Genomic DNA, 144,179 nt, shown 5'->3' on the forward strand with positions numbered 1-144,179 from the left:
ACTGGTTTGTAGTGGTCTACTTGGATGATATTGTTGTCTATAGCAATACTTTGGAGGAACATGTAGAACACTTACGAACCGTGTTCAAGATCTTGCAAGAGAATAACCTATATGTGAAGAAGGAAAAGTGTTCCTTTGTAAGGGACGAAGTCCACTTCTTGAGACACATCATTAAAGGTGAAACTCTCTGCATGGATCAAGGAAAGGTGAAGGATATCAAAGAGTGGGAGCCGCCAAACAAGGTATCTGAATTGAGGTCATTCCTTGGGTTGGCTAATTACTATCGGAGGTTTATCAAGGGATACTCCACCAAGGCTGCACCATTAACTGATCTTCTCAAGAAGAATCACTCTTGGGAATGGTCAAAGGAGTGTCAAAAGGCTTTTGATGAGTTGAAGGCTGCTATCACAGAAGGACCAGTACTAGCACTACCCGACTACTCAAAGGTGTTTGAAGTCCACACTGATGCTTCTGACTACGCTATTGGAGGAGTTCTGATGCAAGAAGGACATCCTATTGTCTTTGAGAGTCGCAAGTTGAATGATACAGAGAGGCGATACACTGTCCAAGAGAAGGAGATGATCGCGGTGGTGCATTGTCTGAGAACTTGGCGTCACTACTTGCTTGGTTCACACTTCATCGTCAAGACAGACAATGTGGCTACAAGCTACTTCCAAACTCAAAAGAAGTTAAGCCCCAAACAAGCTAGGTGGCAAGACTTCTTGGCTGAGTTTGATTTCGAATTCGAATACAAGTCAGGCAAGACTATTGTGGTAGCAGATGCGCTAAGTCGCAAGGCTGAGTTGGTGGCCATTTCTATGGTTGAAGGAGATATTGTGCATACCATCAAGGAAGGGTTGCATCACGATCCATTAGCCAAGAAGTTGGTGGAGTTGGCTAGAGTACGTAAGACCAAAAGATTTTGGTTAAAAAATGACCTTCTCTACACAAAAGAGAGAAGACTATACGTTCCTAAATGGGAAAATCTGATAAGGAAGTTGGTAAGAGAATGCCACGACACCAAGTGGGCTGGTCACCAAGGTCAGCGAAGGACCTTGGCACTCATTGAATCTTCTTATTATTGGCCTCAAATGAGAGATGAAGTAGAGAGCTATGTGAAGACTTGTCTTGTGTGCCAACAAGACAAGATTGAAAATAAGACACCAAGTGGGTTGTTGGAACCCCTACCTCCATCAGAGCGACCGTGGAAAAGTGTCTCTCTAGATTTCATCTCTGCCTTACCGAAGTCCGACGGGTTTGGATATATTCTCGTGGTAGTGGATCGAGTTTCGAAGTATGCTACCTTTATACCCGCCCCTACTGACTGCACTGCAGAGGAGGCAGCACGACTATTCTTCAAGAATGTGGTGAAATACTGGAGATTGCCTAAGAGCATCATTAGTGATTGAGATCCACGCTTCACAGGACTATGGACAGAACTATTCAAACTCCTTGGGTTGGAGCTTCATTTTTCAACAAGCTTTCATCCTCAAACCGATGGGCAGACTGAGAGAGTGAATGCCTTACTCGAGTGTTACTTGAGGCATTTCGTAAGCGCTAATCAAAAGGATTGGATAAAACTCCTCGACATTGCTTAGTTCTCATACAATCTGCAAAGGAGTGAGTCTACAGGGAAGAGCCCATTCGAGATTGTGACTGGACAACAGCTGCTTACACCTCACTCTCTTTCTTCTTCTTACTCAGGGAAGAGCCCTTGAGCTTATCATATGATTAAGTCTTGGGAAGAACAAGCAGATGTCACTCGTTCTTACCTCGACAAAGCTGCAAAGAGGATGAAGAAATGGACAGATAAGAAGAGGAGGCATGCAAGATATCAAGTAGGAGATAAGGTAATGATTAAACTTCTTCCACAACAATTCAAAGCCTTTCACAAGGTTCATAAGGGTTTAATCTGCAAATACGAAGGGCCATTTGAGATCATTGGACGTGTTGGGGAGGTTGCTTACAAAGTACAACTTCCTCCCTCTATGAAGATCCACCTGGTCTTCCATGTGAGTATGCTTAAACCATATCACGAAGACCAAGATGAAACGAGTAGAGGTAACTCAAGTCGTGCTCCGCCTGTGGTGATTAGATCCTTTGATAAAGAAATCGAACAGATCTTAGCTAATCGCACCGTGCGACGAAGAGGAGTACCACCAAGTATCCAATACTTGATCAAGTGGAAAGGACTCCCGATAACCGAATCTAGCTGGGAAACTCGTGAAGATTTGTGGCAATTCCAAGAACACCTATGGCGCTATCATGAACATAACGCGACGAGGACGTCTGCGCATTAGGTGGGGGAGAATGTCACGATAAATTTTTAGAAGGTTAGATTTAACGGTGTTTCTATAGTTTTCTGGAGTGTTCGAGAATACTCTAGATGGTTCCGGAACGTTCTAGAATGTCCTAGAAGGTCTCGGAATATCCTAGAAGGTTCTAGAAGACTCTGGAAGGTCATAGAGTATTCTAGAAGAGTGTAGATGTATATAGAAGTATAAAGAGTGGTATGGAATAATCTAGAAACATTTAGAAAGTTGTGGTATGATAAATATTTGTAAAAAATGTTCTAGATGATTAATCTGGACCGTTGATTAAATTTAATCTTAATCATCCATTGAGGAGGTGGATGGCTATAAATAGGAGGTGAGAATTAGTGTAAAGTGTGTGAATCATTTGTAACCAACACTTGAGTAATAAAGTGTTCTTCCACCAAAACTTCCTTTTCCTTGTGTTCTCTTGTGTTCTTAGCTTTCTTGCTAAGTATTGAGAGTTAGGCTGATTTGGTCTTAACTCAAGAGATTGAGTATGTTCGAATGCCGGTACGGTAGTGTTAGAGTATGTCAAAGGCCGTGACCTAAAGCACGAGAAATAAACAATCATAAGGCATAAAAACACGTGATCCGCAGTATTCTTCAAATAGCAGTTAGCATTGGTAAACATACTTCTCACCCTTAAAGAAAAAGAGGAACATATAAAAAGAGTGTCAAAACATTCTAATTATACGTACAATGTTTAATCATTCAAAATATTATACAAAAATTCTTAATATCTAAGTTCAATTTATTATAAATTAGATTTAATTACCTAAAAAAAGTGAAAATAATAATTCTTGAACTGATGAAATTAATCTTAAATAAATGAGAATTGTATTTTTTAAAATTCAAGATTTTACATATCTCTTTAGTAAAGGCGATGATGAAAAATTTGTGGCTGCGGCGGGAGACGATCATCGGATGAAGACGGTCCAATCTAACGTTGTAGGTTGTAGTTATTGTTAACTAGTTATGCACGAGTGACCATTTATGATAGATTAATCTTTAATCTATAAAATTAGAATATATATATATATATATATATATATATATATATATATATATATATATATTGTGTGTTGTGTGTTTGTGTGTGTGTGAGTGGATAACGTGCTAGTGCAACTGGTTTTTTATTTAAAGGGCAAAATAGACGTTTTAAACCATTAAACCAAAATAAATTCCACTGTATAATTGATTTGGTTGGGCTTCATTTAAAAAGAAAAAAAAAAGTTTTAAATGATATTTTTAAAAAGATTTTTTATAAAAGTAAAAGTGATTTTATGTTTGAATATTTCATGTAAAATTTTTTTTTTCTATCAATTATATTTAGGTAAAATAAGATAAAAGTACTTTTTTGTTTATTTATTATGTGAAAAAATATATTTTTTAAAAAAAATCTTTAAAATAAAGATATAAATTGTAGTTTTTTTAAAAAGATGTTTTTTTATTTTTTTAATATTTTTATTTTTATTTATTAAAAAATTATTAAACACACTAAAAAATTTTAAAAAATATGCTTTATTAAAAAAATATATTTTTTTAATTTATTTAATGATGCCCAAACAAGTATAATAAATTGTTCCAAAATTGATTTTCAAATAAAATTTAACTCATTTATCAAAGACTACTCAAGAGATAGACTTCATTTCTCTCATAAGTAAATGTTCCAAAGATGCTTAAAGCAAGAAAGAAAAAGAAAGAAAGCAACAAGAAAATAAAAGATGATAAAAGAAAAAATGATTAAAGGAAAAAGAAAAAGAAGAAAAAAGAGAGGAATTTAAAAAGATGAAAGCATCTTTAATCTTTAATAAAGCATAAAAAGCAATTATAAAAATTGCATTATTGATACAGCATCAGACAGTTGTCAATAATTGGTGCGTGTATGTCTCCATTGAAAAGTTCTAATTTTTTTTTTTTGGGGGATTTTATTTGAATCGGATTTTATTAATCAAATTATTAATAATAAGCTCTAAAGATTGCTGTTTTTATTCGTATAAAAGAACTAAAATTATTGTAAATTGGAGGTATTAAATATTAATTGAATTGGTAGTGAAATTTATCTCAAATATTTAAGTAGGTCATTAAAAAAATTATTTTAAAATTGTTTTAATTATCTTAAGGTTTAATTATTTTGTCGATTTTTATAGTCTTACTGAATTATTAATTAGGTTTTTATATTTTTTTTCGATTGAATTTCTATACCATATTATATTTTGTAATTAAGTTCCTGTCATAACAAAAACATTGAAATTAACGAAATATTTTTTTAAATAAAATAAATATACTTAATATTTGATTGAATATTTTTTATAATTTAATCGAATATTCTATTAATTTTAACGTTTTTATCACAATAAAAAATTTAATTATAAAATTAATATAATATAAAAATATAATTAAAAAATATAAAAATTTGATTAAAAATTCAATAAAATTATAGAGACTACCGATATAATAAAATCTTATCTTAAAAGCGTTACTAACAAGTGACTTTTAATATTGTAGTGGAAAGTACAATTTGATTCTCAACCTTTAGTTTAGATCTTATTTTCTTTCATAACGTTTTGTGGGAAAAAATTTTATATGATTTGTTGGAGTGTAATTTTAAAAATGGAAATGATATGTTATTAGTAATTTCAAAAAATACGGGGAGCAATAGAATTTATTGGGGGTGAATTGTACGTAAATATTTAATTTAAAATTTCAAAAAGTAAATTCTTGAGCATTGAATTGTCTTGTTTTAATTTTTTTAAAACGAATTCGCCAACGGTAAAATGCCTTTTTTTTTTCCAAAAAGCGAATTTGTAAGGAATAAATGGTCTGTTTTCGTTTTAAATATTTTAAAAATACATTTTTATTGGTATGAATTATTTTTTATTTTTTTTTATTTTTTTTTTAAAATACAATATGCCAAGAACGAATTCCAAATGCTATATCTATAAATAACAATATTAATTCTTGTTCGAGACTACGGTTACCGGACGGTTCGGGTTGAGGTGTGAAGTGACAAGATTGCTTCGTCTCGAGCGGATGTGTCGGGACCGGATCTTTCGAGTAGCCGAGCTCTTGTTGCGGAATGATGGAGAGGGGGGGTCACCTGCAAAGACACTCCGACGCTCTAGTCAGTCAGTGTGCAGGCGAGAAAGGGGTTAGGTAGGATATGTGACGTACCTTGAGGAAAGGGCAAGTCCTTCCCCATTTATACCGTGTCAGAGGTAGGCCCTGTGGGGACGAGTCCATTTTCCTCGAAGCTTCCTCATAACTGTATTGAGGGAATGGCGAGGACGCGTGTCCAGGCATCGTGGCGAGTGTTGAGGACTCGGCCGCTCGGGTCGGGTTCTCGATGGGTCGGACCGACCGTTCGTGGCTTGGGTCAGACCGTAACAGTGCCCCCACACGCCGGCAATCAGCCGCATGGGCTGTTGATAGCGGGTTACTTCTTTCTTCGTAGTCGCTAGGTCGGTCGTTCGTGTGGGAGACGCGCCACTCGCATGCGTGCCCGTTCGTAATTCGGGGCGTTCATTCGTCGCAGCGTTTCTCGCGCGGGGCATTGAATGCTCATAAAGGGTTGAAAAACCCCGTGTGTAAAGACTATTCTGCCCCCAGGCCTTTCGCGCTCTCCCTAAGGCAGTTTTAAATAGTTTCGCATTTTTCTCTCCCCTACTTGTTTCCTCTGATCGTTTTTGTTCTTCCTTCTTCTTGCATTCCCCATCGCCCAGAAGTTCTTTCCAACGTTCTAGTGTGTTTCGTTCCTGCTCGAATTTTCCTAATAATCCAGGTAATCACCATTTTCCTTCTGCCTCAATGGTTTTCTGCATGTTTATTATAGGTATCTTTTGTTGTTTTATCTCTGTGAATAGATGTACTTTCTTTCTATCAAATATGGTGTGCCATGGGGGGTTACCATTCTGGACTTGGTCTTATTTGGTCTCCCCTTTAGCTATACTTAGTTTGGGTTGTGGGGTAGGTGATGTGTGGGTTTTTGGGTTTTTCCGGGCTTCCGACCTCATGGATTAACCGAGCGGTGTCCCCACTGTAGGTATGCCTTGTGTCATTGGCCGGGCTTCTACTTCCGCCGTGGGTTACGACCCATATGCCTGGGTTGTTTCCGACCTCAGGGACTCCCCCAACCAGATGGGTGAGGAGGAACTCACGGAATTCCGTCAGGCCGAGTACCTGTGTGGGGGTATCGATGAGGAGGCTAATTACGACGTTTATGTCCCTGCTCCTCACGAGCGGCTGTATGAGATTAACTTCAACGCCTCCCGGGTTGCCGATTGGATCTGGTTTTATAAGGCCATGTTCACCCAAGTGGGGGTTCGCATCCCTTTTTCTCCCTTCCAGATGGGCCTTCTTAATCGGATCTCGGTGGCGCCATCCCAGCTGCATCCGAACAGTTGGGCTTCCATCCGCTGCTTCGAGATGGTGTGCGAATACTTGGAGCTGTCGATCTCCGTCGACATCTTCCTCTATTTTTTTAATCTTACAAACCCTTCGAAGGAAGGGAAACATAAAAAAGGGTTCATGTCCTTCCGGTCTGCCCAAGGCCGGAGGATTTTCGGCTTGTTCGAGGACTCCTATCATGGATTCAAGGACAAGTATTTTAAAGTTCGTTCGGTCAAGGGTCGTCACCCTTTTTGGTTATCATTGGAAAAGGAGCGCCTTATCCCGACGTACTGGAGCTTCGGGGCGGGGTCTAATCCTTTTATCAAGGTTACTTACAAAGGGATGTCGGCTATGGATCGGAGGATAGCCGACATACTGTGGGCAGTTCTTGGGAGAAATAATGTGAATCCTCATCTCCTAATGGGTAACCGAGAGGCCACCCCAGATTATATTCGTGAGTTGCTCTTGTCGTGTAGTCGTTTGCATGATTGTTTACTCTTGCTTTTGCTGTATTAATTGCTAACTTGTTCATCTCTTGTTTGTAGTGGGACTTTCTGTCGAAGTGACCGGCATGGAGAACTTGTTCTACACCTTCCTTCAGGAGGACGATAGCGAAGAGGCCGTGGGACAATCGACGGTGGTTCCTGAGGGCAAGGCGGCCCAGACGGCACCCCCTCTTCCCGACGTCACCATGACCACGAATGCTGCCACTCCGACGTCTGCGTCTCCAATCTCTCAGGAAGTGCCTATTCCCGGGCACTCGTCTTCTTCACGTCGGGAGGAGGAGGAAGAGCTGTCTGTCATTCCTACCCCCAAGAGACAGAGGTCGCAGTCTAGTCCCGAGGGGGTCCTTACTGTCATGGAAAGGAACTTTGATGCCGGGGCGTTCATAGATGCTCAGTTGCCTCCTGGCACGGAGGAACATTTCCATGGTACTGACCTCTCGGGGCAGGCACGATGGATGTACCACACCCTCCTTCGCGGCGCGGCCATAGCCTGGAAGGCTGAGTTTGAGCTTTCTGGTATGGCCTCGCTTCGTCAGAAGCTTGAGTCTGCGGTCGCTGCCAACAACAAGTTCAAAACTCAAGTTGAAATGCTTCAAAGGCAGCTGGTCGAGGCGGGGAATAAGCTCGAGGCCGCCGAGAAAAAGACTGCGTCGGCCGAGGAGAAGTTAAAAACTGCCGACGCGTCTGTATCTCGTCTGACGGAGCAAGAGATGACCCTGAAGAGCCAGTTGAGCGCCGCGCAAAGTCAGGTGGCCACTTTGGAGAAGGAACGGGATGACGCGGTTGCGACTGCTAAGACCGCTCGGGACGAGGCCGAGGTGTTCAAGAAGAAACACAAGGAGGTTAAGGAGCAGGGCAAGAATGCGATTTTCATGACTGAAGAGGCCCTCAAAGCTCAACTGAAGATTATTGCTCCTGATTTCGATGTGTCGGCAATTGGCGTCTTCAAAACCATCAAGGATGGGAAGGTTGTCGACATGCCGAAGAAATGATATTTGTAATACCGAACTCTTTTTTTTTAGAACCGTTGTTCGGATCGAAACTTTTTTGAGCCCGTTAGTGGGTTTGTTGGTTTGTTCGCGCGTATGTTTGATTGCTTGTTTTATTTCAATGTCTGTCGGTTTACTCGCCTTTGCCGTTATGGCGTTTTTTCCTGTTATGGCCATTTATTATGTCCTTGGCCTAGGGGGGCTCCCGGGGAGATCAGCCCCAAGGCCGTGTATCCTTGTTTGCACGGTGGTCGCTCAAAAAAGGTAAACACATAATAACAAAAACATAGGCAAGCATAGCAATTGGTAACTAAGCAAATCTTATCACTGTAACAAAGGTATTGAGGTGCTATTACAAAGTAAGTGACTTAGGAGTAAAACCTTCTTAAGTTATCTGCGTTCCATGTCCTCGGGATCTCTTTGCCATTGAGCTTTTCCAGCTTGTATGCGCCCTTACCGATCACCTCTTTGACTCTGTAGGGTCCTTCCCAGTTTGCTGCCAGTTTGCCCTCTCCCGAGGTCGTCGGGCCGACGTCGTTGCGCCTTATGACAAGGTCGTTTGCTTCAAACTTTCTTTTGAGTGCTTTGGCATTGTAGCGCAGGGCCATTCTTTGCTTTAGCGCTGTTTCAGCCAAGTGGGCCATCTCCCTGGCTTCATCTATCAGGTCCTTCTCTACAGCTTCCTCTACTCCCTTCAGAAGTAGTCGTGGGCTCGGTTCCCCGATTTCTACGGGTATTACCGCATCTAGCCCATAGGTTAGTCGAAAGGGGGTCTCTTTAGTGGAAGATTGTTTGGTTGTACGGTAGGACCAGAGGACCGAGGCGAGCTCGTCGGCCCAAGCACCCTTCTTATTGTCTAGCCGCTTCTTGAGTCTTAGCAGGATGATCTTGTTTGCGGACTCGACCTGCCCGTTTGTTTGGGGATGTTCCACCGAGGAGAACCTCTGTTTTATGCCCAGGCCGGTGAGGAACTCTGTGAATTTCTTGTCGGTAAACTGTGTTCCGTTGTCCGAGATGACGGCTTCCGGGATACCGAACCGTGTTATCACTTGCCTCCACATGAATTTCCTGCAATTGGACGAGGATATGCTGGCCAGCGGCTCGGCCTCTATCCATTTGGTGTAGTAGTCAATAGCGACTTTAAGGTACTTGACTTGTCCGGGGCCAACCGGGAAGGGCCCTAAGAGGTCGACTCCCCATTGTGAGAATGGCCGCGAGGACGTTAGCAAGCTAAGTTCAGAGGCCGGTGCTCTGTGGAAGTTGGCGTTTTCTTGACATTTGACACACTTCCTAACGAATTCTTTGGAGTCAACCATCATTGACGGCCAATAGTATCCGGCCCAGATTAATTTTCTTGCCAGGGCTTTGCCTCCTATGTGATGGCCGCAGCACCCTTCATGGACTTCCCTGAGGACGTAATCCGTTTGGTCGGGGTGCAGGCATTTCAGTAGGGGCTGGTTGAATCCTTTCCTGAACAATTGACCCTGGATGATCGCATACCTGGCTGCTTCCCTTCTCAGTTTCTTAGCATCTTTTTCGTTGTCGGGAAGTCTGTCGTTTTCTAAGAAGTCGGTGATGGGGTCCAACCACGAGGGGCTTAGCTTCGAGAGGTGCAAGGTGACTGCCGGCTCCTTCATCATTCCTTGGATTAGAGATCGGTTGCCTTCTCCCGGTTTTGTGCTAGCCAACTTCGATAGGAGGTCTGCCCGTGTATTCCTTTCTCTCGGAACGTGGTGAATCGTGACTTCCTCAAACTTTCGGCTCAAATCCTTGACTTTCTCCAAGTACTTTTGTAGTAACGAGTCCCTGGCTTGGTAGCTCCCGTTTACTTGGGAGGTGACGACCTGCGAATCGCTGCATACTTCCAACCTTGTTACCCCGACCTCCGTCACTAGGGTTAAGCCTCCTATAAGGCCTTCGTACTCCGCTTGGTTGTTCGAAACGGGGAATTCAAAATTGATCGACTGCTCGTACACGACCCCGACCGGGCACTCTAGGATGATCCCGGTGCCCCCGGATGTCTGGTTGGAGGCCCCGTCCACATGGAGCCTCCACCGTGTGCCCGTTTCTTCGGTTGGTTCTCCCGTCACTTCTACCAGGAAATCCGCCATCGCTTGCGCCTTGATTGCTTGTCGAGGCTCGTACCGTATGTCGTATTGGGAGAGTTCGATAGACCATGTCATCATTCTTCCCGCCAAATCTGATTTCTGGAGTACTTTCCGAATTCCTTGGTCCGTCCTTACGACGATCTGGTGGCCTTGGAAGTATTGTTTTAGCCTCCTCGAAGTGGTCAAGAGTGCCAGAGCTAGCTTTTCCAGTTTGCTGTACCTTAGTTCTGCCCCTTGTAGGGCTCTGCTCATGAAATAGATCGGCTGTTGAGCCCTTCCTTCCTCTCGTACTAGAACCGCGGCCAGGGCTTCTCCTATTATGGCGAGGTATAGGTATAGCGGCTCTCCGTCCTTTGTCTTTCCGAGTACAGGGGGTGCCGCTAGGATTTCCTTGAAATGTCTAAAGGCTTCTTCGCACGCGGGCGTCCATTCGAATGCTACCCCTTTCTTTATGAGGTTAAAGAAAGGTAGGGCCTTTGTTGCCGAAGCTCCGAGAAAACGGGATAGCGAGGTCAGTCGCCCTGCCAATCTCTGGACGTCTTTGATACAACCCGGGCTCTTCATCTGGAGTACCGCTTGGCATTTCTCTGGGTTAGCTTCTACCCCTCTTTGGGTTATCATGAATCCTAGGAACTTTCCAGCTTCCATGGCGAAGGCGCATTTGAGGGGATTAAGCCTCATGCCGTGTTGTCGGAGAGACGCGAACACACTTCTCAGGTCATTCAGAAGGTCATCGGGTCGCGCAGTCTTTGCAAGGATGTCATCCACATAAACCTCCACTGTCTTGCCCATGAGGTCACCAAATATTTTGTTCATCAGTCTTTGGTATGTCGCTCCCGCATTTTTTAGGCCGAACGGCATTACCCTGTAGCAGAAGGTTCCTCCTGGCGTTATAAATGTTGTTTTAGCCTCGTCGGGTCGGTACATCGGTATTTGATTGTAGCCGGAGTAGGCATCCATAAAGCTCAGATATCGGTAGCCCGCCGCCGCGTCGACGAGGGCATCTATGTTGGGGAGGGGGAAACAGTCTTTGGGGCATGCCTTGTTGAGGTCGGAGTAGTCTACGCACATTCTCCATTTACCGTTGTGCTTCTTTACTAGTATTACGTTCGAGAGCCAGGTCGAGTAGTCTAGTTCCCGAATGAAGCCCGCTTCAAGGAGGCTGGCCGTCTGCCTGGCCACCTCCTCCGCCCTTTCGCGCGACATCTTTCTCCTCCTCTGAGCCACCGGGCGGGCTTCCGCTTTGACGGCTAGGTGATTTGACATGACTTTGGGGTCTATGCCCGGCATGTCGGCCGGTGTCCAGGCGAACAAGTCCCCATTGGCCCTGATCATTTCTACCTAGGGTTCCTTCAGTTCTTGCGGAAGATTTATATTGACAAACATGAACTTGTCCTCCGTGTCACCGACCCTAAACTTTTCCAAGTCCCCCTCCGGTTCTGGTCTGGGGTTGTCGTCAACCCTGGCGTCCAAGTCAGCTAGGAACACCCCTGACGCCTCTTTGGATTTCTTCCTTAGGGAGAGGCTGGCGTTGTCGCAGGCGACCGCCGTTTCTAGGTCTCCCCTTATGGACCCTATAGATCCGTCGTCGGCAACAAACTTCATGACTAGTAGCTTTGTGTTGATTATTGCCTCAATATCGTTAATCGTCTTCCTCCCCAAAATGATGTTGTAGGCCGTAGAATCTCGGAGACCCACGAATTCAGCCATTGCCGATCTTCGGCCTTGGACCTGTCCCACGGAAATCGGCAGGGATATTATTCCATCTGGCTTGATGAAGTGGTCGCCTAATCCGATGACCCCGTGCTGATGAGTCGATAGGTCGGTGTCCTTTAATCCCAGTGCGTCGAACACGTTGCGGAACATAATGTTCGAGTCTGCCCCCGTGTCAACAAGGATTCGTTTTACGAGTCCTATTCCCACCCTGGCCGTGATGACCATGGATGGATTTTCAGGGGCCTCGTCGAACCACTGATCTTCCGGGCCGAAGGAGATAGATGGGGGCTTCTTAGAGCTTCGCATCGGCGCGGAGGAGACCGCCAAGATCTTGGCGTCTTTCTTGTGTGCCGATCTCGACCTTGGTGCCACGTTTTTGACAGTTACTACGTTTATCACGGTGAGGCCATGGTCTTTGTGTTCTGGCTCTTGTCGTCACTTTGTCGACCGGGTCTTTCCTTCCTCGTCCTGGTCTCGATGTCGCCTCCTCGGCTCCCTTATAAGATGGGAGAATTCTGAGAGTTTACCGTCCCTTATGGCTTGCTCTAATGCATCCCTCAGGTCGAAGCAGTCCTGTGTTTGGTGTCCATAGCCCTTGTGGTAGTCACAGTAGAGGTTCTTGTTTCCCCCCGTACGGTCCTTGAGTGGTCGGGGCTTCGACAAGATCCCTTTCTCGGCTATTTGCTGGTAAACTTCCATGATGGGGAGAGTGAGTGGAGTGTAGTTTGTGAACTTCCCGATTCGGGGAAACGGTCTGGGTGCCTTGCTCGGCCCTCCCTCTTTGGCTTGTTCTTTCTGCCTCTCTCTGTTACCCTGTTGCCTCGGTTGATTGTAGCCGTAGTGCCGTTTATTGGCAGCCACGACCTGGCTGACTTCCTCGTCATTTATGTATTCCTTAGCCACCGTTTGGATTTCGTGCATCGTCCAAACCGGTTTCGTGGTGAGGTGTTTTTGAAAGTCCTCGTTCAGGAGGCCATTTGTCAGATAGAGGCTGGCGACCGAGTCAGTTAGGCCGTCAATTTCTAAGCATTCGTCGTTGAAGCGGTCCAGGTATTTCCTGGTTGGCTTCCCGTGCCTTTGGGTTATCCCGAGCAGGTTGATCGGGTGTTTTGCCTTCGCTATTTGTGTTGTGAATTGGGCCAAGAAGGCACGACTGATATCCGAAAACTCATAGATGGATCCTTGTGGGAGGCCATTAAACCATCGGATTGCAGGTCCGGCTAGGGTGACCGGGAAGGCCCGGCACCTCACCTCGTCCCCTACTCCCTCCAGATTCATTCTAGCCTCAAAAGCCGTGAGGTGTTCCAAAGGGTCTTGGGTTCCATCGTACCTCATGTTCGTTGGTTTGTCAAAGTGCTTCAGCAACCGGACCTCAAGGATGGACCGATGGAATGGAGTGGTGCCCATTATCACGGGTTGCCGCGTCCTCACAGGCCTTCCTTTTCCGCCTTCGCGATCTCGTCCCGTGTGGTGCGTTTCCTTGCCTCGGGAGTAGATGATTGTGTCGTTTCGTCTTCTCGGGATGGGAGAATCTTCTCAGGTGCTTTCCGCTTCCGTTCTGGAAGCTGAGGCGTGCTAAGGGTGACTCCGGTGGGAATCCCTCTCCCGGCTCTCTGGGGACGAGGAGTAAGTAGGATCGGTGGTCCGTCGATCGTGCTCCTGGTCGGCTAGTTGTCGCTCCAGATTCTGAACTCTGTGGCATAGCTCCTGCATTATTCGGGCGTTGTCACCGCCAGTTTCTCCGAAAGGTCGCGTCTCACGCGTCCTTGTGCGTGGTTCGATGCGTTGCCGGGGAGACCTTCGTCGTCCTCCCGGTGAAGCGACAGAGGCTGCTCCCTCTGCGCCGGCTGCTCGGCCTTGGTCTCCAAGGCCCGGCACAACTTCCGTAACAGCGAATCCCCACAGACGGCGCCAATGTTCGGGACTACGGTTACCGGACGGTTCGGGTTGAGGTGTGAAGTGACAGGATTGCTTCGTCTCGAGCGGATGTGCCGGGACCGGATCTTCCGAGTAGCCGAGCTCTTGTTGTGGAATGATGGAGAGGGGGGTCACCTGTAAAGACACTCCGACGCTCTAGTCAGTCAGTGTGCAGGCGAGAAAGGGGTTAGGTAGGATATGTGACGTACCTTGAGGGAAGGGCAGGTCCTTCCCCATTTATACCGTGTCAGAGGTGGGCCCTGTGGGGACGGGCCCATTTTCCTCGAAGCTTCCTCATAACTGTATTGGGGGAATGGCGAGGACGCGTGTCCAGGGATCGTGGCGAGTGTTGAGGACTCGGCCGCTCGGGTCGGGTTCTCGATGGGTCGGGCCGACCCGTTCGTGGCTTGGGCCAGACCGTAACAACCCTGTTTGCCAATCCGATTTATATTGGATTGGATTAAGAGTGAAATAGACTGAGATGTCGGTCGAATCGAGTGCGAATTTAAGTTTAAACTTACTCGATCTATCCACACTCTTAATATATTAGAATATGTAGTTAAAAATTTTATACATATATAATAAAGTTGATAGAGATTGATCCTATATCTTTTTTATTTTATAATTTTATACATGTATGATAAAATTAATAGATTAATGATTTTATTATTTGTAATTTTAACATAAATTTTATTATATTTTTGTTATTTTTAATTTTAATATAGGTTTTTATATTTTTTGTTTTACTAGTATGTTTATAAAATGTGAAATAATTAAATATTGTGTTTGATTGAAAAAAAATAATTTTAGTTGGAGATAGCATTAAACAAAGAATTTTAAGTGCGGATAAAATTAGAGTTAAAAAAAAATCTTCAATCCATGCGTAAAATATATAGAGTGTAATTTTAGAAAAAGTTTAAATAATAGAATGAAGTGTAAATTTTTTTTTTACCTAAAATGATATACCAATTAAAAAGTGATTTTTTGTTTGGTTTCATCTAGAGAGAAATTTTTAAACGGCACTGACAATTATTCTAAAAGACAATTAGGTCTCCAACTAAAAAGAAATCTCATTCTGACTCTTGAATTTTATTTTTGTGAGACTAATTTATCCCTCCGTCAATATTTTTTTTAGGTTAACAGAACATGTCTATATGACACATTAAATTACTAATTTATTATTCTTATTAATATTTATTTCCTCTATTTAATTTCTATAAATAAAAAAATTAAAATTATTTATATTTCTCTATTTTTATACAATAAATTTAATTAATGTATATAAAAAAGTAACAAAATATAGAAAAAATTTTAAATAGTCATTGACAATTATCCCAAAAGACAACAAGACTTTCAATAAAAAAATCTGTTAATCCTAAGAGCATCTCTAATAGAATATTTTTAGAGTATCACTTTTGATACTTTCAAGAATTGAATTTATTTAGAATTAAAATTTGCATTGGAGTTGATATATGTTGAGTTTGAAAAACTAAATTAAAATTAATATGATGAACAAACATTATTAAAAGTATTTTTAATGTTTTATTAAAATATTTTCAATTAGTTGTTTGATGAATTTTGCTAACGGTGTAGAAAATCAACTTAATTTCATGGTGGCTCAACTTAATTAAGCTCAATTTGATCATTAAATAAATTCAGCTTTATGCAAAAATTGTTTCACAACAAGTGGCTGAGTCTTGAGATTAAGAAAGAATAGACAAGTTTAAATCACAAGCCCATGAACTAAAGTTGATAAGTCAAAGAAAGGAACTCAAGCCTGTCGGGTTGGGGGATACCGTGGGCAACCAAAAAAAAAAAAAGAAAGGAATCCAAGGTTGGTTACTACATGCATTGGTAATTGAAATTTGGAATTCAATTTGATTTAATGGCATTGAAAGCTTCTACCGAAAGCTATTTTTTTCTCTCTCCTCTCTCTTGTTTCAGTCATATCATGTGTTCATTCAAGAAAAAAGAAAGAAAAAATGGAAGGTTCAGAGATCAGATTTTGAAGAAAGGTAAAAAGATTTTTGCCAAGAAAGAAAAAAAGGCTTCGGTCATGAAGAAAAATTTATCTTGATAAAAGTATAACATAAAGTTTATTTCCTTTTTTGTGCTATAAAGAAGAGGAAAGCCTCAGAGTCTCAAGCATGGAAGAAGCAAAAATAAAAAACATAAAGCCATCTTGGATCAGAAGCTCATCAACGATCAGAATCAAAACTTGGGGCCAAAGTCAAGCTCAATGGTCAAGATTGAACAAGTTTGAAGAAAAAAGATGAGAGAGAAGAGGTAAACTTGCATGCATCAACCTCGATCCTCTCAAAAAACCTCTCTGATAAAGCCACTGCTACTCTGATGTTAGAGAAGAAAGAAGGTATGAGGGTTGAACTTGTTTTAACCTTGAAAGTTTCACCCTTCTAAATTAAGGGTGAACGGTCAAGGGTTGAAGACAAGGAGAGTAAGTGAAAAAATACAGAGTTCTCATAACTACCCAAAAGGTGCCTGAGTTCTTCTCCTTCAATGATGTTCATTTAGTTTTTTTCTTTTTAGTTTTGTCTGTTTGAGTCTCATGATGAAAAAGGCAAACATGGTGAGGTTTGTAAGAAAAAGCCAATGAGAGGTAAAAGGCATTGAGCAAAATTAGAGAAAAAGCCATGGATGTCTCAAAGTTTCTTTGCACATCTTTCTGTTGTGTGTCATGATCCTGTCGGAATTTCCTTGCAAGTTGCGTTAACACTTTGCTGTTGAAAGTTTGGTTTGAGTCCAAGTCAAATTCAGATTAGGTTTAGAATCTGGATTTGTCCCAGATAGGATTGGGTAGATCCTAGGAAAACATTGGTGTTTGTAATCTTGAAAAAGAGATAGTGAAATTCTATCATAGTTATGATGGAGATTGGACGTAGGCTACATTGCACCTAGTAGCTGAACCAGAATATATATGGTGTTATTTCTTTTTCTCTGCTTCGTTTCTGTTTCTGTTACTCAGGAGACAAAATAAAAAATGTCTCTCAATTTATTACGAGACAAAAGTAAAAATATCTTCTGAAGTTTGTTGAAAAAGTAAAAGTAATATTCTACGAAAAAGGAGGCTAAGATTCAATCCCCCCTTCTCTTAGTCACTGATTACCATCAAAATATGAAATGAAACTGGTATCACCATAGAGATACGGTATCACTTTGATGAAAAATTAATAAAACTTTATCATTTGTATAATTATATTGATAAAATAGTTAAAAAATAATATAAAATTTTAAATTAATTATGACTGAGCAATGTAGGAGCAAATTTTATTTTGAATTTTAAATCACTATTTATAATATATGATCCAACAAATATTTTCATAAAACCCAAAATAAAATTTAAATTAGAACTAATATTAAACATGTTCTAATTGACACTTAACAAATAGATAAGCTGATTAATGTATCACATAAATTAAATACGTTATGTTAATTAAAAATTGAGATCATTAATGGAGGGACGATTCAATCTTAAAAAATTAAAGATCAAGAACCCAAAAATAAAATTTTTACTAAGAGTCTTGATTATCCGAGATTAAGATGAATATTTACTCTCTTAATTATGTTGTTAACATTTTTTTAATTTTACTTTTGTGTTCCAATTAAAATTAATGTTTTATTCCGATTCTATCTCATCTCTTACATTGTTCAATCGTGTTTCATATTCCATCTCCCTACCATCCCTCCCTTGTTGCTTTTCCGTTCTACCAGCATCCAAGTAAATCACCACTAAATTTGCCATGGATTCTACTATCCACTTTTCAACCTTTTGGATTTTAATTTGCCTTTCGGTTATGCGGTTTTGAAGAGAATAATGTGAGTGGTATGAGTGTATTTGTTAGTTTGGTGATGAGTGAAAATTAAATGCGTTCAGATATTAACAAGTGCACTAAATTATTTTAAGTAATACTAATGAATATTATTTTTACGAGAATTAAAGATTTGAGCAAATAATTTTTAATTAAATTGAATGAATTTGGATTTTGAATGTTGAGAACGTGAATGTTTGTTGCAAAATTCTAGTTAATTATGAATAATTAATTAATAAATTTATTATGAATCAAAGAGATTAAGAAATTAAAATTTATAATTTAAAAAAATAAAAAAATTAAGAATAAAATTAAAACACTAATTTTAAAAATTTTGGTTTAAAATTAAACTAACAGACTAAAATAAGTGAACTAAGTCCAAATTAGATTCAAGGCCCACTCACTAACATCCCCTAACTCACCTTACCTCACTTCAGCACACTCTTCTTTCCCTCTCCCTTCATCAAAGCAACCAAAGTTGTCCTAAGGGAGAAGAGAGAAAAGAGAACACTATTTATCCTCTTCTACAATCGTCCATGACTTTTGATTCGGAGTTCCGATTGACGAGTTATTTGTGGTCATATATTCGTTTCGGAATCCTCTTCAATTACATATAAGCTTTATGGTAAAAAACTCTAAACTTCTTCTCCAGTTTTCTATTCTTTTTAAATTTGTATTTTTGGATTTTACAATATTAAGATACTATAATTTTGATTTTTTAAGGGTACTCTAACATGAATTATAAGTGGGTTTCATTCCAAATTCGATTTGATTAAGGTAAAAAAAATTTATCCCTCTATTATCCCTAAGTTTGAGTAAAAATTCTAGTGTAAATGTTGAATAATTGTTCAAATTAGATTGTATGTAGTAACTTAGTTGATTTGGTACATAATTTGGACGCTTGGGTTGATTGCGGAGCGCTAGACAAAATTTTGGAGGATCGATTGAGGCTTGGGTTTATCTGGAGAGGAAACTCAAGGATTGGAAAAAATTGCCGTCATTCAGGTACGGATTTTAGTTTTAAGTAGGTATTATGTAAAATTATGTGAATGCCTAGGTTAATTGTCCATAGGATAGGTTTGGATTGAAATTAGTTGTTGTTGTGATTAGTTAAATGAATATGTGTATGTATATGTATGATTCAATTGGTGGTGATATTGATGAGAATAGTTGAAAATGAATGAATTAGCGATGAATGTTGTGGTGTGAAAATTTAGGCTTAAGGCCGAGATAGGGTGAGAAAATCCCCTATAAAGTAAGTGAAGGTATGCAATATAAATTATTGATGATAATTTGATCGAGACATTGTATATTGAGTGGTATTATTGATTATGATTATGATAATGACTGATGAGATTGAGTATGTAAGTTGGAGCTTGATTGAGTGGGTATATGAATGTTTTATATTGTTGTTAATAATGAATATAGTTGATAGGGTGTGTTAAATAAGTTTGAAAATGGTTTGATTAGATTTGAAATTGTTGAACATTAATAAGTGAATGATTCTAATTTGGTTGTAAATTATGGATGTTGAGTATGTGTGTTTTAAAAGTTGGAGTTAGAATTGCTTGATTAGGTGTAGAAATAGTTAGGAAGAGTAGTGAATTGATGTATGCATGTTGAGTATGTTTGAAAAAAGGTTTTGGTATTATTTTTAGTTAAATTGGATTGAGAAATTGGTAAAAGGAACATTTGGGAAGTATGGTAAAAATGAGTTTTGAACCAACTTCGACAGGTCATAACTTGGCGCTTGGAGTTCAGATTTGGATGAGATTTATCTTAAATTAAAGTTGATGATGAGAACTTTAAAACGGTTTAAAAATGAAGAGAAATAGAATTTTGTAGAGAAAGTTACGAGAGTTTGAAGATGGGATTTAAAAACTAAAATTTTGAGTGTTGCAAAAAAACAAAAATTCTAAAATGTGTGCCCACGCACAAGGTCGTGCGCACGCACAATATAGAAAGAGTGTTGAGGGTTATACGTACGCACAAGGGTGATGCGTATGTAAAAATGAAATTTTACAAGTTGTGCATACGCACAAGTTGGAAAACGCTTCTAATGCATGTGTACGCACAGTATGATGTGTACGCACGATACCTTATTTTCACACTAAACCTCTGCTTTTAATTGTTTGGCTTTTCTAGCAAGATTATAAACTTCTGTAACCACTAATCATGGTCCAAATACTTATTTTTAGGCTTGAGATTGAGTGTGAACACATGGATTAAATTAAATTGATAATTAAAAGAGATTGTGGGTTAAAGTGATGAACATTGATGAAAGATTGTGAGCAACGAGTTTTTTGAATACTAGATTGAGATAAGACATGAACGATGAGTTGATGAGATTAATGATGACTGAGTATAGTCAAATTGGCTGAGATGGCAAGATCTAGGTAATATCCTGCTTGTGTATTATTTGAGGATTAATTTATTGCCAAGGTCTAGGTGTTATCCCACTTGCATGTTGATTAGTTATTACGTTGGCATCTGCACCACGTAAGGACAGTGGTTAATCTCACTTGTTCTGTGGTTGCGGTGTGATTTGGGAAAGGTGACATGATACTTTTTCTCTGAGACAGAATGATAGCCTCAATGAGACAGGTGACAGGGTATTCTCCCTTTGAGACCAGTTTGTGATAAGCTGAGAATGTTCTTTTTTGGGTATATGATGGGTTGTTTTGTCCACGTTCTCTTTGATTGTAAGGTGACATGACACTCTCCCTCTGAGACAAATAACAAGGCACTCTTCCTCTGATAAGACAGAATGATACCTCCAGTGGGAAGGTGACAAGGCACCCTCCCTCTGAGACAAGACCGACTTGTTATACTCCGGAATATGTTTTTTTTCCTAGAGATGTGCAATCTAGAAATAATGTCTGGATTAGCTACCAGATATGTCGGGTTCTGGTAGTATAATCGACATGTGAGCTCATGGCTAGTAAGACAAGCATGCATCATTTGCATTTGTGTATATTATTTTGGTGTGCATCTTGTATTTGGTTTACCTTCTTGATTAAATGTATTTATATGCTACTTGATCTAAATGCTTTATTTGTTTCTCTATCTGTGTATTTCTTATATTATTTTGTCTGTACTTTCATAACTGAGAGATCCTTCATGCTGGCAGTGGTGACGCTGAGGATTGTTTCTAATATGATGTGACAAGTGGAGGCTTGTGGTTAAATGGGTTTTAACACTGAAATTACCAAATTGAAATTATTGTGATAATGAGAAGACTTATGACTTGTATTGAGAGAGAAAATGATACTGAATAACTGAAATTGAACCATTGTGATATTAAAAGAATCGTTGTCTTGTATTGGGAGAAAATTGAAAATTTGAGATTTCTAGTTTTCTGAGATTAGTTTCTAATTATTCTGTTTGGTTTAGAAAGGATCCTAGGCTTGAACTTTAGGTTGACCGAAGTATAAGATCGCCTGGTAGGTTTGGGTAGTTTTACATTATCTCTATTTGGAATTGTTACCCTTAATGAGAACTCGAAAGGATGATGTTCTCACCTATGTTGGAATTTATTTATTTTACAGATGTAAGACGTGAGGCACGTCGCTGAGTGTCCTGGATTCTCTCTGGGAAGCAAAAATTTATTTTTGGGACTTCTATATTTTTCATTCAACTATATTTGTTCTCCACTTTTTTACTTTAATTTGTATATCTTTCTTAGAGGTTGATTATAAAGAAATATAATTTACATTTACGCTTTTGTTGTACTTTTGGGGCTATATATATATGATGGTAATCAGTGGCTAAGAGAAGGGGTTGAATCTTAGCTACCTTTTTTTGCAGAATATTACTTTTGTCCTTCTAAAGAAACTTCAGGAGATATTTTTACTTTTGTCTCATAAGAAGTTGAGAGACATTTTTATTTTGTCTCGTAATAGATTGAGAGACATTTTTCATTTTGTCTCCTGAGTACCAGAAGCAGAAACGAAGCAGAGAAGAGAGAATCACACAAAGATGTATCCTGGTTCAACTGCTAAGTGCAATGCAGCCTACATCCAGTCTCCATCACAACAGTGACGGAATTTTACTATCTTTCAACAGAATTACATTCACCAATTCTTCCTAGGATCTACTCAATCCTATCTGGGACAAGTCCGGATTCTAACCCAACCTAAACTTGACTAGGACTCACCTTAACTTTTAACAGCAAAGTGCTCACCCACCTTGCAAGGGAACAAGTCCAGATTCTAACCCAACCTGAACTTGACTAGGACTCAAACCTAGCTTTCAACCGCAACGTGCTAACTCAACTTGCAAGGGAATCCCCTTAGGATCATGACAATAAAACAGAAATACATACAAAGAATTTCTGTGATAACTATGGCTTTTTCTTTAACTATCGGCCTTTTTTCACTTATTGGTTTTTTCTTACAAACCTCACCATGTTTGCCTTTTTCACTATGAAACACAGAGAGACTAAATTGAGAAAAAGAAATATTCAATAAAATCCATGAAGGAGAAGAATAAACAGCTCAAAGAGCTATAGAAACCCAAACGTGTGCTTTCACTCCTTACCTTCAACCCTTGACCGTTCACCCTTAATATAGAAAGGGAAGCTTCCAAGGTTGAAACCCTAACCCAGCAACTTCTTCTCCTACCAAAGAGTAGCAGTGGCTTCATCAGACGGAGTTGAGAAAACCGAGGCTAATGCATGCACGCTTACCTCATCACTCTCACCCTTTTTCTTCAAGCTTCTTCCATCTTGGCCATTGATCTTGACTTTGGCCCCAAGAATGGATTCTGATCGTTGATGGGCTTCTGACTCTGAATAGCTTCAAGCTTTCCATTTTTTACTTCTATCAGCTTGAGACTCAGAGGCGATTTTCTTCTTGATGGTTAAAAATAAAAATAAACTTTTTACCAAGGTAGATCTGCTTTTTGACCGAGGCCGATCCTTTCCTTTTCTTGGCAACAAAATCTTGAAGCCTTTCTTCAAATCTTTCCTTCTGTAGAAAATATCTTTCTAAGCCTTTCTTCATAGCCTTTTCTCTGAGGCTTCATTTTTCTTCTATCTTTTTTTCTAATTATAGACGTGACCGAAAGAGAGATAGGAGAGAGAAAAGAAAAACTTTCAATGGAAGCTATCAAAGCAGATTAAACTCAATTGAATTTCAAGTCTCTATTCCCAAGAAGTGAAGTAACGTGTGAAGCTTTCAATGTGATTAAATCAAATTAAATTTTAACTTTCAGTTACCAAGACATGGGGTAACCGAAGCATGAGAGAGGAGAGAGATGAGAGAAGCTTTCGGTGGAAGCTTTTTTCAAGGAGTTAAATTGGATTGAATTTTAAGTTTCAGTTACCAATGAATGAATAACGTATGAAGCATGGTCTCTTGGGTTTTCTTTCTTTAATTCATCACACTTGGTTCTTGGACTACTTTGCTGATTGGGCTTGATTCTATTTATTTGGCCCTTTCTGTTTTTCTTTCATCAGCCACTAGTTTGGGATCAATTTGGTGTAATAGCTGAATTTGATTATGGACCAAGATGAGCTTGCTTAACTGGGCCAACTTTTATTTTCTACACATAACATGTGGCTTGTTTTCTTTTTCTTGGTTCAGCCATTTTCCATTTTAGATCAAGACTTGGAGTAATAGAATAGGTTTGCTGAATGAATGATCAATGTGTGTATGCACGGACCATACGGGGTTTGGGCTGCATCTCAAGCTTCTTGGTCCATTTTTGTTTAACTTATTTTTCTGCACACTAAACCAAACAAATCAAACAAAACAATTGGAAATATTTAAACACTCAATTAATAATTAATAATGTTTGATCATCATATTAGTTTTCTAAACTCAACAATATATACTCTAGACAGCATTGGCTTCGCGCACACACACACGCATTCGTGATTCTCTTCTAAACATATTCGTGAGCAATGTGATAGATTCGTTTTGTCATTTCTATTTGGTGATGCTTCTCTTCTGAACATATTCGTGAGCAATGTGATATTTTCGTTTTGTATACCGTTGTTTTCAAGGCTCCTAGTTAAATTATCCTTCATATATATATACTTATTTTGTTTTTTAGAGGTTGTAGTACCTCACCATCTCTGTATTACGACTTAAATGTAAAGTTTTGTATGGTAGAATGTTATACTTGTGAACCGAGAATGATGGCGGTGATAGCAAGAACATTTATGAATTTAAAAGAAGCCAGTGGAATGAGAATGTTAAAGGTTTTAGAAATTTTAACTTTTCAGAAAAATAAATCCTTATGCTTTATCTATTTTGATGCATACAAAGATCTTTTCACGACACAAATCATATATAATTAAATTTCAATTCCTTGACAATTCAATTTTTCTTTAACAATTAATCGCCAATTCTTTGGTTAACTAATTAAGAAAAGAGGTTAAGCATAATTCTGATTTAATATCACATAATATTCAAAAGTATTTTCAGTTCGAATTATATGTCATATATTCAAAGCTGGTCCTAAATAATTGAAAATTATGAGAATGAAAACGTCGAATACTTTTTAAAATACTATTTTTAGTCAAGTTAAAAAGTCACGAGAAGAGTTTTTAAACTATTTTCGATATTAAATTTTTCAAAATAATAACAAAATTAATCCAAACATAACTAGAATATTTTTTAATGCTTCTAACCTTTGAAAAAGAAAGAACGAAAATTTAATCTTGAAAGTAGGCCAATACATAACTTTAAAATAAAGTAAAACCTTAGATTAATAATCTATGAAAAAGTAAACAGAGCTTTTTACCCATAACAAAAAAGAATTAGTTACTCATGGTAAATTAAAAACAAAGCAAAAAAAACAAAAGATGAAGGTACGAGATCTTGGATTGAGATCCGAAAACTTCCGGATATATCCCCCTTGTGAACTACGTTCACTTATTTCTACTTTTATAAATTCAAAAACTAAATCTTATCTTATCTTTAAGAAGAATAAGATAACTAATATAACAATAATTCAAATTCTAATTAAAACTAAAACCAAATCTTATCTTTTAATAGCTTAATTAACAGATTAAAATCAAATCCTATCTTAACATAATCTTTCTTAATCTTAACGGAAATTACATCTCTCAGGAGTGGGTCGTGCTAAGTATTGTTGGCGTTTAACTTCATAGGTTTGACGTTTAACTTGGGCTTTGAGTTTGGTCTTGGTGCTTAACTTAGATCCCAGGCGTTGAATGCCATTTTTCTTACTTTCTTGGGCGTTAAATGTTAAGTTGTGGTGTTAGATGCCAACTTGATTGTCTTTGAAGATGTTATATGCCTAGCTTGATTTCAAGGCGTTAAACGCCACTCTTGACGTTGCACACCAGTTTGATTGGCTTCTTGGACATTGAATGCCCACACCAGTTTGATTGGCTTCTTTGGACATTAAACGCTTTGGACGTTAGACGTCAGTTCCTATGCTTTCAATTTGAATGATGCTTATTTTGCTTGTTTTTTGGTTTTCTTTTTGTTGTCTATATTTTATTAAAAATACTTAAAAAAATATATTAACAACAAAAAACACTTTAAATTAATCGATTTAGATAAAATAAATTGTAATTAACTTAAAAAAATACAAAAAAATTACTAAAAATAAAAAATACACAAAAAATACAAAAAAAATTACCAAAGATGCAAGCACATCATTTGATAAAGGTGAAAATGAAAAAAATTAATGAAAAAGTTTTGGTTGTGCATGGTGGGAGATTATGATTGGGTGAAGACCGAGAAATCTGATCTTTTGTAGTTATAGTATAGCTATAAGGGGATAATGTTTTAGTATAATAGTTTTTTAATTTAAGGACAAAATAAATATTTTAAATATCAAACCATCAATTCTACTATATAATAAGTTGTTGTTCCAAAAAAAAAAATTGATTTTGAAATAAAACACAACTCATTAATCAAGAGAATAGAATTCATTTCTCTCATAAGAAAAAAGTTCCAAAGATGTTTAAAGCAAAAAAGAAAAAGAAAGAATGCAACACACAAAAAAAGACAAAATAAACAGGATGATTAAAGAATAAAGACAAAAGAAAAAGAGATGCGACTGTGAGAGGAGGAGGAGGACGTGACAGAGAGGTGGCCGATGACAGCTGGTGAAAGGAACTCGACAACCATTAGTGAGAGGACACGACTTAGAGAGGAGTAGGAAAACGATGGTTGCGGTTCTCTTTGGCGCGCCGCATTTAACGGGAGGTCAGTGGGTGCCAGTGGAGGAGGGAGTCCACGGCAACTAACGGCAGCAGCAGTTGCAGGTAGGGTGGAATTCAGCCAAGTTTAGTCAAGTCAGGACAAATTTATGTTTGATTCATGGAATTTGAACTCGATCCATAAAAAATTCACGATTAGATTGAGTTCACTAGCGGACTCAAAAATCATAAATATGATATTTAATTTTATATAAATAAATTATAATTTATGCTTAGTAATTATAATGCATGTCCTATATATAATTATAAGTAAAAAGTGTAAGGTTATATTAAAATTAAATATATTATGCATATATATGAAAATATGAGATGGTTTTACTCATTTAAATTTAACTCATTTAATATATGAATTCGAATTTAGGCTTAATAATCTTGACTCACAAATTTATAATAATCTTAGCTTAATAAATTAACTAATCAAATCTCAAAGTAGCTTGACTAACTTCTAGCTTTATGAATGAGTACTTTGACATTGTCAACAATTTTTTACATGACAAAAAGATTAACGTAATTGAAAAATCATAAATGTATAATTAACTATTTTTTATTTAATACAATGAAAAACCTTTGGATAAATGTCACAGTATCTTGGTTATCTATACTTTTCTTTTAGGGAATATATGTGTGGTGATAGTAAAAGTTAGGTGGTTAAAGTGGCCAAGAATAAATCTATTGGAACATTAAACAAATAATATTAAACACTTAATTAAAATGACAAATTATGAAGATAAATATGTAAAATCACAACCTTAATTAAAATTGAACAACTGGGTAACATAAGAAATTATTTTGATAAAAATAATTATAAAAAATTATAAGAGAGAAAGAATCATTTTTGTATTAGTTTTTTAAAATTATTTTAATAAAAATAATTATAAAAAATTATTTTAATAAAAATAATCATAAAAAATTATAAAAGAGAAAGAATTATTTTAGTGTTAGTTTTTCGAAATTACAAAAAAAGTTTACAAAAAAAAATAATTATAAAAAATTATTTTTTAAAAATAAAAATAATTAATAAAAATTTTAGTGTTATTTTAAGAAATTATTAAAAATAATAATAATAATAAATAACTAAAAAATAAAAATAATTATAAAAAACATTTTAGTAAAAATAATTATAAAAAATTATTTTTTAAAAATAAAAATAATAATAAAATGATAAATATAAATATAATTTAAAAAATTATTCATTATTTTTTATAATTACAAAAAATTATTTTAATAAAAATAATCATAAAAATTTATAAAAGAGAGAGAATCTTTTAGTGTTAGTTTCTCAAAATTATCCTAACTAATTAGGGTCCTTTAATCACCTTTAACTTTATATTATATTTAATTTTTTTTGTTATATCTCATTATTTTAATTGTAAGTCAAACTCATATCACCTTTAATCATCAAAACTAATGCTACCAAAAAACTCTCTTTTTATATATTACTTTGATAACTAAAATAAATAATGTCAGTTTTTAATTATAATTTAAACAAAAGTAATAAGTACATATTATGCACTCTTTCATGCTATGAATATCAAATTCATGCCAGGCATAGTGTACACCAATAATATTTTCCCAGCCGGGGTTTTTTGGGGGAACGATAATAATATTATTAATTAGGGTGGACTCTTCTTCTTCTGCATAGCCGTGAGCAAATTAGGTTTCAAGGTGGATTTCAAAATCTCTAACGAGAGAGTCAACAATGTAGGAATAAGAACCAATACTGGAATAATGGCAAGTGACATCGCTGCAATCACAACACCACGGTATCCCTTGAGCATCATAGAAAGTGCGGAAACAAAAGCTATCATCATGGATGCAACGGAAAAGAAGAGAGTGATAAGGCCAAACAGCATGAAAGAGCCTAGCAGCGGAAACGACAACAATGTCCAACACAAGAACAATATGGAAGCACTCACAACATAATATGGCAGCAACTATCACTACCAGAAACACGGTGATTAGCCACGGAAAAAACCATGGCTAAAATCAAGAAAAACCGTGGCAATGAAGCGTTAGCAACGAATGGGTATCCGTGGCTAACAAGGGCGACGCATTTTCAGTTAGCCACGGTTTTTGGCCTGTTAGCCACGGTTTTGTGACCCGTGGAGACATTTAAATAGCCACGATTTTTACTATTTTAGCCACGCTCTAAACCGTGGCTAACTGACAACAATATAATCAACAAGTATAATTTTGCCACAATTTTGTCCGTGGCTAATATTGGTGGGCTGGGTTTTTTTGCCACGCTCTAAACCGTGGAGACATTTAAATAGCCACGGTTTTTACTATTTTAGCCACGCTCTAAACCGTGGCTAACTGACAACAATATAATCAACAAGTATAATTTTGCCACAATTTTGTCCGTGGCTAATATTGGTGGGCTGGGTTTTTTTGCCACAATTTTGCCCGTGGCTAATGTTAGTGGGTTATTTAGCCATGGTTTTTTCCGTGGCTAATCATAAAAGATAAATTAAAATATATATATATATATATATATATATATATATATATATATATATATATATATATATAATAAAGATGCTACTTAATACAAAATTATATCGTATAAAATAAAAAAAAATTAGCCATATCCATATAAGTAGAATTCTTATTAATAAAAATATGAAATTTAAGTAATAATGTTGAAAAGCAAATATCCTGAACTATATGAGTTTAAACTATTACAAAATCAAGTATCAGAATGCATCATTATTAGATCTCTAACGTCTTCATTGGAGTACCTACAAAAACATTCAAATAAGATTAAAAAAATGTTCCAAGACATTATTTAAAATAATAGTTTAATGTAAAAAAAAAAAAAGTAAAAATGCATACCCAATAAAGCTGAGTTTTCATTTTCACAACATAAAACATATCATTAAACTCCTCATCAATCAATATATTATATATTGCTAGACTTATATCCTACTAAACAATTTTCAATTCAATTGCTTCACGTAAGTAAGTAAGATATCAGATTACAATCAAAATCATTTAGAGAGCAGAATTTAAAAATAAAAATAGAAATGTATTAGCAATTAACAAGATCAATATTTTAGAATAGAAAGTTGAACTTACCAGGTAAATATCGAGCATATCGAGCATGCGGATCTTTCAGGTAAGTGTCCCTTGTTCCATGGCAACATGCATCCATTACTCTAAGTTACCATTGTTCACATATTCATCCATTAGTAGCTTAAATATTGAAACAAAAACAAATAAAAATGCTATTGATAATACAAAGAAATAGATACTATGTACTCCGGAGTTGTGAGAGCATAGATAATAACTTAAAATGATTTACTTTGCTAAAAATAAATACCTGTTAACTCCCTCCAAACAGGCACATAAGATGTTTATGTCTAACATGACCTATAGCCTCCACTTCAATTATGAATTCACTTTTCTTATTCTTTATTAAATAATTTCAAATTTCAATCACACAACAACTTCGCTTTAATAATTGAAAGAAAACAGTCTCAACTACTGTCTAGTGTTATAATGAAAGAAAGGTTGAAAGAAGCAAATCAAATAAAGTATCCTTACAATTTTTTAAGAAGTTTTTTTTACTGCCACCTCATTTCTATTGATCAACGTATAGAATGCTTCTTACCATTCTTGGAAATTCCTTCTTTCTTCATACATCAAACTAAAATCTCTCTGGTTTGAGATAGTTTGATCTACACTGATTAACATTGTTATGATCACAAAATAACACTCATATAAAAAGAAATATTCACAAAGATTAGGCTCTTAAAAAAGTTAAGTATATAAAAAATTACATGTTTGAAGAATGGATGCTATCATAGTGATCTAAATGGTGGAACTTCTTCTTATGAAGTGGTTTAGAATATACAAAACTAAATGCATAAAGTTAGACTCAAAAGTAAGAAACACAAGAAATGATAAGAAATGTAAATAATAACTCTTGTTTGCTACCTTGCTATGGCTACGAGCATTACCAAAATAATGTTGATTTTAGGAATTTTAGCATATAAAAGAGAACTAAAGTTAATTAGGAATATAATTAATCACATTAGTACGTACTACTAAGTAGATAATTATATTTATGCATTTAAATTATACTTTATACCAAAAATTCATTCTCTATACCATCAAAAGGATAAATGAATAAAACATGCAAATCCAAGACAATGCACTCATCTCCACCAACAACAAGAAGAGAAAATTTAAATCGACCAGTGTTTTAGAGAGGCAAGATTCAGAGCACTACCTCCAGAGAGAGCGACAGTGAAGGAGGTGCAATGAAGCAACCTAGGGTTCCTTCAAGTCTTCTTCGCGATTTGTCGTAGAATCGGATTCCACCGATTTTGCTTGCTTCTTCGGCGACTCGAACCGACGGTACTCAAACTGCTGCAAATCATGGTCCTTTCTCTTCCACAAAATGTCTAATGCGATCGTACTCAAAATTTAAACAGGAACGGATTGAGCATAACGGATTTACTCTGAAAGTTAGTTGCAGGAGCTAAGAAATTACGGATTTGGAGAAACTGATAAGAATGTTATTAGCGAGAGGGGTTGGTTGCAATGTTATCAAATTTGAATCAATTACAGGAGCTAACAAATAGGGAATTTGGAGAAAAAAATAGTGTGAGGAAGTTATCGTAAAAAATGGGTGAGTGGGCTACTAGTTACATTTAACATTACCGCTAAAAATTTCATTTATCTTATTATAAATGTTAGTTTGAATTTTGTTTAGTGAAGTAACTATCATTTTTAATTTAGAATAAAATTTAATTTTAATAAAAATATTAAATTGTAAATTTTATAACTTTAAATTATATTTTAAAAATTTTACATACAAATTAGAATTTAGAATTTTGACCCGTTGGATTTAAAAAAATGGCATCAATAAAAATTAAAATAAATAAACTTAAAACTTAAAAATTTGATACCTTTGAATTAAAAAAAATAAAAATGTTGTACATAGTTAAAAAATGAATTTCCATAAAGTTTATTTTATTTTATTTTTTTATTAAATTAATAAAATGTTAATAAATAGATAGAATAATAAAATGTAGTTATAAAACTAATATTCTGAATTTTAAGAGTTAGAACTTTGTTCATTAATATTGCACTAAATTAATAGTGAGTAATTAAATTAGTTATTATTCCAATCAATCATAGTTAATATTTTTTATTTTTTAGAATTAGCTAGAGTTATTTTATTAAAGATAAATATATACTTTTTTTGTACTCTTTTGATACTCTTTTTATAATTTTAACATTCATTTTTAATTGAATCATTTTATTTTATTACTAAAGTCTCTAAATTAATGCATAATGTGAAATTAAACACCGAAACTGTATTTGGCCAGAAAGAATACAAATAAAAAAAAGTGACAACTAAAAAATATAAATAGTAAAATTGTATGTATATGAATTAGTCTTTTTTTTATTATATTACAATATGATTTTTATAAAGTAATGAACAACACAACCACACAAAAAAAATTACTTTTAAATCAAGAAAGAAAAATTAAAAAAAGATTCGGAGATATGGCAGAGTATAATTTTTCAGCGGCAGCACTAAAAAGGAAGAAGGGAGAAAAAACTAACATTAGAGAATTGGAAAAGCCTGCATAAAAATTGAGAAAAAGTATAAACTGCATAAAAATATTTTGAAAGAGATGGAGAAAAACGCCAAATTAAAGACAAAAGTTTGAAGTGAAAATCGTTTGAATTCATCACGGTGACCATTAGGTCTGTGGTAAATGAGGAAAGTCATCTCAAGTTAGCCACGAACAAATAAAACCGTCGAAAAAATCCACAAAATTTAGCCACAGAGATACAAGACGTTGCAAGTGATTATCACGATCATATAATTTGCCACTATTTTCTATTCATGGGTATCTTCCCGTTGGTAATACCCGTATTTCTGGTAGTGTATAACAAGCAAATATAGCAAGTAAAGCAATAACAAGAACACACCGAGATTTTAACGTGGAAAACCCCCTCAACGTGAGAGGTAAAAACCACGGGTCGTCCAGACCAATGAAATAACTCCACTATAATCAAATGAGGTACAAGAGAGTCTCAAACAAAACACAAAAAAATGTGCAAATAACCAGCCAAAACATCAATGCACCAAAGCTCACAAATAATAGGCAAGAAGATGAAATATACCCAAAAAACAGAGCTGATGTCGAAGCCAATTTCTCCCTCTGCAGACCTCCAATTAAAATCTTCACCGTTCAGAATGAAGAACAAGATGTGAAGAATCTACAGTCCAAATTTCACGTCGATCCAACGGTGAAAGAATGAGAAACTGCCGTTCCAAAATTGCTGCTCTGTGTAAAACCGGGAAACCTAATTTCTCTCTTGCGAAACCAATTTCTCCTACTGCAAACCTCCAATCAACATCTTCACCGATCAGAATGAAGAACAAGATGATAAGAACACGCAGTTTAAATTTCAAGCCGATCCAACGGTGAACAACTGAGAAACTGCCATTTGAAATTTACTGCTTTGGGCAAAAATGGGAATTCTGTTTTTCCCTCTTCTCTCTCACTTGGTGGCTATTCTCTCTCTCTCAAAAAACCTCAAAAAACTAAATTAGGGTTGTGACACTAGGGTGAAAGAATACACCCCCAAAATGTTGGGCTTGGGCCTCACAAAGGAGAGAAAAACCCAACAAATCTCCCCCTTCTCGACTAGGTGGAGGCCCTCGCCATTCCGGCGATCAAACAACATGTTTCAAACTTTTCTCTTGACAATGCTTTTGTCATCATATCAGCACCATTGTCATCAGTGTGAACTTTCTCAAGTTCCAACAACTTAGAATCTAACACATCCCGTATCCAGTGATACCTAACATCGATATGTTTAGATCTTGGATGAAAAGTAGAATTCTTGGCAAGATGAATAGCACTTTGGCTATCACACAACAAGACATAACGGTCTTGCTTAAAACCAAGTGCTGCAAGAAACTTCTTCATCCACAACAACTCTTTACATGCTTCAGTTGCTGCAATAAACTCTGCCTCTGTGGTAGAAAGTGCAACACACTTTTGTAGCCTTGACTGCCATGAAATAGCTCCCCCTGCAAACTTGACCAAATAACCTGAAGTAGACTTTCGAGAATCAATATCTCCTGCCATGTCTGCATCAGTAAAGCCAACTAGCAAAGGTTTCTCACCACCAAAACTCAAACTCAAGTTAGTTGTACCTTTGAGATATCTCATAATCCATTTAACAGCATTCCAATGTTCTTTACCTGGATTAGAGAGAAAACGACTCACTGTACCAACCGCATGAGCAATGTCTGGTCTAGTACACACCATAGCATACATCAAGCTTCCAACAGCTGAGGCATAAGGAATTTCATCCATTGCTTGTTTCTCCTCATCAGTGGTTGGACACTGCTTGGTACTCAACTTAAAATGAGGAGCAAAAGAACTAGCAACACATTTGGCATCATTCATGCCAAACCTTTGAAGCACCTTCTTTATGTACTTCTCCTGTGACAAATAAAGCTTCTTGGAATCTCTATAACGAGTAATAGTCATGCCCAAAATCTGTTTGGCAGGACCCAAGTCCTTCATAGCAAAGAACCTGCTCAATTGTTTCTTCAACTCATTAATCCTCAAAGCATTCTTGCCCACAATCAAAATATCATCCACATAAAGCAAAAGAATGATAAAATCATCATCAGAAAATTTTTGCACAAATACACAATGATCTGAAGTTGTCTTACGGTAACCATGCTTCCCCATAACAGATTCAAACTTCTTGTACCACTGTCTTGGAGCTTGCTTCAACCCATAAAGACTCTTCTTAAGCTTGCACACAAAATCTTCCTTTCCTTTAACAAGAAAGCCCTCCGGTTGCTCCATGTAGATCTCCTTATCTAAATCACCATGAAGAAAAGCTGTCTTCACATCCATTTGCTCAATCTCCAAATCAAGAGATGCTGCTAATCCAAGCACAGCACGAATGGATGACATCCTCACAACAGGAGAAAAGATCTCCTCATAATCAACACCTTTTCTCTGGCTAAAACCTCTAACAACCAATCTAGCCTTATACCGAGGCATAGAATTGTGTTCTTCATTCTTGATTCTGAATACCCATTTGTTCTTCAAAACTCGCATACCCTTCGGTAGCTTCACCAACTCATAGGTATCATTCTCAAGCAAGGACTTCATTTCTTCTTGCATAGCTTTAAGCCATTGAGCTTTGCTTTCATCTTCAACAGCCTCTTCAAAGCATTCAGGTTCTCCCCCATCAGTCAACAAAACAAACTCATGTGGAGAATACCTTGATGAAGGCTTCCTCTCTCTTGTAGACCTTCTGAGTGCATTTGCAGGAATTTCCAAAGCTGGTTCTTCATCTTGATCATCATCACCAACTTCATCAAGTATCGGATCAACTGTTCCATCTTCACCTGCACTTGTATCATGCTCATTATTTTGAGCTTCAACTCTACCATCTTCTACCATAGGCATAGAGGGAGTAATATCCAGCTCAGAAAAATCATCACTAGGCTGAACCATTGGCTTCTCCGCATGATCAACATCCTTCAATGTTTGGTCTTCAACAAAGACAACATCTCTACTTCGAATCACCTTCTTGTTAACAGGATCATAAAACCTGTAACCAAACTCATCCATGCCATAGCCAATAAAAATACACTGCCTAGTCTTTACATCAAGTTTAGATCTCTCATCTTTAGGAATATGAACAAAAGCTTTACATCCAAAGACTCTTAAATGATCATAAGAAACATCATTACCTGACCATACCTTCTCTGGCACTTCAAATTGCAAGGGAACACATGGTGTCCGGTTCAAGACATGAACAACAGTGCTCAAAGCTTCACCCCAAAAGGATTTTGCCAATCCAGATTGTGACAACAAGCACCTAACTCTTTCAACCAGTGTTCTATTCATCCTTTCAGCCAAGCCATTCAACTGAGGAGTCTTTGGAGGAGTCTTCTGATGTCTTATACCATGCTCTTTACAATAAGCATCAAATGGACCTGAGTACTCACCACCATTGTCAGTACGAATGCATTTCAACTTCTTCCCAGTTTCTCTTTCAACAGAAGCTTGAAATTGCTTGAACACATTCAAAACTTGATCTTTGGTCTTCAAAGTGTAAACCCATAATTTTCTAGAATGATCATCAATAAAGGTTACAAAATAGATAGACCCTCCAAGTGTTCTTGTCTTCATCGGCCCACATACATCAGAATGCACCAAGTCAAGTATCTCCGGCTTCCTTGAAGGTGGATGGCTCTTAAAAGAGACCCTGTTTTGTTTTCCAGCAAAACAATGATTGCACTTTTGCAAAGCAACCTTACAACCAGATAAAAGATTCCTCTTGGATAACATATTCATGCCTTTCTCACTCATATGACATAATCTCTTATGCCATAAATCAGTTTCATCAACAAACTCAGCAGCATTAACAACATCTTTCACAATCTTTGCTTGAGTTAAATAAAGAGTAGAGTGTCTTGTACCTCTAGCAACAACCATGGAACCCTTGGTGAGCTTCCAGCTATCACGAGAAAATGAGCTATCCAAGTCTTCATCACACAACTTACCAACAGAAAGTAAGTTCAACCGAATATCCGGAACATGCTTCACACGCTTCAAAGTCAATTTGGTACCGTTGGAGGTTTCTAAACAAACCTGTCCAACACCAGCACATTTTGCAACACCTTGATGAGCCATTTTCACATCACCAAAATCACCAGGAGTATAGGACGTAAACAAATCCCTCCTAGATGTAACATGAATAGAAGCACCGCTATCAATCACCCAACTAGTGCTATTATCAACAAGGTTAACAGATTCAAACTCCTCAACAACAAGAAAATCATCATGAGTTACATTAACCTTGTCTTCCTTGTTACCATCATCTTTATTTGTGCTCTTGTCTTTACTTGCCTTGGCTTTCTCCTTCTTTAGCTGCCAACAAAATCTCTTCACATGTCCCTTTTGACCACAATGATGACATTCAATATTCTTATACTTTCCTCGAGACTTGCTTCTGCTTTGATCTCTACCTTTAGGACCTCGAATTTTGCTTCTTCCCCTAGACTCAGAAACAAGAACATCTGAATGTGTAGTCGATGTACCTTGTGACTTTCTTCTCATCTCTTCATTCAAAACACTACTCTTGGCAAGATCCATAGAGATTACACCATCAGGAGCAGAATTGGACAATGACATTCTGAGAATTCCCCACGAGTCTGGTAAGGAGCCAAGAAGTAACAATCCTTGAACCTCTTCATCAAACTTGATGCCCATGGAAGATAACTGATTCATAATTCCTTGGAAATTATTCAAGTGATCTGTCATTGATGTCCCATCTGTATACTTCAAAGCCAACAACTGCTTGATCAAAAACATCTTGTTATTCCCAGTTTTCCGAGCATACAACTGTTCAAGCTTAATCCAAAGGGTCCGAGCATGTGTCTCTCCAATAATATGGTTCAACACATTATCGTCAACCCACTGCCTAATATATCCACAGACTTGTCTATGCAACAAAATCCAATCATCATCAGACTTATCATTAGGCTTCTCTGTACCAAAAACTGGTTGATGAAAATTTTTGACATAAAGCAAATCTTCCATCTTTGACTTCCACAAATCATAATTAGGACCATTAAGAGTGATCATCCTACTAGTATTAGTATTAGCTTCCATTGTTCACAGAATCACAAGCCCAGAAAAATACCAACAAGCTCTGATGCCAGTATGAAAGAGCCTAGCAGCGGAAACGACAACAATGTCCAACACAAGAACAATATGGAAGCACTCACAACACAATATGGCAGCAACTATAACAAGCAAATATAGCAAGTAAAGCAATAACAAGAACACACCGAGATTTTAACGTGGAAAACCCCCTCAACGTGAGAGGTAAAAACCACGGGTCGTCCAGACCAATGAAATAACTCCACTATAATCAAATGAGGTACAAGAGAGTCTCAAACAAAACACAAAAAAATGTGCAAATAACCAGCCAAAACATCAATGCACCAAAGCTCACAAATAATAGGCAAGAAGATGAAATATACCCAAAAAACAGAGCTGATGTCGAAGCCAATTTCTCCCTCTGCAGACCTCCAATTAAAATCTTCACCGTTCAGAATGAAGAACAAGATGTGAAGAATCTACAGTCCAAATTTCACGTCGATCCAACGGTGAAAGAATGAGAAACTGCCGTTCCAAAATTGCTGCTCTGTGTAAAACCGGGAAACCTAATTTCTCTCTTGCGAAACCAATTTCTCCTACTGCAAACCTCCAATCAACATCTTCACCGATCAGAATGAAGAACAAGATGATAAGAACACGCAGTTTAAATTTCAAGCCGATCCAACGGTGAACAACTGAGAAACTGCCATTTGAAATTTACTGCTTTGGGCAAAAATGGGAATTCTGTTTTTCCCTCTTCTCTCTCACTTGGTGGCTATTCTCTCTCTCTCAAAAAACCTCAAAAAACTAAATTAGGGTTGTGACACTAGGGTGAAAGAATACACCCCAAAATGTTGGGCTTGGGCCTCACAAAGGAGAGAAAAACCCAACACTTGAGGGGCAAGCTTCTGAGAAAATCTTTTTCGGCATAACGCGATGTAAGGATTCCAATAAAGATTAAGACAGAAGAAGAGGAAGTAATGAGAGATACTGCATCAGCTAAAATGAAGATATTAAAAATAAAAGTGCTTTTTTTTAAGAAAATTGGTATGCCGGTATTTTGGTCATTTCCTCCCGGGACAGTGAAGGCTGCGGCAAACATAATGGTGATAATGAGAGTGCCCACAAGTGTGAAAGAACCTGCCGTATCTCTTGCCCATTTTTCTCCAGATTTCAACAGATCCTCATGATTTTTGGTAAATACTTCACGGGGCTTCTTGCAGTCAGCATTTTTTGCTTCTTTGCACTTGGGAGGCACTATTTCCGCCACCGCCTGCATCCAGTGACAAGCCATACTTTATGTCTCTCCAATTTTCTAAGAGATTTTTTTTTTTCGAGGACCGCTAGGACCAGCAAAATTTTAATATATGGATTTTTTATATAAATAAAACATATATTTTATATTTTAATAAGAGAGTCACTTAAATAAAAATATTAAAAATATTTTTTATAAAGATATTTTTTAATAATTAAAATTCAACACATATAATTGATTAAATTGAATTATTTTTATTAAAATTAGATCGGATAAATCAATTTAGCTAAGAAACTAATCAATTAAATTGTGAATCAGTTTAAATTAATAATTTTTTTATAGAAAATGACTATAATATTATTATAAAAAATAACTAAAATATCTTTATTTTATATATATATATATATATATATATATATATATATATATATTAATTTTAAAAATTCTAAATTCTAATCTTATAACAGCAAAGAAGTAAAGGACTAAAATTTAAGATTTTCAAAATTAATATATATAATAGAAATATTTTAGTTATTTTTTATAATAAGGATGTTGTAGTCATTTTTTAAAAAAATAATATTAATTTAGATAAGTTCAAAATTTGATTCACTATTTTTTCGATCAAATTAATTTATCTAACCTAATTTCGACAAAAATAACACGATTTAATTGATTATATGTGTTAAATTTTAATTATTAAAAAACATCATCAACAAAGACGTTTTAGACGTCTTTATCTTAATGGCTCCCATATTTTAATACACATAATATTGAGTGAACTATAACTCAAATGTCATAGTCTCTTCTCCTCACCTAGAGGACTAGAAGTGAGTCTCAAACTTGCGATTTCTTAGGTGAATATGAGGAGACTATGTCATTTGAACTATAACTCATTGACATCTGAGATATATCTTAATCTTTTCTGTATGTATGAAGTGTATTAAAAATGTGATTAAATATTTAAATACATAAATTTATTCAATATTATATATATCCAGGAGGAATGTGCAGTTAGTTTATTTACCATATACCAATGGAGTTCTCTTTGCATTTGCAGAGCAGCATTGGATCTACTGCCTAAGTCAGAAGAAGGACCTAACTCGGCTGCCAAGTGCAACATGTTATTGTTAAACACATCTAAACGGGATGCAAACATTTCTCTTCGCCCCCCAATTTCATGAATGAGTCTGAACACCTTCTCTTGACGATTCAAAATCGCATGAGAAAATATATCTCTTCTGTTTTTGTCCATGGCCCATAGAAGATTAGGGTTTGCATGCCTCATTGATTTAATGATCTCAATAATTCCAGACTTAGCTGCCTGTAACATTGTGTCGTAAGCTGAACACTCATGTATCCTTGCTTCACTTAAATCTGATATTCTCATGCTCAGGCATCTAAGAATCTCAAGTACTAAATGATGGTCCTTTTTCATATCGTATATTTTCTCACTTCCTGAAAGTGTTGAAAATTGAAAATCTTGAAAGGGCCTTAATTATTGATCTAGAGTTATTAGTTAGGTAATTACGTTGCTAGTTCTCACATAAGCCAAATGCAAAAGTACGTACCAGGAAGCTTTCGAAGTATTATAGTTTGAGCGACGTGTTTAACTTGTTCAAGAAGTGCGCCTAATAAAAAAATGGAAAAGAACATGCATGAGATTTCGCATTTTAAATTTTGAAGACAATAAATAATATGCATGTATATATATAAAGTATGAATTTACTCATACTTTAAAGTTGCTACGATTCAACTTACTTAATTGTTTTACGAGCAATAAGACTGAAATTGCCCTGAAGATTCTGCCCAAAGGGTGAGTTGCAATAAAATCTGCCCAGCTATTTGAAAATGAGTTCTCGTCTTCTGGTTCAGCATATAATAGGATCTTGATTCTTTTGTCATTAAGGACCATGTGTGCCTGTGGCTTCGTTGCTGTGTGAGAAAGAGATATAGATTAGTATAATTTGATAAAAATGGTATTTATTTTATTAACTCTTTTGTTACGTATTACAAGAAGAAATATTATAAATTTATCAATCCAATTTAGAAAGAATTAGTTTCATATTTAAATGGTTTATTTTAGTTGGACGAATTAATACTAAATACTATCTAAATAAATTACGTGTGATTAAACAAAGGGATATTGCATGCGTATTATGTAGGAACGAAATAAAAATAGAACAATGTTAGGGGCCAACAACTTTGGTGATTAGTAGCCATCAAATAGCCATCAATGATAATTTAATGGTGTGAAATTGGTATAAGATTTCATCCAATGACTCACCTTTCTCTGCTGATTACATGCTGTCCAAAATTTAATAAAAATGTTGATCCCTAAACTTTTACATAAAAATATTACAACATTTATTTGTTACTTTTGACTACTTTACTTGGTAGGTATACCGTGAACCATCCTAAGAAACATAGAGCAACTTTTATTTGAGAGTTGAAGAGTTGTGCCAATAAAAAAGTATACGTGCAAAAAAAAAGTTAACTGGTTTCTTTTTTTGTTGTGTGGAATGTTTGATTGAGAAGGAATGAAGTTGGCAGCCGAGGCTTAGGATCTGCTGCCTCGCAAGTAGCTGCACCCGGGTTCAAATCCTAGGAGAGGAAATATGAACCCTTAAATGAACTCATATAGTGTGTGTGAGTGTGTTGTGTGGGTGTGTAATACATGAGTAATGCCTAGAATTAGGGGTTGTCTAATCCATCTGACCAAAAAAAAAAAAAAAAAAAAAGAAGGAATGAAGTTGTATTTTAGGACAAGCCAGCAAAAGTGATAGATTGCATTGATAGGTTGATCATATACTCTAGAGAGTAAAGTGATAGCTAGTGCTATAGTTGTTGATAATTATCCCAGAAATAATTTCTGTCAAAAAAAAAAAAAACTATGCCAGAAATAACATAGGAATAGTTTAGGTGTTTTAATTCTTGTTACTTTATTATTTGTTATGGTTGGTCTGTATGCTTCTCCCACGTGTGTTGAACTTTCTTCTTTCTTTTCGTTTTTAAAAAAAAGTTGAGTGTCTTTATTTTGTTCCTTTAAACTTTTCGTTCTTTTGCAACATTATGTTAGTTAGCTATTAATTAAAGTAGTTTATTTTATAAGGAAACGGTTTTTAAGTCTAAAAGAAACTCACAATTATATATAAATTGCTGCCACCGACTAAGCTGGATACCACTGGGAAATGATGAAGGCATGTGAGCTAATGCATGTACCAATTGCTGAAGTTCTTTGGGGTTATTAGTCAGAGGTATCTCCTCATAACGTCGGTGTTGGAGCAGTAAGGCGGGAATATCTGAAAATGCATAGTATAGCTCAAGCGAAATAATAACAGATATTTAACTTCTTTTTCTCATCGAAACAATTGTGGTTAGTTTTCACTTATTTCCTAAGTTCACAAACTATTTTCTTTTAGTTTCACTCTGTTTTCTTTTTTTCTTTTGAAATAATTTTAACACCACTAACCCAAAACGAAAACAGGAGGGCGCAAGTCATTATGGACAAGTATAACTTTCAAACCAGTCAAACGAACACAAACAAATTGCACACCTAAGTCTAAAACACAAAAAACATAAAATTGTATTTTACAATTAAGAAAAAAAAATATTTATACTATTTTTGTGTATATCTCTTAATAATTATCAAAATTTTTATTTTTTTACTACATCTTTCCAATTATTTATAATAAAAAATACATATTAACATTTATCCAAAACAAATAATATACAATTGTATATAGGTTGTATTTATATAAAATTAATAATTAAAATTATTTAAAGATAATTTAATAATGACTTCTCACCTATTATCATCACAAGTAAAGTGTATAATATATCACTCACCAAATATTTCAGCAGAGATGCATCGTTTGAGAAGCATAAGGCAGTAGTGGCAACCGTCATCGAAGAGAACGTCAATGGGAGTTTGGGAGAAGAGATACCTAGTCATCTTTTTGTGACCACTCGCTGATGCTAAAAGTACCGGAATCTCCCCTCTGCCTTTGTTAACATCCTCATCCTCAACCCCATTCCCCTCCATTTTCTGATCATTTTCTTTATTACCATCGTCGTCGCCATCCTCCCCCTTTTTCTCGTTTGTTTCACCTTCTTTACCATCCTCATCAGTAGTAGTCTTGTTATCGGTTGATTCAGCATCCCCGTTTGTATCATTTTTAGGATCAGTTCTAGTTTTGCCGTCGTCATCACCGGCTTTGGTTTGGATGGTTAGCAGCTCCTTTCCTCCTTTACGAACCATCCTCTCTGCCATGTCTACATTGTCGGTTAATTTAGCAGCAAGAGCAAGAGCCGTGTATCCGCTTTTGTCTTGCATCTTCAGCAACCGTTTGTTCCCCATGCTAACCAACTCCTTTGCAATCTCCTCTTGTCCTGAAGCCACTGCAATGTGAAGTACCGTCCTCCCCGTAGAGGATGCAATTTCGAAAATATCATCAGGGTTACTGTTGATTGAAGATTTCGCTTCATCCCACTGGCCTCTCATCACATTATCGTGGAGACCATAATAAGATGCTTCACTACCGCCGTGTCCTTGCTCGATATCTGGGAACGCTCTAACGTCCTCGCTGAAGGAGATCTTCAAGTGATTCCATGCTTCTCTGGCTTTCTTGAATGTTCTTATTTTCGACAGATTCTCCGACCCACACGCTAGTTGAATGGCGTGTAAAGCCTTTGCGTTCTTCACTATCCACTCGTCATCTTTTTCACTATTATGATCTGGCGTTTTTGGATCAGCCTCAACAATTCCATGCCAGAGGCCTTGCCCTACAAGATAGTTCTCCACCAGAGCGCTCCAATTCTCGTAATTATCTTTTCTCAGTGCTTCAAGAACGATCCCTGTTGACGCAATACCAGTTCCTGCCATTGTTATACGTCTGATCTGTTCTGCTCATAAAACACAAGATCAATTGACGAAGCTACTTAATTAAAGCACTTTCGATGTTCAAAAATTGGGACTTATAAGAATTTCGAAATCAGTGAATTGATATAACATAAGATAATCAGAGATAGATCAGATGGTAACCATGACAATATATAATTAAGGGGAGAATGATAGTACCTTGGCCTCTTCACTTGGTTGATAACATGAGTGGTGTAGCAAGACTTGGTCCAACGGAAGTCTATCATGATAGGTATACTCGAAAAATTAATTATTAAATTAATTATTTATATTAAATAGATATGTTAAAAATATAAAATATATATAAAAAATAAATTAAATTATATATATTTATGATAAAAATTCACGTGCAAATATTTTTTTTATAAAACTGTTAATTGAAAATGATTTAACACGTTTGACTAAATTATTATCAAACTATTTTTAACTAGTAACTTTATATGAAAATAATTGCATGTGAGGATTCACATATATTTATATAGCATTATTTATGAATTCGATACTCAAAAGATTCAGCCATTAACAAAAAAATCTTTGAAAGATATTATCAATAAACAATTTCAGAATAATTTTAAAATACAACAAAAAAAATCAATAAATATTATGTTTTTGTAAGTAACAAAAAAATTTTATATTTAACAAATGGAGCAAAATTTGATCTATAAAATTTTTTAATTTTTAAAAAGAATATAGTTATTCACAATAACTTTTTTAAAAAATTTACTTGACAAAAAATTACCAAATTTTAAGAATAAAAAAATTCTTATTTTTTTAATAATTGTTGTAAAAATTTGTATTAACATTTGATTTCTAAAGTTATTTTTTTTAAATATATATTTTAAGGGGAGTGCTAGGTAAATAATGACCATCTACAACATGAACAACCACCAATCAAATAAAAATACATTATACTTTTAAATTACACACCTAAATTTTAATATTAAAATAATTATCCGTACACCTAGTAAAATATTTAGTATTTTCATTGTCTACCTATACTTTTTCATATTTTAATATCGAATTTTTTGGTTATATTTTTAAATCTTTCAAAAACTTATTTATCTTTAATATTTTTTGGAATTCGTTTATAAATTTTCAGATACCATTTTAAAACTTTACTTATATATAAATTCATAGTAATTGATTTGATAATTAATTTTGTGTGTATATATCATGCGAATTTTATATGGCAAACAATAATGAAATTAAAACAAAACATAAATGATAGTTTCAAATCTAATATTGAAAAGCAAAATTTACTCTTTTTATGAGTATCAGTTTTACGTGCATCAAAATTTTTCACTTATCATTGAAAAAAATGGCAAAATTCGCATAATCATAAATATGTAGATGAAAGTAAATTGATTTGGTTACAAAACGAAATTAAAATACACTTCATAAAATTTCAAATAAGGTGCTCGAAAATCATAAAGATATGAAAGATTTGAAAATAATTAAATAGCAAATGAAATTAATAAAGTAACATGAAAAGAAGTAAAGAGTTAGACTTTGCAAGCAAAATAAATTACAGAATCATAAAGAATAAGAAAAGAATGGAGAAAGATCTACAAAAGAAAAGAATCAAAAGAAACTTACAAAAATTAATTTTAGGTAGAGTAAAAAAATTTTTGAAATGTGGGTAGAAGTGGTAAACGAGCCTAAATTTGTTGGGTCAGTTCGTGTAATTTGTTAAAAAAATGGGTGTTGAGCTAGAAAATTGAGACTGTCACGTATCAAAAACCTGCGTAACACATACCGCTTAAACTGTGGGTTTTGGCGTAGCGGGGCGGAATTTTCTGACGGGCTCGATATTTTTTGGCCAAGGATATTTTTTGCAATTTTTTTGGTTCAAAATCCAATTTCTTCCAAAAAAAAAACATGGTTTATAATTATATTTATTATATATTTATAATTATAAAGATTTTAAAGTTTGTAAATTTAGAAATTATAATTTTTTTATATTTTTAAAAATTATAAATTTATTAAAATGGTTATGAAATTACATATATTAATTAATATTTAATAGAAAAAAGAGAGATAATTTGTCGAATTTAGCCTGCCAACCTACTATTAGACAGGACGAAATAAAATTTTAGGATCACTTCATTAAGTGAAGTGAGCCAGATCAGTCCACCACAAAACAGATTTTTGACGAGAGATAGAACAAATTTTTTCGATTACCACCCCTAGATGTGGGTATGTGATTATTTCCTGTGTTAAGTCTAGTTTGATTTTGGGTTTTATAAATGATGACAAACATTGTTTTAGGTGGAAAGCCCAATATTGTTTAATGTGTGCTTTACTGTGGCAGGCCCATTAAATAGTTTTTCAGCCCAAGTCTAGCAAGCTTCAGCCATGTAAAGAACTAATACTCCTCATAGCACTGTTCAGCAAGAAAATGGCTATGTGCTTGCAAAGAGAAAAAGAGCAGCTGTCTACATCATGAGCAAAATAGGACAGCTGGAAGAAAAAGGGTGAAACAACACACCAAGGACAGCTAGTACACTCTCACCTCTCCAAGGACAAATAGTAAAGCAAATTTTAGCAATAAGAAAGTAAAACACAAACTTGCCAAGCAGCAGAGGTAGTGGGTGAAGCTCCTCGTATGGCAGAGATCATGGAGCAGGAAGAAAAAGGAGAGCATGCCAAGGAAGAAAATAAAACCAAGGACCACAGAGGTGGTGGACGAGCTCCTCCAGCAGCAGGAGTAGTGGAGCAGGATAAAGAAGGACAGCTTGCTAGTTGTGCCAGCTCCAACGGGCAGCAAGGACAAGCAAAAGGATGAAGCTACAATAAAGCCAAGATGAAGATATATAGCAAGCTTCACTCCAATATTTGAAGTCAAGAAAGAGGGAGCACATACTGAGAGCACCATCTCTAACACAGAACTGAAATCTCTTTCTTCTACTCAAGCTTAATTCTGATCTTAGTGTTATGGCTGCCTTGCGTTATTTTTTGTTTTGATAAAAGGCAATTATGTGAGGTTCAAAAGCTAAGAGAGAAAAGGCAAGAGTGATGCAAAATAGCCACTGTTTTTCTGATGTAATTTGGGTGTATGAACTAGGATTAGTTCCCCTTGCCAAGTTGGGTTAGCACTTGGTGAGAATTGAATATGTGTAGATTCCCCTTCCAAGTTGGGTTAGCACTTTGGGGTAGCTAAGCTTTGGTGAAGAAAGCTTGGGGTAGATACTAGATGAATTAGGGAGTAATTCAATAGTATTGGTGTATGTAATCTGAGGATTATAGTGAAAATTCCACCATGGTTTGTGGTGGAAACTGGATGTAGGATTCATGGTACTGAGAATCCGAACCAGGATACATGCTGGCCCCTTTCTCCTCTTCTCTGCTCCTTTTATGCTCTACGCATGAGACAAAATGAAATAATCTCCTGTAACTTAAGCTTCCACTGCAACAGAGTTTGAAACTCTAAATTTTAAACTAACTTGATTCAACTCCCCTTCTCAAGTTAAACTAGAACCATCAATTGGTATTAGAGCGCAGTTGACCCATACTATTAATTTAGGAAGAGCACCAATGGAAACTCTCGCTTGTGACTGTATCACTGAAGCAGGACTCTTCGCTCATTGGTGTGGGTGAACCGGTAGAGACAATTGCCCGCTGGCCTGATATGTGCCATTGATGGGTGACATAATGGAGTGGCTATGATAAGCATCAATTGGATACCTAAGGTTAGTTGAAGAACATGCAGGTTTGTCTTGCATCCAAGAAGAAAATGTACATGTGGTATCTTGATAGTGGATGTTCAAGGCATATGACCGGAAGGGATACTTTCTTCATTAAACTCAACAAGTATAATGGAGGATTTGTCACTTTTGGAGATAATGGTAAAGGTAAAATAATTGCCATTGGTAAGGTTGGCAAAGATTTTTCAACTTGCATTGATAGTGTCTTCTTAGTTGATGGGTTAAAGTATAATCTATTGAGCATAAGTTAATTGTGTGACCTTGGAAATGCTGTAACCTTTAAGAAATCTGATTGTAGAGTCGTAAATGAGAAAACAGGGGCTATTTTATTTGTTGTTAAAAGAAGTGACAATGTTTACGGTATCACTCTAAATGATCTAAAAGTTTAAAATGTAACTTGTTTCTCTTCAATGGAATCTGAAAAATGGATGTGGCATAAGAGGTTAGGACATGCTAGCATGTTCCAAATCTCTAAGCTTGTAAAGAGAGGCTTAGTTAGAGGTCTTCCTAATATAAAATTTGATAAGGACATCATTTGTGATGCTTGTCAAATGGGTAAACAAATTAAAACCTCTTTCAAACCCAAGGAAGATGTCTCTACTAAGAAATCATTGGAGTTGTTACATCTTGATCTGTTTAGACCAACTAGGACTCAAAGTCTTGGAGGAAAGAGTTATGGCATGGTAATTGTGGATGACTATACTAGATTCGACTGGGTGTTCTTTCTTGCTCATAAACATGAGGCTTTTTCTGTTTTTGAGAAATTCAGCAAAAAGATTCAAAATGAAAAATGTTTAAAAATTATTTCAATTAGAAGTGATCATGGTAAAGAATTTGAAAATCAATTTTTTGAATCTTTTTGTGATAAACAAGGCATATCACATAACTTTTCTTGTCCAAGAACACCTCAACAAAATGGTATTGTGGAAAGAAGAAATAAAAGTTCACAAGAAATGGCTAGAGTTATGTTATGTGAATATGAAATCTCCAAGTTCTTATGGGCTGAAGCAGTGAAACAGCTTGCTATGTTTTAAATAGAACCATCATTAGGAAGTTTTTGAAGAAAACTCCATATGAACTTTGGAAAGGGCATCCTCCCAATCTTAGTTATTTTCATGTGTTTGGCTGCAAGTGTTTCTCTGAATATCAAAGAAAATTTAGAAAAATTTGATCCTAAAACACATGAAGGGATTTTTCTTGGTTATTCCACAAATAGCAAGGCCTATAGAGTTTATAACAAGAACTCCAAAACTGTTGAGGAAACCATGCATGTCACATTCTATGAATCTAACTCTGTTCCTAGTATTTGCATTGATGATAGTCCATGTTTTGAAGTTGAAGTACCAAAGAACAGTCAACCAGTTCCACAAAATCCAAGTTCTTATGAAGCTGCACCTGTCAGCAGTGAAAATTCCAATTCTACAGGAGACAATTTGGAATTATCTCCTGTCGCAGCTGAAAACACTGATGCAGAAGCCATTGTTAATCAAGAGGAACCTGAATCTTCAACTCAAATCAAAAGGCCCAGGGAATGGAAATTTCTGAAAAATTATCCTGAGAAATTTATAATTGGTGATCCCTCCAAAAGCATTTTAACAAGGTCATCCTTGAAAAGAGCTGAATCCAACAACTTAGCTCTTTTGTCAAATATTGAACCTCAAAACATCCAAGAAGCTCTTGCTGATCCCTCTTGGGTATTAGCTATGGAGGAGGAATTACAGCAGTTTGAGAAAAATCAAGTCTGGTCATTGGTGCCTTATCCAAATGGAAAGAAAGTCACTAGCACTAAATGGATTTTCAAAAACAAACTGGGTGAAGATGGATCCATAGTCCAAAACAAAGCTAGATTGGTTGCTCAAGGATATGATCAAGAGGAAGGGATTGACTTCAATGAATCCTTTGCGCCTGTAGCTAGAATGGAAGCCATCAGATTGCTACTTGCTTATGCAGTTCATTGTGGCTTCAAGCTATTCCAAATGGACGTAAAGTGTGCTTTTCTCAATTGTATAATAGATAGAGAGGTTTATGTAGCTCAACCACCTGGGTTTGAAAACAAATCTTTTCCTAACCATGTTTTCAAACTAGCTAAAGCCTTATATGGTTTGAGACAAGCTCCTAGAGCTTGGTATGAAAGGCTTAGCTCATTTTTGTTGAAAAACAATTTTCAAATAGGAGCCACTGACACCACTTTATTTATTAGGAACTATCATGATCATTTTATTCTTGTGCAAGTTTATGTTGATGATATTATATTTGGTTCGGCTAATGAGGATTTGTGTGCAGATTTTGCTAAGCTTATGACCAATGAATTTGATATGAGCATGATAGGAGAGCTCAATTTCTTCCTAGGCTTGCAAATCAAGCAAACTGCAGAAGGCATATTCATCCATCAAGAAAAATATGCAAAGGAACTTGTTAAGAAGTTTGGGATGGACTGTGTTAAGCCAATGGGAACCCCCATGCATCTTAACATCAAGCTTGATAAGGATGAACATGGTAGAGTTGTTGATGAACAGAGGGATGATTGGATCTTTAATGTATCTAACCTCTTCAAGGCCTGATATCATTCAAAGTGTTGGGGTTTGCTCAAGGTTTCAATCAAAGCCTAAAGAGTCCCACCTCTCAGCTGTCAAGAGGATCATTCGATATGTGCTTGGTACCACTGATTATGGTTTATGGTTTCCTAAAACTGACTCATTTCAATTAGTGAGTTTCTGTGATGCAGATTTTGCTGGAGACAGGATTGATAGAAGAAGCACAAGTGGCATGTGCTGCTTTCTTGGCAAATCTCTCATTGTATGGTCCGGCAAGAAGTAGGCTACAGTGGCACTGTCAACAGCCGAAGCTGAGTATATTGCAGCCTCCTCTTGTTGCTCTCAATTATTATGGCTGAAAACTCAACTAGCTGGCTATAAACTAAATGTCTCTAATATTCCATTATTTTGTGATAACATGAGTGCTATTAATATTTCCAAAAATCCTGTTTTGCACTCCAGAACAAAGCACATTGAAGTCCGATTTCATTCTATAAAAGAACATGTGCAAAATGAAAATTTAGATATTTAGTTTGTTAATTCTGAAGGTCAGCTAGTAGATATTTTCACCAAACCATTGGTAGAGGAGAGGTTCTGCATGTTACGGACTGAACTGAGCATTCTTGGCTTCTTGCTTCATCTTTGTTTTCTTAATGTTTCTGATAATGAGATTTTTTGTGTTTTGTCTCATAAATCGCGGTGAGATTTTTTGGCAGATGATGAGTAACTTCATTAATTCACTGTGAACCTACTGGATTCAAATCTGACCATTATGATTGATGGACGTCAAGTGCTGAAGCAGTCTTTGGAACCATGGGCTTTTCCTTATTGAAATCTTTGGGATTTTTTCAATTTTTGGGGATTTGAAAATTTTTTTAAGTCTTTATGAAAAGTGGGATTTCAATTTTTTTTGGGCTTATATTTAAATTTTTGAGACAACTAGACTTACCTCATTTTTTGTCAGTCTCAAATTTTTTTTGGGCATTTGCACTTTGTTTAATTGGGCTTCACTTCATTTGCATCCTTACATTAATTTCAACTTTGTTTGCCTTTTATCCTTATTTCAAATGTACGAAGGTTACAGCTGTAACTTTCAAAACGTTTTCAAAGTTTGGATTTTTATCTTTTCAAGGTGCAACCTTTACACTTCTCTAAAGCTTATAATAACTTCCCACTGCATGCATCCATTCACACCACACTCTCGACTCTCCACTCTTTCATCTTCTCCAAACTAGTGCTTCTATAAATATGGCTCGAAAGAAGAGAGCTGCCCGCAGAGGCTCCCACAGTGGCACCCACCGTTCTGATCACACACACTCTTCTCCCTCACTATCCCCTACTCATTCTTCACCTCCTTCACCACCAAATCCTTCTTCTGACATGGCCCGCACTAGGACCACTACTCGCTGCCCTGGCGTTGCTCCTCACCCTACACTTCCTCCTCCTCTACCAAACACCTCTCAGCCTACTTCTTCCAAACCCAGCTCTTCCAGAGGAAAGAGGCCTCTTCACGAAGACGAAGAGGCTCGCTCGACTCAAACTCGCCACACTCGCGGTATAGTCATTGACTTCCATCTTCATTCTGTTTCTGAACCCAAGCTGTCGAACCCCATTGCTTACAAGTCTTTTTATGCTGATTTTCCTGATGAGTCGTTTGATCGTCGCCGTTTTCAATCTCTCATGAACTACCTATTTTTCTGCAAAGATGTTTACAAGCGTACTCTCTGTCCTTCTAAGCTTGTCAATCTAGACAAACTCCGTAGGAAAGGTCTGAACTTTACCCCATTATTTGCATGTCAAGGTTGGACACCCATAGTGTCCATCAAAGAGAAAATTTACCCTGATTTGGTAAAACAGTTCTATAGCAACATGTCCTACAAAGAAGGGAGAATCGCCTCTTTTGTTAAAGACAAAGTGATCATTCTTGACAAATATCACCTAGGCAGAGCCTTAGACTACCAGGACCGAGGACTTGATGTCTACACCTCTGGTAAGTGGGACGACACACTCAATGTCTCTTACTTTGATGCCCTAAGCACTGTCTGCATCAATATCCCTCTCCTTGAAGGTAACACTCCTACTCATAAATCTCTTGGTCCAGTCCGTGCCCAGTTGCATCGGATTGTGAATCACATCATCTTACCTCAGAGCGGCTCTTTTCAACACGTATCATTTTGTGACACACTGGTTTTGTATGCACTGCTTTCAAAAATTCCCATCTCTTTTGCTTACTTACTTGTAAGGCATATGTATGCTTGTGTCAGTACCAAAAATGCGTTACCATATGGCATGCTTCTTACAAAAATTTTTCAATATTACATTAATTTTGGGGCTGAAATTATAAAAGATTGTAACTCATATATCAAAGGAGATGGTGCAATAAAGAAAACAGCTCCCAGGTGTCACCAAACGTATGACAGCACTGATGTTCCCTTTGTTGATGAGGATCCTCTGATCCCCCCTTCCACCTCCACTACAATCAAGGGCATGACCCATATTCTGAAGAATGTGCTTGAAGAATTCATCAATCTGACGACCTTCTTCTCCATCATGGTGCTAAGCACAAAAGGAACCAAGTTTTGGACGAAAATGCTCTCAAGAAAACCAAGGAAAGGATTCGCATTCTGAGATATTTTGTGGAAAATGTCGAGGTTGGCCTCACAACATCTGACAATGAGGGGGAAGACGATGGAACCTCTGATGAATCCAATTCTGATGCCTAGCTCATTTTATCTCATCTGTGATTATGAATTAGTTTACTTTTGAACTTGTTTGTTTATTTTGGATGACTGTAAAGACCTTAACTACTCTGCTACTTACACTATATGCACCAGCCACTAACAAATTTTGTGCAGGTTATTTTTTCCTTTCCTCCCTTGATGACAAAAGGGGGAGAAAAGAAAATAAATGTTAGTTTTGGCTTAGGGATTAATAGTAATAGTTAAGAACAATGTTTTGTGGTGCTATGATTTGCCCTGTGATGTGGTTAGTGTTAATTGCTCTGTGCTTTCATTACTGTGATATACTGCTCGAAAATATTGGTCTTGGCTGTTTTTAAGTTTTTCCCAGGTTAAGATAAAAGCCATGATCAAGGGGGAGTAATGCTAGAATTGAGGGGGAGCAACTCACAATCCAAAGGTCATCAAAGGGAAGTGTTCTTAACTCATTCAAATTACTTTATTATTTATTTTCCTATTTTATCATGTTTGTCATCAAGGGAGAGATTATTAAGTCTAGTTTGATTTTGAGTTTTATAAATGATGACAAACATTGTTTTGGATGGAAAGCCCAATATTGTTTAATGTATGCTTTATTGTGGCAGGCCCATTAAATAGTTTTTCAGCCCAAGTCTAGCAAGCTTCAACCATGTAAAGAACTAATACTTCTCATAGCACCGTTCAACAAGAAAATGGCTATGTGTTTGCAAAGAGAAAAAAGGGCAGCTGTCTACATCATGAGCAAAATAGGACAGCTGGAAGAAAAAGGGTGAAACAACACACCAAGGACAGCTAGTACACTCTCACCTCTCCAAGGACAAACAGTAAAGCAAATTTCAGTAATGGGAAAGTAAAACACAAACTTGCCAAGAAGTAGAGGTAGTGGGTAAAGCTCCTCGTATGGCAGAGATCATGGAGCAGGAAGAAAAAGGAGAGCATGCCAAGGAAGAAAACAAAACCAAGGACCACAGAGGTGGTGGACGAACTCCTCCAACACCAGGAGTAGTGGAGCAGGATGAAGAAGGACAGCTTGCTAGCTGTGCCAGCTCCAACGGGCAGCAAGGACAAGCAAAAGGATGAAGCTACAATGAAGCCAAGATGAAGATATATAGCAAGCTTCACTCCAACATTTGAAGTCAAGAAAGAGGGAGCACATACTGAGAGCACCATCTCTAACACAGAGCTGAAATCTCTTTCTTCTACTCAAGCTTAATTCTGATCTTAGTGTTACGGCTGTCTTGCGTTATTTTCTGTTTTGATAAAAGACAATTATGTGAGGTTCAAAAGCCAAGAGAGAAAAGGTAAGAGTGATGCAAAATAGCCACTGTTTTTCTGATGTAATTTGGGTATATGAACTAGGATTAGTTCCCCTTGCCAAGTTGGGTTAGCACTTGGTAAGAATTGAATCTGTGTAGATTCCCCTTCTAAGTTGGATTAGCACTTTGGGGTAGCTAAACTTTGGTGAAGAAAGCTTGGGGTAGATACTAGATGAATTAGGGAGTAATTCAATAGTATTGGTGTATGTAATCTGAGGATTATAGTGAAAATTCTACCATGGTTTGTGGTGGAGACTGGATGTAGGATTCATAGCACTGAGAAACCGAACCAGGATACATGCTGGCCCCTTTCTCCTCTTCTGTGCTCCTTTTATGCTCTGCGCATGAGACAAAATGAAATAATCTCCTGCAACTTAAGCTTCCACTGCAACAGAGTTTGAAACTCTAAATTTTAAACTAACTTGATTCAACTCCCCTCCCCTTCTCAAGTTCAACTAGAACCATCATCCTGAAACTCATATTTACAGACATCTCTAGCTAGTCAATCTCTTCTTGACAAATTTTTTTGACAATTACCAAAACAAATAATTGTTTGCGCTAAACTCGTCTGACCTCCTATCCTCGACCACCTTTCCATTCAAAACTTCCCTAAATGTCAATTCGATAGTATCCTCTTTGACTATATCTAAGTCACCACTCAGACCTTGTTGCAATGTCGATCGACTAACAACTTTCTTGCCGTGTCGATCGAGTAACAATATTTTCTATTATATGTGGTTGAGGAGGGACGTACGAAAACTAATATATTTATTTTCATGAAAGTTAATAATTAAGAACGGTTAAATGATAATTTAATTAAATTTATTAAATTATTATACAATTTTCAATATCAATTTTATGTGAAGATAATTGCATTTTAGATTTTCACGTAGTTGAGTTAATTATTGCTTATTAAAACATTTGTGGTCGAAAATCATATCAAACTATATCTTAACTTAAGTAACTATTATTTTTTAAAAATTAAATTTAAAGGAATATTTTAGAATTAAAATTAACTAAGAGAATATTTTATATATTTTAAAATCATAATTTTTATTTATAATATATAGTTAAACAAAATTAAATTTAAAAATCCTTTAAAAAATTAATTAAAAAGACATTCTTTTTCGCAAAATAAATCAAAAATATTTTTCGTAAGAAATTAGAAAGAATATTATAGTTATTTTGTAAAATTAATCAAAAATAGTTTAGTCATTTAATTATTAATAATAAAATATTTTAATATAAAAACTATATAATTATATTTTTTAAAATAAATAAAATAAAAAATACTATCCGCATACCAAACACTTTTCACACCTATATTAAAATACAGTTATTACAAATTAAAATAATTATGTATTTAACTTATTTTTTAATTAACAAAACAAAGAAAACTTATGTGTAGTTGTTAAAAAAATGCTAGTATCAAAATAGTATTTATTAAAAAGATTATAAATACATAGCGAGACTGAATAAAATTAAATATTAATACAAATAGCTAGTATAATTCATATATTACTTTTTTAATTAACCATACACCTAATATTTTAAAGAATTTAATTTTAATACATGTAAATATAAAATATTTTTATATTTACATTTAATTATATAACAAAAAATAAATATTTTTTATTATTTGCATAAATAATAATCATCTAAAAGATTATCTAAAAAATGAATTTTTTAAAATAAAAAAACTCAACGTAACAAAATTAAATAAAAAATAAATTTAAAAAATCAAATACAATTAAACTAGACCGTATATTAAAATTAAATTCTCACGTTTATGCAAAAGTATAGGCCCTGAAAAAAGTTACGCAAAGATAAAGATAAGGAGAAAAATGGTGTCATGGAATACAGCTGATAGGCTGATAGTGCTTTATAAAAAGACCTTGATTATTGGAGCGGTGAGGACTCACCAATAATATAACGAGTCATTCTGGATCTATGTGAGTGCTCATTCTTATTACTAATTAAAAATCAAGAGAGATCGACGAGTAGCTGAGCTGGTCCTCTTAATCTTCCACTTGGTTTTACTGCCCTATTGGTGATGTTAACAATCCCTCTCTCATCTTGTGCTTTCTTTTCCTCCCCCCACCAGAAAAAATTATTACTGCTATTCTCATGTCATGGAGATTAGTTCGTTATGTTTCACTTTTTGGTGGTGTATTCAGATTTCAGACTTAAAGAAACTTTACTTTACTTCCTTTCATAAAACACTACTTCCTGGGGCGAAGCTTATTAGTACGTAGGAGCTTGCATTCGAGTCTCGCACTCTTCTACTCTCGATCTCTCACTCTCTAGCACTCTTCCAGTAAAAAAGTATACCACTGCAGGTACTAATTTCTTTTTATTATTATTATTATTATTATTTTTAGATTTATAGTTATTAACTATTTTTTTATATTTTTGTGAGTTTAATTCTTTTATTATTTTGTTTATTTATGTACCTAACTTATAGTATTAATCTAGGTTTTTATCAGTTTCTTACAAAATTTAAGACCATGACAATTACGAACATTAATTGGTGTACAAGTTTAAATAATAATAATAATAATAATAATAATAATAATAATAATAATAATAATAATAATAATAATAATGAATTTTTGGTATCCTGTCTTTGAACTAAAATTAAAAGTTTGTTGTTTTTAGCTATATATGTGCAAAGGAGATTAGAGAGTACTAGACATTTTTTGTCAAAATATTTACATGAACTATAAATATATTTTTAATATTCTTTTTATAATTTTATAGGAAACGTCCGAAAAAAAATTGACTAATATTTATAGATTTTAAATGCAATAAATTATCTCTACAGCATATAAGACTAATTTTGAAATATTTATCTTTAAATATTATAATATATTTTTATTATTGGTCCCTCATTAAGTCTCGTCTAGTTTCGCCCCTGTTATCTATATAGTTTTTAATGTAACCAACCAATAACTCAGATTCATATATATATGAAGATTAAATTGTTTTATATTATAATTGAGTTGTATGGATAAAAAAATATTATTTATATATTAAAATTAGATATTAAAATTAATTATTATATATAATTTTTATAAATATATATAATTTAATTTATTTCTATTATATATTTTATATTTTTAATATATATTTTATAATAATAATTAATTTTAATGTACATATAGTTGGATAATGATAGAATCCACCGTTATCATTTTGCTTTATTCCTCGACTTTTAGACTGAGTTATTATTGAGGGATTAAGGATAAAAAATAAATATTTTTATTAATCAATTACACTTATAATTTTACATATTAAATTTATTTAGAACAATTTTTACTAGGTTTTCAGTTTTTAAGCATATATACGTTAATATGATATGGAGGTTTTTAATGGTCTAGAGAAAGAAGTTAAATCTATGATCTCTTTTAAAATTTAATTAATAAAGTCTCTAACTAGAACTTAAAAGAAAGCTTCTATTTGGTTCGTGTATTGAATAATGTAAGAGATAATTTTATTTTGTTTTATGAATCGTGAAAAATAAAATTGGAATAGAGAAAAAAATGATATAGTTATATATTCTAATTCAGTTGTTTAGTGCAATGTAACTTATATTCAGTGATTCCGGTCTCTATTATAATATTGATAAAATTTTTACTAAATTATCTTTTTAAGTATCACATATATCAATGCCAAAGACTCAACATAATTCTATCAAAAACATATCAAGTTTTAACATAAACTTGATTTGAATATGTAACTACCTAAACTCAATACACTAAGTACTTATTCAATTTAGTAAGGGATACCTCAAGTACATAACACAAAACAGGAATACAACAAAAAAAAAATCTGAAATTACTCGTGATTTTTCTCTCTAAGTGTTTTTCTCAGTCTTTTTTAAAAAAATTATGTAAAAAAAGATATTGAAATATAAAAAATCATATTTTATCAAATAATTAAAAAAATTGAGAGTCAAAGTATGTATTATGTGTGCATACTATCTACTATCTATCACGATCTTAGACATACTCCAACGCTACGGTGCCATTAGTTAAACTTAATTAACCTTTAAGTTAAGACCAAAACAGCTTAACTCTCAATATTTAGTAAGAAAGTTAAAAATACAAGAGAACACAAGAGAAATAAAACTTTGATAGAAAGAATACTTTACTACATAAGTAGTGATTTTTTACAAATGACTCACACACTTACAACTCAAACTCTCATTTTTATTTATAGTCATCCATCTCTTTAATAGACAGTAAGGATTTAATCGAGTAAACTACCAAAATGGTATCCAAAAGTTTGTATCACTTACAAAACGAACCCCAAAAGATGCTAACGATATATAAGCTTCCGAAATATTTAAAAACACAACAAAAAAAACTAAATATTAAATATATATTCTAAAAAATGACTTCAGAGATAAAATTTTGATGCAAATTTTTGCAATCATTATTAGAAAAATAAAATCTTTTCATCCTTAAGATTTGGTAATTTTTTGTAAAGTGAATTATTTTTAAAATTTTTTTATTGTGAATGACTACATTTTTTTGAAAAATAAAAAGAAAAATCTAGAGATCAAATTTTGCTCTGAAGTTTTTTGTGCACCTTCTAAATATTTATTCAAATGTTGTCACAAAAATTTAGATCTAATGGATAAGTCATTTGATAAATATGAAAGTTTTTTATTTATTTACAAAAATTATAAAATTTATTAGTTCTTTTTGTCGTATTTTAAAATCATTCAAGGATTGTTTTGTTGATAACATTTTTCAGGGACTTTTTTTATCAGCGACTAAATCTTTTTGGTACCAAATCGGTAGTTAACTAATCAATAGTTCAGAGAAATCGAATGTCCAAAACTTTTATTACAAATATCTAACATACTACATTTCTCTAAATATTTTTAAATTATTCTACATCACTTTTTATACTTCTACATGTATTCATACTATTGTAGAATATTATATGACATCAAAATTTTTTAGAGCTTTCTAAAATTTTTCAAAACCTTTTAGGATATTCTAATATATTTTAAAATCATTTAAAATATTTTTAAATACTTTAAATATTGTATAAAAACGGTTAAATATAACCTTTTAAAATTGACTTGACAATGCACGTTACAAAGAGAAGAAAAAATGAGTTAAAGAAATGATACGTGGCTTGAGTTAATTGCAAACAAAAGAAAATGAAAAGAAAATATAATAAATGGTCGGTTGGGCTTAACCAACCATCTATTTTTATTTTTTCAGGAAATCCACTCCTATGGTATCAGAGTCTCAGGTTTATTAGGAGGAAGCGGATAGTACTGGACAAAGCAAGTAAGAGAGAATTCACTAAATATGAACATTTTATCATTTTAAAGCTCTTCTGAGCCTATACATCATTCAACTTCACTAAGTGTAGATCGCTTACTCTCTAATCTAAAAAAAACCCTTGCCAATAAGATTGATCAATCAGTAAAATTCACTCATGTTCCAGAAGACTCTCAGACACGAGCCACTGAATATCCACTTATTAGCCCTTACTCATTCTATCAAAGACAAAAGAAATCAACCCTCACCACCATCTACCATGTTATCACCAAAAACTATTTTCCTTCACCAAAAGAAGTCATCCAATCTTCTCATTTACAATAGTATGATTTGAAAGCCACTACTGCTAAACAGTATATAACCCTGAATATTCTGCAAAAATTCATCCAAATTTATCAAATCCAAGGCTACACTCATTTACATCTAGGAGCAGTTAGGCTTGTTCTAACTCTTCATGAAAGAAGATCTCTTCCTGTAACAGCCAAAGTTGCTCTTTTGGAGAGTACTTTTAAGGATTACAAATGAAAATGTTATATCCTTATTATAGCTCCTAATTTCACCATGAGGTTATCAGACTCAACATTACTTCATAGCATAAAGATTCAAATACAGCTAGTCAGAGTAATCTAAGACTCCAATATTGAACATACTACTTTGCACCACCAAGTCCTCTACAGAGTCTAAGACCATGCTCTTGATCTCGATCTCCCAAACACCACAGGAGAAGCATTATTCATGTTTACTGATAATGACAGAGGACCAGCAATTGTAAACATTCCAAGGATGATCACCACTGGAGAAATTTCTTCTTATTCCATTGGAATAGATTAATGATTATGAGAAAGCCTTCCCCAAAAAATAGGTTGATGTTCATACTATAGCTCCACCAACTATTACCCACAATAGTGATGGAACGGTGACTACTATTTTCCAGAAACCAGGAATAGTTAAACAGATGCCCCTACGAGGATAATCTTTTAGAAGGATTAATATAATCTCTTCAGTTCGAGTACAAACTACTCACGATCAAGATGATTCGCTAGTGCATTTCTATGAAAATGAAAAACCTGTCTATGTTTCTCATATTAATGGCTATTTCATCTGGGATGTTGATCCCTCTATGTGTGACTCTGATTGTGACTGTGCTGACTAATAGAGTGACACAGATGATTATTATAACAAGCATCAGAGGAACAAGAAAAAGAAGAAAAAGTCACAACAAGCTCCTTGCTCTAAAAAAGACCTAAACCCCCTAATGATGAAAATATAGCCCCAAAGTTCAAGAGGAAGAAACTATCCCAAAAAGGTTTTACAGATTATTCTTATCAGTCAGTTGAAACTATACTGTGTATTATAACCCTTAGGCCTTATGAGGAAGAATTCCCACCTCTAGTGACACAGACTGATGAAAAGAAGACCACTAGAAGACCTTATGTAGTTCATTAGGGAATTACTCCACACGGACATCAAGCAACCACCCCTCAAGAAGAAGTCGTCAATTGGCATACGGACAATGCAGTCAGCCAAAATAAAGTATTACTCCATATAGACCACACTCTTGATGTTCTTGAAGAAAAAACAGAGGGACTTTCTACACAAATAGATTTTGTAACAAAACAAATTGTTGAACTCAAACGCCAGTTTTCCAGACAAACTTTTCAACTTGATCAAGAACTCAAACCTATATTGAGAATAAGTATTTTGGCCTGGAGTTCCATAAAAAGATAGAGAACTGGCCTAAGTTAAAGCCCAGCTTCGCTAGATTGAAATGGCCATAGATCCATTATCCATATATCCTAAACTATATCCATCATATTCGCCTGTCTTATTTCTTTCAACATATTCACCACCTGAAACTCCAAATTATGAATCCATCTTCAAATTCACTTATCATTTAGCCAGACAAGTCAACACCAAAAAATTTGTCTTTCTCTAAAGACGAAATTATTCGTCCCAAACCCAGCCACAACCGCCTTTCTAACCCAGGCCTCACCCTCCCTGGAGGCAAAGAAATTTTTTTTAGAGAAATGCATTAAAGAAGGATCATCTGCCCTAAGCCAGACAATTAATACTGTCACTCTAAATGATCAATCAGATGTTAGAGAAATCACTAATGAATCTACAGAAGAAATCACTAAAGATTCAGCTGAGTCTGCTTAATGGTCTGAAGAAGATTATGTGGCTGACATTTCAGCAATAGCCATGGTCAATCCAGTAGAAGAAGAGGAAGAAATAATCTCTGAAAAAGATGAACCAACAACTTCAGTTAATTCTCCACAAATACGATCTTCTGAAGTAAAAACTTCTAACAAATGATTCACCTTTGATGATATTCCACCTTCAAGATACAGAGAAAGGCTTAATAAATTTGGTGCTTGGATGAAAACCAACATGGCTAATCCAAATCTTTCAAGCAGACAAGTCCTTGCAGACTTCATAAATCAAAAGACTGGCAATTTCCGTGAATGGATTAACAACTTTTTTGAGTATGAAAGACTTCATTTCATCAATAGTACTTCCCCTCTGTTTTTGAGAGTACTGCACCAAGAGTTCGTAGGAGATATCCTAATCATCCAGAAAAGAAACTCCCAAGAATATGTTGAAATGAAATGTTGCTCACTCAACAAGAAGGACTTAGAAAAGTATTACAAGAGGATGGCTACTAAATATTATCCTCTTGGAGAAAATAGTAATCCACCTTTCAAACAAGTTTTCATGGCATCTTTGCCAAATGAACTCCAGCCAGAACTACAGCAGATGATAATGACTCTTCGTAAAGAAGTGGCTACCATCACCATCGAAGAAATATACCAACTGGCTCTAGCTGCCTCGGATAAGATATGTGAACAATAATAAATGTTCAAAAGGCTCACTCAAAATTCAAGCAAACTCAAAGGAGCATGCAGTAAATTTTATCTGAAGATCAAATATAAAGAACACGACATTTGTGGGTGCAAGCCAAAAAAGGAAACACATTGGCAGCAGCAATCCAAGACATTTCAACAGAAGACATTTAGAAAAGGTAGAAGAAATTAAAGACTTTTTTGCTATTTGAAAAGAAAAAATATCCCTAGCAAAAAGCCAAACAAATGCGTCATTTGCAGAAAAATCAATGTCATTTTGCTAAATCATGTCCCAACAACACAAAGAAAGAAATAAAGATGCTTCAGTCTTTAATGGATGCAGCCTCCATAAAAGATGAAGAAAATCTTGAATCAGTACTAGAAGAGCAGGAGGACAAAGATGGTGAAACCCAATATATTTTCCAAGACTCTGATCCAAAAGAAAGCAGTTCTGAAGATGATTTTTTACCAGAAATATCAGTCTTTACAATATCTTCCATTACTACAAAGATTTCTAAAGGATCGAAAATTTCAAAAAAAACTTGGATATCTTGGATCCTTGGGAATGAAGCAGATTGATGGTACCCCTCGATCCCATTTCTATTTAAAGATCAGGACTTCTAAATATAACAAACCACTGAAAACTGTTGCACTTATGGATACTGGATCCTCTGTCACCGTTCTAAAATCTCATGTCTTCACCATTGATCTAATTTTCAGAAAGCCCATTAAATTTGAAATATTTGCAGGCTAGACTACTTGGCTCAGGATATTGGGAAGTTATCTCTCAAAAAAGGATGTCCTGTTTGGATTTGATGCTTTTATCAAATCCATGGACTACAAATCAAGCCCACTGGGTTGAGTTACAAAAGACTATCTTACCTTACACAGGGATACAAAGCAACCTTGAGACTCAGGAAGCTCCAGAAGAATATAAGGAAATCCAGCAACAACTCATTGATGCTTGTTGCAACAGTCATGATCAATTCAACCATCCTACACCCTTGTGAAAAAATCCAAATTTCTAAGTTCGCCTTCCTTTCAAAAGGAATGAGGAAATTAACCCAACTAAGGCCACCCACTCCGGGATGAATCCTGAAGATCTCAAATTAATAAGAGCTGAATGTGCAACCCTTCCTGTCCAAGGACTCATTAAACCAATCAATTCTAACTGGGCATGTCAAGCTTTTTATGTTGAGAAAAGAGCTGAGCAAAACAGAGAAAAAAAGAGGCTTGTTATTGATTACAAGTCGCTCAATGTCTTTTTCCATGATAATTAATTCCCTCTAACAAGAATTTTAATTATCACACAAAGGCTAAGTGAGGCAAAAATATTTAGCAACTTTGATCATGGATTTTGGCAAATTGGACTCCATTCTGAAGATAGATACAAGATAGCCTTCTGTATTCTTGAAGTCCAATATCAGCGGACAGTAATGCCATTTGGACTCAAAGTGGCCACATCTCTCTTCCAAACAACAATGATCAAGATCTTTGAACCCATTTTACATTTCACACTAATTTACATTGATGGCATCCAATTGTTCTAAAAAAATAATGAGGCCCATAAGACACTCCTAGTCTAATTCACTCAAATAATAGAAGATCAGGGAATCATGCTGTCATCAATAACGAGTTTTATTGCCCAAACAAAAATTGAGTTCCTCGGGATGGTTTTTCAAGATGAGTTTTTTCTACCAGGAAATCATATTGCTAAAGAACTGATCTATTTTCCTGATGAAAATATGACTGTCACACAGATTCAACAATTCTTAGGAATTGTAAACTACATCAAAGACTTTATCCCAGATGTGACCAGACACACCAGCCAACCGTCAAAACTCTTGAAAAAGAAATCCCCTACCATGGGGACTTGAACAGACCACAACTATCAAAAAATCTGAAGAAAATAGCACAAGACCCCCTCCTTTAAAGATTCCTAGCACAGGAAAAAAGATACTACAAACAGATGCCCGTGATGAATTTTGGAAAGCCGTGTTACTTGAAGAAACTGATGGGACAAGACATTATTGTGCACATGTTAGCAGACAGTTCAAAGAATCAGAAAAACACCACCATGCCACTTACAAAGAAATCCTTGATGTCAAGCGTGGGAAAGAAAAATTCAATTTCCACCTCAGTTCCTATCATTTCACTGTGGAAATGGATAACACCTATTTTCCATCGATGCTGGAGATAAAAAAAAGATTTTTCCAGACTCCCAGCTCTTGCGATGAAAAGACTGGTTCTCCAATTATAAATTTGAAGTAAAACACATAAAGGGACATCATAACACTCTTGCTGATTTTTTCTAAACCTACCAAAGAATCAATCCCAAAACCAGTCCTTTACATCTGCACAATGAATACACACAATCCTTCATATACTATTCCATTTTCTGACTGCCTGCTCCACAGAAGCCTATACAGAAGAAAGATTGGCCCTTTTTCCCTCAAAACAAGATTTCAGACAGAGTTTTAAATAGCCAGCCTAGCCAGACAAATCCTGTTTTACTGGTTATACCAGCTTCTTGTTATAGCCCAAATCCATCCAAACCCAATGTACTTCAGCATGGACAAACCTTTCTGCACTATACCAATAATCCAAGGACCTATACCAGAAGAAATGATGTGGTACATCTGGGCTCTGTCTTCTATATATACATGTGCCATCATAGTTTCAATCTTCCCCATATACCATATCTTGTGTAATAGCACTCAAGCACAATCCCATCTGGTCCGATTATTTTTCATGTATGCTCCACTTGATGCATGGAGAGGAATGTTATACAACATGCTTGACCAACATCAACTGTGGGACAAACCTTCTCAGACAAAATGAAAATTCTATTGTTTTGTCAACCTACAGAGAAGTTACTTTACTAACAAAAATAATAGCCCACACACCATGAACAGAATCGATATTGTTGGATATTCTACCATATGGCTAACATATGAAAAGTCAGTTTTAAAGGCCTTGGCCAAATATCTTTGTCAACTCTGGCAAACTGGAATATATGGAGAAAGAGAGGTAATTGAAGGACTCTCATTCAGATCAGATGTTCCAACCACACTCCAAGAGTTTCAGTCTAGATTCATAACCTCAGGAATAATTAATCAATTTGGATAGTACTCTTTTTATACTCCAAGGTCAAGACAGAACTTCTCTATTTAGCCTAGCACATTCAGACATCTCCTAACTTCAAGCAGAAATCTTGATGAAGATCAGAATTCTGAAGATCTAAGTGTTAGAGTATATGTCTTACCACCTAGCCCAACAAGAATTGATGCAGGGATACCCAATGACACTGAAAACCCATCTATATGACCCATATCTACAAGATGTTCAAGATCCTAATGAGGATAATACTGAACACTTGGGCATCTTGCAGATATGGGTCATATAGGTCTGAATATGGGCCTTCAGTGTCATTGGGTATCCCTGCATCAATCCTGGTTAGGCTAGGTGGTAAGACATATACTCTAGCACTTAGATCTTCAGAATTTAGATCTTCATCAAGATTTTTGCTTGAATTTGGGAGATGTCTAATGTGCTAGGCTGATAAGAGAAGTTCTGTCTTGACCTCAGAGTGTAAAAAGAGTATTGTCCAAATTGATTAATTATTCTTGAGGTTATGAATCTAGACTGAAACTCTTGGAGTGTGGTTGGAACATCTGATCTGAATGAGAGTCCTTCAATTACCTCTCTTTCTCCATATATTTCAGGTTGCCAGAGTTGACAAAGATATTTGGCCAAGGCCTTTAAGACTGACTTTTCATATGTTAGCCATATGGTAGAATATCCAACAATATCGATTATGTTCATGGTGTGTGGGCTATTATTTTTGTTAGTAAAGTAACTTCTCTATAGGTTGACAAAATAATAGAATTTCCATTTTGCCTGAGAAGGTTTGTCCCACAGTTGATGTTGGTCAAGCATGTTGTATAACATTCCTCTCCATGCATCAAGTGGAGCATACATGGAAAATAATCGGACCAGATAGGATTGTGCTTGAGTGCTATTACACAAGATATGTTATATAGGGAAGATTGGAACTATGATGGCACATGTATATATAGAAGACAGAGCCCAGATGTACCACATCATTTCTTCTGGTATAGGTCCTTGGATTATTGGTATAGTGCAAAAGGTTTGTCCATGCTGAAGTATATTGGGTTTGGATGGATTTGGGCTATAACTAGAAGCTGGTATAACCAGTAAAACAGGGTTTTTCTGGCTAGGCTGGCTATTTAAAACTCTGTCTGGAATCTTATTTTGAGAGAAAAAGGGCAAATCTTTCTTCTGTATGGGCTTCTGTGGAGCAGGCAGTCAGAAAATGGAATGGTGTATGGAGGGTTGTGTGTATTCATCGTGCAGATGTAAAGGATTGGTTTTGGGATTGGTTCTTTGGTAGGTCTAGAAAAAAAAAATCAGCAAGAGTGTTCTGATGTCCTTTTATGTGTTTTACTTCAAATTTATAATTGGAAAACCAGTCTTTTCATCACAAGAGCTGGGAGTCTGGAAAAATCTTTTTCTTGATCTCCAGCATCGATGGAAAATAGGTGTTATCCATTTTCACAGTGAAATGATAGGAACTGAGGTGGAAATTGAATTTTTCTTTCCCACGCTTGACATCAAGGATTTCTTTGTAAGTGGCATGGTTGTGTTTTTCTGATTCTTTGAACTGTCCACCAACATGCGCACAGTAATGTCTTGTCCCATCAGTTTCTTCAAGTAACACAGCTCTCCAAAATTTATCACTGGCATCTGTTTGTAGTATCTTTTTCCTGTGCTTGGAATCTTTAAAGGAGGGGGTCTTGTGCTATTTTCTTCACATTTTTTATAGCTGTGGTCTGTTCAAGTCCCTATGGTGGGGGATTTCTTTTTCAAGAGTTTTGACAGTTGGCTGGTGTGTCTGGTCACATCTGGGATAAAGTCTCTGATGTAGTTTACAATTCCTAAGAATTGTTAAATCTGTTTGACAGTCATGTTTTTATCAGGAAAATAGATCAGTTCTTTAGCAATATGATTCCCTGGTGGAAAAAACTCGTATTGAAAAACCATCCCGAGGAACTCAATTTTTGTTTGGGCAATAAAACTCTTTTTTTATGACAGCATGATTCCCTGATCTTCTATTATTTGAGTGAATTGGACTAGGAGTGTCTTATGGGTCTCATTGTTTTTTTAGAACAATTGGATGCCATCAATGTAAATTAGTGTGGAATGTAAAATGGGCTCAAAGATCTTGATCATTGTTGTTTGGAAGAGAGATGGGGCTACTTTGAGTCCAAATGGCATTATTGTCCGCTGATATTGGGCTTCAGGATTACATAAAGCTGTCTTGTATCTATCTTCAGGATGGAGTCCAATTTGCCAAAATCCAGCTTTTAGATCAAACTTGCTAAATACTTTTGCTTCACTTAGCCTTTGTGTGATAACTGAAATTCTTAGTAGAGGGAATTTATTGTCTTGCATAAAGATATTGAGGAGCTTGTAATCAATAACAAGCATCTTTTTTCTTCTATTTTGCTCAGCTCTTTTCTCAACATAAAAAGCTTGATATGCCCAGTTAGAATTGGCTTGGTTCAATGAGTCCTTGAACAAGAAGTGCTGCACATTTAGCTTTTGCTAATTTGAGATCTTCAGGATTCATCCCGGAGTGTGTGGTCTTAGTTGGGTTAATGTCCTCATTCCTTTTGAAAGGAAGGCGAACGTAGAAATCTGGATTTTTCCACAAGGGTGCAGGGTGGTTGAATTGATCGTGATTGTCACAACAAGCATTAAGGAGTTGTTGTTGGATCTCTTTATATTCTTCTGAAGCTTCCTAGATCTCAAGGAAGCTTTATATCCCTGTGTAAGATAAGGACTGTCTTTTGTAACTCAACCCAATGGGCTTGATTTGTTATCCTTGGATAAAAAGCATCAAATCCAAAGACGACTTTTCTTGGAGATAACTTCCCAATACCGTAAGCCAAGTAGTCTAGCCTGCAAATATTTTAAATCCATTGGGCTTTTTGAAAATTAGATCAATGGTAAAGAGTTTTTTATTAGCTACCGAAAACTTCTTATGGAAAGGTGCCCACATTTCTGTTGGTAAGACATGGGGTTTTAGAACGGTGGCACAGGATCTAGTATGTATAAGTGCAACAGCTTTCAGTGGTTTGTTATATTTAGAAGTCTTGATCTTTAAATAGAAATGGGATTGAAGGGTACCATCAATATGCTTCATTCCCAAGGACCCAAGATATCCAAGTTCTTCTTTCAGAATTTTCGGTCCTTTAGGAATCCTTGTAGTAATGGAAGATATTGTAAAGACTAATCTTTCTGGTGAAAAATTATCTTTTGAATTACTTTCTTCTGGACCAGAGTCTTGAAAAACATATTGGGTATCACCATCTTTGTTTTCTTGCTCTTCAAATAATGATTCAATATCTTCTTCATCTTTTATGGAGGCTGCATCCATTAAAGGCTAAAGCATCTTTATTTCCTTCTTTGTCTTGTTGGGATATTATTTAGCAAAATGACATTGTTTTCCGTAAATGAAGCATTTGTTTGGCTTCTTGCTATTAATGTTTTTTCTTTTGAAATAGCGAAAAAGTATTTGCTTTCTTCTACCTTTTCTGAATGTTTTCTGTTGAAATGTCTTGGATTGCTGCTGCCAATGTGTTTTTTTTGGCTTGCACTCACAAATGTCGTGTTCTTTATATTTGATCTTCAGATAAAATTTACTGCATGCTCCTTTGAGTTTGCTTGAATTTTGAGTGAGCCTTTTGAACATTTGTTATTGTTCACATATCTTATCCGAGGCAGCTAGAGCCACTTGATATATTTCTCCGATGGTGATGGTAGCCACTTCTTTACGAAGAGTCATCATCATCTGCTGTAGTTCTGGCTGGAGTTTATTTGGCAAAGATGCCATGAAAACTTGTTTGATAGGTGGATTATTATTTCCTGCAAGAGGATAATATTTAGCAGCCATCCTCTTGTAATGCTTTTCTAAGTCCTTCTTGTTAAGTGAGTAACATTTCATTTCAAAATATTCTTGGGAGTTTCTTTTCTGGATGATTAGGATATCTCCTACGAACTATTGTTGCAGTACTCCCAAAAGCTGAGGGGAAGTACTATTGATGAGATGAAGTCTTTCATACTCAAAAAAAGTTGTTAATCCATTCACGAAAATTACCAGTCATTTGATTTATGAAATCTGCAAGGACTTGTCTGCTTGAAAGATTTGGATTAGCCATGTTGGTTTCAATCCAAGCACCAAATTTATTCAACCTTTCTCTGTATCTTGAAGGTGAAATATCATCAAAGGTGAACCATTTGTTAGAAGTTTTTACTTCAGAAGATCCTATTTGTGGAGGATTAACTGAAGTTGTTGTTTCATCTTTTTCAAAGATTATTTCTTCCTCTTTTTCTTCTACTGAATTGACCATGGCTATTGCTAAAAGGTCAGCCACATAGTCTTCTTTAGACCATTTAGCAGACTCAGCTGAATCTTCAGTGATTTCTTTTGTAGATTCATCAGTAATTTCTCCAACATCTTATTGATCATTCAGAGTGAGAGTATTAATTTTTTAGCTTGGGACAAGTGATCCTTCCTCAATGCCTTTGTCTTTTGAAGAAGGATCAGTAGATGTATTTTTTCTCTGAAAAAATGTCTTGTCCTCCAAGGAGGGTGAGTTCTGGGTTGGAGAGGTAGCTGTGGCTGGGTTTGGGATGAATATTGTCGTCATTGGGGAGGGACATATTTTTTGGTGTTTACTTGTCTGGCTAAATGATAAGTGGATTCATAATTTAGAATTTCAGGCGGTGAATATGTTGAAGGAAATAAGACAGGTGAATATGATGGATATGGTTTAGGATACATGGATAATAGAACTATGGCTAATGCCTGAGGCACAGTCATTTTGTCTCTATCCATTTCAATCTGGCGAAGTTGGGCTTTAACTTGGGCTAGTTCTCTGTCTTTTTTTTTTTGTAAAACTCCGGGACAAAATACTTATTCTCAATATAGGTTTGAGTTCTTGATCAAGCTGAAAAGCTTGTCTGGAAAGCTGGTCTCTGAGTTCAGCAATTTGTTCTGCTACAGAACCTATTTGCGTAGAAAGTCCCTCTATTTTCTCTACAAGAGCATCAACAGTGTGGTCTATACGGAGTAATATTTTATTTTGGCTGACTGCATTGTCCGTATGCTAATTAAGGACTTTCTTGAGGGGTGATTGCTTGATGTTCGTGTGGAGTAATTTTCTAAGAAACTACATAAGGTCTTCTAGTGATCTTCTTTTCATCAGTCTGTGTCACTAGAGGTGGAAATTCTTTCTCATAAGGCCTAAGGATTACAATACACGGGATAATTTCAACTGACTGATAAGAATAATCTGTGAGACCTTTTTGGGATAGTTTCTTCCTCTTGAACTTTGGGGCTATATCTGCATCATCTGGGGGCTCAAGTCTTTTGCAAAAGCAAGGATCTTGTTGTGACCTTTTCTTGTTCCTCTAATGCCAGTCATAATTATCATCTGTGTCACTCCATTGGTCAGCATAGTCACAATCAGAGTCACACATAGAGGGATCAACATCCTAGATGAAATGACCATTAATATGAGAAACATAGACAGGTCTTCCAAAGTAGCCTTGGTGGTGCAAAGTAGCCTTGGACTCTGTAGAGGACTTGGTGGTGCAAAGTAGCCTGTTCAGCATTGGAGTTTTGGGTAGGTTACTCCGACTAGTTGTATTTGAATCTTCAGTCTATGAGGTATCATTGGGTATGATAACCTCATGGTGAAATTAGGAGCTATAGTAAGGATAACACTTCCATTTGAAAGTGTAATGACCAACGCTCCAATCAAGGCATGTTGGTAATCTTTGAAAGTAGTATTCAAAAGAGCAACTTTGACTGTTACAGGAAGAGATCTTCTTCTATGAAAAGTTAGAACAAGCCTAACTGCTCCTAGATGTAAATGGGTGTAGCATTGGACTTGATAATTTTGGATGAGTTCTTGCGAAATTTTCAGTTATGTTGTTTAGCAGTAGTGGCTTTCAAACCACACTGTTGTAAATGAGAAGATTGGATGACTTCTTTTGGTGGAGGAAAATGGTTTCTGGTGATAAGATGGCAGATGCTAGTGAGGGTTGATTTCTTTTGTCTTTGATAGAAGGAGTAGGGGCTAATAAGTGGATATTCAGTGGCTCGTGTCTGAGATTCTTCTGGGACATGGGTGATTTCTACTAATTGATCAATCTTATTGGCAAGGATTTTCTTTCGATTAGAGGGTAAGCGATCTATGCTTAGTGAAGTAGAATGATGTATAGGCTCAAAAGAGCTTAAAGATGATGAAATATCTATGTTTAGTGAATTCGCTCTTACTTGCTTTGGCCAGTACTACTTTCTTCCTCCTAATAAACCTGAGGCTCTGATACCACAAGAGTGGATCTCCAGTATATTGTCTTAAATAAATAAAAAATATTTTCAAAAATAAAATAAAACAATATTAAATTTCAATATTCATTTTCTAAAATATGAAAATCTGGTAGATTCACTTGATTTTGGGCCACAATAAAATGAAGGTTTAATTACTCTGTTAGTCCCTATAGTTTCGCCAAATTTTTAATTAGGTCCCTATGCTTTTTTTCCTTTCAATTGAGTCCTTGCACCAATTTTTTTTTAATTGAGTCCCTAAATTTTTTTTTCTTTTTATATGGGTCCATGCACCAATTTTTTTTTTATACTTGAATCCCTATACACTTAAATCAATTACTATCAAAAGGGACCTAATTGAAAAAAAAATTTGGTACAGGGACCAAATTAAAAGGAAAAAAAAGTATAAGAACCTAATTGAAAATTTTGCAAAACTATTGGGACCAACAGAGTAATAGTCAAATTTCTATAATTAATAGAGACAAATTTTTAGAGTTTAATTTAATTTAATTATTTTTAAAATTAATAATTAATAACAATATTGTTTAAAAAATATATATGAAATTATAATTTACAATTAAATAATACTTAATTTAAACTAATAAATACAATTCTAAATTCAAATGTTAAAATTTAAAGTTTGATAGTTAGTTTTAATTAAATTTATTTAAGTAGACTTTGAAAAGTTAAAATCTTAAAACTACATTTGATTTAAACATAATTTGTTAATATAAAATAGATTTTTATTTTCCTTAAACAAAAACACTTTTATAAATTATAACAGTTTTTGGGAATTTTCATAATAAAATAAAAAAATATTTTCAAAGAAAAAATAATTTTCACTTTATTTTCAAGGATTTTTTTTTGGCGCATGGAGCAATTTTGCCGTCCGCTCGACGAATCTCGTCACTTTCACAAGGTTTGTCGCCTCCGTCAAACTTGATGTAATCAATGAAGTTCGGCATACCCTTTTAAAACTGCACATAGATCGGATAATATCCGCATATCCGCATATCCGCGGTAATTATTCGTATCCGATATGAATTTTGCGGATATTATCCGATTCGTAGAACCATCGGATCGGATTCGACCCGCACTATGATAGGATCGGATTGCGAATTTGGCAATAAGATCCGCATATCTGCACGATCTCATATAAATAGCATAGTTTAAGAAAGTAAATCTTAATGCGATATGAATTTTAGTGTGTTGTTTTATGAATTTTATGATATCTTATTTTTTTATTTTTTATGTTGTACTTCAACTTAAAATAATTAAACTTAGATCTTGTGTTATTTTTTTTGTTATTCAAATAAACTTTTATTAATTATATTTTAGAAGTAAATATACTTAAATAGGTAAAAAAATAAATTTTTTAGACATTTTTTATAAAAACAGTCAAACAAGTAGGCCTTAAAACTGTTTTTTTTTTAAATTATGTAGATATACCCGATATTTATTCTGATTCGATGAGTGTAGTGTGGATCAAATAGAATTATATGTTATATTTGATCCGATTTGAATCTGTGCAACCTTATACCCCTTGGCAAACTTCAAATAAAGTTGTCCAAATATAAAAACTCGTGGTCCCTCACTTTTTACTTTTTTAGTTTATACTCTTCACTATTCTCTCTCATTCTCTCTTCTCTTTCTTTTCATTTTGAACTTTTTATTTTTACAATTCGTTAATTCTAAATAATTTTATTTTTCTATTTCTTTTAAATTTAATTATTTTTGTTTATTTTATAATTTTAACATATTTATTTAATTATAATGAATTTTCATGTTAGTTAGTTTGATAATTAGATAATATAGTTAATTTAAATTACTATCTAATGTTAGTTATAGTAGGAGATTAATAAATGTTAGTTAATAAAAAATTTTATTTAAATTATTGTTTTATTTAAGCCATCAGCTCTCTATACTTTCCCTTAAACTAATTATAGTTTAGAGTAAAATTATGATGGCCACAGACTTGTTCCAGAGTCCAGACACAAAAAAATTGGATCCTCAAAAATAAAATGAAAATATTTTTTTTTGGAAATAAAGTTTTTTTTTTTCATTTGATTATAGAAAAATAAAATCCTAGCTTTTGTTGCTAGGCATTGATTCCATTATTTATACTTCTCCTACAGGCATTATAGAGAAGATTTTTTGTCTGCATTTAAATCCGCCACAATGGTTGCAAGCGCAATTGGAAATACCATCACTGAAATCACGAGGTTGAGCACGCTACGTGTTTTTGGCAAGAAGACGACAATCATCATTGACAATATCAAACGTCATTTGTTATCCATCAAAGAAATGGTAGAGCTGGAGCATGGTGATGCTGCTGCACCTACACCTGCTTGGCTAATGGACATCCCACTCGCAGATGTGGCCACCGATTTGTGGGATTTGTTGGAGAATCAAAAACAAAGTAACAAGTCTTCATCATTTCTCTCTATCGAAAAGCGATTACAACGTATTGTTGATGATTTAACAAAGCAGCCGCTGTTGAAGATTGACCGAAACATGAAGGACTGGGAGATGGAGATTCCTATTGGGTTCAAAGATAATAAGGAAGCTATCATAGAGAGGATGTTGGCTCTAACAAAAGCAAAAGGTGCTGTTGCGGTGGTTGCAATTTCAGGGATACGAGGGACAGGGAAGACAACTCTGGCTAAATTTGTCTGTGATGATGATGAGAAAGTGAAAAACCATTTTGATATGGTTTTTTGGATCGACAATATCCACGGCGAGTCTTACGCAGATTACGTTGTACAACAAATGGTTCATCAGTTGGCAACAAAGAAGAAGAAAGTTGAAAACAATGGGTCAATTGAAAATGTTAATCTTCAAGAATCCATAGATGGAAACAAGTTTCTTCTTGTGCTAGATGGTCTGCACAACGAGAACCGTGATGAATGGTTCAAGTTGAAGGAGAAACTGAAAGAGGCAGCTAGTTCATCAAGTGCTGCGGTTCTTGTAACAACGCAAAATTATCTTTTAAGAAATGCTATTGACGGAGATTATTATACAACACCAAAGCTGAGTGAAGAAGATTCGTGGACTCTATTTAAGCAAGTTGTAAGAGAAGATCCAAGTGAATCAAACATTAAAAATGCCCAGAAAAAGATGTTAAGCAAGTGCGGAGGAGTCCCTCTGGGGATACTAACAATGGCAAGACTGTGGAAGTCTCGCGGAGACATTACCGAGGATTCAGAAACAGGGGATTTGGAAGAGCTATTTATGCAGGAGATGCAGTTGATATATTACAACGAGCTCCCCTCTTGGCATCTAAAGCAATGTTTTGCTTATTTATCATTCATATTCCCCTGTGAATACCCGAGTGTTGAGGAAAATGAACTAACTAGGCTTTGGATGGCTGAAGGGTTTCTAGGGGCTGTTCATGTGGATTCAAATTCGTCTTCATCTTCTTGCTCTCCTCAGCCACAACCGGAAGATCTGGCGCATAACTGCATACAAGAACTCGGCCGTAGGTCAATCCTCAGTGTCTACACAGACAAAAGAGACAACATGACAGAGTGCTATTTGGATAACGAGCTAATCTCGGGATTGTCAAGATTTGTGGCTGGTAAAGACCGCTTTTGCATGGACGATGGTAACGCGGATGTCAAAGAAACAATCCCAAGAGTGGCATTAACCAGTAAAAACTTTTATGTTTCAAATGGGACTCTTTCATCCCTCATTGAAAATAACAAAAGTTTGCGTACCCTTCTATGGGACGGGCAGCTTTCGAAATTTCCAAACGGGGTAAACTTAAGATTTTCTGCATGTGATGCAATATTTTGTGCATTTAAGAGCCTGCGTGTGTTGAAACTAAGAGATTTGGGCATTAAGATTTTACCCGTTTCAATCGGGGAGTTGAAGAGTATAAGATACCTCGATCTTTCTCGCAATAACATGAAGACACTTCCCAGTTCCATTGGTAAGTTGAAGCTTTTGCAAACCTTAAAATTGTCCCATTGTCTGCAGCTGAGAGAGTTGCCAAATGAGGTGAAGTACTTGGTGAGTCTTAGGCATCTTGAAATAGATGAATGCCTGCACCTTTCACATCTGCCAGCAACTTTGAAGAAGCTCACAAAGCTTGAGACTTTATCGAATTTTGTGGTTAGCACTCTCAACAACCACAAGCGCATTCTAGGCTTCAAGGAACTTGTTAATCTGAATAACTTGAGTGGACAGTTGGAGATTTCACATTTGGAGCGATTGAAGTTTGTGGATGGACATCATGATGCTGCTGCATATTTGAAAGAGAAACAACAACTCAAGCGTCTCATTCTGAATTGGAATCATGACAACGACCATGAGGACAACAAAAGGGACGATGAAAGATCATTGGAACAACTGGAGCCACATCCAAACCTACAGCAGCTACACATAGTAGGATACAGCGGTGTCAAGTATTCATCTTGGCTCTCGTCTCTGAACAATCTCGTTGACTTAAGTTTGAACAACTGCTCCAAGTGTGAATCTCTTCCGTTGGAGCAATTCCCGAAACTGAAATATCTCCATCTTCGAAGACTGGACTCTTTGAAATATGTAATAGATCAAGATGACCGTTGCAGTTGGCTGGAACCGGAACATCTGCAATCCCTGTCAATAACTGATTGCCCAAATCTCATGAGTTGGTGGAAAGGGAATACTCACAACAAAGCATTATTGTTTGGCACTATAAAAGAAATGGAAATTAAGTACTGTCCCAAACTGAATTCATTGCCCCTGTTTCCTAATCTTGAAGAAAGTCTGGAGTTAGAGGGCTCCAGTGTGAAACCATTATTAGACACCATAAACTATAGTGGGATGGCATCAAATTCAAGTTCTGATTGGCCCCTATCCAGAGTGAAATATTTGAGAATTAAAAATGTGGAGCAACATTCTCTTCTACCGGAAGACTGGCTTAGAAACTTCGTGTCTCTCAAATACATTCGCATTAGTGAAAGAATGTCACTAATAAAAGGCTTCAAACATCTACATTCACTTTCAATCATGACTATTGAAAATTGTACACTAGTTGATTTATCAAGGGACGAATGGGAGGGTCTGCAGAGCCTTGAGCTTCTATTACTATACCAATTAGCTAAGCTGGAGTCTCTTCCAAAAGGAATCAAACATCTTACATCTTTGACTTATCTTGATATTGAGACTTGTCCCGAGTTAAAAACCCTGACAGAGGAAATAGGACATCTCAAATCCCTTAAAACCCTTTGCATTATAGACTGTCACAAGTTAGCTTCGCTTCCCAAGGGAATGATCAACCTCAAATCACTAAATTGGTTATTGATTAGGAGCTGCCCATTGTTGTTGCCAAGGTGTCAACAGGGAACCGGTGATGATTGGCCAAAGATTAAGCACATCAAACATATCCAGTTGGTCGGTGCCTCTGAAGCCTACGACCAATGACATCAATCAAGTCCAAATTGGTTTGGCTCAATCCCTTGAGCCTTGGGTAAGTCATTGCATGCATTATGCAAAAAAGGCACAAACAGATGCTAATTTGTAATTTTCTTTCTTCTTTCAAACTCTATTATGTGTTACTATTTTATCTTGCTGAGCTCTAATTTGTTCTAGCTATACTCATTAGATCTAAACTTTCATTCTGATCAGGAATCCAGCTATTGGTAGGAATCAGATATGTAAGAAAGTGTTTTGGTGTCCAAGTATGGTTTTCTTGTACTTATATTACAGGTAAAATATAAGAGGGAGAAGAACCACCTGTTTATCATCCACATTAATTTAGAGATACATTTTTTGGGTTTTAATTAGATAAGTAGAAAACATTATCATGTTGGTTCTATTTCATTTTAAATTACTCAGTTGAATTGAATGTTTAAATTTGCATAAATTTAGTCGGCTTACTCTTTTTTTTTTAATTATTATTTGCAGTTCTTCAACTATATAAACTTCCGCCCTTCATTTGAAGAAGCATGCTTTATGGAGCTTGTGATGGTTCACTCTTAAATTTTCCTTTTAATCAATTGTTTGTATGTATTAGGTTCTTTACTTTGTGCTCTATTAGGCCTCTTTACCAAACCCAAACCCATGCCAGCCTTGAGAAATATTCTCTTTATCTATAAGTTCTTACATAATTAATGTCCCTTTGTTATATCTCTATTTAAAGATAACTAAATTCTGTATGTTTTCATCACCAAGTTCACTAGAAGTAGCTGACTATGTTATTACCTGTTCTTTAATTTTCAGGTGGGACTTTCCTTTGAGACATTTGGAAGATATTGTTTGTTACATTGATCGTGGATGCACTAGTTTTAAATCCCGAATGCTCATTACTTTGAAGCTATGTAGTATCCGCAACTAATTAATCCAAGTTGGGACAGATAATGCCAAGTTTGACATTGAAATGAATCAAACATTTCATTGTAGAGAGTAATCCAAGTATATATAAGTCAAAATTCTGTTAGTAATGTTAATGCTTACTTGCCGTTTCCCTTCTATTTCAGAATCTGTTTGGTTAGTTATTAATGCTGCTTCTTTTCTTCAATGTCACCTACTATACATAGCGAGACAAAAGGTTTACTCAGTAACTGCACTGGCCCTCGTGTTTAGCCTGCAAATCCATTCAGTAACTACACTTGACTATACGAACCCTTTTTTTTCTTAAATTGAAAATTTGTTCATAAGTAACTTTCCAACTTTGTTTTCTGCGTATAGTCATGTCTACTGTTATAAACTCAGTAGTTTGCCTTTGTAATTAAGAATGGGCTCTCAGAGTTCTAAATATATCCGTCGATGTCTCAAGCTATCCATTATATTGGTGCATATATTATTATTGGATAAGGAAGCAGCTACTTGCGTGTTTTGCAGGTATGTGATACTAGCTGAGAGCATGAGTTAGTTAGGTTCGGTTGATTAGTTAGTTATTAGATGCCAGGTTGGAATTGAGTTAGTTATGAGAGAGGTTAAGTTAACCATGTAGTGTAGTTAGATGGTTGGTTAGTTTAGCTCTGGTTTAGTAAGTTGCAGTAGAGTTAGCAGCAGTGTATATAAACAGAAGATAGTTGTCTGTTAGAACTTGAGATTAACCATAATTTGAATTTCATTTGCATTTCTCACAAGACTGCTCTGCATCTTCACACTTAAGACTGAAGAAGATGATGTGATGAGAGATACTGCATCTGCTAAGATGAAAACTTCAAAAGCACGTTTGTTTAGGAAGATTGGGTTTTGATAAATAGTTCACAAGGCTTCTTGCCATAGGCATTTTTGGCTTCTTTGCACTTGGCAGGCACAATTCTTTCCACCGCCTGCATGTGGTGCATGATATTTCCTCATTTATATCTCCTACTGAATATTCAAAATTTCTAGAGCAAATCTTAGTTTTTGAACAATTCAGTCCAACTGAATAAATATTTGCGAAAGAAAAATTATGATATTACATATACATATGTATAGATATAATGGTCTAAATAAATTGATATCTGTGACATAATCACTAACCGCATTGCAACAACAACTGCGACAGTTTATTTCATATGCTTTTTTCCTTATATCTTTTCATGTTTTAAGAAATCACACACACATACATACACGTTGAAAGAGAGAAGTAAATTGTAGAGGTTGATTTGCTTTTTCATCTTCTTCTTTCTTGTGATGGAGATGATTTGTGGAGCGAGAACTGATGATGAATAGGTGAAATTGTATGAGATGCAAAGAAGAAAATATATGTATTCCCTACTTGAGGCGAGAATGTTAAAGTCTAAACGAATTACTGAAAACTCAAATAAGACCATTTGGAAGAGGAGTTCATGCAGGAGATGAAGTCCATATACTTCAACAACCTTCCCTCGTTTCATCAAAAGCAATGCTTTGCTTATCTGTGATTGTTATTCCTTACTCAATTACAAGATGAATAACGAACTGATCTGGGAGTTATCAAGATTTGTGGCTACCAAGGACCGATTCTGCTTCAAGAATACCGTATGAGGTGAAGTTAAGTTGGTCTGCATATCATGAACTATTTCGTGCATTCATGTGTCTTCGTGTACTGACCTTAACAGATCTAGGAATGGAGAATTTACCAGATTCAATTGGAGAGTTAATAGGACCTAAATGCTTGGAATAACGTGAAGAATTTTTTTTATTTTTCTCCGGAAAAGTCTAGGGCCAGCAACTTTATTAAATTCTGGCTAGCATGTAATTAATAAAGAAAAATGAACCATTAGATGAAATCTCACACTAATCTCACATCATTAAAATCATCATTGATGACTATTTGATGACTACAAGTCACAAAGTTACTGACCCTTGGCACTCCTCTTTTTATCCAATGTTAGGGGCTTGTTTTTTGTCTGACATTATAGTAAGTGAGGCTTCAATTTTATTAAGGTTGGACTGCTCTTAGTGCAAAGATCGAAAAGAAAATAAAGGAGGGAAGAGGATAGCGACGACGGAGGAGAGGACAACAAATACAACGCAGGGAAGAGTAATAGAAAAAGGAGAAATACAGGGGAATAATGTATAGCGAATGTTGTGAATAATGGTTTAAAAAATAAGATAAATTTAAAAGGACTTTGTTAGGTAAATAATAATTTTTGTGAATAATGTGAATAATGAGCTTTAAAATTGGTCCAATAGAGTAAAGTAAAAATACACTATACTCCTAAATTACCTACCTAAATCTTAATATTAGGATAATTATTCGCACACTTAGTTTGAACATTCGATATATCTATTGTTCACATTGTTTAGTATTTTCATTGTCTACCTATACTTTTTTAATTTAAAATTAAGAATAAAATTTTTAATTAATTAAATAATTATTATCAAATTTTAAAATTTAAAAACATTAGAAATAACACCTAAACCACTACGTACAGTTACACATTTAGATATTATATATTTTGCACCCTACCTTCCTCAACAGCGTCGGTTTTTCCCACAATCGTCTTCGTCGTCACCGCAAAGGTCTTGACACTGCTGCCTCCCTCACTGCCGCAGCAGGTTTTCTTCTAATTCGGGTAGTGACGTCATTTTGCATCCCTAACCAGCGTCAATCTCTTCCATTTCTGCCGACTATTTCTCATCGGATGGCGTCATATCACGATGGAAATTCACGGTATTGCGGCAGTACCAACATTTCCTTGACAAGACTATGCTGCACATGTTCTGCCGCTAGATTGGTTCCTTGATCATCGCTTGTATTCATGTTCTGCGCGTATACTTGATCCAGGGCTTCTACATCGTCTCCTATGGCCTCGTAATCTACATGCTCAACCTCCTCATCAGCTTCCTTTTCCCTAAGGTTGGTCTCGAAATTTAGGAACTCTACGATGGTGCTACTCTCTCCACTAGGGATTCCGATGAGTTTTGTCCCTTCGTTTGTTGCCTCCCTGAGTTTAAGTTCTAGTATTCAACATGGCTAGTTCAGGATGGTTATTTTAATAGGTATGCGGATGGTTATTTTAATTCTCATGTAGATGGTTATTCGATTGGATTGGGTTTAGTTATATACAATTAAAATATGCTAGATGTTCAATTTACTAGATATGCGGATGATTATTTTTATACTTAAGTGGATGGTTATTTTCCTTAGGAGTGAGGAGTGACGCTGGTGCGTGACAAGCTAAGCAGCAACGGTAAAGAGGAGCCCGATGACGCCGTTTGTTTCTGGTCTAGAGGAGAATAACGTCGATGAGGGTTCTTGTTGACGAACCAACAGCGGTGAGGAGGATCCCGGCGGCGACGATGGGACTTGTTGGAGACCAAGCGACGGCGATAGCAGAGGATTTGGGAGAAAAACTGGTGATTCGGTAAATTAGAGTATAATAAATGGTTAAATTTTTTGAATTACTGAATGAGATTTTTTGATTATATAATTTAAGTGGAGTGTTTTTTTTTCCTTAAATTTATTGGGCCAAATTTCCAGCCTATTATTCACATTTTTAAATGATTCGTTGTCTATCTAGCGGAACCACTTCTAAAAACGACAACAAATAAACTATCTTTTAAAATTTAGGAACACATTATACTCACCATAATGATATTTTTCATCTAATTTTTTTTCTTTATCTTTAAATTTAAAACTCCTAAAAAGATGCAACTTGCTTATGGTTTTTTTTTTCTTTAGCATTATTAAAATTCTTCCAACTATATTAATGTTAAGTAGCTGAGAATAATGAATGACGGTGTCGAGAAAGAATTTCATCATGCAAACATTAGGCTCCAATAAAAAATAAAGAATTAAGGTTCATATATATTTTTTTTTGGGCAATGCTAGCGAGCCATTAATTTTTGTGATTGCTAGCCATTAAATAGCCATCAATAATGATTTAATGGTGTAAGATTGGTGTGAGATTTCATCCATTAGTTTACCTTCCTCTGCTCGCTACATACCGGACAAAATTCAATGAAATTGTTGGCCTTTAGACTTTTTTTTTTTTTGTACACGGTTCATATTATTTTCAATTGATGCTAAATATACGTTAGGTTAACAACACGTGCTAATGTAAAAAAAAAAATTTGTCAGTCATATTTAGTTAATTTTGTACACAAGATTAAACTTATGTAAGTATATCAGAAATTATGATCTTCGTTACTTTGACAGAACATCAATCTTTTATAGATCCTTTTGATACTTTAGTCTAAAGAAAATTAGTCTCTCTTGATAACCCGCCTTTTGGTCTCTTACTTTCTTTGAAAAAGAAAATATTTTGCCATTAATGAAATTTGTACCCACAACCATTGATTATGCAGCTAATAGCCTTACCTTACCATCCTGCCAATATTATAACATTTATTCTTTTTAAACTAAAATATAAATAAAATATATTTCAACTAAATTAATTTATTACGAGACAGGAAGAATTTGTTGTCCTGTGTGCATTTCAGGGGATATGTGAGTGGGGATGTCCTCAGATTCCCTCTTCCTAGTTCCTATTTTGTCTTTCCGTCGATTGGGTTGCCACTATGAGAATCTTTTGTAAGAGCTGTATTAGTGGCCTTCGTTATCATCTATGGTTGTCTTTCTGTTCCCATTATAGGTGTTTTAGTCCTCCTTAGCTTGTTAATTATTGTAGCTAATTTGTCTCAATGCACTGCGGTATTTTAATATTTGTTTTTCAATTTCCTTGTGTCTTAGTTAAAAAGAAAATGGAATTAGAAAATCAAAACAAAATACGACAGAAAATCATATGGAATAAAATAAAAAAGGATTTATAGCCAAATGAGTCTGTAGAAGATAAGACAATCTTCAATTTATCTCTCAAATTTTTTTTCAATTAAATTAATTTTTTAAAAATTAAGAATTAATTATATTTGTCTTTAGTCATTTTATTAATAATTTTTTTTAAAGATTAATGTGGTAAAACATTAATTGATAACATATATAATACCTGATATAAACTTAACCAATTAATTTTGTTTTGTCTCTACTTTTTTTTCTTTCTTTTCTATTTAGTCAAAAAAAAATATAATACATGCTATGTCTAATTAGATATTGACTAAATATGTTTATAAATATTTATTAATTTAGTCATTTTTTCTAATTATAAAAATCTTATTCCCAATATAATTTAGTGACTAAATCGATAGATTTTTGTAAATATATTTAATCAGCGTTCAATTAAATATGTTATGTGTCATATATGCTATCAGTTAATATTTCATAATTTATATCATCAATCGATGACGAAAATTGTAAGTGAAATAACTGAAAAATAGATATAATTAATTCGTAATCTTTGAATGATCAATTTAATTAAAAACATCAATTTAAAAAATATCTTATTTTTTAAAGACTAATTTAATTATTAATCCAAATAAAAAATGAGCTGCATTATTTCTTACTCTATTTACGTGCATTAAAAAATTGGCTATTAGAAACCAGATTAATTGGTGTTTGTTAGTTCTACTTGCTATGAAGGGATTGGCTCTTCAATTTAAAGGAGTAGATATTTTTTTTTTTTGAAACGGAGAGCTCAACACAATAAGTGGAGCAAAAGTACAGATAAAAACCATAAGACAAAAAAATAAGCTATACGAAGTAAAAAACTTGATCCCCCTATCATCTTCGGTAGTACCATCAATAACAGAAGGGATCTACTCCTATCCACTCCTTATAGTTCACGAATGACTGGTAAATGATATCATCAACTCCTTTTCCTTCATTCTGAAAAATTCGTCTATTCTGTTCTAGCCAAATATTCCAGATAATCGTACAGAAGCATACCATCCACCTCTTATGTTCTTGCTTACTGGTTGATAACTCAGTTCAGCTTTGAAAATGTTCCTTTAGCGTTTCCGGACATGACCAATGCCTTCCAACAAAAGACAGCGACCAAATCTGCCAAGAAAATCCGCAACCAAGAAACAAGTGGTAACCAGATTCAACACCTTTATTACACAAGACACAGGCAACATCTTCCTGGTTAATCACTCCCAGTCTACTCAGCCTCTCCTTCGTATTGACCCTTCCAGTCAAGACGAACCAGATGAACAATTCAACTCTAGGCGGGACTAGACCCTTCCATACCGTCCTAGTAAAGCTGTAACTCGTTATAACCTCCGGAAGCATTTCCACCTACATCACCTGCACGAAGGAGTTAGTAGAAAAATACCATGTTTATCAAATTTTCACACAACCTTATCCTCTCTGTCATAAACAAGATTAACCAGTCTTAATGTGTCATGCAACTAGTTCACTAAGTCCAACTCCCATTGGAAAAGTTGTCGCCTCCATTAGAAGTTCCATCTCCACTCTAACCCGTCCCAGAACCCACAATCCCCTATGACGGATCCTCTTTGGTTTGAAACTGAGAAGAGTCTCGGGAAAAGATCTTTTAGGGTCCCACCACGCAGCCATACATCCTCCCAAAACCGAGTTCCTCTCCCATCGCCAATCTCCATAGACAACCCATTAATCATCTTCTGTCTTACTTGTTGATCCTTGAACTGCAGTTGGCAGATATCCTTCCATGGCCCCCCAGGTAGGTAACACCTGAGCTGACAATATCACATTGGGGTTGAGATTGTTACACGAGCTTACCACCTTCTTCCATAAGGGGCAATCCTCCTTGAAAAAGCGCCACCACCACTTAAAGAGAAAGGCTGTGTTACACACCACGGCATCCCCAACACCTAACCCTCCTAACTTTTTAGGAGCCCGCACCACCTCCCACTTAACCATTGCCATACCAAACCTACCATCCTCCTTACTCTATAGAAACCTTCTCTGTAGGAAAATCAGTTTCTCTGCAACTGCCTTTGGCATTTTATATAAACTCAAGTAATAGACCGGCAGGCTGTTCAAAACAGATTTAATAAGCACTAGCTTACCGGCTTTATTGAGAACCCGAGCCTTCCACATACTCAGCTTCTGCTCCACTTTGTCTATAATGGGCTTCCAAGTCCTCACCAATCTCGGGTTCACTCCAAGTTGGATCCCCAAATATTTCACCGGAAGGGTTGCTACCTGGCATCCCAGCACTCCAGACATACAATGTACCCACTGAACATCACAATTAATAGGAATCAGGCTAGACTTGTCAAAATTAATAGACAACCCTGACATAAGCTCAAAACAACACAATAGCCTCTTGTAATTCTTTATAGTTTCTTCCTCCGGAGGACAGAACAGAACAGTATCATCCGCAAACTGAAGATGTGACAGCTCGATATGATCTCTACCCACCAATAACGGTGAGATACGCCCATTTCTCACCGCCTCCCCGAACATCCTATGTAGAACGTCAGCAACAAGAACAAATAGAAATGGAGAGAACGAATCCCCCTGTCGCAACCCTCTTTCCATCTTAAACGGCTTAGATGGCGATTCGTTTATCAATACTGACATAGAACTCGTAGTTACACACTCCCTAATCCAGCTCCTCCATCTTTGTCCGAAGCCCATCTTTAACAGCACAAGTTCTACAAAACTCCACCTGACTCTATCATATGCTTTCTGGAAGTCTATCTTTATAATTACCCCTTCCTTCTTCGTCATTTTCATCCATTGAACAGTTTCGCAAGCGATAAGAGCCCCATCATGAATCTTCCGTCCTTTTACAAAAGCACTCTGAGTCTCACCTACCAGTCGTGGCATGATTGCTCGCATCCTCCTAACCAGCATTTTCGAGATGACTTTATACACACAACCTACCATACTGATTGGTCTTAGGTCTTTAATTTCCTTCGCGCCAGTGAACTTAGGGGCCAATGCCATCCAAGTGAGATTCGCATCCGCCGGCAGCTTGGACGTCAAGAAAACATTCATCACCGCCGCCGTAAAATCAGAGCCACGTTCAGCCCAACACCTCTTTATAAAGTTCATATTGTATTCATCACTTCCTGGTGCCTTGCACGATTCACAATCCCACACTGCCTCTTTAATCTCCTTAGGGATCGGTTGCACCTCTAATCTGCCTCACCAATCTTTATAAAGGAGTAGATATTTACTATTTTCTTACCATTCTTTTTTAGACATTCTCAAATATTTTAACTATTTTTAGTACTAGTGTTATTTTCCTTTTTATTCTTTATTTCAAAAGTTGGTTATAATTAAATTTTGTTAGAAAATTTCATATTATTATAGCTAGTTCTACTTGTAATTTTATTTATATCAGTGATTACCCGCTTGCTTTTTATTAAAAGAATTTACAATATAAATAAAAAATAATCCACTAGCTCGCTTACTGTCCATGTTTGGTAGTTACGCACATTATTTTAATACCGGAGAGATTTGATTAATATAAATCTAATCTTTTTATAGTCACCAAAAAAAAAAAAATCTAACCTTCTATATTAAATATATTTTCAGTAAGTCACAAAAAAAATATTTTTTCAATATATATAATCCAACTTAATTATAATTGGATAACTAAATTACGTCTTATTATTTGTGTTTTAATTTTTAAAAATATTATGAAAAAGGTGAAAACTTATGTGTAATTAACTTAATGTGAAGTTGATAGTTGAGAGTTGTTAAATAATTTGATAAATTTGATTAAATTGTCATCTAACAGCTCTTATTTATTAACTTCGCATAAAATTAATCGTATCTGAATTTTTTATAAAAAAAAACACATTGAATTAAAAAAAGTTATATATTAAATATATTTAAACTTAAATTTTTATATTATTATATTTTTAACGTGCTTGCAATATGAAAAGAATGGATTTAAAAATATAAAAAATGAATACTTGATTAACAAAAATGATTTATTCACAGGTCCTGTAAGGTCAACCGTTGGTATAGCCTGGATAACTTAAAGACCAATACATTATAAGGATGAGCGTTCACATCTTATGACGAGATCCAACACGGGCCACTATATTCATACTCTTATCTTCAACAGACACACACTGCGAGGGAGAGAGTGATAATGGATCCCCCTGCTGTACAATCCATTGATGTTTCCAGCACCAAGAAGAGCGTGGATGAGAAGTGCTTCGATAACAGGTGCATCAATGACTGGTGAGCAGAGTAGTTACTATGGTAATTTTGGTAATTATTCTTTTTTTTTTTTTTTGAACTTATTAATTTGTTATGCATCTGATTTGAGTTCTCTTTAATTAATTATATATGCAGTTGCACTGTCTGCTTAGACGCTACTGTGGGTTGCTTTGTTGGCCTCTGCGGTGCGTTATGTTGTAGTGACAACTGTTGTTAATTAGTATGGTTCTTGATTAAGGTATCAAGTTTCAGTTATTGCCACTATTATCTGTTGTTAGCAGAGTAAGAGACAGTATGTTAATGTGAAAATGGGTATAGATTGTATAGAAGAACCCTTCCCCCAACCGCACACCATTGTATATTGGGGTACCGGTGGAACTTTTGTATGATGAGAATTTTGGATCAATGAAGAAAAAGCTGGGTTATCCAGCGGTTGATTTGGAATTTTGTATAACCACATTTTCCTCTTTTCTCTATCTTCTAAGTTCTAACAAGGTGTCAAGGTTCGATTTCATTCCTTCCAAGATGTAAAAGGCTATATTAACTGGAGCCTGTATTAACAGACAAAGAAGGTCAAGTGTCTCTTTGGAATTATGTTATGAGCTGCTTTTTAAAATAGAGCAACTATATCCTTTAAAAATGGTCTTTTATTCAATTTTTAGAGAAAAAAATAAATAAATAACTTTACTGATTTTTTTAACAATTAAAACGTAAAAGTGGATATTCAAATTAATTAAATAATAATAAATTTTTACAAAAACTGAATTTTAAAGGATAAATAGTATTTTTCTTTTTAAACGTAATAGTATTTTTCTTTTTTAAAAAACAAGTTTGCTTCTAATAAATAAAAGTAACAAAGATAATGTTTGATGAAATAAGTTTTTAAAATCTAAAATAACTATAATAAAAATAAATTATGATATTTATTAATATATATACTTTGAATAAAAACATAAATTATATTATAATACAAGGAGATGCTATTGTCATGTCCTATTTAATTAACTTTGCTTTAAAATTATTAAAATATCCTTAATTAATATATGAGAGAGAAATTTTTAGGCTAAAAAATTTTGATATGGAATCAAAATGAATGATATACTTTAATATGGTAATTTTTTGTGTTTTTTAAAATTATAGGAGCACACAAATTGGAAGGTTCGATATGTGTTTACAAAGTTGAAAAAAATTCAGAGTACAGAAATCGGAGGGTCCGATTTGTGTTAAAAAATTGAAAAAATTCAGAGTACACAACTCGGACCATGCGAGTTCTTTGGTGAAGAAATTTTGCTTCACAAATCGCATGGTCCGATTTGCAGCTGATGGAATTTGAAATCTGAAACGTGGAATTCGGACTCTCCATTTTTCTTGTTCTGGGTAATTTTATTTTACATTTTGAGGAACACAACTCGCAGGGTCCAAGTTCTGCTTCCTCTGATCCCACAACGAGGTGAAGCACCCCTCCTCCCCATACGCAAGTCCGACAATTCCTTTGCTTCCATATTCAAATTAAATTTCCAAAGTTTTAACGTCACAACCTTATTTGAAAAATTATACTAACTAATACTAAATACTACTTGTTCTTGTCCGGATACCGGTGTCGAGCTGTACGTTGGTTTCCTATCGGTTGAGATAAGGCCGGCGATCTAAGTTGGTTGGGTTGTATCCTCAAGAATCTGGACCCGAACGTGGTACCTGTAAAAAGGATTCCGACGCCCAAGTCAGTAGAGTAAAAGATTGAATAAAAGTGGATGAGAATGAATGAGGTTTCGGTAAGTATAATAGGTTTCTTTTTTTTCTGTGTGTGGTGTAATTCCTCGTCTGGCTTTATAACGTAATTTGCTCGCTTAGTGGTCCGTTAGTCTCCGTGATTCTTGTTTGTTGTAGTCCGAGATTGAATGGGAAGATTTGAATCCAAGATCTGCGGGACGGAATTTGTTTGAATTGAGCCGTTGAGCCGAGGTATTTGTTCGGTCTTATCTGACTTTATGGAGGTGCAGTACACAGCCCCCAAGCTTGACTTGGTGTCTTTGCAGTAAGTTGAGCTTATTGTTGTATTTTTATACCTCGGCGTAGTAAGATATCTTAAAGCCCCCAAGCTCAACGCGCGTGTCAAGCTTGGATTTTTAGAAAAATGTTTGTTTGTTTTTTATGAGAAACTGAAAGTAAAAATAAAATTGATTTGAATTTAAGGTGATGTTTTACCTTGTAAATTGGGCTGTAATAAATTGCTTGCTTTTACTATATTAGAATCGAACCGTTTTGCATTTGGGTGCGTGTTTGTTGTTGTTTCCACTTCCCACTAAGATAGTGGATTTGCAATTAAACATGTATTCATAACGGAACGTAATTTCAGTTTGCAAAAAAAAAGTGTGGTTAGTTCCCAGGAGTCATGTCTTCCAGAGGTTAATTTTCTGTCTCTTAGTTTCTTCTGTTCTGTTTTATTTCTTCCCTTCTTACTGATCCTCAAAAGAAAAAGTGGTTAGTCAAAAAGAGAAAGAGAAGATTAAGGTAGTCGAAGTAAATAAGGATAACCCTTATCATTGGGTTCACGATGATGTGAAGACTCGTGCCTCTTCATTTTGCGATCCTAAGTCTATTCGTTCTCTGGGTATTGAAGGGTTTGTTATTAGGGCTGGGTCAAATGTTCGTGTTGAGCTACTCCCCTGTTCTAGTGAGGAACGGGTTTGTGAGAGGCGGAGAGATTGGAGCTATTTTTATATGTATGTTCCTTGTTTTACTGAATTGCATGTGCGTTTACCTTTCTCAGACTTTGAGTGTAGGATTTTGACCCAGTTGAACCGTGCCCCATCGAAGTTGCATCCAAACTCGTGGGCCTTCTTGCGAGCCTTCAAGGTTATGATGAATTTTCTTGACTTTCCCCCTTCGTTGAATGTTTTCTTTTCTCTGTTTCAATCTAAAGGGGTTCGCAAAGGGTTGTGAGTCTGTTTGAGTAGTTTTCCTGGTCGCTCTCTATTTTTTCTGTATAAGTCTTCTTTTAAAAAATTCAAGTCAATGTTTGTCAAAGTTCGGTCGTTGGAATCTGTATATCCATTTTATCTGGATGATGAGATGATAGAGAAATTTCCTTTGTTTTGGTGTTCGGAGCCTTTACGAATTCTAGAGGCTGATGAGAGGAATGAGGAAGAAGATTGTCTACTAGAGTATCTTATTGAGAATTTTGATGAGGGGGAATGTTTGTGTATTCCCGACCTGTTAAAATTTGAGGCGGAAAATGACGTGAATGGGCTGGAATTGTATATAGGTAACTGGAACTTTTGTGTTTATGTTTTCTTTGCCTTCGTATTTGCTAACCTCAGATTTCTTTGTTGTAGGTAGTAAGTTGCCAAATCTGAATTCGGCTAAGTTCCAAGCTTATTTGAAGAAGAAAACTGAAAAAGGTGGTAGCGTTTCTAGTCTGGTGAAGGATACGGATGATGATGCTGCTTTTTCTGCTGCCCAGGCTCCCCCTTCCCTAAAAAGGAGGAGGACTGAATCCAATAAATCATTGGAGGTGATTTCTGAGAGTGATCAGAATCCTACTGCGAAGTTTGTATTTGAGCGGCAGCGCCGTATGCATGGTTTTCTACCTGGTGCTAGTTCGCATTCATTGTGGAGCGACCAATCCCCCCCCCTCTCCGCCCAAGCTTGCAGATTGCGTTTCTCAGTATCCTGGCGACATGGTTCTCACTCGTCGGGTAGGGCTTGAGGGGATGGGAAAATTCATCCAGGTATCCTTTTTGCCGATTTTCCTTTCGCTCTTGTTTAGTTTGTATAGTTATATTAAGATCTGTGATTATGCAGATTGTTGCTTCTCGGTTACTGTGCATTGGTCGCACAACCGAGATTTTGAATTCTGAGCAACAGGTTATGATTGAGAAAGCTGCGTCTTGTGAACGTTTGTTGAAAGAATAGGAAAAGGTTGTTGTCGATGTGACTGCTAGGATGAAGGAGAAAGAAGATGAAGTGGTGGATCTGAATGAGCAAATCAAATTGATGAAAAACGAAAAGGAAGATGAGGTGGGGCGTCTTCAGGAGCAAATCAGAGTACTCCAGGCTGATTTTAAGAAAAATGATAAAGTTAAAGGTGAAATGACTGCTCGTCTGAATGAGCTTGAGGAGGAAAAGATGGACATGTTCATTGTCGGGTTTCACCGTGCTGTCAGCCAAGTTTCATTGTTTTCCCCAGACTTTGATGTCGGGAAGCTTAATGTGGCAAAAATTGTTATTGACGGTCACCTTGCTGATGATGAAGGTGTTGAAGATCAGGCTGAAAGTGTTCCTCCTCCTTGATAAAGGATTTTTATGTTGTTTTTGTAATTCTCCGTTTTAATCGAAGTGTTTTGGACTTTACTTCCGACTTGTTGTTGTCGGCTTTTGACTTGTGGATATTTGTGCTAACCTTTGTATGCTAGTTTTTTTGTTAATAGATATTTCTTGCTTGCTCAATTGTCGCGTCCGACCTTATAAGGTCGGTTTGTTATTTTTTGTTATCAATTCGCGAGGCTTGTTTAATTGATATGCGTTCCGTGTTGTTTTTTGTTATATGCATGGATAGGTTGAAAATGATATTTATTGATCTGTTTTGACATATGAGGTGGTCGGCCTCGTTAAAACCCGTCCGAGTAAAACCCTCTTTAGGGAAAAACCTTGTGATCAGGAAAAAGAGTACCTGGCCAGCTCATATTTGTATTGAAAAAAAAATCAACTGTAGTATATTTTTAGTGATGAAATGTTCCAAGTGTTGGGAGGGGAGTTCCTTCCAATGTTTCCAGGCAGTATGCTCCCTTTCCGATAACTTTAGAAATTCAAAAAGGTCCTTCCCAATACGCAGCTAACTTCCCCTGTCTTGGTGGTTTCTGGACTTCTTCCATCTGTCACGGGACTAAGTCTCCTTCTTGTAGTATTCTCGGTCTTACTCTTTTGTTATACTGCTTCCATATCGTCGCTTGCATTGCTTGCTGTCTTAGTTCGTCTAGGTTGCATTCTTCGTCAATTAGGTCGACTTCGGTTGCTCTATCTTCCGAGTTGTCTCTTTCATTGAAGTATTCGGTTCTACTGGATCCTTGGCTGATTTCGACTGGTATCATACATTCTGCGCCGTATACTAGTCGGAATGGACTTTTATTTGTCGTTGTGTGAGTTGTTGTGTTATAGCTCCATAGTACTTCTGGTATGAGCTCGGTCCATCGTCCCTTAGCATCTGTTAATTTCTTTTTTAATGCCTACAAGATGACTTTGTTAGTTGCCTCTACGAGCCCGTTTGTTTGTGGGTGCTCAACAAAGGAAAAATGGTGTTTGATATGCAGGTCTGTGAGATATGATGCAATTTTTTTATCTGTGAATTGCATATCATTATCAGATACAACTTCTCTAGGTAAACCGAATCTGCATATGATTGACTTCCAAATAAAATTTTGTACCTTTTCGGTCGTGATCTTTGCAAGAGGTTGTGCTTCCACCCATTTCTTGAAATAATCGATAGCTACTAGTAAAAATTTTACCTGTCCTGTAGAGACTGGGAATGGTCCGAGTATATCCATTCCCCATTTGTGGAAAGGCCAGCTGATGGTTGATGTATGTAGTAGTTCGGCTGGGTTGTGGATGAATGGCGCGCATTTTTGGCACACGTCACAGTTTTGTACTTTGTTTCTGCAATCTTTTCTCATCGTTGGCCAGTAATAACTAGCTTGTAGTATTCTCATAACTAGGCTTCTACTTCCAGTGTGGTTTTCACAGACTCTGTCATGTAACTCATTCATGGTGGTTTCTGCTTCTGTTGGCCCAAGACATTTCAAAAGAGGTCTGGAAATCCCTTGTTTGTATAGTTCGGCTCCCAGTAGAGTATACTGGGTTGCCTTGTATCTAAACGCCATTGGTTTCTCACCTTCTGGTATCTCTCCGTTTCTTAAGTATGCGACGAATACTTTTTTGCCAATCTTCTTCCTCCTGTGAGATACTAAAACCAGATTTTGTATCTAAGCTAGTTTCTGTTAGTGTAATATGGTGGAGCTTGTCTGTTTGTTCAGTTATCCTATGTGTGGCTACTTTTGATAAAATGTCGGCTCTGTGGTTTTGATATCTAGGTATGTGTAGTATTTCAAAATTTTGAAAAAACTTTATTAGGGCTTTGACCGAGTTTAAATATCTTTCTAAGAGTGTATCTCGTACCTGAAATTGGCCGTTTACCTGTTGTACCACAAGTAGTGAGTCACAGTGTACGATTAGGTTGGAGATCCCTACTTCCTTAGCCAGTTGTAGGCCTGCCAGTAAAGCTTCATATTCGGCTTGGTTGTTTGTCGCTTGAAAGAGGAATTTGATCGAATGCTCGACCTGGACCCCTTCATCGTCCTTTAGGACGATTCCTGCTCCGCATTGGTTTTCGTTTGATGCTCCATCTACATATAATTCCGATACTTTGGGATGCTCTTCTTTGTCTGTGAATTCTGTCACAAAGTCGGCTAGTGCTTGAGCTTTGGGTGATCCTCTTGATTGGTATGATATGTCGAATTCAGAGAGCTCAATTGCCCATTTTGTCATTCGCCCTGCTAAGTCTGGTTTTGATAGTATTTGTCGTAGGGGGTGACCCGTGCGTACTATGATCGGCTGTGTCTGGAAGTAATGCATCAGGCGCCGAGCAGTAATCACCAAACCGAATGCTAGTTTTTCTATTGTTGGATATCTTAGTTCGGCATCTTCTAAGACTTTTCTTACAAAGTATACTGGGTGTTGTTCTTTCCCTGTTTCTGTTACAAGTACAGAACTGATAGTGTTAGCTGAAATTGAAAGGAACAGTAGTAGTAGTTTACCTTGTTTTGGTTTCTGCAATATGGGCAGTGATCCCAAGATTTGCTTGAATTCAGAAAATGCTTTATCGCAATCATTCGTCCATATGAACTTTTATGATTTTTTGATGGTTTTGAAGAAATGATAGGATCTTGTTGCTACGGCTGGTAAGAATCTTGATAAGGCGGCTAGGCACCCTGTTAATCGTTGTACTTCTTTAATCGTCTTTGGTGATTGCATGTTTAAGATAGCTTGGCACTTATCCGGATTGGCCTCTATGCCTCGGTTTGTTGACAAAAATCCGAGGAACTTTCCTTTCTGTACTCCAAATACACATTTTTCCGGGTTTCACCTCATGTTATGTGTTCGGAGTTGTTGGAAAAATTCTTTTAAGTCAGCCTCGTGCTGTTCTTCTGAGCTGGACTTGACGACCATGTCATCAACATATATTTCAATGTTTCTTCCGATTTGTTCTTTGAATATTTTTTCCATTAGTCTCTGATAAGTGACACCTGCATTTTTTAGTCCGAAAGACATTACTTTATAACAAAAGTTACCTTAGTCGGTTATGAATGTTGTCTTGTTCTCGTCATTTAGGTGCATTTGGATCTGACTGTATCCAGAGTAGGCGTCCATAAAGCTCAGCACTTTGTAACCTGAGGTTCCATCTACAAGTCTGTCAATGTTCGGCAATGGGTACAAGTCTTTTGGGCAGGCCTTGTTTAGATCTGTGAAATCCACACACATCCGGCATTTTCCTGAGTTTTTTCTGACCATAACCACGTTTGCTAACCATGAAGAAAATCGGACTTCTCTGATGAAACCCGCATCGAGTAGTTTTTGTGTTTCTATTGCTGCTGCACTTCTTTTTTCAGTTCCCAGATTGCGTTTTTTCTGTCTTACAGGTTGGGCATTGGGGTTGACTGCCAGTTTGTGGCAGATAAAGTTTGGATCGATCCCTGGCATGTCAGCCGGGGTCTAGGCAAATAAGTCGGCATTAGCTTTCAAGATGCTCTTCATATGTTACTTTGTTTCTGCAGAAAAAGCTGATCTGATGTTAGTATATTGATTTTCTCTATTTAAATCTACCTTTTTGAGATCGTTCGTTGGAGAAGGACGATTGTGATCGTCCCTAGGGTCCATTTTGGTCAGGCGCGGTATATGCTCCGAATTGTACACTGAACTAATCCTCGGAATGGCTTCCTTCTCGACCTTTTTTAAGCTTGCATTGTAGCATTCCTGGCCTCCTTATGGTCGGCGTGGACTGTTGTTATTTTGTCATCCTGCAAGAAGAACTTGACACACAAATGAATGGTGGAAACAATGGCTCCAAAAGAGTTAAGGGATGGACGTCCCAAAATGATATTGTAAGGGCTAACACAGTCGACTACTAGAAATTGAATGTCCAGTGTTTTAGAGTTTGGGAATTCTCCTAATGTCGTTCTCAACCAGACATAACCTGATATGGGGACTCTTTCGCCCGAGAAACCTGCCAGTTCTCCTCCTGATGGCTGTAGTGACTTATCGCTTAATTGCATCTTCTTGAATGTGGAGTAGAACAAGACATCGACACTGCTTCCTGGATTGAGTAACACCTTTTTCACAATCAGTTCTCCCATGTTTACTGAGATTACTACTGGGTCGTCCAGGTTTGGAGTTTTTGACTTAAAATCAGAGGCACCAAAACTGACGTCGATCGAGGAGGTTGGAGTTGGAGAATTCTGCCGAGTTCCTTCCATTGTGATCATGGCTCTGTAATTTTGCTTCCTTGCTGTGCTTGTTATCCCTCCTCCGGCGAAACCTCCTGATATGTAGTTTATAATCCCTTTGGATGTGGGGGTTTCTACTGGGTTCTGCCATGTTCCTTTGTTTTTGCGTTCCGAGTTATACCTCGGCTTGCTCGTGTCAGCTACTTCCTTCTGGTTCTTTGAACCGATGTATTTGTCTAGTAGCCCCTGTCTTGCCAATCTTTCCAATAGGTCCTTAGCTGCCACACACTCGTCCGTGGTGTGGCCGAACTTCTAGTGGAACGCGCAATGCTTTCCTTTGTCCACGTACTTTTGATCATGGTATGTTCCCGCTTTGACTGGTGGCTTTATGAGTCTGTTGTGTAATATATCCTTTTTTATGTCATCTCTTCTCGTGTTGAACCTGGTATATGAATCAAAATTTGGAGTTAGTTTAAAAGATTTTCTATGATCTTTAATAATAGACCTGCCCGACTTGTCATCGTCTTTTCAGGATGGTGGTTTTTCATTTCTTCGCGTTTCACGTAGTTCCTCTATTTCGATCTGTCCCGTGGCCTTGTCGTGAAATTCCTCTAGCGTCTTCGGCTTAGCCACAGCTATGGCTTCCTGGAACTTTCCTGGTCGGAGGCCACTCTCGATAGCATGCAATTGTACTTCTGGGTTTAAGTCGGGGATCTCCATGGCCGCCGTGGTAAAACGCGTCATGTAGTCCTTAAGGCTTTCATGCGGACCTTGCTTGATCGTGCTGAGATAATCCGAGTATCTCACATAAATTTTGGAGGCTGTGAAGTGATTGATGAACATCTTGGTGAATTTGTCAAAGCTGGTTATGGACCCTGCAGGCAAATTAGAATACCACAGCAAAGTAGCTCCATCTAGGAAAGTAGGAAAGGATCGGCATAAAATGGGGGTCACAGTCACTGTTGAGAAACATCATGGACTCGAATTTGGTGACATGGACTTTTGGGTCCTCGATCCCCTTGTATGGTGTTAGGGTCATCGGGAGTGTAAAATTCTGGGGCATTTTGTAACTCATTATGTCCTCAGAGAATGGGTTAGCTCGTCGCCTCCCGGACTTGGTGAGAGTTTCTCCTGTCTTAGCATTAGACTCTGACTGATGTTCTTCGTGCTGTTCAGCATTTATCCTTTTGCTATCGATCTTCCGATCTCCGTTGTTTTGCATCGCCGCCAACAGTTCGACCATCCGCTGGCTCTGTGCTAGGAGCGCAGCATTTGCGGCCGTGAGGTCGGCATTTGTCCGGGGAGGTTGTTGAGTTTCCAAATGATCTGTCATGGTTCTTTTCCTGCAAAGAAAGAGTAAGACACAATAGATATGGGTGAGCTAAAGAATGGTTATATCTTCAGGTGGGGAGGAATCAATGCCGGCCCCACAGTAGGCGCCAAATGTTCTTGTCCGGATACCGGTGCTGAGCTGTACGTCGGTTTTCTATCGGTTGAGATAAGGCCGGCGATCTAAGCTAGTTGGGTTGTATCCTCAAGAATCTGAACCCGAGCGTGGTACCTGCAAAAAGGACTCCGACGCCCAAGTCAGTAGAGTAAAAGATTGAATAAAAGTGGATGAGAATGAATGAGGTCTCGGTAAGTATACTAGGTTTTTTTTTCCCTGTGTGTGGTGTAATTCCTTTTCTGTCTTTATAACGTGATTTGCTCACTTAGTGGTCCGTTAGTCTCCGTAATTCTTGTTTGTTGTAGTCTGAGATTGAGTGGAAAGGTTTGAATCCGAAATCTGCAGAACGAGATTTGTTTGAATTGAGCCGTTGAGTCGAGGTATTTGTTCGGTCTTATCCGACTTTATGAAAGTGCAGTACACTACTAGTAAAAAGTATATTAAAAAGGAACTATTCAAATAACTATTGTCAAGTATAATCAGTATAAGTATACCAATTTTTGTTTGGGTTTAATCACCAATTTGTTATCAAAAAAATTTAGCCGTTAGCAAAATAAATTTTAAAAGATGTTATCTTAAATAATTTAAAAATAAGAAAAAAATAATTAACTAATATTATATTTTTTGTAAGTAAAAAAATTATATTTAGCAAATTATTTATTTATTTGATTCAAATTTTTGTGATTATTTGAATAAATATTTAGAAAATACACAAAAAATTTAAAGTAAAATTTAATCTTTAATTTTTTTGTTTTTCAAGAAAATTTGATCATTTACAATATTTTTTTTAAAAAATACTTTACATAAAATTATTAAATTTTAAAGATAAAAATATTTTATTTTTTTAATAATGATTTGAAAAAATGTACATTAAAATCTGATCTCTAGTATTTCTTTTAGAATATATATTTAATATCTAATTTTTGTCACATTTTTAAATCTTTTGCGTACTTATTTATCATTAGCATCTTTTATATTTTTTTTACCATCAACGTGAACTTTTAAGTACCATTTTAATAATTTACTTATCTTTTTATTTATCAAATATAAAATATTAATTTATCCTCTTAAAAAATACAAACACGACCTTTTCAATAAATAATTTATATATAAATAATATTAGATGTGTATTAAAATCAGGTATTAAAATTAGTTACTAGTATAAAATAATATTAGAATATAAAATATAAATTAAAAATAAATTAAATAATACATATATTATATATATAATATAATGACTAAATCTAGTATATAACTAATTTTAATATATACATAATTTTTTTAATATATTTTTAATATCGTTTGGGTAAACTATTAAAATAGTTTTCAAAAGAACGAAAAGACATCTTTTTTCTTTTATAAGTAGCAAATAAATTTTTGATTTGGCAAACAACTTGTGCATTAAATTCGATTTTTTGTGAAATTATTTGGTTAGGTATTTAACTGTATGCAAAAATCAAAGGAAAATTCGATCATTATACCTCTTTTTTCCCGTTTTTAAATTTTTTTCAATTATCGAGAAAAAAAGGAAAATCATAAAAAAATTTGCTTAATATAAACACCAAATTTTAAGTAGGAAAAGATTTTAATTTTTCTATTCTGAAAATAATCGCATTAAAATTCGATATCAAAAACCATTTTTGAGACATATATCTAATATTTGGTTATTTTTGTTATGCTTTTAAATATTTTGGCGACTTATTGATTGTTTGTATCTTTTAAAATTATTTTTGTCAATAATATAAATTTTTAAAAATTATTTTAATAGTTTATTAATTTCATTTATTTATTGTGTTTAGATTCTAATACTTAAGTTTAATTTGGTAAAATTTTTAAAAATATGCTAAGCACTTTGTTTTGTGTTTGATAAATTAAAAAACTTATATGTTTATATTAACCGTTTTTTAAAATTAGAGGCTTTTAAAAGTACCTAAGAAAAAAAATTTTAGAGTTGACTTTTACTTATCAAAATTCAAAAATCTAATATAATCTCATACATTAATTAATATTTAAATTTACTTTTTAGATTAATGTCTATTATAGTAATTTTTAATTTTAAAATCTATCTTATCAAATATACTTGTTGTTGCTTATATTTATTAAAAACTATCTTTAATTTAATTTATTAAATATAAATACTAAAATTATCTTTTAAAAACAAACTTTTATAAACTACTTTTAAAAAGTAAAATTTTATCAAACTAAGAGCCCGTTTGGGAAGTGCCAAAAGCTACTTTTTTTGACTTTTGAATTATGAAAAGTTACGATAAGCGTGTTTGGTACCATTTTAAAGAAGAGCTCTTGACTTTCTTGAAAAGTAATTTACAACTTTTGGAAGAAGTAAAAATAGATAACTTATCTCCTTCACCATAAGTCATTTTATTACTTCCGTGAAAAAAAAAATTGATTTCAAAACAAAAAAATTTACTTTCATTCTTGATTCTGTGAAAAAATGTTTCCTGTTTCTGCTGGAAATACTAGTCCTCCACTACCATTTTCACGCAAGGTTCCATCTTCTAGGAGCACTGGCCTTCCACTGTCATCTTCACGTAATGTTCCATCTACTGGAAGTGTTGGCCCTCCACCACCATTTTCACGTAATGATTCATTTGCTGGAAGTATTGACCCTTCACCACTATCTTCTGTTCCATCTGAACTGGCATATATTCTTTCCAGGTATTTTTTTTATCATTTTATCATTCTATTTTTATTACTAAATTTGTATTGAACATTGTGTATGCTATGAAATCTCACTTTTAATTTTATTTTTCTACATGTGATTTTAATTTTATTTTTTTATATGTGATTTTATTTTTATACAGCTTGCTATTATTTTTATAATTAGTTTTATAATTTTTTTTATGTTCTTCTCCAACAAATTTATGAAAGTGGCAAGTCCGGAAGAAAATTTAAAGCTGATTGGAATGTATTTTTTGAGTTATTAACTTTAAAATAAGTACTTCTATAGTTAAAAATCCAAACACAAAATAACTTATTTATAAGCTACAATTAATAAAAGTCCTTATACTTTAAGTTCTTTTTCCAAAAGAGCTTATTTAAGTTATTTATCCAAACTAGGCCTAAGTCTTAGGGTCGGTTTGGATAGGTTTATAAGTGACTTTTTTTACTTTTAACTTATAAAAAGGTGTAGTATTAATGTCTGGTACAATTTTCAAAACAAAATTATAACTTTTAAAAAAACTATTTTAGTGTTTAAGGAGAAGTTAAAAAAATGACTTCTCTCATAATAAAAAGCTTTTTATCACTTTTCTCTTAAAATAAGTATTTTTAGAACTAAAAAATCAAACACAAAATAACTTATATATAAGTTACTTTTAATATAATCATTTATTATTTAAGTTATTTCTTTAAAAGTAACTTAATTAAGTTGTTTATCCAAAGTGCGTAACATGTCTAATTTAAGTTGTTACAACATTAAACGAGAACAAAATCATTTTTTTTAATATTGTAAGACCACAAGAAAACAAAAAAGTTACGGTACCAAAACAAAAAATCACATATTTCGCGAAAATTAAAAACTTATTTAAACCTTTTTCTATCAATTACTACCGTGTATTTAAAATATTTTTCACGACAATAGACTTAAATCTTTATCAAATCATTTGCCAATGCTCTTTACCTAATTAAATTGATATTTTATAATTTTGTATTATTAAGAGAATAAAGTAAATTTAGAAACGATCCGCAGCATATGTGAATGTGTTTAAGAGAATTAAGAAAATTAACTTATTCGTGTTCCATGAGATCATACGATTGTAAGCCTGAATAAGAAAACTGAAACAAAAACCTGCAAGGAAGTATATTCTCTCAATTCTCAAATCTATTTTTGTATTAAATGCTAATTGGTTTCTCATCAGTATAAATAATTTACAAATAACATTGCATGCCAAATTGCTGAAGCTTTATTTAATTGACAACTTATTTACGGCTAAACTTACAATAAGCTGGAATCTTTTCTGAAGGAACAAATTACTTAGAGAAGACTAAATCAATTGAATAAGAGACAAAAAACACAATAAATTTAAAAAAAAAAAAAACCTTAATTGAAAGCGTTCAACCTATAGAGATTTGACTAAACTTTATACAAATGGGTTTTGATTATAAACTTTTAAATTATACAAATTTAAGAGAAAATTGGACGTTTTAACTTATTTACTGAGCATTGGGGATAAAGTTTTAAATTATACAAACTTGTGAACCAGACACGATTATGTTGGAAAAAAATGATAATATGGGCAGTAATTGAAAATCAACTAGTTCATTAATTCTTCTGTAGTAAGGCTAAGCACTTTCAGCTGTGTTTTTGTTGCAAATCTTTTTCTCTACAATAACCCAAGCACTTTATGCTTGATCTTCATTCTGTGATATACACAGACAAAAAATAATGTCCCCCAACTACACTCCTCTTAAAGAACAGATTCTAAATAAACCACTCTCGGCACCAACTTTAGAGTTTCAAAGCCAAAGCGAAATTCACTCTCAATTAGCAAACTATATATCTAAGATTATGTTTGAGAGGGGATGCATAGAGTGATAAGATTGTTAGTTAAGCAATTCTCAAATATTTAAGAGAAGTTAGTTAAGTTTGTTATAAGCTACCATCTCTCTTATGTTCTCCATTATTTTTATATATGACTTCAACAGGTGTAGGTTCAGAATTATCAATCAATAAGACAAAGTATATATCAATTGGACTGTGTCAATTTTTGTTAGCATGTGGAGAGGATCCACAAAGGACTAATGAAGAGAGTAATGTCGCATCTTTCAACATTCAAAAATCAGAGCAGCGAAATATTAAAAATGTGTTTCTAAAGTTTCTCTTTGATTCGCTGGTGTTTGATAAAAAAGGAGAACAATTATTGTTATACCAGCCCCTGAAATTCGAGAGAACACAAGAGAGGTGTTATCTTCCAACCAACATTGACACAGCTATGATTTATACAGCTTGGTTCTTGATTATAAAAACAAAGTTTCATCCAACATATATCAAGCAAAAACGAAAAGCTTAATAGGAAATAACTTTCAGCAAATTGAAAAAGAAGTATAAATTATAGTCACATTCAGTTTTTATAAATTTTAATCAACTCACATTGGAAAATCCAAGAGTAACATGCATTGATCTTCATCTGTAATGCCAAGTCTCCATCTTGTTCTTTGTTCAAATAACCTGAAAATCACAATGAAAAAAAATAGTAATACTAAAAGATTTGCCTAATGAAAGCAATAGCTAGAAGAGTGAATGAGTTGATGGCTTGCTTACATGTTGGGGCTGAGATGAACCTGTTTGGCTTGGCTTCGTTAATATCATTCTTCGTAGACTTGAGAGGTAGCAGTGACAGAGATATGCTTGATATGCTTAATTTGTGGCCAATCGTTGCCGGTTTCCTCTTGACATCTTGGCAGCAACAGCGGGCAGTTGTCAACTCGTAACGACCATAGAGAAGTGAGCTTGCTCATACTTTGGGGAAGCATAGCTAACTTGTGGCAGTCCCTGATTGAAAGCCATTCAAGGGATGTAAGGTCGCCTATGACCTCAGTCAAAGTTGTTAACTCAGGACAATTCGTGATGAATAGATCTTTTAGAGAGGTAAGATGTTTAATTCCTTCAGGAAGAGATTTAAGCTCCATTATTTCCTCCATTGCCAGGTATTTGAGGCTTTGCAGGCCCTCCCATTCCTCATCAGGTAAATCAAGTCTTCTACAGTTTTTGATAACCATATCTTTAAGTGAGCTAAGTTGTTTGAAGCATCTCATTAGAGAAGTTTTCTCACTTCTTTTCCTTGAAGTGAGAGACTTTTTGTCACTAATATAAAGATATTCAAGAGAAATGAGGTTTTTTGCCCAATCTTCTGGAAGAAGAGATTGTTCCTCCACAGTTATCATTGATAAATATTTCAGCTTGGAGAGAGGTGGGGAAGAATTTGAAACCAGGTCTGAATCTGGTAGCAGACTGCTATTGCTAGCACTTGTATGATTGATGGTTTCCAGCAATGGTTTCACGCTGGAGCCTTCTAGCACCAACCTGTTATCGAGATTTGGATACAGTGGCATACATCCTAGTTCTGGACAGTATCTGATAATCATTTCTGATATGGAACCGAATATAGCAATGCTGCAAGTTCTACCCTTCCACCAGCTACTGAGCTTTGGGCAATCTGATATTGAAAGTTCTTTTAGGAGTTCCAGTCCTAGCTCACTGCAATCACCTACTCGGTCTGTTATGTACTGCAGAGAATCCAATCTCTGAAGTTTGAGAATTTTTAGTTTAGGAAATCCATCTAACGGAGGAAGAGATTCACATGTGGAGCAGTTGTACAAATTGAACTCAACAAGATTTTCGAGGGACCAGAGCCAATCTGAAAACTGTCTACCTCTATATCCAACAATGTGTAGCTCTTGTAGATTTGCATGTGGCTTAAGATGTCCTAGGCATATTTGGTCATTGTTATTATTATTGTCATCCTCCTCCTCCTCCTCCTCCTCGTCTTCATGATTCCATTTCAGAATAAGGTGCTTAAGATACTGTTTATCTTTCAAATAGGCATGTCCATCCTCCCCTTCCTTAAATTTCAATCGCTCCAAATGTGAAATTTCCAACTTCCCTCTCAAGTTATTCAGACTAATGAGATCCCCAAAATCTTGAATGTTCTTGTAATTTTGGCTGCTGCTGGCCACGAATTGTGACAATGTTTGAAGATTTGTCAGTGTCTTCATCTTAGGCATATGTGTAAGATGCGTACATTCCTCTATCTCCAGGTGCCTAAGATTCTTCAAACGATTCAAATCATGGGGCAACTCTCTGAGCCTGTGACAACGAGACAACACTAATGTCTGCAAATGCTTCAACTTACAAATGGAATTGGGAAGCTTCTTCATGTTGTTGCGTGATAGATTAAGGTATCTTAAACTCTTCAACTCCCCAATTGAAATGGGTAACATCTTCATACCCAGCTCTGATAGTTTCAACACACGCAAGCTCTTGAACGCACAAAGAGACCAACTTAACTTCACCTCGTCTAGAATCCGCAATGACCACGTATCGAGGAGGGACATGTTGAAGGAGACTGCACGCAGGTTTGTGTTGTTAGAAAGGAGTGATTTGAGTCTGCTATTTGAAACATCAAAGTCATCAGTCAGCTCCACTCGGCGGATTGTTTCCTTGACAGTCTTGTCATTATTGTACATGTGGATATGGAAGTTCTCCTTGCCAGCCACATATTTTGATAGTTCTCTCATTAGATCATAATACACAGAGCACCAGTTAGTGTCCCAGAAGATTGACCTTCGGGAAAACTCTCGTATACAGTCGAGACCCAAATCTTCTGGCTGTGGGTATTGAGGAGAAGAACAACAATACATATTTACAGGTCCAAGATATCCCTCCGCCATCCAATGCTTAATTAACATCTCGGCATCAACACCGTTATATGGCGTAGAGAATATAAATGACAAATAAGAAAAACATTGCTTTAGATGCCAAGAGGGGAGCTCGTTGTAATACATCAACTGCATCTCCTGCATAAATTCCTCCACTAAATACTCAGTCTCTGATTCTTTAACCTCACGAGACCTGAGAATTCTTGCCATTTTTATTATTGCTAACGGGACACCACAGCACTTTTTTACTATCTTCATTTGAGTGTCTCTGATATTCGACTCACTTGGACCTCCTCCTTCTCCTTGTCCTCCTACAACTTGCTCAAATAGAGCCCATGAATCTTCCTCGCTCAGCTTTCTTAGTCTTTCACGAAATTTTGGGCTAATGATATCGACTACGAGATAACTCCGTGTAGTTACAAGGATTGCACCACCAGATGAATCATATGCCTCCACCAGTTTCTGCTGCAACTTGACCCATTCCTCGCGGTTCTCATTTGCAAAGTCATCCAGCACGAGAAGGAATCTGTTCTCCTCGCTAACGGCTTCTCCAAGATCAAGATTTTCCTCCATGACAATAGAGTCATTCTCCTTCTCTTCCAGTTTCATCATCTTCTTCTTCATTACGAATTCATGAATCGCCCCATTCACTCGGTTCAAAACAGACTCGGCATAGAACTCATCATCACGGATGCCGTCAATCCAAATCACGGAACCAAACTTACTTATAATACTGTCATCGTTACAAACATGTTCAGCAAATCTCGTCTTCCCTATCCCTTGAATCCCTACAATGGCAAAGACTGGAAAATTGCCATTATCCACTCTTGTCGGTTCCAAGATCCTCTTTATCCATCTTTCCTTAGCTTCTTTTCTCCCGACAAACTCTATTTCTCCACCCTGCACATCCGAGTCCGTTAGCTTTTTGTTGCTCTTCACAGGAAGCTTGGTTGAGTCGGTTGCAATGCGTTGTAGTCGATTCTCAATTTGCTCGAGTTTAAGAAGTAGGCCACGAGGTGTAGGCTTGTAAAGAGAGAAGAATGTTGCCATGGTGCTCTGTTTTGGAGGCACACTGGCATCAGCTGGAGGAAGATTTAGATCGTCCAACAAGTCCCACAAATCGATGACGGCATCCGTGACATCTGTAATCCATCGAGGTGTTGCAGCATCACTGTTCTCTGGCTCCTCCTTGATGCATAACAGATGAAGTTTGATATTCTCAGCGATGGTGGTGCTATTTTTGCCAAAAATATTGAGAGAGTTCAACCTCTCTATGATTTTAGCGATGGTATCGCCAACAATGCTCACAACCATTTTCCCCGCAAAGTCTTCTCTCGCAACAGCAGAAGGAGACAAAACTACTGGAAGCTTAACCTGTGAAGAAAGCAAAATCAATTTTGATAATTAAGCAACTTAGTTTGGATTAAAAAGAATAAGTAACTTTAAAAAAAAGGTTAATTTCATTGTGATGAATCCAAAATCATTTTAGATTGAACTTTGAAAAGCTTGTGATATGATCAGTATGGTGATCCTTAGAGCAACTCCAATGCTAAGAAATAGAGTTCCTCTTCTGACATATGGGGACTCAAGTACCATTGGAGTGAAAAGGGAAGGAGGACTCTTCACGTGGATCAAGATTGAGAGTTCCTCTAAACAGGGACTTGCAACAACCAATCAAATCATGCCATGTGGTAAGTTAATAAAAAAATAAAAAATATATTAAATATATATTGAATAATTAAATTATAATTAATTTATTAATAATTATAATAATTTATTATATTAAATATTTATATATCTATTTAATTAATTATTTATATTAATTATTTAATAATTAGTTATAATAAATTATAATTAATATAAATAATTATGTTAAATCAATATCAAATATTATTTATATTGTTATATTAAATTATAATTAATTAAATTTATTTTACATAAAAAATAAATTTAATTTTTACATATTATAAAATAATTTTTAGTTGGATTATTTATTTTTATTTATAAAATTTAAAATACTAACCGAATTTAAGTTATTTATTTTAATATTTTATAATATTAAATTATTTTAAATTTATAAATTTAAATAATATTATTATAAAAAATAATAATTATATTAATTTTAATTACTTTAATTAATTAATTATGTGGGACCACAATAGGAACTAAAGTTAGTTCCTTCTAATGGAAGAGAGAGAGATTTTTTGAGTTCCTATTTACTGGTAATGATGCAAAAGCTGACGTGGAGTTACTTTTTATGACAGGTGGGTCATAAATAGGGACTAGAATGAGTTCCCTACTGGAGATGGTCTTAGTAAAAATTTCTAAAGTAACTATTGAAATCAGTTTTCGAAAATTTTAAAATGGGACGTTTTAGTTTCCAAAAAAAATTAATACACAAATTAGTCTCATGATTTCTCTCCAGCAGCTAAAACAATCCCGAGACTCATTTATTTGTTTTATGCCAACGAAAAAAGACTCTCCAGCGTGTCCAGCAACATGTCCAGGTGTCATAGAAGGATAAATTAGTCCCCAGCCACCTCATGAAAACGGCGCCGCTTAGAGCTTGGCACCAAACATAACAGTGTCCTCTCCAATTCCCACACCGCCTGCTCCTCCCTCTTCCACGCGCTCACCCACTCCAAAGCCCCCAACTTCGTTTCCGTCCTCATAGTCGCCTTCTGCGAATTGGGTCATGTCCAAGAAGCTCTATCGGTGTATAGAAACGTCTCTTCTTTGCCTCTCTTGAAGGCTTGCAATGCGCTTCTTCACGCCCTCGTCAACACCCATAGATTTGATTCACTGTGGGAGGTCTATGGGGACATGGTGTCGCGTGGATTCTCCCCTACCATTGTGAGCTACGGCATTTTGATGCAGTGCTGCTGCAGCCAAGCTGATTCTGTTGGTGCACGCAAGCTATTTGATGAAATGCTCCACCGCAAAATTGAACCAACTGTTGTGGTTTACACTATTATGATCCGTGTTCTTTGCAATGAGGGTCGAATGGGAGATGCCGAGGGCGTTTTCCGTTTGATGAGGGAATCCGGAGTGGCGCCTAATTTGTACACTTATAAGACTCTCATGGATGGTTATGGCAATGTAGCTAATGTGATCTGGGCTTTCGAGTTGTATGCTGAAATGCTCTGGTAAGAATTGCACCCTAATGTTGTCACATTTACTACTATGATAGATATTCTGTGCAAAGTGGTGGGGGATCTGAAAACGGCAAGGAATTGCTTTGTGTATATGGCAAAATTCGGGGTTGCACCCTTCTCTGTAAAAGTTTGAAGAATGCGTGGGGTTTGGTTTCTATTCAAGTAGAGAGGGGTTGAGGGTTTGAGGCAGAGGAGAAGAAGCACAACCTTGTGTCTCCCACTAAAACTCAACGTTTGGTGCCGACCTCTAAATGGCGCCGTTTTCATGCGGTGGTTAGGGATTAATTTGTTCTTCTATAACACCTGGAAATGCTGCTGGACAGGAGAATAACCATGCTACTTCATCTTTTTCAGGTGGCATAAAACGGAGAAATGAGTCTCGGGATTGTTTTGGTCGGCGGAAAAAAATTGTGTATTAATTTTTTTTTTAGAGATTAAAATGTCTAATTTTAAAATTTTTGAAACTAATTTGGATAATTACTCACATTTCTAACTTATTTTATAACTCATACAAGCTTGTAACTTATAACACATCATGATAAGTTATTAAAGTGATTAATATGACAAGTTGATATAATTTAAAAAGATATATTTTTTGTCAATAAATTATAAATTTTTTATATTCATCTAAAAAATTATGAATTTGAATCTCTATTTTTTATATAAAAAAGTGACATTTTTTCTTGCGTATAACCATAAAATTAGTATAAATAAGTTTAACTTGGTTAATTTAATTTGATATTAAGATGATGGAAGTATTGTTTCCATATTTATTTCATGTACAAAGTTATTAGTCATATTTTTTATTAGAAAAGAATTGGTTTGGTATTTTGTTTAAGTATTTATACTATTGAAAATGTTTAGTAACCAAAGAAAATCAGCTAAAAAACAATCATAATTTATTTTATTTTATTTAGTATTTATTATTATTACGATAATTAATAAATATTAAATAAGACAAATTTTGATTGTTTTTTTTTTGTCTTTCTAACATTATCCTTCTATGTCAAGGATTTAGTTTGGGTAGGATAATTACCTGTTTATAATCTCTTTAAAATAAATTTGATTAAGGTTGAGTGGCATCACCAATGATTTTTATATTTCATTAGAGATTTTGTTAGAATAAAATGTTTATCTTATTTTAGAATTTTGTTATATTATATTTATTTGTAAAATATTTGATATTTATTTTGTGTCAATTCTATTTTACGCTTTTGTTCGCACGTTTTATTTTGGAATAAGTATTGTTTTGGTTCCTCACGTTGAGGGTCGGAATCGAACCCGTCCCCGATCTAATTTTCGATTTAGAATCGTCCTTAACGTTTTTTTTCGTATTAAAATCGTCCTTTTTAATTTTTATTCCTAAACTACCCTTCCTTTTTAATAAAATTTAAAAAATTAAAAAAAAAAATAAAACACCCAGCTCACCCCACCCCCACCACACCCCTCTGGCCTCCCCTTCTCCCAACCATCCACCCCCACCCCCGGTCTCCCCCTCCCCGTCTCCCCTTCCCGCCACCCCCACCCCCGGTCTCCCCTTCCCCCTCCCCCACCCCCACCTCACCCCCGGTCTCCCCCTCCCCGTCTCCCCTTCCCGCCACCCCCACCCTGCGGTCTCCCCTTCCCCCCTCCCCCACCCCCACCTCACCCCCACCTCACCCCCGGTCTCCCCCTCCTCGTCTCCCCTTCCCGCCACCCCTACCCCCACCCCCGATCTCCCCACCCCACCCCCGGTCTCCCCCTCCCTGTCTCCCCTTCCCGCCTCCCCCTCCCCTCCCACCACCCCAACCGTGTTTTATTTTTTTTAATATTTTAAATTTTATTAAAAAGGAAGGATAGTTTAGGAATAAAAATTAAAAAGGACAATTTTAATACGAAAAAAAAATGTTAAGGACGATTCTAAATCGAAAATTAGATCGGGGACGGGTTCGATTCCGACCCTCAACGTGAGGACCAAAACAATACTTATCCCTTCTATTTTCTAACTCAACCTATACTGTGAGACACAAACATCAATCATCTTGCGTTGGATATGCATTATGCTTATGCATTATCAAATATATTTATACAATATATAATTTAAAAAATAATATATTTAAAGTTTTAATTATTGAAATATATTATTTTTTAAATAAATATAATTGGTCATTTAATATATATTTTAATAATTAAAATTTAAATATATTATTTTTCAAATTACATATTGTATAAATATATATAGTTAGTCGTATTATAATATATAACTATCTGTTATTTTTAACTCTGGACAAATTCAAATTTTAAGTCTTATGTTATCTTGAGGGCGGCTATATTTTATATTAATTTTTTCAACATAAAAATTTTGGTAATCATTCTTTACATACTAATGAGTCAAATGATGATTTTTAATAAATTTTTAGGAATCGTTTATTGTTACGTTTTAAATTCATAAGTTTATAAAAATGTAGATTTTCTAAAATTCGAACTAAAACACAAAAACGGGATATCTATTCTTATTCGTTTTGATTTTTTTGATATTTTATTTGAATATAAATGGGAGGTATTTCCTTATTGACATTTATGTTTTAAAGTCAATTAACTTAAAATTAGTTAATGTCAATAATCTGTATTAGTACTAAATCGAATTAAACTGATTCGATTTACTATATATGGGTTGGTCAGTAGTAAATCAAATTAAGTCAATTCGATTTTCTACAAAAAAGACTAATTCAAATTAGGTCAATTCAATTTATATAAATATGTGCATGAGACTTTGATGTAACGATTTTTATTTTGAGACATTCATGGAATATTGGAGATGGTGTGGTTTAACTGTGTTTTACCCAAAATTTTCTAAATGAGAGAACTAAATTCGGTTTCATGATTCCAACAAACTTACTATTAACGTAAGAGGAATGTTAGGGGGCCAGCAATTTTTGTGTTTTGTAACTATCAATTGGTCATTAATAGTGTTTTTAATGGTGTGAGATTACATTAATAGTGGAAGATCACTCACTTTTGTTTTGATAGTTAAATGCTGGTCACAAAACACAAAAATTGTTGACCCCTTAGACTTTTCCTTAATGTAATTCAACATAGAAAAAACTATCATTTCTACTTACAAATGTTTAGAATGTTGACAAAATCATCCACAAAAGAACAAATTTAAACTTATATCCATGAAAGATATGTTTCGTATGATAAAATTACCCAATCCTCAAATTTTTGTTGATAATTTTAAAAAATTCACCAAAATTTTCAAATTACCCCTCCCTTCTATCTTCAACCACTAGCACCGTAACCCTTCATCACTATCATTGCCTTAGTCTCCCGTAACATTACCGCATCGCCACCACTACTACTAGCACTGCTATCACTACCAAAGAAAAAAAAGACATTCTTAACCAAACCCTAGAGGGTGACAAGAGGGAAGGAAACCATAACAACAATATTGATGGCATCGCAATTGGTAGTTGAAAAGTGAAGGAATCCAAGAAAAACGGTTCCAAAAGGGTTAAGATCGAATTGGATTCCAAAAATCGATAAAGGTTGCAGTAGCAGTGGCGTTGACACCGAAGGAGAAGAGGAAGAGAAATACAATGGCAGCAATGAGGACGAGTGTTGGGAATTTGCCCCCTAAGAATGATCAAAGCCCTAGAAATTTAATGGAAAATTTTAGGATTTTGTGGTTACGCACCTGTGTTTGAAGTTCACAAGGTTGATGATAACCTTTTAATATTGACATTTAGGGTGTATGTGGTTCAAATATTACTTTGTTATAAACATTCCATTTCCATGGGAATCAAAGATACCCAAGGGGAAGGTGGAAATTGAAATGAAGGTATTTTGATTCTCGGGAATTAAACTTGCTTAGGAATAGCTTTTCAAACTTTGAACCAAACATGGGAATATGATATTCCTATTTTAAAATTCCTAGGAACTATTTATAATTCCTCCAACCACACACACCCTTAAGGATCTTGAATACACGAAGATTATATATTGTATTTTAACTTAGTTATATTGTATTGTTTTAACATGGTATTAGTTATATTGTTGTCAATATCCAAAACAAACTTTATGAGAACCTTCTTCTTCATTGGTAAAGGGTGTTTTTTTTTGTGGTGCTAGTAGTGATGACAGTATTGGTGGTAGTGATTTAGTGGAGTGATATTAGGGTGTTGCAGGTGATTAAATATAAAAAAGGAATAATTTGGAGATTTAGGTTAATTTTTTAAAAAAGTCAACAAAAATTTTGGGGTAGTTTGTTTTGTTTGTCGTAGAAAATTCTTCTTTCATAGGTATAAGTTTAGTTTTGTTTCTTTTGTGGATGATTTTTTTCGTGTTATTTTCCTTTAACATAAATTTTAGAGTCAGTTATTTTTAGCCAACACTTGCCTTGTCTTGCACACGGAAATATTTCACTGGTAAAACACTACTAAATATTAGCTAACATTTAACAAAAATGTTTTTTATGTACTGGAATACAAAATATTATAGATATGTTTTTTAATTCATTTTTAATGTATATTTTATATTTTGATTGATATAAAATTGATTTTTTATATATACACAGCGTGATTAATTAAAATAATGATATTTTTTAATTTGTAAATAAGTTATTATATTTTAAAAACGTTTGTATTAAGACATAAAAAAAACGTTAGTATTAAATTTTCATATATTATAGAAGTTTATAAAAGGTTTCTCCTGTTATAAAAATATTAAAATAAATAAAATACTTTTAAGCATATATCAATGGAGAATAATTTGAAGAGCAATGTTATATGATCAATAAATATTATTAATTTTTTGTCAATATTTAACCAACAATAATTTATATTTATATTTATAGAAATTTTGCATACAATAAGTGCATAATCTACATCTATATTTATGAGAGTTTGTACATTTGAATTAATAAAATTTATTTGTTAAAGATAATTTAGTGTTTGTGGTGGTTAAATGATGACAAAAAATACAAAAAATTGGTGGCCCAAAACATTTCTCTAATTTTTTTTTTCAAGATAAAATTCATTTCATTAAATGAAAATGAGTGGTCTAAAAAAGGACAACATAACAAGAGAAAGGTTGGAACGATCCAACTTTAGTCATAATACATAATTCAATAGAAGAGAAAAAATCAAAAGGTAAAGTGAATAAAAGTGAAGGAAATCTCCAGGAAGAAAGGTCAAGAATGGTGTCGGTCTTCTCCCATGGCTTGGCGAGCAGCATCAACCAATTGAAGAGGATGGCGTCTCTTGTTCTCAAATAGCTTCTCGTTCCGGGTAATTCAAATCTGCCATAACACATTTGCTGCGAATTCTTTCTTCTTCGTCGCATTGCTCACAAATTTCAGAATTTTGTCAAGCTCACTCCACCAAATCCATGGTTCTTCAATTAAAGCTGGAACAGGTAGATTAGTGATTCTCTAGGCCTCAACAGCGTCGGTGGACATCCAGAGGCAATGCGCAACCGTTTCAGGGAACCTGTTGCATCGCTGACATAATGGACTCACTGATGGAAGTCTTTCACTTAGCCTTTGTTGAATAAGTAGGCCTTTGTGCATAATTTTCCAAAGAAATTTTTTTATCTTGGGTTGGCATTTGATGCTCCAAATATCAGACCACAATTGCTTATTTTGACACTATTCTGGCAGAAACTCTATTGGGGGGTGGAAGAATTGGAATGCTAGCTGGTACCCAGACGCTACTGAATAGCATCCATTTTTCTCCTTTAGTCAGGTAACCTCATCATCACCTTGTTGGATTTCAGTGTTTATGATTGCCTCTGCAATATCTAGTCTGAATAGTTCTTGTATTAGTATCTGGTTCCATGATCTGGTTGGTAAAATTAGGTCTGAAACTCATGTAGGATTGTGCTCTGAATTAGTCTCTGTAGTAAGAGTAATAGCCAGATAATCACGAACCCATAAATCTTCTCTTATTCTGATATCTAAACCGGTGCTTACCCTCCATAGGATACCTTTTTCCAGAACTTTTCTGCCCTCTACTACACTCCTCCATCCCCAAGAAGGGTTGATTCCAACTTCTGCGCGGAGAAAATTGGGGTCTTTGAAATATTTACTACGGTACACTCTAGAGATTAGAGAGTTTGTTCTTGTAAGTAGTCTCCAACCTTGTTTGGCTAGCATTGCAAGGTTAAAAGCTTTAAGATCTTTGAAATTGAGACCTCCTTGGCTCTTGGACTTACAAGTAATTCTCCACCCAATCCATTGCATCCTCCTTTCCATCCTTTTTGGCCCCACCAAAATTGCAATATGGCTCTTTGTACATCTTCTATTAGTGTCTTTGGGAGTTTAAAGCAACTGAGAGTGTAAATAGGCACTGCTGTAGCCACCGCCTTAATAAGGACCTCTCTTCCACTCGATGATAGTAGAGTCCGTTTCCAATGTTGCAGTTTCTGTAGCACTTTATCCTTAATGTAATTAAAGGTAGATTTTTTTTACCTCTACACTATAGCCGACAAGCCCAAGTATCTATTCTGGTTACCCACGTGGGAAATGTGTAGTAATTCAGACAACATATCTCGGGTTTGGGTGGGCGTGTTCCTGCTAAAAAAGATTGAAGATTTGTCCAAGTTAACTGTTTGTCCACTAATCTCTTCATAGTTACTTAAGACCCTGAGTAAACGCTGGCAGTCCTTGACCGTAGCCTTACTGAACAAAATTGAATCATCTGCAAAAAATAAGTGGCTGACGTTAGGACATCTGCGATTTAGTCTCAACCCAGAAAACTCTAGGCTCTATTCTCCTCTGTGGAGCAGATAGGATAGACCCTCTGCACAGAATAAAAAGAGATAGGGGAAAGAGGATCGCCTTGTCGCAATCCTCTACATGGTCTAAAATAACCATGAGGTGCACCATCCACAGTAACAGAGTAGGAAACCGTAGTCACCAGTCCTTAATCCAATCCACCCACTTTTTACAAAAACCCAGTTTCTCCATCATGGTCCAGACAAAATTCCATTCAACCTGATCATACTCCTTGCTCATATCAAGTTTCAGAGCAAATTCATGATCTCCATATCTTTTATTCTTCAGAGAGTGCATAAATTCATGGGCTATCAAAACATTGTCACTAATGAGTCTTCCTTTTATAAAAGCACTTTGTGAGTCACTAATAACCTTGTGCATAACTGGTTGCAATCTATGAACAATTATCTTTGAAATAATTTTATAAACTACAGTGCTAAGACTTATAGGTCTAATCTGTTTCAAAGACTTAGTATCATGCACCTTAGGGATTAGACAGATATTGGTATGATTGAAAGATTTTAGTACTCTACCTCCACCGAAAAAACTCTTGACAGCACAGAGCACATCTCCTTTGATAGTCTCCCAAAAGTGTTGAAAGAATTTAGCCGTGAAACCATCTTCACCCGGAGCTGAGAAAGGGTTAATTGAAAACACAGCTGATTTGACTTCTTTTTTTGAAATAGGCCTCACCAGAGTTCGGTTTATTGCTGCTGTTATTTTCCTAGGCATTCCTTGTAACTCTTCAGTAGGATCTTTAGGAAAGCTGGTTGAGAAAAATTTTTCAAAATACCGTTGAGCGATTTCAACAATGCCCACCGCATCTGATGCCGTCCCCCCATCCTCATCTCTAAGCTCTTTAATTTTGTTCCTTATGTTCCTAGCCTGAAACTTGGAGTGGAAGAACTTCGTATTTTTATCCCCCCATTTCAGCCATTGTATTCGAGATTTTTCTCTCCAGTATCTTTCTTCTTGTTCACAAGCTTCCTCAAGTTCAGCTTCTAAAATACGAATTGTTGCTCCATTTGCAAGCTGCCCTTTCTTTGCTTCGTCTGATATCTTCTCCTTAAGGCTCATGATTTTTGAATTTGAGTTGGAATTAGAGGTTCTTTGCCACTCCACTAGCTTGTGCCTGCAAGACGTTAACTTTTCAGCCAACTTAAACATTGCTGACCCCACTATCTCGTGCCTCCAAGCTTGCTTGATTATATTGCCAACCTCTTCCTGCTCACACCATCGCTCTTAAAATCGAAATCTTCTTTTAGATCTCCTTTCCTCCTTGTGTGAGCATAATAGCAATGCCTTATGATCCGAGCCTAAGTCATCTAGGTGTTTGACAAAGGTATCAGAAAATTCAGACCTCCATGCCACTGAAACAAGAGCTCTGTCCAGCCTTTCCTGTATAAAATTCCCTCCAAACTGCCTATTATTCCAAGTAAATTTTTCTCCTTCAAACCCTATGTCAACCAATCCTCCCGCATTAATGAAATCATTAAACTTTTGAATGGAGCCAGCTGATTTAGCTCTACCACCCTCCTTTTCATGGTGTGCTCTGATAGCATTGAAATCCCCAATTAATAACACTTGGTCTCCTCCGTGCGCTATAATTTGCAGCAACTTAGTGTATTGCTCATCTCTTCCGGCCTCATCAGTGTGTAAGTAAACACCAATAATTTCCCATTTCCTATCCTCTTGTTGGCTTTCCATGATAAAGTGAATGAAAAACATATCATGGTTCAAAATCTGTACATTAACTCCCTCCTTTTATGTCACGACCAAACCTCCCGCCATTCCAGTAGGGTTCATTGCAAAGCAAGACTGAAAACCTATCCTCCGCAGTACTCCTTCCACAGCCGAGATATTATTTTTTGTTTCGAATAAAAATAATACCTCGGGGGAATGAGATTTATTAATCCCTTTGATGTTGTGAACTGTCAAGGGTATTCCCAAACCTCGACAATTTCACATCACCATCTTCATACCTCCTTGGGCGCCAATTGTTGGGTGGTACCCACTCCCTGTTCTGATTCATCTGTTTTCTCCAAGCACTATTTCTTATAGCTTGCTATATCGCTGCTCCCTTCTGTTCTCCTTTTACTCCCTGAGATTGCACTATACGAATTTTTCCTTCTAGCTATCTGTTTCAGTTTCAATTTCTTCGAATTTTCCTTCTCTCCCTTCGCCTCCATCACCCCAATGGAGAAAGTTAGCTCCTCCATTTTGTTCTGATTCGTAATTTTTCTTTTTTCTTCTCCCCCATTCCTTATAGCCTCTACTCCTTTAATTATTTCAGTCTCTCTTCCTTCTTTTTACTTACTGGTCAGGATCCTGCAAGAGCTTTGAGCCTCATTCTCCTCTTTTCTTTTTTGTGAACTTCTATGTTGGACAGAGAGGTTTGCGAATTCCAACATTAAATTAACAGGTACTGGCTTCTGTTCTCTGCCTTTTTTAGATCTGTTGTTATCGCTGTTTGGATTCCGATTTTCTTTTTCATCTTCCACTCTTCTTCCAATTTGCTCTACTTTGAGCCATCCTCCCCATTTCTCCTCTATTTCCTTTCCAGTCGCCACATCCTCCAAGTGTTGTTGACAATTTTTGATTTCATGTCCAATACTCCCACAATAATAACAAAAGTTACCAATGTGCTCGTATTTGAGTTGGAATTCAGTAAATATGTTATTGCTGCCAGAGATTTTTAGCACTCTTCGCAATGGCTTTGTAATATCGAGCTTGACCTTAATTTTTAGCAGGCTTCCTTCCTTACTCCGTATAGAGAAAATACCAACATCTAACACCTCCCCTAAGGTCTCTCCTATCCTTTTTTCCAGACCTTTTGTTTTGCACTGCTCTAGGAAGCCCCAAATCTGAATCCAGATGGGTACAGAGGTAAATTCTGCATCACATACCGGAAAATTCTCCCTCCATTGCTTCAGATTAAGAATGTAATTCTTGAAAATCCACGGAGCTCCCTTTTCTATTCGCAGAACGTCAATCTCTTTTTCAAAAAAGAATTGATAAAGGTTACTTCCATGCTCTAGAACTTTGAAACCTTCTGGTTGGGACCAAATGGCATAGATGGCTGCCTCCAATGTGCCTCTACTGAATTGTCTATCAGCGAGGAGTCTTCCAATTAAACTTTTAGAGCATTTTTCTATCCCTTCTTGGATATCTTCATTAGCGTACGAAATCACCTTATTCTCCTCTGCATCACTCATACCTTCTTGTGTATTTAGAGGGGCAACATTGACTGCCATGATAAAACCTAAAGTACTTGACGTAAATTGACTAGCAATTTTTAGTATTACTCTAAAACCCTAGCAGAGCACTGAAACCCTAGCAGCAACAAGGCACAATATTTTTAGTATTAACATTTCTCTAATTTGAAAAAGAAAATTAATAAAATCAGTATTGTTATTTATGTTTTTTTTTAATTAAGTTCCCACAAAAATATACTTAGGAATATTGTATTTTTTTTAATACTTTTCTAACAGCAAGGACTAAGGAATAACAAGCTTTTATGCAAGATTTGATTTCTTTTAAGAATTAAACCGGACTGGTCGATCTGACTGAAAAACTGGTAAATCAGGCACTTGGTCGGTTCAATTGAGTAATCCGACCACACAAGATAAATAACCAGAAAGAACCGGTTTGAACGTTTAATTTTGATGAAAATCGGTGAACCAACGATTTTGTGTAATTCGGCCCGTTCGAAACTCTCTTTTTTTTCCCTTATCAAAACGACATCATTTTGGTCGTTAAAAAAAAAGCCCTTATCCTAATGTCCGAAATGGCTACCCCTCCTTCTTGGACTCGAAGGCTCTTTTTCTCACCTCATCACATCATAGTCTTTCAGTCTCTCGCAATATCACTCCAAAACTGACGATTGCGAGCCGTCTCCTCTGCTTCATACTACGGCACGTCTTCGACTACGTCGCGTTTGTGGCTCCTTTGCGCCGTCGCGTTTTTGGCTCGCAAGCAACCTACCTCGTCACGTCTCCTTGCTCCACGTCTCTCGTCGTCGTCATGGCGTCTTCTCCGTCGCTATTGCCTCCCCCTCGCCAAAGTCTGCTTTGCCGTACTCGGACAGATTGGTTTTCTCACCTTTCTGCGTTCGTGAAGTGAAATTCATCATCTCTGTTTTTTTAGTTATTCAGTTGGATTTTAATTTAATTAAGTGGGGGAGTAACTGCTTAATGATATTGAATTGTTGATTATAAATCTGTTTATATCATATTGTTAATTATAATTTGTTGATGAGCACTGAAAATATTATTGCATAACATCAGGAGTTATTCCAGGTAACATTGGAAACACATAACAAACTACAATAAAGCTATTTGTTTATAAGTGCAAGAAAAAGTGTTAGCAAACAAGTCCATTTTTTTTTTGTCTTTAATATGTGTCTCGACAAAAACAATAGTAAGTCAAAAACCAAATACAAGATAGAAAATTTTTTGATGGATAAAAAATTAGTCAAATTTTATCCCAGAATAAAGACATGATGTATGATTTTGTATCTATCTCCTACTCCAAATTAATTTTTGTGCTTCCCAGTGTTTTTCTTATTTCTATCATGAGAGATAGTTATTAAATGTGGCATATGCAATGTTTCATTGAATTATTCAATAACATCACCAAAAAATGGACATTGAAATGAACTTAGACGGATAGTGCAAATGATCACAACATTAGAAAATAATGGCACACAAAGAAAGCTAGACTTTAATGTTACCATCTTTCAAACATAATAGAGTATAGAAGGCATAGCACAAAATAAAATACTATTATGTCAAATTAAGAGTGAACCAATATCCGATCAGTTTGATTACCGATAAGTTTTTACAACTATGAATCCTTATACTTTTTTTTTTTGGATTGAGTTCTTATGTCATATAAAATTTTGTAATTAAGTTCATACTATAATAAAAACGTTAAAATTAACAGAATATTTTATTAAATAAAATAAATATATCTAACACTTAAATGAATATTCTATATAATTTAATTAAATATTCTGTTAATTTTAATATTTTTATTTTAAATAAGAATTTAATTGTAAAATTTAATATAATATAAAAATTTAATTAAAAAAATATAAAAATTTAATTAAAAATTTAATAAAATTATAAGAATCAGGTTCAGTTGCAAACTTTTAACCTATATATTTCCGTTACAATTATAAGGATATCCATATTAAGAAACTTTTAAACAATAACTGGTGTAAAAAGGTGTTAAGATGGTAACTACTTCACAATTAAATAGATATTCCAATATTTTTTAAATAACATGAGATGATTAAAACATAACTTAAGTGATCTGCAATAAAAATTATTACACAAACACAACATTATTTTCCAAAAAAGAAGCTAAAAATTAATTAACTACAAAATTTGAATTTTAACGATGAATCCGAACACAGACACTGATTACTACATAGCAGAGGAGTAGGGTATCAAGCATCCAATACATTAATGGCAGAAAGGAAGAAATCAAGAAACATGGAAGCACCGGGCGAAAGTATGTTCAATGCCTTATTTTGGATAAAAAGATTGTAACAGAAGCGTGAAGGCAAAAAGAAATTAAAGCAGGTCACTTACAAGAAGGGGAAGCACCGGTCACAGCGATGGCAATTGATGGACACGGAGGTGCGGCAAAAGCACGGCAGCGCAGCCGAAAAACAGTGATAGGTCGCACAGCTACGTAGATTATGAACGCAGTATAGAGAATGGATTTGCGGCACGCACAATGAGATTTGCCGGCGTCAAACGGCAGCACGGCGGCGAGCTCCGGAACAGAGAGTAGCAGCGGCACAGAGAAGCCCAAGATAGCGGTTAACGAGCATGAAGAAGAAAGAGGTGGCCTTTGAGTCTTTGAGAATACAGGTGTATTTTGGGGATATTAATTCTCTGTTCAGGATTTTTTGGAATTACATCTTGAGAGTAAAAATTAAAAAGCCATGTGGATGATTGCCAATTGAATTCCTGTTAGATTTTTTAGTGGACACATAAATTCTTATACCTAATCTCATTACATTTTTATATAGTATAATTTCATATTTTACAAAATTAAATAATTAATTGAAAAAAAATTATCACGAAAAAAAAGTTTTTTCATACTAATAAAATAAAAAATTTAATTAATCGGTTGATTTCTATAATTTTATTAAATTTATAATTAAATTTTTATATTTTTTAATTAGATTTTTATATTATTTTTTAATTTTGTAATTAATTTTTTGTCGATATAAAAAATGTTAGAGTTAATAGATAAAATATTGTTTCTTAAATTAAAGATACTTATAATTAAAAATCTAATTAGATCTTTGATCACATATATTTTTGAGGTGAAAATTCTGTTAATTTTAATATTTTTTATATAAAAAAACGTAATTATAAAATTAAAAATAATATAAGAATCTAATTAAAAAAATTATAAAAATTTAATTATAAATTTAATAAAATTATAAAAATTATTAAAATAATTAAAATAAAATAAAATAAATAACATATCACGTCAAATATTCATGTTTTTTCTTTATTTACCCATATTTTTGTCAAATATTTTTTTATATAAAGTAGTGGTATATTTTGTATACAATTTTGCTATGCATATATCTAATAATTTTAACTTTAATATTAATGTTTTGTTAACAACTAATAAGTATTTTATTTTTTATTAAATAAAAATAATTTAAATATATAATTAAATGATAATAAATTAATAATTATACTTTATGCAGTACAAATACTTCACTAAGTTATTGTATCAGTATGTCATATGACATGCATATCTTTGATATATATCCATTATCCAACTATGACTTAGTAAAAATAAAAAATATTTTTTCGTACATATTTAAATATCATTATATGTTAATATGTCTATCTTTATTCTTAAAATGTATTTTTGAAATGAGTTTGAAAATAATAAATATTGTTATTTATGAAAATAATATTATTTTAAATATTTTGTATAATTAAAAAATAAAAAATAGTGAATTTATATTTTAATATTAAAAAATATCAAAATATCATTATAATTTATTTGAAAAATATTTTATATTTTATGTATATGTCGTGTCTCCATATTTTAGGTTAAAAATTTTTTTTAATTTTCATGTGTTTGTATATCTCGTATTGTATTGTATCAAGTATTTGTGTCAATATCTGTATATCATGGATTATATTTTATACATATATTAAAAGTGTTTGGTATATACTTAGTATTGTTATTCTACATAAAAATAAATAGCAAAGAGAAGGTTTTAGCAAAAATTTATTGACTTCCTAAAGAAAGACCCTTAAGTTTAGCATTATTTTTGTGGGGTGGGTGGGTGGGTAGTAATTGACTAGCCGTGCAATAATGTTTACAAAAGGACGAAGTTAGAAAAGATTCAATAATTAGTCCTATGGGCCTATGCTGTCCAGTTCGCCATGAAAACTACTAAACAATAATTGAATTTATTTTTGGCATCTGCATCAATTATAAATTGGAATTTTCTTTGCTAAAAACTAAAACTGAGTGAATAATAAAAACTATAATAACTAAAATTTATATATGATGTTTTTGTTTTTTATTATAAAAAATAATTTTTATTTTTTATTAAAAATAGGGAGTCACTTCAATAAAGACGTCTAAAACGTCTTTTTTTTTAAAAAAAAATTTTAATAATTAAATTTTAACACATATAATCGATTAAATCGTGTTATTTTTTTCACAATTAGATCAGACAAATTAATTTGACCAAAAAATGGTGAATTAAATTTTGAATCAATCCAAATTAATATTATTTTTTATAAAAAAATGACTACAATACCTCTATTATTATAGAAAATGACTAAAATACTCTTATTAATTTTGAGAATCATAAATTCTAGCCCTTTTCTTTTTTGTTGTCATAGAATTAGGATTTAGAATTTTCAAATATATATATATATATATATATATATATATATATATATATATATATATATATATATGTGTGTGTGTGTGTGTGTGTGTATTTTAGTTATTTTTAATAATAGGAATATTGTAGTCATTTTTATAAAAAATATTAATTTATACCGGTTCAAAATTTAATTTATTAATTTTTTGGTTAAACTGATTTGTTCAATCTAATTTTAATAAAAATAACACAATTTAATTAATTATATATATTAAATTTTAATTTTTAAAAAATATCTTTAAAAATTGACGCTTTTGACATCTTAATCGAGGTGGCTCCTAAAAAATATACTTCAACCACAGTATGTAACATATTTACTGTCCAATAAAGGAAAGCTAAGTTGAGATAACAAAATTGTTAAAAGTTTTCAATAATGCTTGAAAGAGAATAAAGTTCCTCATAAAGTCGAAATGAAATCATGTTTAAGACGATAATGATTTATTGTACAAGGAGAAGGCATTGGACGCCAAAATCCTCACCCTTGACAAATGAGAAACTACAAGCCGATTGAAATATGGTTGTGATATATTGGAGCTTAGAGCTTGAAATTCAAACCTTTTAATTTTTGGCAATTTATTTTCGTAGAATAGAGAAGATCGAAGGCTTGGCAAGGCTACCACTCCAATCCTACTCGGACAACTTTGATGATGAGCACATAACTACCGGACTTGGATTACTATGATGATTAGTAGTTCTCTTGATATTTTTTTATGAATAATTATTAAATAAAACAAACAAAATTTATTATTTTTTGTCAATACTTGAGCAATGCTCAATACTAAAAATAAATTCTAAATTCTAAATACTAAATTTTAAATTTTAATAATATAAAAATAAAATGTTAATTCAAAATGTTGACAAATATTGTTAAAAAAATACTGTTCATCTGGAATTTTCCTTTTACTACCTATGCTCGTAAAATAAATCTCAGATTAGATACAACAATAGTACCTCTCGAGTATGATCTTTACCTTGATTGGTATCTCCTAATTATCCATGTGTTCAGTAATCGGGTTCCAGACAGGTCGGGAGTACAAATGAAAGGGTGGATAGGTGGGGACGCCTTGACTTGGGTCGCACTGGTAGCGGACTACTCGAGCTGACGAGCACTTGGGCTGGTGAATGGACGAGGGGGGGTGCCACCTGCAAAGACACTCCGACGCCTAAGTCAGAAATCGTACAAGCAGGGGGAATGATGTGGGAAAGTGACATACCTCGGGGGAAGAGCCAATCTTCCCCTTATATACATGTCAGTAGTGGGCCCCAGGACGAGGACAGGCCCATATTTCCGAGGACGTTGTCCTGCAGCCACGTGCGAGCCGTACAGGACGCGTGTCCGGGTCGGTTGGAGGGCACGTGACCGGGTCGGGTGGAGATCGGGTCAGACTGACCCGTGCGGTTATTGGGCCAGGCCGTAACAGAGCCCCCACGCGCCAATGGTAGTCGTAGGAGCTACCAATGGCGTGTCGCCTTCGCGTTTCGTTTGGTCGGCTGATCGCTGGGAGGTTGTGTCTCCACGCGCGTCTCTTGGTTGCTCAAAGCAACCGTTTTCATCGCTTCGTGTCCCGTGCCGAGCATTAAATGCTCATAATGGGGTGAAAAACCCCTTTTGAAAAGCCCATTCTGCCCCCAGGTGTTTCGCGCTCTGGAGGTAGTTTTTAAACGATCGGTTTTGACATTTCTACACTTTTCTCACACTCCCTATTCTTCCTTTCTTCCTCCTTGCTACAAGATTCCAAGGCGTTGCTGTGGTGCCTTCGTTCGTGTTCCTTGCACTTTTCCAGACTCGCAATCATCCTTTTCTCCATCAACTTAGGTAATCTTCGAATCATCCCTCTTTTTAGGCATTATTTTTGGTATGTTTGTTGCTTGGTTCTTTTGATATTACTGCGTAGCCTTAGTTCCGAGTAGACGTGTTAGGGGGGAAAGTACCATTCTAGGGTAGGCTTTTTCTCGTTCCTTTAGACTTAGTCTTGTTTGCCTTTAGTCGGGAAATCGTGGGGGGTGGTGTTTGTTTCCGGCCTGAGCGACCGATCTCTTAGACTAACTGGATGGTACCCCCATGTAGGTATGGCCCGCACGGTCTCCCGAGCATCCGTTAACCCTGCGGCTTACGACCAGTACGCTTGGGTCGTCTCCGATGTGAGGGATTCACCCAACCAAATGAGCGAGGAGGAGCTCACCGAGTTCCGACAAGCCGGGTATTTGTGTGGCGGGACTGACGAGGAGGCCAATTATGACGCCTTCGTCCCGGCTGCTCACGAGCGGTTGTATGAAATCAACTTCCAACCCAGCCGGGTTGCCGATTGGATTTGGTTCTACAAGGCCATGTTCACTCAAGTCGGAGTTCGCATTCCGTTCTCCGCCTTTCAAATGGCGCTCTTAAACCGAATTTCCGTGTCTCCGTCGCAGTTGCATCCGAACAGTTGGGCTTCGATCCGCTGTTTCGAGATGGTTTGTGAATATCTCGACCTGCCGGTGTCCGTAGATGTCTTCCTCTTCTTCTTCACCCTCACAAACCCTTCCAAGCAGGGGAAACATAGGAAAGGGTTCATGTCCTTCCGGGCTGCTCAGGGTCGGAAGATCTTCGGCTTGTTCGAAGATTCTTACCATGGGTTTAAGGACAAGTATTTTAAAGTCCGCCCGGCCAAAGGTCGCCACCCCTTTTGGTTGTCTCTGGAGGGGGTACGGCTCATCCCGACTTATTGGAGCTTCGGGGCAGGAGCCAATAGTTTTATTAAGGTAGTTTACAAAAACATGTCGGCAGAAGATCAGCAGATTGCCGAGGTGCTAAACGCGGTTTTTGGGAAGAACCCAGTAAATCCCCACCTCCTCATGGGTGATCGGGACTCCGGTCGTAATTATATTTGTGAGAAGCTCTTTACTTTACGCTTTATCTTTTTCCCTTTATTGATATTGTGTGACGACTAACCGACCTTCTTTGGTTTCTTGCAGTGGATATGTCTGCGTCGGTGACGGGCCTTACCGATCTGTTTCAAACCTTTCTTGCCGGCGGCGACGACGAGGAAGGTGACGAGCAGCCTGCCTCCGAGGGGCCTAATGCTCCCCCGGAGGGCCAGGATGTTCCCGAACAGAGGGCCGCAACCGACGAGATCGAGACCTCGGTTCAGGGCGCCTCGGTTGAAGGTGGCAAGGCGGTCCGTGTTTCCCCTATCCGTGAGGTTGCCGGGATTGGGGGTTCGGTGCCTAAATCGGATGATGAGGAGGAGGTGGTGGAGGTCTCTAACCTGAAGAGAAAGAGAAAAAAGACATCCACGGCGTCGTCTAGTCCCGAGGGTGTCCTTACCGTTATGGAAAGGAATTTTGACGCCTCAAAATTTATAGACACCCAGCTGATCCCTGGTACGGAGGAACATTTCCATGAGTCATCCCTTGCCGGGCAGGCGAGGTGGATGTACCGCACTCTTCTGCGCGGTGCGGTTATTGCTCGGAAGGCCGAGTTCGAGTTGTCCGGGATGGAGTCTCTTCGTCGGAAGTTGGCCTCCGCTGGGAAGGCCAACAATGAATTGAAAAGTGAAGTGGAAACTCTCCGGCAGCAGTTGACTCAATCTTCGGAGAAGTTGGACGCCACCGAGAAGAAGGCTACCGCCGCTGAGCAGAAAGCTGCCTCCGCCGAACAAAAGTTAACAGCTGCCGAGAAGAAGCAGAAAGAGTCGGACGCAACGATTGAACGTCTGGTCGAGCGTGAGATGGCTCTGGAGAAACAGGTCGGCGAGGCGCAGAAGCGTACGGCCGAAGTCGAGGAGGGGAAGCGGGCCGTGGAGGCCGAACTGGCGGCATGGAAGGCCAAGTACAAAGACGTCGTTAAACAGGGTAAAGGCGCGATTTTGGGCACCGAGGAAGCCCTGAAGGCCCAAATCAAAATTGTTGCCCCCGAGTTCGACACGTCGGCAATTGGCGTTTTTAAGATTATTAAGGATGGCCGGGTTGTTGATGTTCCGAAGAAATGAACTCTTTGTTCCATCGTTTTTGTTTAGCCGTTTTGTTTTGGCTTGTAGACAGTTGTTTTTAGCCGTTTTGGCTTACGAACAGTTTAATCTTTGCCGTTTTAATATTGGCTTGTGAACAATGACTCTTTGGTCGTTTGCTCGTCTTGTCGTAATGAAGTTTTTCTTACTTGTCCGATTTTGTTGTCGTTTTTAGTAACCGTTTTTGGTTTATAGTTGTTTATATCGGCGGCCCGTGGGCTCTTGTGTAGTTGCTTGTTACAACGGTAGTTGATGACCTCCCGGGGTGATCAGTCTCGGGTTGGGTGTCGTTGCTAGTCATGACAAGATGATTTTTCTGAAAAACGGAGGTAAGATAGAACGGAGAATTTGCACAAGTGTATCTTATTCGGTATCCACATAAAAGACTTGAAAGTTACTATGAAGTTCAAATGACGAATTAACTACTTAGCTAGATTAGTCGGCAGGTCGCTCCGTCTTCTAGGAGTAGAATCTTCTAAGGTTGTCCGCATTCCAAGTTCTCGGGACTTCCTTGCCGTCGAGTCTTTCTAGTTTGTATGTTCCTTTTCCCATCGCTTTCTTGACTCTAAATGGGCCTTCCCAGTTGGCCGCCAGCTTGCCTTCTCCGGGGGTCGGCAGGCCGATATCATTTCGCCTCAGGACGAGGTCGTTTGGCTCGAATTCCCTCTTGAGTACTTTGGTGTTGTAGCGGAGCGCCACTCTTTGTTTTAGCGCCGTTTCTGTCAAGTGGGCCATTTCTCGGGCTTCTTCCATCAGGTCTTTTTCTACGGCTTCCTCCACTCCTTTCAAAAGAAGTCGTGGGCTTGGTTCTCCGATTTCTACGGGTATCACCGCGTCCACCCCATACGTTAACCGGAAAGGAGTTTCTTTGGTGGAGGACTGCTCGGTCGTTCGGTAAGACCAGAGAACTGATGCCAGTTCGTCGGCCCAAGCACCCTTTTTGTTGTCCAACCTCCTCTTTAGCCCTGAAAGGATAACCTTGTTGGCGGACTCCACTTGTCCATTCGTCCGAGGGTGTTCTACCGAAGAGAACTTTTGCCTTATTCCTAGGCCGTTGAGAAATCCCGTGAACTTTTTGTCAGTAAATTGTGTGCCGTTGTCCGAGATGACGACTTCTGGTATCCCGAACCGTGTTATCACCTGCCTCCACATGAATTTTCTGCAATTGGCTGAGGATATGCTAGCCAATGGTTCGGCTTCTATCCACTTGGTATAGTAATCGATTGCCACTATGAGATATTTGACCTGCCCAGGGCCGACAGGGAAGGGCCCTAAGAGGTCGACTCCCCATTGAGCGAACGGCCGAGAAGTCGTCAGCAAGCTTAACTCGTTTGCCGGTGTTTTGGCAAAATTGGCGTTCTGTTGGCACTTTATGCATTTTTTGACAAACTCTTTGGAATCTGCCATCATCGTCGGCCAGTAGTACCCAGCTCGGATCAACTTCCTCGCTAGGGCTTTCCCTCCGATGTGGTGCCCACAGCAGCCCTCGTGGACTTCCCTGAGGACGTAGTCCGTTTGGTCAGGGTGTAGGCACTTCAGTAGGGGTTGGCTGAGCCCCTTTCTGAACAGCTGTCCTTGGATGACGGCGTATTTGGCCGCTTCCCTCCTTAACTTCACCGCATCCTTTTCGTCGCCAGGGACTTGGCCGTGTTCTAAGTAGTTGGTGATGGGGTCTAGCCATGAAGGACTTAGGGTCGTTATGTGTAGTGTGATCGCGGGTTCCCTTGTCATGCCTTGGATGAGAGACCGGTTTCCCTCCCCTGGCTTCGTGCTGGCTAATTTTGATAGAAGGTCTGCTCGTGTGTTCCTTTCCCTGGGTACATGCTGGATCGTGACCTCGTCGAACTTTTGGCTCAAGCTTTTGACCTTTTCCAAGTACTTCTGCAACAAGGGGTCCTTGGCTTGGTAGCTGCCGTTCACTTGGGAAGTGACGACTTGGGAATCGCTGCATACTTCCAGCCTTTTTGCGCCGACCTCTGTTGCTAGGGTTAAGCCTCCAATGAGGGCTTCGTATTCTGCTTGATTGTTCGAGATGGGAAACTCGAATCTGACCGACTGTTCGTATATGACCCCGTTTGGACTTTCTAGGATGATCCCGGCTCCTCCGTAGGTCTGGTTGGAGGCTCCGTCCACATGGAGCTTCCACCGTGTGCCTATGTCTTCGCCTGGATCTCCTGCTACTTCAACCAAAAAATCCGCCATGGCCTGCGCCTTGATGGCTTGCCGGGGCTCGTATCGTATGTCATATTGAGAGAGTTCGATGGACCAAGTCATCATTCTTCCCGCCAGGTCGGGCTTTTGGAGAACTTGCCTAATCCCTTGGTCTGTCCTGACGACCACTTGGTGACTCTGGAAGTATTGCTTCAACCTTCTCGAGGAGGTTAGGAGCGCTAAGGCTAGCTTTTCCAACTTGCTGTATCTTAATTCTGCTCCTTGCAGAGCCCTGCTTATGAAGTAGACTGGCTGTTGGGTCTTCCCGTCCTCCCGTACTAGCACTGCGGCTAGGGCTTCGCTTGTTATGGCGAGATACAGGTATAGTGGTTCCCCGTCTCTTGGCTTCTCGAGAACGGGGGGTGCCGCCAAGATTTCCTTGAAGTGTCGAAAGGCTTCTTCGCACGCTGGTGTCCATTCGAACGCCATCCCTTTCTTCATGAGGTTAAAAAACGGCAGGGCCTTTGCCGCTGAGGCTCCGAGGAACCGAGAGAGTGATGTCAACCTTCCTGCCAACCTCTGGACGTCCTTGATACATCCCGGGCTCTTCATCTGAAGTATTGCCTGGCACTTCTCCGGGTTAGCCTCTACCCCTCTTTGAGTTATCATGAATCCCAGGAACTTGCCGGCTTCCATGGCGAAGGCGCACTTGAGGGGGTTCAGCCTCATGCCATGTTGACGGAGGGACGCAAATACGCTTGCCAGGTCGTTTAGGAGGTCATCAGGTCGTATTGTCTTTGCCAGGATGTCGTCCACGTAAACTTCGACCGTTTTTCCTATGAGGTTGTGGAATATCCTGTTCATCAGCCTTTGATACGTTGCCCCTGCATTTTTTAAGCCAAATGGCATTACCTTATAGCAGAACGTTCCTCCTGGCGTTATGAACGCCGTTTTGTCCTCGTCTGGTCGGTGCATCGGTATCTGATTGTAACCAGAGTAGGCATCCATGAAACACAGATACCGGTACCCCGCCGCAGCGTCGACGAGTGCATCTATGTTGGGGAGTGGGAAGCAATCTTTGGGGCATGCTTTGTTAAGGTCAGAGTAGTCCACGCACATTCTCCACCTGCCATTGTGTTTTTTCACTAATACCACATTTGAGAGCCACGTCGAGTAGTCTACTTCCCGTATGAAGCCTGCTTCTAGGAGGCCGGCCGTTTGCTTGGCTACCTCCTCCGCTTTTTCCGCCGACATCTTTCTCCTTCGCTGAGCCACTGGGCGTGCGTCTGGCTTGACGGCTAAGTGATGTGAAATGATTTGTGGATCAATGCCCGGCATGTCGGCTGGCGTCCATGCAAAGAGGTCCTTGTTGGCCCTTATCATTTCAATCAAAGGCTCCTTCAACTCATGCGGGAGGTTCTTGTTAACGAATGTGAACTTTTCCCCTTCGTCGCCGATGCTAAATTTCTCCAGGTCCCCTTCTGGTTCCGGCCTCGGGTTGTCCTCTACTCTGGCATCAAGGTCGGCCAGGAATACGCCAGATGCTTCCTTGGACTTCTTTCTGAGGGAAAGGCTGGCGTTGTCACAAGCGACCGCCGTCTCGAGGTCTCCTCTTATGGTCCCTATGGATCCATCATCGGCGACAAACTTCATAACTAGCAGCTTGGTGTTGATTATGGCTTCAAAATCATTGATTGTTTTTCTTCCCAAGATGATGTTGTAGGCTGTGGAGTCTCGGAGGATCACGAATTCGGCCATCGCCGATCTTCGGCCTTGCTTCTGGCCTACCGAGATCGGCAGGGAAATGACCCCGTCTGGTTTGATGAAGTGGTCGCCTAACCCGATAACCCCGTGCTGGTGGGTCGTCAGGTCGGCATCCTTCAGCCCCAGTGCGTCGAACACGTTGCGGAACATGATGTTTGAATCAGCCCCGGTGTCGACAAGGATCCGCTTGACGAGGCCGGTTCCCACTCTGGCCGTTATGACCATGGGAGGGTTTTCCGGGGCGTCGCTGAACCATTGATCTTCTGGGCCGAAAGAGATGGACGGAGGTTTTTTGGTATTCTGCACCGGTGTGGATGAGATCGCCAGAACCCTGGCGTCTTTCTTGTGTGCCGATCGGGACTTTGGTGCAGCGTTTTTTGCCGTTACCACGTTTATCACCGTTAGGCCGTGGTCTCTGTCTTCGGGCTCCTGTCGCCGTTTGATCGAGCGTGTCTTGCCTTCCTCATCCTGATCGCGATAGCGCCTTCTCGGCTCCCTGATGAGATGGGAGAACGCTGCTAGCTTCCCTTCCCTTATCGCCTGTTCCAATGCATCCTTTAGGTCGAAACAGTCCTGTGTTTGATGGCCATATCCCTTATGGTAGTCACAATAAAGGTTCTTGTTTCCTCCTGTGCGGTCCTTGAGTGGTCGGGGCTTCGGAAGAATTCCTTTCTCAGCTATTTGTTGATAGACTTCCACAATGGGGAAGGTGAGTGGAGTGTAGTTAGTGAACTTTCCGACTCGAGGGAACGGCCTAGGAGCTTTGTTCGATGCCTCCTCCCTAACCTTTTCTTTTGCTCTCTCCCCGTCGCCACCGGACTGCCGGGTCTGGCCGTAACCGGACTGCCGCTTATTGGCTGCCACGACCCGGCTGACTTCCTCGTCGTTTATGTACTCTTTGGCCACCGTTTGGATTTCATGCATCGTCCAAACCGGCTTCGTGGTAAGGTGTTTCCGGAAGTTCTCGTTGAGGAGGCCGTTCGTCAGGCAGAGACTGGCCACCGAGTCGGTCAGGCCGTCGATTTCCAAGCATTCGTCGTTGAACCGATCTAAGTACCTCCTGGTCGGCTCTCCCTGTCTCTGGGTTACCCCGAGGAGGTTGATAGGGTGCTTGGCCTTTGCTATTCGCGTTGTAAATTGAGCCAGAAACGCGCGGCTAATATCTGAGAAGGTATAGATGGAACCTTGAGGGAGGCCATTAAACCATCTGATCGCTGGTCCTGCTAAGGTTACCGGGAAGGCGCGGCACCTTACCTCGTCGCCTACTCCCTCTAGGTTCATCCTGGCCTCAAAGGCCGTGAGATGTTCTAGAGGATCTTGGGTTCCGTCATACCTCATGTCCGTTGGTTTGTCGAAGTGTTTCGGCAACCGGACCTCAAGGATAGATCGGTGGAACGGCGTGGCACCCATTATCACAGGTTGTCGTGTTCTCTCGGATCTCCCTTCTTTGTCCTCCCGACCTCTCGCCGTTCGGCGAGTTCGTCTGCCACGAGAGTAGATGACTGTGTCGTTTCGTCTTCTCGGAATGGGTGATTCCTCTTGTGTGCCCTCTGCTTCCATCCGGGATGCAGATATACGCCGTGGGCGGCTTCGGTGAGAGCTCTCTTCTTCCTCGCCCCCGGGGGATGGGGTGTAGCTCGGATCGGTAGACCATCCATCCCTCTCCCGGTCGGCTAGCTGTCGTTCTAGGTTCTGGACTCTGTGGCGTAGCTCCTGCATTATTATGGCGCTATCGCCGCCCGTTCCTCCGAATGGTCGGGTTGTTGTGTGTCGTTGGGGGGATCTCCGGCCTCCCCTTTGCGAGGCGACGGAGGCTGCCCCTTCCGCTCCGGCTGCTCGAGCTCGGTCGCCGGGACCTGGCGCGACTTCCATTCAGGCGAAGGAGTCCCCACAGACGGCGCCAATGTTCGGTAATCGGGTTCCAGACAGGTCGGGAGTACAAATGAAAGGGTGGATAGGTGGGGACGCCTTGACTTGGGTCGCACTGGTAGCGGACTACTCGAGCTGACGAGCACTTGGGCTGGTGAATGGACGAGGGGGGGTGCCACCTGCAAAGACACTCCGACGCCTAAGTCAGAAATCGTACAAGCAGGGGGAATGATGTGGGAAAGTGACATACCTCGGGGGAAGAGCCAATCTTCCCCTTATATACATGTCAGTAGTGGGCCCCAGGACGAGGACAGGCCCATATTTCCGAGGACGTTGTCCTGCAGCCACGTGCGAGCCGTACAGGACGCGTGTCCGGGTCGGTTGGAGGGCACGTGACCGGGTCGGGTGGAGATCGGGTCAGACTGACCCGTGCGGTTATTGGGCCAGGCCGTAACACCATGCTTACTTGAGTTAGGGACATAGGGTCATAATTGTTACAAACTAAAGCCTCCGAGCGTAAAGGAAGGATTACAATTTTCAAGAATGTTGCGTCTCCAAACATGTACTCGAGATTTGAATTGAATGATTATATTTATGTGTTATAATTAGATAATTAAAAGTTTAAAACAGATAAAATAAAACTAATGATGTTTGAAAGGAGATTTACTTTATGGTAAGAATAAACTAGCTCAGATGATGCAAACTAGCCGGACCATCTTTCAATTTTCAGGATTTCCGTAAAACCAAACACGCGCTTTCCACTTGTGCTGGATTATTGAATCATGTCATCAAGGAAGTGAAGAGGCTAAGGTACACTAAGACTAAGTCACTCAAATCAGTAAAACTGCCTTATCTCTTTTCTTCTTTTTCCGTTTCCGTTTTTAACTTTCATATTTAATCGAAGAACAGTACTTTAGCTCGCTCCTCAGCTAGCTCTCTCGTTAAGGAGCAGAGATTAGTTATGGCAGCTGCTAGTATTGCATCAACAGGTATCGTTCTTGAAGCACTAAGAAAAGACAATTACGAGAACTGGAGCACTCTGGTAAAAAACTATCTGGTGGGCGAAGGTCTCTGGCACGGCATCGTGGAGTCAGATCCTAATAAACCTGATTATGGCGAAAAAGACAACGATAGCAAGAATGAATGGAGATGGAAGAACGCAAAGGCTCTACACGCAATTCAACTGGCGTGTGGATCAGAGAACCTCTCCAACATAAGAAAATTCGAGAAGGCCAGAGAGGCATGGAACCACCTGAAGATCTCATTCAGCGAAGACGTGAGGGCGTTTCCAGATATCGAGCAAGGAAGCGAGGATGATCGATACATTTACAAACTCCACAGTGACGTCAAGAGAGGGAACTGGGACGACGCAAAATCGCGCCTTAGCAGCTACCCCGATTCGATCTTCTCCACCACACCATCTGCGGGAAGGACTGTTCTTCACGTTGCAGTGGCTTCCGGACAAGCGAGGATAGTGAAGGAGTTGGTTAAAATGGGGAACAGACGGTTGCTGAGGATGCAGGACAAACAAGGCTACACGGTTCTTGCTCTTGCTGCTAAGTTAACGGACAACATAAACATGGCGGAGAGGATTATTAAGAAAGGTGGGAACGAGATGCTAACTATCAAGACCAAGGGTGGTGATGACTGTGGCGATTATAATGGTGATGCTAAAAAGAATGAGGACGATAAAGCAAAGAAAAACACAGATGGGGAGGAAGAAGAGGAGGAGGAGGACAGTAAAGGGGAGATTCCGGTACTTTTAGCATCAGCGAATTGTCACAAAGAGATGACTAGGTATCTCTTCTCCCAAACTCCCATTGACATTCTCTTCGATAATGGTGGCTATTATGGTCTTTTGCTTCTCAGGCGATGCATCTCTGCAGAAATATTCGGTAACTATCAAATTCATCTCTTACATATTCTGTAGATAACTCTGCAACGCCTAAAGAGATGATAGAAATACGAGTAAAGTTATAATTAGGTATCTGAAAATTTTGGTTTTGGATTAATTAATTTTTAAAGAAAAAAAAGGTATTAATTTGATTTTTTAGGATATCAAACTATAGATACATGATGTCTTCTTATTAATTTATTAACTAAAATTTATTGGTGGTGTTTATATATATTATTAATTATTTTGATGTATTTATCTATGAAAGATAGTCACTTAGATAACAAATTTTAGAACGAAATTTTATTTGTTTTAATAGAATTTGTAATAAATAGAAAGTAGATGATAAAAGATATATGAAATTTTAGGATAGCAAACGGTAGATACATAATATCCTTCTATCAATTTATTAACTAAAATTTAATGGTGATGTTTATATATTGTTATTTATTTTGACATATTGATATATGAAAGATAGTCACGTAGATAACAAATTTTGGAACGAAATTTTATCTGTTTTGTTTTGCATTATTCATTAACAGAAGTACATATCCACCATTTGTTATTTTAGAAAATTTAATTGGTATTTTTTTTTCAAGGACTATCATTATTAAAAGAAAGACATATATATCCACCGTTTATTTATTAAAAAATTTAATTAGTATTTTCTTTTAAAAACTAATTAGTTTAAAGTTAATATATTCGAGGATTTAATTATTATTTTACTCTAGAAATTAAATAAATAATATTAGACGATATATAGTAATGTCTTAATATGTAATTAAGACTTATTATTTATTCATTACATCTTAAATATTAGTTAGGAATAATAATAAGGTGATTGTTATAGTGTATATGAGTAAATGTTTAACACAAACATAAAAAAATAGAGTTCACTAACAATTTTTTTCTCATAACAAAAAATTAATCATGTTTAGACAAATTAGATAACAATTTAAAAGGCATTATAAAATCTCCTAAATAATAAAAGAATATTCTAAACTTATATCGAGAAAAAGAGTTCTTATATAGGGAAGTTTTCTTTAGTATTATATATACTAGTATATCAATACGTTTTATTCACTCTTTTATTTATGAGTAAATGCTTTAGTTATTTGGAAAATAAATTATTCCTTTAAGAAACCAGTAATAAAATCACTTAGATTAATTATTTAAATTAAAAATAGATTAAAAATTTTTAAATTATAGAGAGGCACATTATCCTTTAAACAAATGATGATCACAAACTTAAAAAGGTATTTACTCTTTATTTATTAAATATGTATAAAAATAATAAAGATTGAATTAGTTGAGATGGTAAATGATTGTCAATAATCTATAACTCAAATGGCATAGTCTTCTCATATTCACCTAAGAGGTTACGTGGTGTATTGATATTCTAACATATATTTTATACTGATAGTTGACTTTGGTGGCTGATTTTGATATACATGTAACATAATCGTTAAACTAAAAGGTTTTAGATTTAAATAAAGAAAATAGCAACGTTTTATTAATTATAACCTTTTTTCATATGTGTATATGAATGTGTGTGTCTCATGAGAGATAATTAAAAAAATATTACTTTAATTCTAGCAACACATTTTAAGTATTGCTAAAATTGTATAGCTATTTACGAAGTACGGACATTTTTTTGATTTGTCATGTTTTGTGTCAGAACACATTTTAAACACAACACACATAGACACTCGTTCGACATGTGTGTTTTCTGTATCCAACCGTGTCTTAATAAAAAACAAAAAATTTTTTTGCGAACACGTTTGAATACACCTAAATATCATCTCGTATCAACGTGTCTAATCTTATTTTTAATATATATTCTTGAAATGATTTTAAAAATAGTATATATTATTAATTGTTAAAATAAAATATATTTTAAATATTTTATATAATTAAAAAAATATTAAAAATAATTAAAAAATTAATTTATATTTTAATATCAATAAAATATTAAAATATTATTATAATTCATTTAAAAAAATTTTTATATTTTATATATATGCCGTGTCTCCATATCTTATAACAATTTTAAATTCGAGTGTTTGTATGTCCCATATCCTGTATCGTGTCCTATCCGTGTATCCATGGATCATAAATAGCTAGCTATTATAGATATAGTAAGTTCCTAACCATTCACACACATAAGTATATATATATATATATATATATATAAAGCTAATACAATATTTAACATACTTTTGAATATTTTTAGAAAATAAAAAATCAGTTTTTTCTTTCATTGTCATAAAAGTATTTATTTTCAACGAAGTAATAATTATATTTTAGTTTTGAACATTTTTCTTAAAATAGACTTCAAATTTGTGTCTTATTGTCTACGCTTTCTCAAGTTGTCAAACACACCATATACTAATGGAAATCCATGCTTGTCTATTAGATGTTGCCGTTATATTGCTCCAACATAGACTTAACAAGAAAACATCTCTGACTCATAAAGCCAGCGGTCTAAGGTCCATAGTACACGCATTAGCCCACATGCCTTATGCATTTCGCAGCGGTGCCCAGCTTCAGTGGTGGCAGCAACTTATCTATAATGGTCCGTTTATTATGATCTTTCTATTCTCCTTACCTTTGAATTACTGATAAAGTGATTATTATTCTTTTTAATCAACTAAATGTTCATTTTAATTCTGGAAAGTTATAAGACAACGTCAATTTTTTTCTTATAATTCAAAGTTATACTGACATAAATTTTGTAAAAAAAAAAGATCTTCTCATTATATAAATGTAATAGCTATAATCGATCTATTTGTTTCAGCTTTGAGGCTGCGGACCCGAATAGACCTCTACGGCAGAAGTATTGAGATCGTTTTACATATTGAAGCAGACGAAGAACCAGCAGATACAAATACTTTAGCAGATCTTTTGGCAACTCATCCTTTAGGCAGAATCTTCAGAACCATTTCAGCCTTATTGCTAGTAAAACACCTAGGTAACTTGTTTCTCAATCTCCCTTCACATAAATGTGATTACTTTTTTTATTTTTTGAAGGAAAAAAATAACTCAATGTCACTTTTAATGTAGGTCGACTTCTTGGACGATTTAAACATGTCGTTCAAAATTCAATAATTCGAAACCTTCCTGGTACGTACATTGTAAGAGGGATTTTATTTTATTTTTTTTATTGTCTATATAAAAAGAAAATTGATATCCACAGCTAGTTTTATATTTTCACGTGTCAACAAAATTTTTGAATTTAAAAAAATAATTCATAACCATCTTTAAAGTAATACAAATAATCTGAAGGTTTTCTATGTTATAGATGATAATATAAAATTCTTTTCATATAATGCATATATATCAAAGAGATTCATATGAATGCTTTAAAATAAAGTAATCTAGCTGCTTCGCTTTAAGTAATTTAGCATAATGCATTTAGTTGTTAACAATACATCATAAACTAAATAAAGTGAAAAACTTACGTGAAGATACAGGTTTAATTATTGAGATGTGTCATGTTATAGTTTGCAAACGAAACTAATTTATTGAACCATAATGTTACAACAGACAAGTATCAATTATTGAACTATATCTTCATCTGAAGACAACTTTAGCCAACTTTATGTGAGTAATTAGCATAAAGTAAATCTCTATCTGAACTTTCCAATGCTTAATTATTTCAGGAAGTGATCAAATATATGAGATGAAAATGAACCATTATCTAGTACTTGAGATTCTTAAATGCTTGAGTAGAAGGATATCGGTATTAGAAGAATCAGAGCTGCATGAATGTTTAGCTTACGACACAATGTTAGTGGCGGCTAAAAATGGAACTATTGAGTTCATAAATTCAATGAGAAATGCAAACCTTGACCTTCTGTGGGCCATGGACAAAAATAAACGTGGAATATTTTCACATGCGATTCTGAATAGACAAGAAAAGGTTTTTGAACTGATTCATGAGATTGAAGGGCGCACAGAGATGATTGCATCTCGTGTAGATGTGTTCAAAAATAACATGTTGCATTTAGCAGCAGAATTAGGACCCTCTTCCGATCTTGACACCAGATCCAACGCAGCTTTACAAATGCAAAGAGAACTTCATTGGTATATGGTAAGTGCTAATCTCATTTAAAATCCTCAGTTATGAATATTTGATTTCCCAAGTCATATAAATGATGAATTATTATGACTACTGAATGCAGGCAGTGGAAAAAATCGTGCCTCCTAAATGCAAAGACTTGAAAAATGCAGATGGAAAGAAGGCCCGTGAACTATTTAGCAGAAACCATGAGAGTCTTGTAAAAGGTGGAGAAAAATGGGCAAGAGATACTGCAAGTTCATTCACACTTGTTGGCACCCTCATTATCACCATCATGTTTGCCGCAGCCTTCACTGTCCCCGGAGGAAATGACCAATATACCGGCATACCGATTTTCTTGAAAAAGCATGCTTTTACTGTCTTCATTTTAGCTGATGCAGTATCTCTCATTACTTCCTCTTCTTCCGTCTTGATCTTTATTGGAATCCTTACATCGCGTTATGCTGAAAAAGATTTTCTCAGAAGCTTGCCCCTCAAGTTGCTGTTTGGCCTTATCACTCTCTTCTTTTCTGTTGCATCCATGATGATAGCTTTTGTTTCCACACTTTCTATGATGCTCAAGGGATATCGTGGTGTTGTGATAGCGGCAATGTCACTTGCCATTATTCCAGTATTGGTTCTCATTCCTACATTGTTGAGTCTTTCCTTAGAGATTTTAAAATCTACACTAAGACCTAATTTACTCACTGCTAAGAAGAAAAGGAGTGAAGCCTAATTCTTATCTTCAATTTGTACTAATGAGCCAAAAATCATCCCCATCATTTGAGATATCTTGTATCTGTATGTTATGTGTATATATTTTTTAACACTATCTTTAGAATGTGATGGTTTCAAGGCTAATATAATGCAGAAGCAGAAGCAGAGAATGGAAACAGAGAGGAATTTATTGGTAATATAAATGTACACCAATTGAAGACCCATATACACATAGTAGAGGACACTAGAGATACTCCTTAACAGAAACTAGTAGCTTATAATAAATTGAATATCTGAGAATGTCTTCTTACTTTCTACATCCCCTCTATCAAATTCATAGTCCTAGATATACCCGTAGTGGAAGCAGATATTTTCTAGTGCTGGATGGTTTCCACATACTCAGCATCTAATGCAGCTGAACAGACACTCTTGGACTATTTGAGCAAATTGCCACAAAATAGCTTTGCTTCCCAAAGGAATGAATAACCTGAACCTCCCTCTCTAAACAGGTTACCCATTATGAATTGCCCATTTTTGCTACCATATCACTGATTGTCCTTTTAAACTCATGAAGAATAACATAAATAAAAAAAATAAAAAGAAACTATTCAAAACTCTAGTAATTTTGTTCGGCTTCAAAGACTCAATCTCCATTTAGTGAAGAATTCTCTTTAATTAACTTTAGCACAGTTATATTTAGAATCAATTCAATTTTCATGCTTAAACATTACCATTTGTCTAGAATGAAAACTTTAATGCAATCATAGCATTTTAAAGGCATCAGGTATATTATATCTGTGGATTAGATTTTCTGCATATACCAAACCAAAGTTCCATCTCTAGCAATGTCTATAATAATAAATAAAAATCATAAATAATTAAACAATGACTACCATCAGATACCTTGTGTACTCCTCGAAATCTCCAATCCCTCTTTGGATCCACACCCTACAGCTCTTGATTAGGCTTGCTACCAGGAAAATCATCAAATTCATCATCCAGTTCTTTGTTTGTTTTCATCATCATTAACCCTATCATTTAAGTCCTCATCATTGTCATTTTGTTTTCAATCAATTTATCTAACAAAAATAATAGTAACATTAAGTTATATATATAGAGAATTTTTTTTTTGACAAAGATATTCTCTTTTCATATTATATTTTAAAGAAAAGATCAACAAACAAGTAAAATACATAACCCAATTCAATCAAGTTGTTATTAAGGGTCTTAAATTCACATGCCCGCTCTTCTTCATCCATGTTCCTCCTCCTTTTTTCTCATCTTTTTCTTTTATTATCATCGTCGTCGTCATCACCACCACTACCACCACCTCCTTTTTTTTTCATTTGAATTTCCCCTCCTCCTTCATTTTTCTTCTCCTTCTCCTCCATCTTCATCATCATCATCATCGTCATCATCATCATCGTTATCGTTATTGTCATCATTGTCTTCTTCTTCTTACACATATGACAATTTAAATCCAGAATGCACCAAAATTTTTTAATGATGATAGCACGTAAACATACTTAGTTCAAAACAGGCTCAGACCAAGTGCATATTATTTAAATCCAGTATGTACCGATATTAAATTCAGAATGTACCGAAATTACTTAATGATAACTCAAAACTCCTTCTCCTTCTCCTTCTTCTTCATCATCATTATCATCATCATTATCATCTTCTTCTTCTTCTTGTTTTACTCTGTTAAAAAAATATAAAAAAATCAAACAAAGAAGAAGATAATGTTGCGAAATCAGTAGAAAGAGAAAGAACATACATTCATTCAACTAAATAAGATTGCAATACAATAAAAATATATTCATTCAAGTCTAATATGAAGCAATGCTCCTAAAAGAAGAAATAAGAGCAAGAGAAGAAAGAAAGAAAAAAAGAAGAATAAAAAGAAAAAATGTAGCATTAAAGAGATATTTTTGTGCTTTTGTAACGAAATTTTGATGTCAAAACTAAGAAATTTCTGTGTTATTGTTAAGAAATTTCGGTGTTATTTTTCTGATAAATTTTGCATAATTCAAAATTCTTTTTTTTCTTTTACTTTTTTAAGAGGAATAAAATAAAATAAAAAAAGAGAAGAAAAAATAAAACAAAGAAAAATAAATAATGTAATATCACATAAAAAAGGAAAGCAGAAGAAATAACAAAAATAAAATGCGGCAACAGCAGCATCAATAGAAGAAGGAGAAGGAGGCACACAAATAAATACAAAGAAAAAGAACAATGTAATTTTACACGCATGTTATGTGAGTGGATTTTGTTAGGTTTGAGTCAACTTAATTGAATTTGATTGGCAAAAAGATTTAAATATGTAGTAGGATACTATATTTTATTCATAATTTTAGACTTAAATATAATCAATATTAAAATATTTTCTTTAGTAGTAAAATGATGATTAGAATGTAACAATTAATCTCATAAAATTAAATAATTAAATATTATAGTGTGATGAGGAGTTAATATTCTTTGCCAATGAGTAATAGTTCAAATGACATAGTCTCCCCATACTCAATTAAGAGGTTGCGGGTTCGAGTGTCATATTTTTTGTAAAAAAAAAAGAGGAGTTTGGATGAACTCAACTCATTAGCTCGTGAGCTGACTCGATTATATATATATATATATATATATATATATATATATATATATATATATATATATATAACATTTCAAGTATAGATTAAATGCATATAGGATATGCATATTAATAATTTAATATATATATTGATGTTTTTAATTATTTAAAATTTTATAGTCATTTTTTATATATAATTTTGATGTAGGATATAAATAAAAAATTTATAATTGATAGATAGATAATATATACAATTTATCTTCTTTTAATATTTTTTAATATATATAAGTTAATTATTGATATAAAATTATAGATTATATTTCTATTTTTGAGCCAGCTTGTGAGCTTTTGTTGAGCCAAGCCACAAGCCAAGCTTAATTTCGTGAGTTGAGTTTGAGTTTAGTCTAACTCGACTAAATTCGGCTAACTTCTAACCATACACGCAATACATACATGAATCCAGCTAGGGAGCCAATGGAAAATCTTAACATTGTGTACAATGGACTGATTATTTAACCCAATAGAGATAAATAATAAAAATTACTTCACAGATTACCTAAATTCAAAAACTCTCATTAAGTTATTTCACATAAAATTTGAAATTTCAAATTCCCCAATTTCAAATTTCAAATTTTTAAAAAATTCAATTATTTATTTCAAAAAAATAACCATCTGAAATTCTAATTTACTAAAGCATTTCACTCCAATACTCTCTTCCTTTTCAACCGGCGGCCACTGCCACCTTTATCAATAATCATCTCATTTCACCGTCGCTGCTTGGCTTGCCATACGCCACTCACCCTTAGTAAAAATAACCATCCACTTAAAGATAAAAATAATCATCCGCATACCTGTTGAATTGAACATCTAACATATTTTAATTATATATAACTAAACTCAATCCAATTAAAATAATCATCTACATAAAAATTAAAATAACCATCCGCATATCTTCTAAAATGACCATCCTAAATTGACCATTAAAATAGAAGACGAAAATGAATAAACAAAAGAAACAACTATGATCATCCAACAATTTAATTTTTATTAAAAAAGGAAAAATGTATAATTTGACACATGAGTCTTATGATTTGATTTAACCATAAAATTGGAGAAACAAAAAATAGAAAAACAAAGTTTGAACAGATGAAGAGACATGAGTGAGAATCAAAAGTAAGCAATTGAGTGTTTGATTTGATATTGTCTTCAAGTACGCGTACATTACATCTACCATATTCACATGGTTAATTCAAACGGTGAAAGGGGGATGGCGCTGCTTCGGGAGGGGGACGACAGGGCTGAGGTTTGGGTTACCTGATCGCCGGATGGTTGCCACCGACTATGAGGAGAGAGAGACTATGAGGCGCAGAGTGAGTATAGGTAGCAGATGGAGGGTGACGGCTCTGCTAGGGTTTGGGTGTAGGGACCATATATAGCATAGTTATAAAAACCAAATCGAATCGGTTAGTTCGACCGAAAACTCAGTGAACCGGATCTTAATCCGATTTTGTTTACTACTTGGACCGTTTAAGAAAAAAACCGGTGTGAACCGGATCAAACCGATCAAAACCGACAAGAATCAATACAAACCGGTCTAACCGAACCGGTCTGCTTGAAAATTTTTTTAAAATATCTCCACCAAGTACCTCTGAGCAAAAGCAGCCCCCACTTGCCACCCAACCATTGCGCTTCTTATTACTATATGTGACAAATATTAATTATATGGTATACATAAATATCTAATTTAATTTAATTTAATTTTTTCTATTTTTCGAATTAATTATATTTTAATTATATACCATTATTAGTATAAATATAAATTTTACTAAAAATTTATTAATTTACTTGATCTATTTCAATGCTAGTATTGTGATTAAGGTTATTATTTTAATATTAATATTAAAATCTACTGATATTATAGTTAGATGATAGGCTTTGTGAATTAATTTTTTTATTGTGTCAAATTAATATACTATTGTAGTATTACTGATAAATTTTATGGCTTTTTATATTAGTTATTTTTTGAAGTTGAGAATTAATTCTTCATAAAATATTAGTGAAGATATGTATTTCAAATTTTAATTTTAAGTTTTTATCTATTTTATATTTTATATTTACGTGAGACCGATTTTATTGGTTCAATCAGTGATTTATCGGTTGAACTAATAAACCAATAACTTGATCGGTTCGATCACCGGTTCGATTCTGACAACTATGATATATAGTGTGAATGAATTTAACTATTAATCCTAATTTTTTAAATTTTAAAATCTGAATTTAAATCATTAATTAAAAATCTGATTTTTTATTTTTAAATACCTTTCTTTTTGAGCTCATTGTACACTAAAACTATTGGCTCCTCATACTTTCTCTAAAAGAGTCACAGATATCTAAGCTTATAATCCTAACTCCTAAGAATCAATCAAGTAAACCCCGATAGAAGTAGAGGAAATATAGAGAGCCAATAGAGTATATGTATAATGTGTACAATAGGAGTTTAGGGATGTTCGATTCAGTAAGACATCAGATGTTTATTATCCTAGTATCCAGATGGTTATTTTGGATAATATGAGTGTATTGTGTTTGAGAAATTAGTGGTATTTTATTCTGGATGTTCGTTTTTTAACTTATATTGAGCCAAATAAATAGTCAATTGTACACGTTATATACAGATACTTCATTGGCTCCGTAGCGGGATTAATAGAAGTAACAATGTAACGTAAGATAGCAGTAGCACACCAAATTCCCTTGCTTAGTTCATGAAATGAAAGCAAAAGACATAATTATGATTGATATAATTATTCATAGATTTCAGAAGCACCAGCCAATCGGATACGTTTGATATGCTTAATCTGTGGCCAGTCATCCCCGGTTTCTCTCTGGCACCTCGGCAACAACAAGCGACAATCCGTAATGCTCAACTCCTTCAAAGACTCCAGTTTGCCTATTCCAAGAAGGGCACCTAACTTGGGGCAATCCTTAATCAAAAGGATCTCTAGGGATTTGAGTTCGCCTATTCCTTCTCCTAGACTTGTCAACGCGCTACAACTCAAGATGCTTAGCTTTGTCAGAGATGTAAGGTGTTTCACTCCTTCGGGAAAATGCTTCAATTTATCCACTTCTTGTAACTCTAGCCGTCGAAGACTCTGCAGACCCTGCCATTGCTTATCATGGGGTAAATCATCTCTGCTGCATTTTGTAACTATCATTGTGCTAAGCGATGTCAAGTGTCTAAATCCTCTCATTCGCTGCATATTCTCGCTGATACAAAGAAAGTGGATAGATATGAAACTTTCCAACCAGTTCTCCGGTAGCGGGGATTCTTCCTTCCCCTCCACGTTTGTGATTGTTAAACGCTTCACTTTGTAGAGTGGCGGAAGAGAAGATGTTGATGATGACATATTGCTACTGCTGTAATCTATGGTATGCATCAGTGGTTTCATGCTGGAGCCTTCTAACAGAAGGTTGCCATCAAGATTCGGATACAGTGGCATGCATTCCAATTTGGGACAATATCGGACCTTCAAATTTGATATGGAGGGAAAGATAGCAGTGGTGTCTTCGGTTCCCGGCTGCCACCAACTTTTGAGCTTGGGGCAATCCGCTATTGACAGCTCTTGTAGGAGTTCCAACCGCAGCTCGTGCTGGCTAGCGTTTATGTATTCCAGAGAATCCAATCTTTCAAGCCGGAGAGATTTCAGCTTAGGGAATCTATCTAAAGGAGGGGGAGATTTACACGAAGAGCAGTTGTACAAACTGAAGGTGACAAGATTCTCAAGCGATTGGAGCCAATCTGAAAACTTTGCACCTTTATAACCCACAATATCTAATCCTTGAAGATTTACATGTGGCTCAAGATGTCCCAATGATGTTTCGTCATTCTCATCATGATTG

The 144,179-nt window shown here is 36.0% G+C and overlaps 7 protein-coding genes and 2 long non-coding RNA genes across 17 annotated transcripts in view; 4 read left to right on the forward strand and 5 right to left on the reverse strand.

Moving 5' to 3' along the window:
- Positions 1–12,458: 12,458 nt before the first annotated feature.
- Positions 12,459–13,430, reverse strand: LOC112795220 (uncharacterized). Its single transcript, XM_025837161.1, has one exon. The coding sequence runs from the start codon at positions 13,428–13,430 to the stop codon at positions 12,459–12,461; it is 972 nt and encodes a 323-aa protein (XP_025692946.1).
- A 4,738-nt stretch (positions 13,431–18,168) lies between these two features.
- LOC140184351 (uncharacterized) lies at positions 18,169–21,485 on the forward strand. The gene is made up of 4 exons (XR_011880807.1): positions 18,169–18,392; positions 18,491–18,544; positions 18,625–18,772; positions 21,316–21,485. It is a non-coding gene; the product is annotated as an uncharacterized lncRNA (long non-coding RNA).
- A 13,149-nt stretch (positions 21,486–34,634) lies between these two features.
- On the reverse strand, positions 34,635–43,064 carry LOC112797349 (uncharacterized). 2 transcript variants are annotated; one of them, XM_025840228.3, is made up of 7 exons: positions 42,976–43,064; positions 41,745–42,800; positions 41,039–41,197; positions 39,657–39,830; positions 39,467–39,526; positions 38,923–39,353; positions 34,635–37,916 (listed from the first exon to the last, which is right to left on the reverse strand). In XM_025840228.3, the coding sequence occupies exons 2-7, from the start codon at positions 42,778–42,780 to the stop codon at positions 37,470–37,472; spliced, it is 2,307 nt and encodes a 768-aa protein (XP_025696013.1). In that variant the 5' UTR covers positions 42,781–42,800; positions 42,976–43,064; the 3' UTR covers positions 34,635–37,469. The 2 variants fall into 2 exon arrangements, with proteins under 2 accessions (XP_025696013.1, XP_025696014.1); XM_025840229.3 differs by lacking the exon at positions 42,976–43,064 and having other exon boundaries at positions 41,745–42,967.
- An 11,885-nt stretch (positions 43,065–54,949) lies between these two features.
- Positions 54,950–77,109, forward strand: LOC112797350 (putative disease resistance protein RGA4). Of its 4 annotated transcripts, XM_072235989.1 has the most exons (7): positions 55,002–55,137; positions 55,265–55,426; positions 58,328–58,396; positions 72,790–76,106; positions 76,265–76,345; positions 76,544–76,606; positions 76,859–77,109. In XM_072235989.1, the coding sequence occupies exon 4, from the start codon at positions 72,833–72,835 to the stop codon at positions 76,058–76,060; it is 3,228 nt and encodes a 1,075-aa protein (XP_072092090.1). In that variant the 5' UTR covers positions 55,002–55,137; positions 55,265–55,426; positions 58,328–58,396; positions 72,790–72,832; the 3' UTR covers positions 76,061–76,106; positions 76,265–76,345; positions 76,544–76,606; positions 76,859–77,109. The 4 variants fall into 4 exon arrangements, with proteins under 4 accessions (XP_072092087.1, XP_072092090.1, XP_072092089.1 ...); XM_072235988.1 differs by having other exon boundaries at positions 76,544–77,109; XM_072235987.1 differs by lacking the exon at positions 58,328–58,396.
- Positions 77,110–85,814: 8,705 nt separating this feature from the next.
- Positions 85,815–86,507, forward strand: LOC112794408 (uncharacterized). The gene is made up of 2 exons (XR_003198853.2): positions 85,815–86,084; positions 86,199–86,507. It is a non-coding gene; the product is annotated as an uncharacterized lncRNA (long non-coding RNA).
- Positions 86,508–94,066: 7,559 nt separating this feature from the next.
- LOC140184227 (uncharacterized) lies at positions 94,067–94,468 on the reverse strand. Its single transcript, XM_072234536.1, has one exon. The coding sequence runs from the start codon at positions 94,466–94,468 to the stop codon at positions 94,067–94,069; it is 402 nt and encodes a 133-aa protein (XP_072090637.1).
- Positions 94,469–100,684: 6,216 nt separating this feature from the next.
- LOC112797351 (putative disease resistance RPP13-like protein 1) lies at positions 100,685–119,295 on the reverse strand. Of its 2 annotated transcripts, XR_003199736.3 has the most exons (4): positions 118,910–119,295; positions 101,287–104,777; positions 101,116–101,193; positions 100,685–100,900 (listed from the first exon to the last, which is right to left on the reverse strand). XR_003199736.3 is itself a non-coding variant. In XM_025840231.3 (3 exons), exon 2 carries the CDS (start codon positions 104,715–104,717, stop codon positions 101,331–101,333), a length of 3,387 nt encoding a protein of 1,128 aa, XP_025696016.1. In that variant the 5' UTR covers positions 104,718–104,777; positions 118,910–119,295; the 3' UTR covers positions 101,032–101,193; positions 101,287–101,330. The 2 variants fall into 2 exon arrangements, 1 of the variants encoding a protein (XP_025696016.1); XM_025840231.3 differs by lacking the exon at positions 100,685–100,900 and having other exon boundaries at positions 101,032–101,193.
- Positions 119,296–131,711: 12,416 nt separating this feature from the next.
- On the forward strand, positions 131,712–137,898 carry LOC112797352 (uncharacterized). 4 transcript variants are annotated; one of them, XM_025840232.3, is made up of 7 exons: positions 131,712–131,840; positions 131,940–132,925; positions 135,341–135,499; positions 135,722–135,895; positions 135,988–136,047; positions 136,587–137,017; positions 137,109–137,898. In XM_025840232.3, exons 2-7 carry the CDS (start codon positions 131,992–131,994, stop codon positions 137,718–137,720), a joined length of 2,370 nt encoding a protein of 789 aa, XP_025696017.2. In that variant the 5' UTR covers positions 131,712–131,840; positions 131,940–131,991; the 3' UTR covers positions 137,721–137,898. The 4 variants fall into 4 exon arrangements, with proteins under 4 accessions (XP_025696017.2, XP_072092092.1, XP_072092091.1 ...); XM_072235991.1 differs by lacking the exon at positions 135,341–135,499; XM_072235990.1 differs by lacking the exon at positions 131,712–131,840 and having other exon boundaries at positions 131,849–132,925.
- A 4,707-nt stretch (positions 137,899–142,605) lies between these two features.
- The window catches only part of LOC112795223 (putative disease resistance protein RGA4), a 6,365-nt gene continuing 4,791 nt past the window's right edge, over positions 142,606–144,179 (reverse strand). The window contains exon 2 of the mRNA XM_025837164.3: positions 142,606–144,179. This exon is cut by the window's right edge and continues 2,208 nt beyond it. Coding sequence (XP_025692949.1) covers positions 143,084–144,179 — 1,096 coding nt within the window. The 3' untranslated portion in view covers positions 142,606–143,083.

Source organism: Arachis hypogaea, chromosome 4, assembly GCF_003086295.3.
Source record: "Arachis hypogaea cultivar Tifrunner chromosome 4, arahy.Tifrunner.gnm2.J5K5, whole genome shotgun sequence".
NCBI classification, from domain to species: domain Eukaryota; kingdom Viridiplantae; phylum Streptophyta; class Magnoliopsida; order Fabales; family Fabaceae; genus Arachis; species Arachis hypogaea.

Excerpts from the sequence above, each read along its gene's own strand:
- LOC112797351 (XM_025840231.3), bottom strand. The coding sequence starts at position 104,717 with ATGGTTGTGAGCATTGTTGGCGATACCATCGCTAAAATCATAGAGAGG.
- LOC112797352 (XM_025840232.3), top strand. The coding sequence starts at position 131,992 with ATGGCAGCTGCTAGTATTGCATCAACAGGTATCGTTCTTGAAGCACTA. Across the intron at positions 135,896-135,987 it reads ATTGCTAGTAAAACACCTAG|GTCGACTTCTTGGACGATTT; the intron begins GTAACTTGTTTC and ends CTTTTAATGTAG. Across the intron at positions 136,048-136,586 it reads AATAATTCGAAACCTTCCTG|GAAGTGATCAAATATATGAG; the intron begins GTACGTACATTG and ends TAATTATTTCAG.
- LOC112795220 (XM_025837161.1), bottom strand. The coding sequence starts at position 13,430 with ATGGGCACCACTCCATTCCATCGGTCCATCCTTGAGGTCCGGTTGCTG.
- LOC112797349 (XM_025840228.3), bottom strand. The coding sequence starts at position 42,780 with ATGGCAGGAACTGGTATTGCGTCAACAGGGATCGTTCTTGAAGCACTG. Across the intron at positions 39,831-41,038 it reads GCAGCAATTTATATATAATT|CAACGAAGCCACAGGCACAC; the intron begins GTGAGTTTCTTT and ends TTTCTCACACAG. Across the intron at positions 39,354-39,466 it reads AATACTTCGAAAGCTTCCTG|GAAGTGAGAAAATATACGAT; the intron begins GTACGTACTTTT and ends CAACACTTTCAG.
- LOC140184227 (XM_072234536.1), bottom strand. The coding sequence starts at position 94,468 with ATGGGAGAACTGATTGTGAAAAAGGTGTTACTCAATCCAGGAAGCAGT.
- LOC112797350 (XM_072235986.1), top strand. The coding sequence starts at position 72,833 with ATGGTTGCAAGCGCAATTGGAAATACCATCACTGAAATCACGAGGTTG.